The 144,179-nt window shown below is 44.1% G+C and overlaps 3 protein-coding genes across 4 annotated transcripts; 2 read left to right on the top strand and 1 right to left on the bottom strand.

Annotated features, from left to right (window-relative positions):
- Window positions 1-26,744: 26,744 nt before the first annotated feature.
- Window positions 26,745-41,804, bottom strand: snrpa1 (small nuclear ribonucleoprotein polypeptide A'). Its single transcript, XM_075461473.1, has 9 exons — window positions 41,595-41,804; window positions 40,593-40,740; window positions 39,988-40,066; window positions 34,774-34,820; window positions 34,597-34,699; window positions 32,986-33,065; window positions 31,102-31,177; window positions 30,654-30,747; window positions 26,745-27,020 (listed from the first exon to the last, which is right to left on the bottom strand). Exons 1-9 carry the CDS (start codon window positions 41,674-41,676, stop codon window positions 26,866-26,868), a joined length of 864 nt encoding a protein of 287 aa, XP_075317588.1. The 5' UTR covers window positions 41,677-41,804; the 3' UTR covers window positions 26,745-26,865.
- Window positions 41,805-55,382: 13,578 nt separating this feature from the next.
- On the top strand, window positions 55,383-61,000 carry selenos (selenoprotein S). 2 transcript variants are annotated; one of them, XM_075461336.1, is made up of 6 exons: window positions 55,383-55,688; window positions 55,923-56,042; window positions 57,136-57,242; window positions 57,324-57,413; window positions 59,048-59,120; window positions 59,390-61,000. In XM_075461336.1, the coding sequence occupies exons 1-6, from the start codon at window positions 55,595-55,597 to the stop codon at window positions 59,467-59,469; spliced, it is 564 nt and encodes a 187-aa protein (XP_075317451.1). In that variant the 5' UTR covers window positions 55,383-55,594; the 3' UTR covers window positions 59,470-61,000. The 2 variants fall into 2 exon arrangements, with proteins under 2 accessions (XP_075317451.1, XP_075317367.1); XM_075461252.1 differs by having other exon boundaries at window positions 55,920-56,042.
- A 4,738-nt stretch (window positions 61,001-65,738) lies between these two features.
- On the top strand, window positions 65,739-129,758 carry chsy1 (chondroitin sulfate synthase 1). The gene is made up of 3 exons (XM_075461126.1): window positions 65,739-66,490; window positions 77,007-77,502; window positions 127,223-129,758. The coding sequence occupies exons 1-3, from the start codon at window positions 66,180-66,182 to the stop codon at window positions 128,813-128,815; spliced, it is 2,400 nt and encodes a 799-aa protein (XP_075317241.1). The 5' UTR covers window positions 65,739-66,179; the 3' UTR covers window positions 128,816-129,758.
- Window positions 129,759-144,179: the final 14,421 nt, after the last annotated feature.

Genomic DNA, 144,179 nt, shown 5'->3' with positions numbered 1-144,179 from the left:
CCTCCAGCAGTGTTTTGCCTCCTCACAGCCTCGGTCATGGAGCTCCGCTATACATCCATGCAGCTCCGCCAGCTAATTCCCCAATTACCCCCTTCCACCGAACTCACCGCCACACTAAAACTACACTGACTTCTTCTCCGTCCTCGCTACATTCACCGAGGCTCCCGCCGCAAGTTTATTTTCAATTCCACCACCATAAACAGGATTCCATCGCTGTGGTCTGACCGCAGCTCACGCGCCGGCTCCCGCGCCGGCTCCCGCACGTCCTCATCGTGTCATCACAACAACACACGTCATCAGAACGGGCCAAACACCAACACCTGTAACCTCCGCCCTATCCCTACTTCCGCCCCATCAATTCCAAAACAAAAGTACCTGAAACTCGCCCTCTTCAACACAAGATCCCTCAACAATAAAAGTCTCATTGTCAATGAATTTATCATCGACAAACAACTCGACCTTCTCTGTCTAAACGAAACCTGGCAAAAACCCCTGGATTACTTTTCAGTCAACCAAACTACCCCTGCTGGATTTTCATACCTGGACAACCCACGTTCCAAGGGCAAAGGAGGGGGCATTGCTGCCATCTACCATCACGACGTCCAACCCCATCCACTCTCCATCCCTGCCGCTAAATCTTTTGAACACCTGGCTTTCAAACTCCCTGGCCCTAAACCTCTCATAATTCAAATTATCTACCGCCCCCCCAAGCCCAATCTATTATTCCTATCAGACCTCTCTGAATTCATCACTGCACTGTCCTCCATCTCGCCATCTGTTTTACTCCTTGGTGATTTCAACCTCCACATTGACTCCCCGGACTGTAAACATGCCATGGACTTTCTGGACCTACTCAACTGCTTCAGCTTCACCCAACACATCAATTTCCCCACCCATAAAGGTGGAGACATCCTAGATTTGGTTTGCTCTACCGGCCTCCACATCCACAACATCTCCAGCACCGACTTCTCCATCTCCGACCACCTGGCCATCACACTCGCTATTGACATTCCCGCCCCCCAACCAAAACAGGACCGTACAATAACTTTCCGCAACCTGAAGTCCGTCTGCCCAGTCGCTCTCTCCACCTGCATATCTAGCACTCTCTCCGGCCTCCCCCTCTCTACCAATCAATGCCGGTTTGGCAATGGTATTATCCGGGACCTATCCCGGCCCAAACCATCGACCTGGGCTGCTTGGCCCATGGGGAAAATAGTTGTAACTAATTTTTGTCACTTATCTTATTCTTGCATTAATATCAATTCAACTGTAGTCTGCATAAATTCACCATTGCAGCGCAGCCGCCTGCTGCATCACAGCAGATTAAATAGGTTCTACCATGTAAGGGAATTCTCTCCTCCCAAATGTTTCAGATGGTTTGGCCCATGGCTCGTCTTTTAAATAACAATGGCGCGAAACAGAGCGGTCAGTGATGGAGGGTAGAAAGAGGCCAGGTGGAACAGAGAGGGCTAAGCTCAAAAAAAGACAGGTGGCAGCCAAATGTGCCAAATTGACAGATATCTTCTCAAGACAAGCTGGTAGGTTACTGAGAGATATGGATAATAGGCCTGGTTGTGAATTTGATCAAATAGGCTATAACGTGGCGAACGTTTGCAATGTCAACTCGACTGTCATCTGACAGCTTTTGTTGTTAAATATGTAAAATCTCACAATTTATATGATTTAGAAGTGTATTCCTATGAACAATCTGATTCATTGTTCTGATGAACAATTGCTTAACGCTTTATCACGCTTTATCTCCTCATCAACTGTAGCCTGCATTCCCACAGGCGCGCACATGTGGTTACTAACGCAATATTAAATAGGGGCGATCACATTTGTTGTTTGATATTTGTTATTAAATGCATCTCAAACATGCAATTAAAATAAATATAATTATTTAGAAGGGCTGTATGCAAATATTGTACATGGTTCGCGTGCGCAGGGACAGGGGCAGTATGGCAGGGCAGGGGCAGCGCGAGCACGTTGGGGTGTTTAGTTGCCTTTTTTAATTACTGGAGAGTCTGCACGCGCGTTCTATCCGCGGGAATCAGCATCATGTTTCAAGCCTTCCCCTCCCATTTATTATAATGTGAGCTGAGCCCGCTCACGCCCGTGCAGGGAATAGACTGTTCTATTTTCAAGTTGCAATGAGCACTTATCCGGACACCGCGCGGGCACGACGCTTTGATGTGAAAGGAAGAATCTGTTTTCTTGTTGATTTCTATCCATTTCGAACTGAACACGAATGCAGATGCAGACACGTTCACGTCCCGTGCTTGCTGTGTGTAAACGAACCGAACACTTGCTTTACATTCCATTTTTCCATTTTTTGACAAACAGTTTCAAATGTGCTGTCACGCTTATCTCCTCTGCAACTGTAACCTATTTCGTCTCGCCGTCATATCGTGCATTTCCACAGAGGCGCGCACACTGTGGTTATCAACTTACTATTAAATTTTTTTTTTTTATTGTTATCGATTGTTTTCTAGCATCAGATCAGCAGACCACTTCCAGTGCTACTGATGATCCCAAGGAGAGCGACTACTGAAGGGCCAGGTAGAGGAAGATACTTATATAGTTACTCTAGATGGTATTTCCTTGGCTTCTAGTTCTACAGTGAGGAACCTTGGAGTTATTTTTGACCAGAACTTATCATTTGACTCGCATATAAAACAGGTTTCTAGGACTGCCTTCTTTCATCTTCGTAATATTGTTAAAATCAGGAACATCTTGTCTCAGAGTGATGCAGAAAAACTAATTCATGCATTTGTTACTTCAAGATTGGACTACTGTAATTCTTTATTATTGGGCTGTCCCACATATTCTCTGAAAAGCCTTCAGTTGATCCAAAATGCTGCAGCCAGAGTTCTGATGAGAACTAACAGGAGAGATCATATTTCTCCAGTTTTAGCTTCTCTTCATTGGCTCCCTGTTAAATTCAGAATAGAATTTAAGATTCTTCTCCTTACATATAAAGCTCTTAATGACCGAGCTCCATCATATCTTAAAGATCTCATTGTAAGATATTTTCCTAACAGAGCACTTCGTTCCCAAACTGCAGGTTTACTTGAGGTTCCCACAGTTTCTAAAAGTAGAATGGGAGGCAGAGCCTTCAGTTATCAGGCCCCTCTATTGTGGAATAAGCTGCCAGTAAATGTCCGGGAAGCAGACACCCTTTCCACTTTTAAGACCAAGCTTAAAACTTTCCTTTTTGATAAAGCTTATAGTTAGGGATGGCTCAGGTGATCCTGAAACATCCCATAGTTAAGCTGCTATAGGCCTAGACTGCTGGGGGGCCTCATCTGACACACCTTTCCTCACTTTACTCTCTTTATGTATATGTGATATTATTGTGGTCATTAACTCGTGTTTCCCTGTTCCAACAGATATCCTTTGAATGGTGTTACAGTGCCGCCGCCGCTGCGGCCCTCCCCCCCTTTCTGTCTTCTCAAACCCCAGCTGGTCGAGGCGGATGGCCACCCTTCCTGAGTCTGGTTCTGCCAGAGGTTTCTTCCTGTTAAAAGGGAGTCGTTTCTCTCCACAGTCGCCTCAGGCACGCCGCTCAGGCCGGGAGATTGGACCGAAAAACAAAAAGTTTTCAGTGCAATCTGTTGGTTTTCTTAGCTAGGAAATTGTTTTTGAATTGGCTCTATATGAACGAATTGGATTATTTTATGAATTATGATTATTATTAATTAATTGAATTCCAATTGGCTTGAATTGGACTTACTATCTAAGTGCCTTGAGATGACATTTGTTGTTTTTGGCGCTATATAAATAAAAATGAATTGAATTGAATACTGTTAGTCAAGATAGACATTTGTGATGTAAAATATTGGCATAGAGAAGAAAACCATAAGGTGGTAGGGTGGTAGACTAAATCATGCAAATCATTTAACACAACCACAAGTAAATAAATATCAGAGTGGCCTGTATTTTAATTAAATTCCCGGACTGAGAAAATGGCCCACCCCGGCCCTGCTACCAATCCAACCCCCATGGACCTCATCAACATCTACAACAACACACTGTCTACCTCTCTCAACAAACTGGCCCCCCTGAAAACCAAAACTGTCACTTTCATTCACTCATCCCCCTGGTTCCCCCCCGGAACTTCACAAACTCAAAAAACAACTAGACAGTTAAACGATTAATCAAGAAAACCGGTCTCACAGTTCACGCCCTCGCCTACAAAGATCTCATGCACCTCTACAAATCTGCACTTAACAAACCCCGCTCTGTTTACTATTCTGGCATCATTCACTCTGGATCCTCCAACCCACGCACTCTCTTTTCAACAATAAACAAACTCCTCAAACCCCAGGACAATATCTCATCCACATTCAACCCGGAGAAATGCAACAACCTCCTATCATTTTTCCACTCTAAGATTGATAATATACACAACCAGCTCGTCACCTCCACTGCCATCACCCCCAACTCTGAACCTCCATTTCCCTCATCCCCCGACCACCAGCTTTCCATCTTCTCCCCCATAACCACAGCTGACCTCTCCAAAATACTCTTCACCATGAAATCATCCACCTCCCCTCTGGACCCCATGCCTTCTGAGCTTGTCAAAGCCTGTTTCACCTCCCTCGCCCCACTCATCACGGACACCATCAACTCCTCCCTTACCTCCGGCACCGTCCCCCCTCCTCTTAAACTTGCTGCCATCACCCCCCTCCTTAAAAAACCTGGCCTTGACCCTGACGACCCCAACAATTTCAGGCCCATCTCCAACCTCCCATTCCTCTCAAAAATTCTGGAAAGAGCCGTCGCAGCAGAATTAAAACAATACCTCCTCTCCAATAACCTGTACGAAACATTCCAATCTGGCTTCAGAACCCATCACAGTACCGAAACAGCACTTTTAAAAGTCACCAATGACCTCCTACTCTCCTCTGGGGCGGATCCGACCTGGATCCGTGATCTGGATCTGTTCCGGTGTGCAAGTGGACTCCAATCCGGGTCCGTTTTGCGGATCCATTCCTGAGCCTACACTAAATCCGGAACGGATTCGGTCCGGAGTCCGTTTGCTATCTGGGTTAGTAGTTGATTCCAATACCAGTGAAATTCCACGATTCTCGATACCCAATTTGATACCACTGTAAAAAATAAAAACAAAAACAATAAATCCTTGTACTTCAACATATTAATTTATTAAAAGCATTTAAACATTACAAAAAAACAACAGTGGCAGTGGCATTTAGCCTTCAAGTAATTAATAAAAAGAATACACCATTAACATTACAAAAAAGAACAGAGGCATGTAATGAATAAAAATAACCACTATTACCATTTAATCCATTTGAATTGGGATCAGGCAATATCGGAAGCATGATAGTGAGATATTCTATGACTTAGTAATTTGAAAAAATATCTGCTTAGTGCCTATCGCACATGTGCACTGTAGCTTTAGCTCACAGCACAGGTGATCTGTGCTCATCTTTTGAACACAACTTTAGTCTTTGCAATGTAAGCAGATACATTGGCCGTTTCCATGTTATTGGGATTAAAGGAGCTGCATTAGGCTGGTTTAAGTCATATTTATCTGATAGATTTCAGTTTGTTCTTGTAAATGAAGAATCTTCCTCACACACCAGAGTAAGTCATGGAGTTCCTCAGGGTTCTGTACTTGGACCGATTCTTTTCACTTTATACATGCTTCCATTGGGTAATATTATTAGACAGCATGGCATAAATTTCCATTGCTATGCTGATGATACCCAGTTGTACTTATCTATAAAACCAGAAACCCAATAGGTTGGTCAGACTACAACATGTCTTAAAGACATAAAGACCTGGATGACTCAGAACTGTCTGCTTCTAAATTCAGACAAAACTGAAGTCGTTATCTTTGGACCTGAGCGCTTCAGGGAGAAATTGTCTAGCTATATAGTTACTCTAGATGGTATTTCCTTGGCTTCTAGTTCTACAGTGAGGAACCTTGGAGTTATTTTTGACCAGAATTTATCATTTGACTCGCATATAAAACAGGTTTCTAGGACTGCCTTCTTTCATCTTCGTAATATTGTTAAAATCAGGAACATCTTGTCTCAGAGTGATGCAGAAAAACTGCTCCATGCATTTGTTACTTCAAGATTGGACTACTGTAATTCTTTATTATTGGGCTGTCCCACATATTCTCTGAAAAGCCTTCAGTTGATCCAAAATGCTGCAGCCAGAGTTCTGATGAGAACTAACAGGAGAGATCATATTTCTCCAGTTTTAGCTTCTCTTCATTGGCTCCCTGTTAAATTCAGAATAGAATTTAAGATTCTTCTCCTTACATATAAAGCTCTTAATGACCGAGCTCCATCATATCTTAAAGATCTCATTGTAAGATATTTTCCTAACAGAGCACTTCGTTCCCAAACTGCAGGTTTACTTGAGGTTCCCACAGTTTCTAAAAGTAGAATGGGAGGCAGAGCCTTCAGTTATCAGGCCCCTCTCTTGTGGAATAAGCTGCCAGTAAATGTCCGGGAAGCAGACACCCTTTCCACTTTTAAGACCAGGCTTAAAACTTTCCTTTTTTCCTTATAGTTAGGGATGGCTCAGGTGATCCTGAAACATCCCATAGTTAAGCTGCTATAGGCCTAGACTGCTGGGGGGCCTCATCTGTCACACCTTTCCTCACTTTACTCTCTTTATGTATATGTGATATTATTGTGGTCATTAACTCGTGTTTCCCTGTTCCAACAGATATCCTTTGAATGGTGTTACAGTACCGCCCCCCCTCCCCCCTTTCTGTCGTCTCAAACCCCAGCTGGTGGAGGCGGATGGCCACCCTTCCTGAGTCTGGTTCTGCCAGAGGTTTCTTCCTGTTCAAAGGGAGTCGTTTCTCTCCACAGTCGCCTCAGGCACGCTCAGGACGGGAGATTGGACCGAAAAACAAAAAGTTTTCAGTGCAATCTGTTGGTTTCCTTAGCTAGGAAATTGTTTTTGAATTGGCTCTATATGAACGAATTGGATTATTTTATGAATAATTATGATTACAATGAATTGAATTCCAATTGGCTTGAATTGGACTTTATTATCTAAGTGCCTTGAGATGACATTTGTTGTATTTGGCGCTATATAAATGAAAATTAATTGAATTGAATTGAATTCTCAATATGCGTACTTGTCTGTACTTGTGTTCTCGTGTTCTTCTGAATCGTCATCACGAAAGGACCAAGTACTGTTCCGATTCAAAGTACGCATCCAGACAATTACGCTTCACATTCCCAGATGTGTACTTGCTCCACCCATTTTATCGAGTCTGCTTCTGTGGTGACTTGTGTAGACTTCAGACAGCCTGCTATCCCAGAAAGCAGTGCGGGTCAAGCGAAAATGGCAGAGGAGTTGACAAAAGTTGACAGGTATGCCATTAGCCTGCTCCTCCTCCGCGTCCTGGCTCGCCGCCAGTGTTGGTCAAGTTACTTTTAAAAAGTAATTAGTTACAGTTACTAGTTACTGCTCCCAAAAAGTAATTGAGTTAGTAACTCAGTTACCACATTGTAAAAGTAATTAGTTACTCAGCACAGTAACTGTGGCGTTATTTTTTGTGTTCTATAACGCTGTTACGTTCTATAACATCTTTAACATCAAATATGTTTATATTAACTGATTGAATTCATTCAAGGTAAACACAAGAAACTTGTGCTAAAGGAAAAAATTTAAATAAAAAACTCAGTGAATATTTCCCTATACTCTCCATATAGAAGATTTAAAAACACTAAATACAGTAATTTAGAACATTCGGTATTTATTTGAACTCAATAGATTGCAGCCTGCCATATGATGCATAGAAATAAATTAATAAATAAATTCTGACCCGAAAAATGTGTTGTTTGTTTTCGAGTGGCTCCGTCTTCTTCGCTGGGGCTCACGCTAGCTGCATTTGGGCCTGGGGTTGGGTTAGCTAGCTGCATTTGGGCCTGGGGTTGGGTTAGCTAGCTGCATTTGGGCCTGGGCTTGGGTTAGCTAGCTGCATTTGGGCCTGGAGTTGGGTTAGCTAGCTGCATTTGGGCCTGGGGTTGGGTTAGCTAGCTGCATTTGGGCCTGGGGTTGGGTTAGCTGGCTGCATTTGGGCTTGGGGTTGAGTTAGCTGGCTGCATTTGGGCCTGGGCTTGGGTTAGCTAGCTGCATTTGGGCTTGGGGTTGGGTTAGCTGGCTGCATTTGGGCCTAGCTTGGGTTAGCTAGCTGCATTTGGGCTTGGGGTTGGGTTAGCTGGCTGCATTTGGGCCTGGGGTTGGGTTAGCTGGCTGCATTTGGGCCTGGGGTTGGGTTAGCTGGCTGCATTTGGGCCTGGGGTTGGGTTAGCTGGCTGCATTTGGGCCTGGGCTTGGGTTAGCTAGCTGCATTTGGGCTTAGGGTTGGGTTAGCTAGCTGCATTTGGGCCTGGGCTTGGGTTAGCTGCAGAAGCAACAAGTGCTTCATATTCGCAAGAGTTGATGTGAGGTGCTTCATTAGATTTGAGTTACTTGAGGCAGAAGTGGATAAAGTTGTTTTCCCTGGGCATAGCGTGCATGTTACATACACATTCTTGCCTTTTATCTCCACGGGTGAGAAGTAGCGCCGGTACTTCCAGTTAGAGAACGCTACCTGTGAACTTCCCTGGCTCGTCGCCGCTGTCTTGTGTGTGTTTAGCGCGTGCAGTGAGACAGCGTGAGTAGGGCATCCGTACATCCGCCCACACAGCCAATCATCATCGCATTTACAATGGTGTCATCATCCCCACCCCTGCTCTCTCCAGGCAACATGCAGCTGATGAGTAGCCGAAAGCCTACAATCAAAGTGTAGTAACGCGCCACTTTATATTCTCAGCAACGATAACGGCGTTGTAACGATGGGGAAAGTAATTAATTAGATTACTCCGTTACTGGAAAAATAACGCCGTTAGTAACGCCGTTATACTTAAACGCCGTTACTCCCAACACTGCTCGCCGCTCCCGTTTCCAGTGATGGGCAGTAGCGTCACTACTTGTAGCGAAGCTACTAGTTTAACTACATTTCCCAGTAGCTTGGCCGTAGCGTCACTACTTTATGTATCGAGTAACGTCCCTGTAGTTAAGCTATTTTTTTTGTCAAGTAGTGACGTAGCGTCCACAAAAGCTACAAAATTTCAGGTCATGCCTGAGGTAAACAGCAGTTACCAGCATCACAACATGGTTTTGAACACAATAAAGTGAATGTCTGTTGAACGTCATGCGCAAGCTGCTCCCACTCGTCTGCTAGTGCCGCCTGCATACATACCGGTACTAACATAGGACCCATGCATTGCATAGCTACCCTGCGTGCATACAGTTGCGAGTGTAACCGGCGTGATTCGACTCTGGCTAAAAGTGTTCCTCTCTGCGTTGTGTTGAGAACAAAGTAACAGGACAACCTCTGTAATGGAACAAATATATTAAAATTAAAGCCACTTTGCCGCCTCTCACACACACAGCTACTCCGCGATCTCAGAGACCAACTGACAGCGCAATTGACAGGATGTGACATCACCAATAAGTTCTGGTAACGCAATAAAACAAAATAAAAATAAAAGCTCCCAATAAAAAATATTACAAAACAATTGAAATTAACAACAAAATGAGAACAAGAGAAAAATGTATTTATGGTGAAATTAACAAAAAAAACTACATCATTACATTGGTTACACGAGCATCAGCAACATTCAGGGGTGATAGTGAAAAAAAATCCTGAGCCTGAACTTTTTTTTTCCTGTTCCAACGGGGTGGGGGGCGCACAACATGCTGAATATGTGACGTAACGTAGGCCTAATTTTGACACATTATTCAAACATTTAATAGTCTGTGTATGACCATTATTGTCAAGTGACACATTTTAGATAATGTTTTCATTTTTGCCTTATGTTTATAGTGTTATTGACAAAAACACAGATCATTTCCATCTTTGTATAGCACTTAAGATTAGACTGAGCTCACCAAAGTTTTATTTAATGAAGATACCTGTTATTTTAAATCAATCTGATATTATGTCGGTACAATGTAGCTTCTGATGTAGTGAACTACTTTCCCCCACATTTTTGTAGCTTAGCTCACTACATTTCTAGTGGTGGTAGCTTTAGTGTAGTGAAGCTTAATTTATGGTTGAGTAGCTGATAGCTTAGCTCACTACATTTTACAAGTAGCTTGCCCAACACTGCCCGTTTCCCTCTCCTCAGCCTCAGCTTTCTCTTCAGCTTTAAAATAAAGAACTCCAACAGCAGCTGCCAGCATAGCTCAGTCCATTTTCAATCTTTTCTAGAAGTTTTGATTTTTCTTTGCTGTTGAAATCACACACGGGCAGCGATGAACAGAAAAATCAAAAACAATTGTTTACGTTTTTTATATTTTTTTTATGCGGCAACGTCTTTGACGTAATCAAGTACGCTTCAGTTCCAAATGCACAATGAGCGTACTTGCGTACTTCTGTACTCAGAAGTCCGTACTTCCGACAAGTCCATACCTGTAAGTACACAAGTACGTACTTAGCGTATTTAGCATTGAGAAACGGCCATTATTTGATCTATTTCAAAACCGGATAACTCGCGTTTTCACAGAGAAACTAGGAATACTTTCAGAAAGGGTGCGTTCTGCTGTTTATTTTGATATACGGGGCGTTGTGTAGTGACGGGGACTTCGCAGCTTATCCAGCTGTACTTTGCAAAGACATAACTTTGTTCTGTTTGTTTGTTGTCTTCATAACGTGATTATTTCGGTATGTACAGATCCTCTTTGCAAAGCTCTGTTTCCGAGGCTTCTTGTGCGTTTCATATCTATGCGATGGGGAGTTCGTTCAGCGGAGAGCAATGGGTGGGAATTTGCCCGCAAAGTGAAAGTTAATGTGGCGAAGAAGGGGAGGAACTAAATAAAACTAGTCTTAACTAAAGGGAAAACAAGGGAATTGCACCCAGAGAATTAGTTCACTATATTAAAGGCACACAGGTAAGTCACTCAGGCAGCATGAGACGAGGTTCATGGTTTAAAATACAACTTTATAAAAGCTTAATTAAAAAGGGATCACATTCACACAAAAGTAAAACCGAATTAATGCTGGGGCCAAGTGAGTGGACAAGAGCTAGTGCAAACAAGGGGCACCCCAAAATAAAGAAAAACAACCAAAATCACCCATGTGCCAGACACACACTCCAACGTAGACCTGCTTCCCAGACCCAGCAAAACAAAACAGGAAGGGGAGGCCACCACCAAGACACCAGCACCGCCACCACCGGCCACCAGCAACTGCAAAAGAAAGACAAAATTAGAAAATGCATCAATAAATAAAACAAAACTGAAAAGTAATAAACTGAGTCAATAACCAACCACAATTAACAAAAGTAAAATAACAAAAGAAACTACAAACTCAGGACAAACAATTTATAAAGGAAAAGCTTAAAACCAACTCCAGGCATTTATGCCTTTCTCAATCATCTGGGAGGCCAGGCAGACAAAGACAAGGTGGCTGCGAGGCAGCGGCAAAACGGACGAGCAGCAGAGAAGCGGAGCGGCCAAGTTGAGCAAATTAAACACCCAGCAAAGCAGCAGCAGCTCCAGTGACCGATTGCAGTACCCTGTAGAAAAACGCTATTAGCAGCACTAAATGATCAGCGCATGCGGTGTGTGTTTAAAACAAACACATACCTGTAGCCGTAACACACATACACGCACAACAACGGAGGGAGGGCGAGAGAGAGCTCGGAAACCGCTGCTGGCGTTCACCAATGCAGCCCACACAGAAGCATACAAAGGGGCAGGGAACAGCACCTAAGCACTCACCCTATGGCACAACAAGCACCATGAGCACACAGAAAAACAACAAGCACCACGATGAAGCATCGGGCAGCCATACCTGTCAGGCCAAATGATTTGACCCGGAAGTGAGTCTGGTGACAATACACAGAGGAAGAACCTGTGGGAGGACCGGCGCTTTTATAGTCGCCACCTCATTGATTGGCTGCAAGCAGCACTCGTGGCAAGCAGCTGTAACATAGAAAGGCACTTCTATGCTGCTAATTCACTCACTGAATTCTGTGAATAAATCTGTCTGTCTTTGAGGGGCAGTGTTTCCTCCTTTCGTCTGAAAAGCTCTTTGGCACCGTTTGCATATAGGTTTTTGCAAATCTATTATTAATCCCTGATCATCCGCCTCAAACGCAAAGTACTTCCAGACACGACTCTTTACAAAAGAGGAAAAGTAGTGGCTCAACGAGGACATCTTTTTTACACTGAAGTGCAACTGATGTGTGAAAGGGGCGATAGTCTCTAAGAGCTTTAGAAATATTTACAAGAGTGACAGCAGCTCCACCTCCTGATCTTAAAGCTGCAGTCTGCAGGATTTGTTGTTGTCATACGTAAAGTCCTACTTTTTGGCATTTTAAGAGTTTACATGATCTATCAGAACGCTTGAAGTTGAAAACGGTGACCTCCGTAGTCGCAAAATGCAAGAAATGCTTATTTTTTAACCGAAAAATAAAAAGTTATTCAACTTCCTGTCCCGCCCCATCAAAACACATGAGAACTCGTGCACGTCTACGTGCACGCCAGATGCGCGTATACAACTCCTAATTCATCAACTCACCTGTCATTTGCGATCATGGTAGACACAGTAAGTAGACTAGCCCGTAATGAAGTTCAATAGTCCAGATAAATAAGCGTGGGGACGAGCCTACCTTGTATCGCGCGTGCACAATCGGTGATTGACAGGCAGCAGAGCCCAGCTCGTAAACCTGATTGGTTACCTTTTACCGGTCCGGTCTGCAATTTTGTAAACAAACCTGCTGGCTTTGGAGGGACCTAGCGGGACATATAGGGGACCTAGAGAACTCTTTTTTTTTTTGTATTGGGGTATTTAATGTACTACTTTCAGAATCCCCGGACAGTTCCAGGCATTATGCTTGAAAAAGAGTTGCAGACTGCAGCTTTAATGTCATATTCATGGCAGTTATGTTTTTTGTTGATTAATGAATAAATCCATCTACTCAAAGTTTTCCAGTTAGCATAGACGTCGGAATTTGGGGTGCAGGAGTTGCGGCCCCCATTCGTCCCCCCCGCACCCTATCAGTCTCCCTACCCACTGCATTATGCTTTAAAAGAATAAAGAATCTGAATTAAAACTAAATTTGTCTGACTTACATTTATCTCTTTCACATAATTAATGCATAAATCTATGCTTTTGATGTGATATGCAGATATTAAGAATAACCACAGCGGATGGTCAAGAGGCAAGTTTCAAGGATCCGAAGCTGGCTAAGGAGTTCGTTGTAAAGTGGGTCATAATGTGCGTGCTTCGTAAGTGGCCACTAACTGAAGTACAAGTCTAATTAAGCTGGGAAATGAAGGCCAGACACATCAAGGACAGTTTTCTTTCTCTTTGAAAAATTCTGGTGTTTTTTTTTTTTCCCACCCGAAGCGATCTTAGTGTCAACAATTGAATATGTACATAATAGTGGAAGAGAGCAGTCACGTTCAGGACTGCTTAATTCCGCTACTCGAAAGACTCAAATTTCCTTGCTGTTTACACACTCTCAAAGAGGAGTGAAACTACGGAGGCAAGTTTTAGTCTCTTATTATGGGGATCCAATTAGACAGGAAAAAATTTATTTCATGGTACTTGTGCTTAGGACTGTTTACCCTCCTATTTGGAATATTTTGACATTGTTGTATATGAGTGGAAAAATAACCAATTTGTGCTACATCAAGGACAATATGTGTCAGAATGATTGGGTTGACTTTTGTTAAGGTCTTTTAACATACTATACTATCAGAATATTCAGCTCTAATAGATACACTGTAAGAATTAAGCTCTACATTGTAAGTTCTACGTCACATGGTAAGTAGTTTAGGAGAAGACGGTGACTGGAAGAGCAGGCAGTCTCCATGCGAAAGACAAGCGATGCTGTGTTCGTGTTCATGTTTTTGTTTAAAATGTTTAAGATTGTTAGAGTTACATGTTGCCTGACGTTCTTTGAATGCGTGTTTTTTGAGTGTGCAGGTACCCCCCCCCTTTTTTTCTTCACTTCTTTCTTTTTCCTTTGGCTATCACTCTATCATTAAGCTCAGGGAACCAACAACGGGTCACAGAGATGAGTCAGTGGCACTATGTGAAAGGTCAACTTGATGGCGTGGGATAAAGGTACAGGCAGGGCCGACACCATGCACTAAAAGCAGAAGTAGTGTATTTGCAGGAAACTAACCTGTTATGTAAGGACCAAGCAAAACTCCGCAGAGGAGGATTCACACAAGTTTTTCACTCTGATTTCGGGCACAAAAGTAGGGGGTAGCCATTCTCCTGCATCAAAATGTATTGTTTGAAGAGTCTGACATCATAAAGGAGAAAAATGGTCGCTATGTTATCATTCAAAGGAAACTGTTCAATAGGCCGGTGGTGCTGGCAAATATTTATGCCCCCAACTGGGATAATGTTGACTTCTTTAGAAATCTCTTTTCACTTTTTCCAGGTCTGGATTCATATGATTTAATATTGGGGGGAGATTTCAACTGTGTTTTGGATCCGAGGCAGGACCGCTTCAGTACAAAGGTCACTTCACTTAGCAAATCGGCTAGATGCATTAATACTTTTCTTCAAGCCTATGGAGTCATTGACCCATGAAGTCAAGTACCCAACATCCAAACAGTTCTCTTTCTTCTCCCCAGTACATCAAACCTAGTCTAGAATTGATTATTTTTTAATAGACCAAAAATTACTACCCATGATTACAAAAAGCAGAATACAACAGTATAGTCATTTTGGACCATTGCCCAGTACTTTTGAAGCTTCAGTTTCCAGAAAACATACTTCCTAAACGTACATGGCACCTTAACTCAAGATTGCTTGCTGATAAAAAATTTCATAAATACACAAATAGACTTATTACTAGAAACTAATGAGTCTCCTGAGATAAGCTATTGCACGCTGTGGGAAACCATGAAAGTGTATGTAAGGGGACAAGTGATATCCTACACTGCTGGTGAAAATAAAAAGAAATCCAAAAGAGTTACAGAGTTGATCAACAGGATTAAAGTGGTGGATCAACTACACTCAACATTACCCTCTGAGAATCTCTACAGAGAGATAATTTTGCTTCAAACGGAATTTGATTCTCTGACAACTGATAATGCTATAGATCTTTATTTAAAAGCTCGTCATAATCTCTATGAATACGGGGAACGCGCCAGTAAACTCTTGAGCCATCAACTTAAACAGTCGGCAACGGCTGGTTTTATATCAGCAATACAGGATGGGGAAGATAACATAGTTACTGATCAAAGGGACATTAATGCTCAATTTAAGTCTTTTTTACGAAAAGTTATGTACCTCAGAAGCAGGTGACGGGGAGTTGGTAAACAATTTCTTCAGTAAACTGGAAATGCCCTCCTTAGACGAATCAGATAAATCAGAATTGGAAAGGTGTATAACCCAAATTGAGATCAATAGCGCAATTTAAAAATTAAACCTGCAAAGGCACCCGGACCTGATGGCCCCGTTTTGAGTCCCGCACCAGACGGCCCTTTGCTGCATGTCTTCCCCCTCTCTCCGCTTCCTGTCTCTCTCCAACTGTCCCCTCCATTAAAGGCATAAAAAGCCCCAAAAAAATTATTAAAAAAAAAAAAAGTATTCCCTCAACTATGACACAGGCTTCTATCTCTTTATTATTAAAGAAGAATAAAGATCAAATAATTTGTGAGTCCTACCGCCCAGTCAGCCTATTAGGTTGCGACTATAAAATTCGAACCAAGGTACTGGCTGGAAGGCTTGAGAAAATGATGCCTAAATTGATCCATTCGGATCAGACAGGTTTTATTGTAAGGCAAGGCAAGGCAAGTTTATTTGTACAGCACAATTCAACTACAAGGCGATTCAAAGTGCTTTACAGAGAAATTAAAACAGTAGAAATAAAAAAGCATGATTTAAATTTTAAACAAAAAGAAAGAAATAAGAACAATATAAAATCAGTAGTTAAAATGTGATTAAGTTTTGAGCTTTATTCAAACGCAGCTGAAAATAGGTGTGTCTTCACCCTGGACTTAAATCCACTGAGTGTTTCAGCTGATCTGAGGCTTTCTGGGAGTTTGTTCCAGACATGTGGAGCATAGAAGCTGAATGCAGCTTCTCCATGTCTGGTTCTGACTCTGGGAACTGATAAAAGACCGGATCCAGATGACCTGAGGGGTCTGGAAGGTTCATACTGGATCAGGAGGTCACTGATGTATTTTGGTCCTGGACCATTCAGAGCTTTATAGAGCTGCATCAGAACTTTAAAGTCTATCCTCTGATGGACAGGCAGCCAGTGTAAAGACCTCAGAGCTGGATTGATGGGGTCTACTTTTTTGGTCTTAGTGAGGACTCAAGCAGCAGAGTTCTGAATAAGCTGCAGTTGTCTAACTGACTTTTTAGGTAGACCTGTAAAGATGCTGTTACAGTAATCAAGCCCACTGAAGATGAATTTTTCCAGGTCCTGCTGACACATCAGATCCTTTAACCTTGATATTTTCTTAAGGTGATAGTAGGCTGACTTTGTTACTGCCTTAATGTGTTTTTCCAAATTTAGGTCTGAGTCTATCACTACACCCAGATTTCTGGCCTGGTTGGTAGTTTCTAGGTGTATAGATTGAAGTTCTGTGGTGACCTGTAATCATTTCTCTTTGGCTCCAAAGACAGTTACCTCAGTTTTGTTTTTGTTTAGCTGGAGAAAGTTGTGGCACATCCAGTCATTAATCTCTTCAATGCATTTACCTAGAGCCTTTTCAGGGCCTCGGTCTCCTGGTGACATTGTAATATATAACTGCGTGTCATCTGCATAGCTATGGTAGTTTATTCTGTTGTTTTTTATAATCTGTGCCAGTGGGAGCATGTAGATGTTAAACAGAAGAGGTCCCAGGATGGAACCTTGGGGAACTCCACATGTGACTCTGGTGTGCTCAGATGTAAAGTTACCTATTGACACAAAGTACTTCCTGTTCTCTAAGTATGTTTTGAACCAGTTTAGTACAGTTCCGGAAAGACCCGCCCAGTTTTCCAGTCGTTTGAGTAATATATTGTGGTCAACTGTATCAAATGCAGCACTGAGATCTAGTAAAACTAAGACTGACATTTTTCCACCGTCTGTATTCAGACATGTCATTAAACACTTTGGTCAGAGCAGTCTCAGTGCTGTGGTGCTGTCCAAAACCTGACTGGAAGGTGTCATAGCAGTTATTTTGTTTTAAAAAGTAATTAAGCTGTTGAAAAACCGCTTTTTCAATGATCTTACTTAAAAATGGGAGATTTGAGATAGGCCTGTAGTTGTTCATTTGTGTCTTGTCAATATTGTCCTTTTTCAGCAGAGGTTTGATTACAGCTGTTTTTAGTGGCTCTGGAAACACACCTGACATTAAAGACAAGCTCACCATCAGTAACAGGTCTGACTCCAAAATCTTTGAGACCCTTTTGAAAAAAGCTGTTGGCAGGATGTCTAAACAGCAAGAGGAGGAGTTCAGCTGACGTAAGATGTCCTCCAGGTCTTTGCTGTTAATGGGTTGGAACTGTGTCATGGTGTTTAAACGGGTTTTCGGTGGAGACGGTACATATGCTGAACCTGCTGCTGATGGACCAACTGCTTGTCTAATATTTCGGATTTTGTCTGTGAAGAATTTGGCAAAGTCATTGCGGGCCATGGTGGAATGAAGTTCAGTTGCCACTAACACAGGAGGGTTTGTCAGCCTGTCAACTGTAGCAAATAAGGCCCGAGCATTAGGACTATTTTTGGTGATGATGTTAGAGAAGTAGGACTTTCTTGCATTCCTCAGTTGTAAATGATAAGAGTGAAGTTTCTCTTTATAGATGTTATAATGAACCTGGAGATTTGTTTTTCTCCATCTGCGCTCAGCTTTCCGACACTCTCTTTTCCCATTTTTCACCAGTGTGGAATTTGGCCATGGAGACTTCTTCCTTCCAGAGATAACCTTCACCTTAATGGGAGCAATAGCATCCATAACATTTAACATTTTAGCATTGAAGCTACTGACGAGCTCATTGACTGAAGCCCCGGACAGTGCAGGTGTTAAAGAGAAGAGCTGGATAAAGATCTCACTGTTTTCAGTTCTACACCGTTTGGAGATCACTGCTGCTGAGACATTTGTGTGCAGTGAAATCGTACTCTCAAAGAAAACACAGGAATGATCCGACAGGCCCACATCAGACACAGTAACCTTTGAAATGCTCAGACCCTCAGAGATCAGTAAGTCTAGAGTGCACCCCCTATTGTGCGTGGCCTCTGTTACATGCTGAGTCAGCCCAAAGTTGTCCAGAGTGTTACTCAGGTCTTTAGTCCCTTTGTCCTGAGGGTTGTCCACATGGATGTTAAAATCACCAACAATAATTACACAGTCAAAATCAACACAGATCATAGAGAGCAGTTCACTGAGGTCATCAGAAAAGTCTGCACAGTATTTGGGGGGCCTGTAAACATTCAGAAACAGGACTCTGGATGAGGCCTTCAGCTGTACAGCCACATATTCAAAGGACTGAAAACTTCCAGGAGATAACTGCTTACATTGAAATGATTCATTAAATAAGACTGCCCCCCCTCCTCCTCTCCTGCTCACTCTGGCCTCGCTGATAAAGCTGTAACCAGGAGGGTCGACTCAATGAGAACAGCAGCTCTGTTATTTTGCTCTAACCAAGTTTCAGTTAAAAACATCAGATCCAGGGTGTGCTCAGTGATAAAATCATGAATTAAAAATCTTTTCCCAGCTAAAGACCTAACATTTAATAAAGCCAACTTGAGTATTTTAGAGGTATTATTTGCCCCCTGGTGTTTGGGAGCAGTCTGTGGCACACAAGGTATGTTTACTTTATTTAAATATCTTTCAGAGTGCAACTCTCTGTGTTCTGACTGGGCCACATTTCTCCTTCTGTCACCTAAAAGTACAGAAATTTTAAAACCTTCTAATAAACAGGGTCCCAGCTTTCCTGGGAGAAGTCACAGCTGCAATAATCCTCGCAGCCCGGACCCTCTACACATCAGACTGCCGGACCCTCTACACATCACACATCAGACTGCCGGACCCTCTACACATCTCACATCAGACTGCCGGACCCTCTACACATCAGACTGCCGGACCCTCTACATATCAGACTGCCGGACCCTCTACACATCACACATCAGACTGCCGGACCCTCTACACATCACACATCAGACTGCCGGACCCTCTACACATCACACATCAGACTGCGGAGACAGAACATGATGGCTGCGTGGAGGGACAGCCATCTGGGCTTCGTTGCTTTGGCTGCTCTGCCAGGGGAGGGGCTCGGTGGCGAACCTTTGGCCGCTCTGGTGGGGGGTTTATGGGGGGCAAAAAGGGATTGGGCTGGGGGGTAGATCTGAGCCCAGCGTTGACCCGCTCCATCATCTGCTCAGTGAATTTCAGGTGAGGGGAGGAGGGAGAAAGGGAGGGTGAGGAGCGCAATGACCTGTCAGGGCTTTGGGGGCCTGGGGAAGGTCCCTGGTCCTGGTCATTGGTGCTGTCGAGAGGGTTGGGGGCAAATAAGGACCCCTTTTCTTGCCTCTGATGTCTCTCCTTTCCGAAGCTCTTCCCGGGTGGGGGCAGATGGAGTTCCTCCTCAGGGTTTCTGCTGGGCTTTGTTTGTTCCTCTCTATGAGATAACTCCTGGTTTATCTCAGTCTTGGCACCGAGCACAGATGGATGACGTAGGAAGTAAAATAAGTTGGAGGAGAACAGTTTCACCCCTGTCTTGTTAAAATTAAATCCATTTGCCTTAAAAAGGTGCCTGCGTTCCCAAAAATATTAAAATTATTAATAAAATGCACTGAGTGGTCAGCACATGCCGATAAAAGCCATTTATTCAGTGCCAGCAATCTGCTGAATCTTTCCTCTCCTCCTCTAACGGGTGGTACAGGTCCGCTGATGAATACAGCTGCATTCAGCGAGGGCAGACAACTATCAAGCAATCTTCGCCGAGTATTCAATGTTATATACCAACCAAACAATGTTGAGCCAGAGCTAATACTGTCCTTGGATGCCCAAAAAGCGTTTGACAGGATTGAATATAACTATCTGTTTGCCGCGCTAGAGAGGTTTGGCTTTGGTCCTACTTTCTGCTCATGGATTAAAATTCTTTATACTGCGCCTCAAGCCTCTGTTAGAACGGACAAGATAATATCGGACTATTTCCTTCTCTCCCGGGGGACAAGACAAGGATGTCCCTTGAGCCCCCAGATATTTGATATTGCCTTAGAGCCCTTGGTCATAATGTTAAGGAAGACCACTAATCTAGTTGGAGTGCAAAGGGCAGTACATTTGTATAAAGTATCACTCTATGCAGACAATCTCATTCTCTTTCTCTCAGACCCATGTACTACTATACCAATTGCTCTTGAGCTCATCACCAAGTTCGGGCAAATTTCAGGATATAAGTTAAATTTAACTAAAAGTGTTTTATTCCCCATAAACGACAAAGCACGCCAGATGTCATTCCAGGACTTTCCCTTCTCTGTCAGTAAGGATAGTTTTACCTACCTGGGTGTTTGTGTTACTTACAAGTATAAGGATCTGTTTGACAGCTATTTCAAAACCGTGTTTAACAAGGCCAAACAAGATATGGAGCGTTGGTCAACCCTCCCACTGTCTTTTGCCGGAAGGATCAACTCAGTAAAAATGACTATCATACCCAGATTTTTATTTCTGTTCCGAGCAATACCAGTCTTTATCCCTATCCGTTCTCAACTACTAAGTAAATGTTGTTGGACGAACAACCAAATAATTTCTGGCTGCCTGAAGATAAGGTCGCAATTTAGGATTCACTTTAAACATTAACAAGCTCTTGTCACTTCCCCTATCCTTGTGAACATCAATTTTGCCCCAACTCTCACCGACCCATCTTTTCAATTGTGGCATAGGAGAGGGATTAAATGTGTAATGGACCTTTTTAAGGAAGGGCACCTCATTCCCTTTGAACGGTTAAAGAAAAACTTCGACATCCCTCAGTCACATTTCTTTAGGTACCTACAGGTGCGGAGCTATGTTAAAACACACTTTGACAACCCCTCAGAGTACATGGATAGATAAATGTTTGAACATGGACCCAATTGACAGAGGTCTGGTGTCTGTGTTATATGATAAGATCCAAAGAGTTGCCGTCATATCACTTAAAGGGATAGTTCGCCTCTTCTGACATGAAGCTGTATGACATCCCATACCAGCAACATCATTTATGAACATCTTCTTACCCCCTGCTGTGTCCTGTGAGCAGAGTTCCAGCCTCGTTTTGGTGTTGACGAAGGAAGTCCGGCTAGTTTGCTAGGGTCCCGAAAATAAAGCGTTTTGCTTCTCAAAACAATATGCGTTCAAAAGAGTAATACATTTGCATCACAAAATCGTCCCTCCAGAAAAAGTCAGACCTCACAATCGCTTGGCGCTATTTCTCTCTACCTTCGTATCACTACGGGCTGTATAAACCGAGCAGTCCCCTGCTTCCGAGCAGTAAACACCGTAACAGGTGCGGCTATCGCTAGGTGGCTGTATGCATTGATATGAAGGTAGAGAGAAATAGCGCCATAGGCGTTGGGTGGAGGAGGTGATGAAGTGAAATTTATTTATATAGCACTTTTCAGCAACAAGGCGATCCAAAGTGCCTTGTTGCTGAAAAAAAAAGATGGGTGATGTCCCATCTCAAACTTGAACAACTTAAATATGCTGCCAGGGGCACTATCCATCCATCCATTTTCTATACCCGCTGAATCCGTCAGTTGGGTTGCGGGAGGGCTGGAGCCTATCCCAGCGGTCCTTGGGGCGAGAGGCGGGGTACACCCGATGGACAGGCCATCAGTGCATCAGAGGGCCACACAACCACACACACGATGACGCTCACACTCACTCCTAAGGACAATTTTTTTTTTAGAGACACCAATTAACCTAACATGTTTTTGGACAGTTCCGGAGTATCCGGAGAGAACCCACGCATACACAGGGAGAACATGCAAACTCCACACATAAAGCCCCCAGCTGGGAGTTGAACCTGGAACCCTCTTGGTGTGAGGCGACAGTGCTAACCACCACACCACTGTGCAGGGCCAGGGGTAGTGCTGGGCGGTATACCGGTTTATAATTTCGTTATGATATGAATTTTTAATATACCGCCATACCGGTGTATTTGATTACACAACAGGGGGGAACGCTGTATCACGCGACATTGTTTGAGACGGGACCCTTTTCAGTGTTGCGCTGCTAAAAACGCATGTTTACTGTCTATTTTTAACGCTATTTAAAAATACTCGTATTCGTTAAGCTGCATTTTCTTTCCCTGCTCTCCCTCCGTCTCAGTCAGTCACGCGCAGTGATGCCGGTAACGCGTTAATTAGTAACGCGTTACTGTAGTCGGACTACTTTTTACAGTAACGAGTAGTCTAACGCAACTACTATTTCAAAAATAGTAGTCAGATTGAAGTTACTTATCTAAAACATCGTGCGTTACTATTTCTGCATTTCAGGGGAACATATATTTGGCTTTTGTCAACATATATTCACGATTATTACAACCATACATTTGTATTGAAATAATTTGGGATAATTTCGTTTTCTTATGAGTTATATCAGTGTCCACGACGGGAGCGGGGTTCGCCTGAAGTCACTCGTTATTTTACATCTACCTACCCAGTAAAACTGATCTGTCCCACTAAAATGTTAAACACCAGCGATATCATTTGTTACATTTTACTCACTTTCCCTAATCATTTTAAATAAATACACCAATCTAAACCACAGTTTTCATCAGTGCCTGTCACAGACGATAGTTGATAGGTTTAGCTATTCGTGCTAACTTTATAACATATACGTTTCAGGCAGTGCTATGGAGAGGGCTAGCTAGCTGTTTATCTTACCTGGTCGCAATTGATGACTCAAAGATGACTTGTTAACGTCTTTGTACTGTATTACATCCTCTATGATATCTGAATGAGTGTACGGGTGTTTATCTATGTATACTTCGTCAGGTGTAGCTTTGGGTAATCCAGTTAACAGCTGCAGTTGTAGGCGACTAGCATACAAACATTTCTGCAAAGCGACGGGTCTGACGATCAATCAGGTTTGTTTAAACTTTTATTGGTCAACGAGTGGATAAACGTGACATTTTTCGATCAAAAACTTGACTGTCATACTGGCTTGGGCCAATAATTATCAGCAGGTTACGTGTTGACCGTCCGTTTGTCTGCATCGCTGCGAGTAAATGACTGATGGTCACTGAATCACTGGTTACTCCACAGTTTCTCGCATAAATGCAACTGAAAGCCAAGTCATAAATACAGATACGGGTTTTGTTCTGATTTGTTTTGTAAAACCACTCCTTGCTGCTCTAATGCGGGACAACTACATGTTCAATATAACTTAAGTGTTACCGTAATTCATAGATAGATGCAATCAGAGTTAAATGCATGGAGTCAAGAATGTCTATTGTATTTTTTTTTTTTAAAGAAGTGTTTATGTTAAATTGAGTCAAGAAACGCTACTTTATTTTTTATAAGAAGTATTTAAGTTAGATTTAATGAAGTCAAAAAAGCATTTAATTTGTAATAAGTATTTCAGTTAAATGAAGTGAAGAAAGAGTATTTTGATATTTTTATACTGTTTTTGTTTCATAAAACCACTTCTTGCTGCTCTAATGTTAGACAACTACAGGTTCAAGGGATGTTCAATATGTATTACTTTTTTACATAAGAGGTTTTTTTATATTTTAAGTAAAGTCAAGAAAGACTGTCTTATTTTTTTTTATTTAAAAAACATGTAAGCCTATTTCAAGAAAAAGTTTGCAAATGCCAGTGTCATTTTTGATGTTCCGGTTAAAATGCATGTCAATAAAGTGAGTATTGGCAGAACTGGTAGTCATTTTCATGTTATAGGGGCGGGGGATCAGCCTCGGCTGAAAGTAACTAAAAGTAATCTAACTTAGTTACTTTTGAAAGCAAGTAGTCAGTAACTTAACTAAGTTACTTTTTAAAGAAATAATCAGTAGTCAGTAGTCGGATTACTGTTTCAAAGTAACTATGGCAACACTGGTCACGCGTCTCTCTCTCGCATAGCCTACTCACTCACACACACACACACACAGCCCCTCCCCTCCGTGCTTCCCTGGAAGCTGGAAGCTTGCTAGCTTCAGCGTCGCGTTAGATTAGCTCAACCGAAAGAAGACGGCTGGCGAAATTCACAAAAGGTTGGTATCGCGTGCAACTTTATAAAATCACACATTAAAAAGTCCTATAAAAATATTTTATATTTTGAATACAATGTTGTCCCGACCCGACCCGACCCATAGCAAACAAGCGATTACGCCTTCTTTATAAAGTTAACTAGTCGCAAGTTTGCCGTAAAAAAAAAATGTAGTTGGGTTGTCGAGGTCTAAACACGAGCACCTGTGAATCAAATAAAGTAGGTTTTTTAAACTCTTACACTGAATGTTTGCTGCTTCAATCCAGATGAGTATTGAAAAATATTTTCCGCGATTGAAAAAGAGACGTGCGTGTTGAGGATGAGGAGCAGCCTGAACCGGAGGTATCAGTCTGAAACAGCTGAACAGTCCCACCAGTGCAATTAGCTATGTTATTCATTTGTATACAATGAAGATGTGAATATTAATACAATAAAGTTCTGTGTGACCAATTATTAACGAAGGAATTATTTTGAAGAATTTTTATTTTAATTTTTAATTCTGTTCTCAATCTGTAGAAAATGCTGTGAGCACCTAATTATGCATGAAAAAAAAAATACAGTGAAACCGTGATACCGTGAAAAAATACCGTGATATGTATTTTTGGTCATACCGCCCAGCACTAGCCAGGGGGACTCCTCATAGATATTATAAAGTTTGGCAACCATTTCTATCATATTTTGACGATGAACTCCCTTCCCTGTAGCCCAAGTCTACCCTTTATTATTTTTATTTTGATTATTTTATTTGTGTTTATCTAACTGTATATGCAGTCATGTGTGTTTATGCATATATGTGTATGCATAACTACTTTATGTATACCGAGTGATTTATCTGTTTTATTCTCCTGATTTTGTATTTACTTATTATTATTAATTTTCTATTTTGTTCCCCTCTGGTCTGGGGTACTGAGTACTAGTGTAAGTGTATAATGTGAAAATCAATAAAAATATTTGAATAATAATAACTAATGGGATGCTCAGCGCTACCCGGCCAAGGGCAATGATTTAAATTTCAAAATATTTTGAAACTCAGCTCTGATGTATTTGCCTCAATTTTTCAAGGGTTCATACACATTTTCTATACTATCTGAGACTCCATCTTACAGATTTCTCAATCAGCATTATTTATACGGTCTTTGATATCTTGGTGCAGTTTTCTAGACACCATCTAAACGGTTGTAAAAGTACAATTTAAAAAGTGTAAGATACTTTGTGTTGTAATGGGTTGCACAGTAGTCAGCTTCCTCCTAAAATGATTCTTAAGATCGATTGGTGATTCTAAATGACCTGTAGGGGTGAGTGTATGTCTCAGTGTGGCAGTGTGATGGACAGGTGTACCGTGGCATTTGCATGATAGCAGCTGGGATATGGTCCAGTCCCCCCTCGACCATGGATTGGATTAATTGGGTTTGGAAAATGAATGAATCACACCATGTTATGTTGGTAAAAGTTATAGGTACTGTGGCGCATACATATCACTGAACCAATGAACAGCAGTAAATCCAAGCCACTTACACAGAAAGCAAAGAGAAGCCATCCTGTCTATGAACAGAATTATGTTATGACTGGGTTTGTGTATTTTAGAAGAACCAGAAATGAGTAAAAAAAAAGTTATTAAATTAAATATTTACATTTTCACAGCATCTGTGCTCCCCGTCCACGGAATCCACAAACCAACCACAATGACGAATAGAAGAAATAGAAAAATACTTTATTCATCTGTAGCACAGCACATCCCAACACAAGCTTAATATTTGGAAACTTATCATGTATGCAATTCAAAGATACCATTTGGTTTCAAACTAATTTGGCACGTTATAGACTGCATTCGTAATATGTATAAAGCACGTATATAGTGTTGTGACATTAAAGCAGCTCTAGGTAGCTCTGAGTGGCACAACATACTTCTTACCTTGCTGCCAAAAGCAAAAAAAGGATATGTGCACAAAGCCTGTGAAGTGAAGCCAATGTGTGTGCTTTAACCCAACTTGTAATGCAACACTAGGTTGCATGAGCAGAGAGCAATGCCTCTATTACCAAAGAACTAAGCAAACCCTCCATGCGCTTCAGTTTTATTCTAGGCAAGTTCAAACCATGCTTTGATTGTTCACATTCAAAGTCCACGACCAGCTAAATAATCTTTGTTAATGTTTGAAAACAGGACATTTCTTTGTTGGTGTGTTGTACTTTAGCTAGAATGAACCACAGATTGAAAGATTTAGTGTCTGCAATTCTACAGCATGTAAAGTTTCATCCCCCTTTCACAGTGTACTCCTCTCCACCAGCTGGCCCTTGCACATCATTTTCATTCTTTAACAATATGTAAAGTAATACATTTCTATATATCTAATGAAGGCCAGAACCATTCAGTTTGTGTGCAGGGAAAGATGTGAAACTGATTTCATCCACTGTAAAGAAAAGAGCTCTTTGTTTAGTGGGAGTATATTGTTTGAGCTGAAGACAGAGTGAGGCAGAATGTAGCTATGGTCACATTGGAGACTTATGGGGAAAGCTTCAGCTTTACTGAAGAGTGGACAAAGACACGAGTCTCACCTACGAGGTTACAAGAAATCAATTTAATGTATGTAATCTTACAAAATAAAAAAAACAGCCTGGTAAATATGTGCAACACAAGAACTCTACAAGGAAAAAAAAAGACTTTCAGTAAATTCAGGAGCCATTTTCATGTGGCTCTTCATCCATGTCTTCATCATCCTCCCCCTGTTCCCGGTCATTCGTCTCTTCTCCATAACCTTCCTCCATATGCGCCTCCACCTCTGCAGTGTTACCCTCATCCTCTTCTTCCTCCTCCATCCCAGTTGGACCTGATTTAACAGAATAATATCTATTCATCCATCCACCGCTGCAAATACAGTGAGGTTACAAAGTAAGAGGAAAACCCAATCCACATTTTTTAAATTATACCCACGAGACTTTCCATAACAGCTGTGCACGCTGCCATTTGTACTTCCTTAAATGTTCCCGTAACAGGAAGGACTCAGCTCATCAGTGCTTTTGGAATTGTTTGCAGACACCAACGAAGCTTTCAGACCCTGGTTAAAGGGGAATTCCTGTATTTTCAACATTAAGCCTCTTTTCTGAGTCGTCTGCAATGTTTTAGAACCCCCCTCACCGCTTTTTTGATGTTTACTGCTGTCTCTGGTATTTGCCTAATTTTGATTCTTCTCAACCTGCTTCAGAACGGCAAGTCATGCGCATGTCTTAAAAGGTCCGTAAAAGCACCATAAACGTCCGTTTTCAAAATCATCAACTCACCGGAGTGGTTCCTGGTGTGCACTGGTAATCCATATCAAATTCGTCAATAGCGGACATTTTTGTAGTTCTCTAGCACCGGAAATGCTGCTAGGTGTATTGCATTTCCGGTGCGAGAGAACTACAAAAATGTCCGCTATTGACGAACATCCAGTCTTCAACAGAACTCAATGGGATTTACAAAATGTCAAATAAAACACGACAGAAGCAACTTTTCGCTACGAAATTTGATATGGATTACCAGTGCACACCAGTAACCACTACGGTGAGTTGATTATTTTGAAAACCGACGTTTATGGTGCTTTTACGGACCTTTATGGACATGCGCATGACTTGCCGTTCTGAAGCAGGTTGAGAAGAATCAAAATTAGGCAAATACCAGAGACAGCAGTAAACATCAAAAAAGCGGTGAGGGGGGTTCTAAAACATTGCAGACGACTCAGAAAAGAGGCTTAATGTTGAAAATACAGGAATTCCCCTTTAATACTTGGGATTAACGTCTTTGGTAGTTTGGTCACAAGGGGACTGAGTAAAAATGGGATGAAGCGAGATTTGATTCCTAAGAACACACTTCAGGGCTGTGTGCATGTAATGGTGTCATGAGCCACAGAGAAGAAATGCCTCCCAGCAGTGACAACACAGCGTTCCGCAGCTGCTCAGGTATTATCCACCGATTCTCCTTAAAGATGTTCCTGATAAACAGGATTTTCAGTATGGACCATCACACTCGCAGATTGGGTAAAACGAGCACAAAAAGTTGCCGGATATCTGCTGAACTGCAGCGCTGCACACACAAATCCTCTTTAAACAACACACACCCGAGGAGAGGCTCGTGCACAAGCAGATGCACAACATGCAATAACCCTTTAACCATTTTATTGCCTGCTGCACAGGTAAGAATTAAGCACTTTCATGCAAGTAACTGCAGTGTTTCCCACACATAGACCAATTCGTGGCGGTGCGCCACAGATTAAACACCGGCCGCCACATATTGCGTTTCGTTATTATTATTTTTTTTTAACGCTATTTAAAAAAATACTCTTATTCTTTCAGCTGCATTTCCTTGCTGCTCTCCCTCAGTCTCTCTGTCAGCCTACACACACACACAGCCCCTCCCCTCCGTGCTTCCCTGGAAGCTGGAAGCTTGCTAGCTTCAGCGTCGCGTTAGATTAGCTCTATAGCTCTGGTTCAACCGAAAGAAGACGGCTGGCGAAATTCACGAAAGGTTGGTATCACGTGCACCTTTATAAAATCACACATTAAAAAGTCCTATAAAATATTTTATATTTTGAATACAATGTTGTCCCGACCCGACCCATAGCAAACAAGCGATTACGCCTTCTTTATAAAGTTAACTAGTCACAAGTTTGTCGTAAAAATAAATAAATAAAAAATGTAGTTGGGTTGTCGAGGTCTAAACACTAGCAGCTGTGAATCAAATAAAGTAGGTTTTTTAAACTCTTACACTGAATGTTTGCTGCTTCAATCCAGATGAGTATTGAAAAATATTTTCCGCGATTGAAAAAGAGACGTGCGTGTTGAGGATGAGGAGCAGCCTGAACCGGAGGTATCAGTCTGAAACAGCTGAACAGTCCCACCAGTGTAATTAGCTATGTTATTCATTTGTTTACAATGAAGATGTGAAAATCTGCAGATAAGCCGCACCTGTGTCACCCACCGTGACACAGGTGTCACCCATCCTTACGTCCCCCATAATTTTCCGTGATGGAGAAATTATCCAGGTTCTTAAGTCCCAATGTGACATATATGTCACATTACAGATCTCTGACAGTGGGGGGTGGTATTCTGGAAAAAAATTCTGAAATGGGTTCTATGTGGTCTATTTAGTCTGTTATAACCCCTTTAATTTTCATTTAAGTAGAAATGGGTCTGGGCTCTTATGGGTTAATACAATAAAGTTCTGTGTGAGCAATTATTAACAAAGGAATTATTTCGAAGAATTTTTATTTTTTAACCCCCCCCCCCCCCCCCCCTTTGGCTTTGGGGTCAGCTTGCGTTCCCACTGTACAAAGGGGACCCTTTGTACGCCATCGAGCTCCCGCTGCACAGCCTCCTCACCAACACCGGAGAGCAGAGCCTGGAACCTGTCCTGTGTGCTGGGTACCCCAAGCAGAAGGGCTACAGACATGGGACCGGTACGCTTTGGTGGTAGTGGGGACACTGAAATAAGCGAACCGTTCCGACCCGTACCGGACTGCATAGTGGAAACACGCCATAAGTCTTTAATCACAGGTTAAATTACGGGACTTCCTAAATCAAGGCAGGTCAGATGAAACAGCTGATGAAAACGCTGAATTATGGATTAGTTTGATATTGATCGGTGTGGATTCAGGCTGGCCAAATGGGACACATATGGGACTAGAGTTTGGCCTTGGAAACATAAAGTTTCTTCACATACAGAACTGGGATATGGAATTCGATCGGAAGCGGTAGCTGCACATGCATGCATCAACCACAGTGATTACAGCCATTTGCGGGTAATCCGATCATTTTATGCGGTATCACAGCGCATGCTACAGTTGTGTTCAGTCTGGCAGGTTCATGTTTCACACTGCAGCAGAGCTGAGTTTGTGAGAGGCTTTTAGCTCAGAAAGGTGGGCTTATCTTTTGGGAGGGATCATAGCAACAGATCTCACCTCTACCTCTATATTCTCTTCTAATAAACATACTTTATTCCTCAATTCTGCACAGTCTATGTGATCAATGCACACAGAAGGAATATTCAAACCATGCGTGTTGCATTTCATCCCAAAACAACAGTGAACCGCAGATTTGAAATGACTTCAGAGAACATGGCCCCATGTGGCTGTAACTGCTGAGGAACAGTTTGCAGTGTTTCAATGTCATCGCATAGGAGCGATTTACCTCAACCTCAACTGGAGAAATGCTAAAAAGCCCCGTATCACTTGTGGAAATGTAAGGGCGGAGCTGTGGAACAGTGTGATAGACTGGTGGAATGCCAGGTTTGAACAGGAAGTAACACGGTATGGGTTAGTTAGTGGGACCCGTTCACTGGTAATTTGGTCTGTATTATGAAGGGAGGTTAAAAACTACAACTGAATTGGTTCTGTATTTGGCTGAAGGTATTACAGCTTCAGAATACAGTTTTCAAACCACTCAATGTGCCGAATGTTTATGGTCAAATGTGTGTGGTTAGCACTCACCTTGTCTAAGATCTCGGCCTGGGATCTGTCCAGCCTGCAGCATGCCTTTCAGCCTCTCCACCTCAGCCAGCGATGTAGCACTACTGATGGCATTCTGAAATAATCACAAGAAATTCAATAAATAAGAGCTTCACCTTTACTGGGGTTATATTATCATTATAGGTTCATGTAGTTTCAGCAACATCAGAGTTCCATGTATGCTCTTCAGCAGCAGACCACAGTAGTTGGAGGGAAAAATGGTTTTATTTTGCTTCAGTTCAATGATGAGACGGAGGGAAGAAAATCAGAGTTCAACACCAGCGCCAGCATTTTGACATGCTAGCTGAATGGCTGGCCAAGTGTTGCAACTACACTGTCCGCAGTTCTCCTCTGCCTCAGAACGTTGCGTAACATCTACTCATCTTTACAATTAACTGTCAAATAATCCCAGAAGAAATGACAAGTTTACCTTGATGGCTTCCACATCTGCTTGAGATGCCCCCGCCCTTCTCTTCTCAGGCTGCGCTGCCACTCCAGGAGTAAACCTGAAAACAACACACTACTTAGACACCACTCAGACATGAACATTTGTCCTCTTTCCAACATGAAATGAACAGATACCCTGGCCGAACACATCAGCCCTAAACATCAGGCTCATCCTTCCACTTCATGTATTACCTGCACTAATGAAGGGTCCCTCTTTTTGTTCAGACTCACTCTTACATGGGGTATAATATATTTCCACATACTTAGAATTTAAAGACTGCGTATGGTTGTGTCATATGCACCAAAAAGATCAAATAAAGTAAATAAATAAAGCAGACGCAACATATTTGTCCTCATTATCCAGTGCAAATGTCTTGATCCAGCCCCAATTCATCTTCACATTTCCATGAAAACAAGAAGTGGGTGCAGTGATTTATTGAAACGTAAAATGGAATATATGACATAACAGTTAGTTCAGTTCTGAGCAGCTTTAAAGTGAACATCTGCTCTGAGCTGCTTTCTCCTCCAGCACAGCCTGAACCCTCTCAGACAGCTTTCTGTCCTTTCTTTAAGGAGTCTTCAGGAATAGTTCTCCAGGCTTCTTGAAGGACATCCCAAAGCTCTTCTTTGGATGTGGGCTGCCTTTTGTTCCGTTCTCTGCCAACATGATCCCACACTGCTTCAGTAATGTTGAGCTCCGGGCTCTGGGGAGGATTCATCCCTCCATCAGACCTGCTGCCACTGATTTTCAGCCCACTTCTTGTGTCCTTTGGCACAGCTCAGCCTTTTCTCCCTGTTTCCCTTCCTTAAGAACGGCTTCTTGACAGCCACCCTTCCATGGAGCCCATTTCTGATGAGGCTTGGGCCAACAGCAGATGGATCAGCTGAAGGTCCAGATGCATCTCTCAGCTCCTGTGTCAGGTCTTTGCTGGATTTTTTCCTCTTTCTTAAGTACATCACTTTCAGATGCTGTTCATCTGCTGTAGATAGTTCTTTAGGCCTGACACTTCTTCTTTTGTCCTCCACTTGTCCAGTTTCCTCAAATGTTTTAAGGACACACTGCACACCATGCTGAGATATGCCAAGTTTTCAGCTAACAGCTCTTTGGGAATCACCTTGTTGCTGCAGAAATCCTGTTTTCTGTCTGTCACACTGTGTTATCTTTGCTGTTTTTCACACATGCAGCTAAAGAAATGGGAACAAATGATGTGTCTCTGTGACAGGCTGCTGGGAACAAAGTGCCTAAAGATCCAGTTTAAAATGGCTTCTTTGCTAAGTTGGACAACACTGGTTCATCCCTTGAGTTAGGAGCCTTTTTCCTGCCTGAATGGTTCATAGCTCAGAGTTAAGTGGCTTAACGAAGAAAAAACACATTCCTCTGAGATGCTCAGGTACAAGGACTGGACTGAAGATGAGGGAAGAAGCAGAAAATGTCCAAAGAGAAACTCAGAGCTTCAGGAAGCTGCAGAACTGCTGATCAGGACACTTTAAAGGTTCCAGCGAAGGGGCAGCCATGGCTCAGCGGGCCGGCTCAGTGGTTATAGTGGGTCGTCCAACAACCGGAAGGTTGGTGGTTCCATTCCCACTCTCGCCACTCAAAAAGATTGGTGAAACTGACAGGAGGGGTCAGTCCACCTCCTTGTCACATTTTGTGTGTATGACTGTGTGCATGAGAATAAATCTGATCTTAAGTCCGGCTACTTGGAAGGAAACGGAGAGAAACGAGGGCTGGATCAACACTTTTGCATAGTATACAGATGTACTGTACACTGCTGCTGGTAAATTTAATGGTAGTGTTTAACCCTTTTCATGAAGCTGGATCGAGTTATTCTGAAAACCTGCTGTGTAGCACACACTTAAATCTTACGTTTTTGTTCGCCTGGCAATATCCTGTGCAAGCTGAGCACCTCGTTTGCCTTTGAACATCTTCTCTGCCTCCTGGCGTTCCTAGAACAGCATTACACAGTTAAAGTGTAAAGTTAAGCTTGAAGAAACACTTACTATACAGTGACATGCAAAAGTATTCACCATCCCTTGTCATTTTTTTTTTGGGGGGGGGTTGGTTTACAACCTCCAATTTCATTGTCTTGTCACTTGGACTTTAATGTGATGGACCAACAGTAGACAAAATTAGAGAAGTAAAGAGGAAAACGCATTTAAAACTAAAAGCCATAAAAAGATCTGGTGCTACCAGTTTCCTTGAGAAGTCACAATAAATAAGAGTGTACAGCGCACAATGTACAGCGCAGAGCGTACAGAGCAGAGCGTACAGCGCAGAGCGTACAGAGCAGAGCGTACAGCGCACAGTGTACAGCGCAGAGCGTACAGAGCAGAGCGTACAGAGCAGAGCGTACAGAGCAGAGCGTACAGAGCGTACAGAGCAGAGCGTACAGAGCAGAGCGTACAGCGCAGAGCGTACAGCGCAGAGCGTACAGAGCAGAGCGTACAGAGCAGAGCGTACAGCGCAGAGCGTACAGAGCAGAGCGTACAGAGCAGAGCGTACAGCGCAGAGCGTACAGCGCAGAGCGTACAGAGCAGAGCGTACAGAGCAGAGCGTACAGAGCAGAGCGTACAGCGCAGAGCGTACAGAGCAGAGCGTACAGCGCAGAGCGTACAGAGCAGAGCGTACAGAGCAGAGCGTACAGCGCAGAGCGTACAGAGCAGAGCGTACAGAGCAGAGCGTACAGCGCAGAGCGTACAGCGCAGAGCGTACAGCGCAGAGCGTACAGAGCAGAGCGTACAGCGCAGAGCGTACAGAGCAGAGCGTGCAGAGCGTACAGAGCAGAGCGTACAGAGCAGAGCGTACAGCGCAGAGCGTACAGAGCAGAGCGTACAGAGCAGAGCGTACAGAGCAGAGCGTACAGAGCAGAGCGTACAGCGCAGAGCGTACAGCGCAGAGCGTACAGCGCAGAGCGTACAGCGCAGAGCGTACAGCGCAGAGTGTACAGCATACAGCGCACAGTGTACAGCATACAGCGCACAGCGCGCAGTGTACAGAGCACAGTGTACAACGCGCAGTGTACAGAGCAGAGTACAGCGTATAGTGGCCTGAAGAAAGGCCTGAAAAAAAGCCATTGCTTACAGAGAAGGCATGTAAGAGACTCCCCAAACATGGAAGGAGGTACTCTTGCCAGATCAGACTAAAGTTCAACTTTCAGGGCATAAAAGAAAACGTTATGTTTGGTACTCTCCTCGCCATGAAGCATGGTGGTGGCAGAATCATGCTGTGGTGAAACAAGGACTGGGAATCAGGTCAGAATTGAAGGAATGATATATGGTGCTAAATACAGGGAAATTAACATCAGCAAGATGAGTGCATGTTCAACATTGTTAGCTTATTGTGTAAATTGAATGATAAAAATCCCCAAATATCCATTTAAATTCCAGGTTGTAAGGCAACAAATATAGATAAATGCCAAGGGGTTGAACACTTTTGCAAGCCTCTTTAATTTTGACTTTTTGATTTGTCACAACTTACCTTGAGTTTTACTTTCTGAAAATCGAGCACACGGATCTGTGGAACTTTGTTGATGACATAGAGCCTGTAATGCTTCTTGTTCGTCACTGGATTCCTTAACAAGCTGCAATTTCAGTAGTTATTACAGACATGTATGAACACCATTCAAAGGAGTGCAAGAGTGTTTTTGAGTGATACCTGAGAAGGGTTAATGTTTTCACTGAGGCCAGTGGGTCCAGGTCACCCTACAGGAAATAAAGACAGATACGAAACCACACAATTTTAAAGAACAAAAAACAAAAGGTTTCATTTAAGATCAGGCTTAAAACTTTCCTTTCTGATAAAGCTTATAGTTAGGGATGGCTCAGGTGACCCTGAAACATCCCATAGTTAAGCTGCTATAGGCCCAGACTGCTGGGGGAGCTCCCAGGATCCATGCACCGTGCACAATAATAATAATTATTGGCTCTGTATGAATTAGACTCATTTGGAATTTAATGAATTGAATTCGATTGAATTCCGATTTTATTACAATGAATTGGGACTGCATCTTTGAAGTGCTGCGGGATGGCATTTGTTGTAATTTAGCACTAAAGAAATAAAACTGAACTGAATTGAAATGGTTGATAGGAAGTTAGCAGAAATAAAAAGATGTACAATACATGATGAAAAACAGACTAAATAACCCCTTGTAGTATTGTACCCAGCTGGTGCATCATTTCTCCCCATGGTCCTGGCGTGCTGGTGATAAGCACAGCTTTTTTGTTTTGCTGCTACTTATGTTGATGCCGTTGTTAGTCCTTTAGCGTTGCTTTAAACAAACATCAGCTTGGTCCACTACAACTATGGAGGCTGCCGATGTTAGCTTCTTTTGGGGGCCGCACACAACTCCAATGCGCTGGTTGAATGCTCGTAAAGCCTGATTTATGGTCGGTGATGCAAGACACAACTCAAGCCTTGTGCGGTTGCAAGCCCCCCCCCCTTTGCGTGCGTCACCTCAATTTTCTAAACTTCACGCAAGACGCGAGTGCAAGCCACTATCTACATCACATCCGGCGGCGTGTTCATCTTCCGGTTTCATCCCCTAATAAAAGACCGCTGTTTTCAAACGCCAAGGTAGAAAGCGAAGAAGAAGAAGAAGAAGAAGCATTAATCCAGTCGAAGAGAGACTTGCCGAAGAGGTCCTGGCGGTGAATTTCCTTTCATCGTAGTAGGCTTGTCATTGAAAAAACCCGCTGCTCCACCTACTGTCCTGGCGGCGAATCGCCACGCAGCACACGCAACCGCCGACAAAGCAAAATGAAGCATAAACGTCTCGAGCCATTAACACAAGCGCAAGCGCAAGGGCAGTTAAAAGAGGCATAAATCAGCCTTAAGACTTAGGTTTGGGTGGGGCTGTAGTTCTGCATACGTACATATCTTCAGGGATCCAACTCAAATTTTCTGCCTGTATTTGGAAGTGTGTTAAGCCCCTTTCACACATGCACTGTTTTAGATTAATCTGGTGGCAACTGAACATGAGTGAAATGTGGGATTTACACTTTTGTGCCTTCCTGTAACTAAACTTTGAGATGAGGCCAGTCCTTCGAACATACAGTGCCTAAGTGCCTTGAGATGACATTTGTTGTATTTGGTGCTATATAAATAAAAATGAATTGAATAATGTTCGGGACAGTTTGCTTCCTGGGTGTTTGTGAATATTCAGGTGTTTCCTTGCTTCATTAGTGCAGGGATAAGATACCTCGGCCTGCTTCTACAATTTGGAGTCTGTAGTTGCCAATGTCCAACAATAGCAGAAAAGCTGTGCCAATGAAGTTAGCAAGGAAGGAAGGAAGTGATTATGAGGCTGAACAACCATTAGAGAAATCAGTCAAACCTTAAGATTTCTAAAATCAACTGCCTGGAATATAGTTAAGAAGAAAGAATGCACTGGCAAGCTCTGTAACCGCAAAGGGACTGGTAGGATGTGGTAAGATCTCCACTGCTGATAAAAAGAGAATCCTCACAATGGTAAAGAAAAATCTTTAAAGGCCCGTCCAAAAGATCCGAAACCGTCTCCAGAAGGCAGGTGTGTCTTTGTCAGAGACTACTATCCACAAAAAGCTTAATAAACAGAAATACAGAGGCTACACTACAAGATGCAAAGTACTAGTTCACTCGCTGTGAAATTTAATCTATTACAATATTTCATAAAAAAAAAAAGAAAAAAAGAAAAGAAGCAACAATGACACTTACAATCTTAATAAATTTTAGTTGAACAAGACTTGTTTTCTGCAAACAAATCTCCTGCTGGAGCTGTGGACAATCTCAGGGAGATGAAAACTCTAAACTCTTAACTAAGAGTCTGGAGTTAACATGGTTACAACTAAATCCACCAAAGTTTCACACGGGTTCACCACTCACAGGGAGGAATTTCAAGTTGAGTGCAATGTCCGGGGTCTGTGCCAACTCCCAGTGTTGCAAACTGGCTCGTGGAACGCCACCTCACTTGCGGGGTAAGACCCTGAGCTGGTGTGTGAGGTGGAGCAATACCAACTAGATAGAGTTGGACTCAACTCCACACACAGCGTGTGTTCTGGAACCAGAATCTTGGAGGGGCTGGACTCTCTCATACTCCTTGAGCAGGTGTAGGGATACTCACAACCCCCCCAGTTGGAGTTCTCCCTAGTGAGTGAGAGGGTCCCCTCGCTATAGCTTCGGGTCACAGTCTCACAGCAGCTCAGATTAGCCGGTCTTCTTGGAGTCTCTGGGTGGGGTCCTGGAGCGGGTGTCACCTGGTGCGATGGGTTTTGTTTTTGGACTTCTGTGCTCATCCTGGATTGTCCATTACAAACACCATGTTCAAGCATAAGGGGGTTTATAAGTGTAGCTGGGACCAGGTCACCTTAGCCAAAGGTCTTGGTGAAGAGAGGGGCATAGCTGTCAACTTATCACCCCCTGATGGCGAGTTATAGCCATCGGTGGGAAGATTGCGGGATAGACCTCTGAAGCCCAGACGGGTAAGTGAGAGTTAACTGGGAATCTACCGGGGGCGGTTGGAGACAAGGCATCTGAATGGACCATGTTCAGGACTTCTATTGCGGATCCGGCTTCCAGGAGCTGTGGCCTTAAGGAGGTTGGTGCCCGTTGTGCCTGAATGGGAAGCCGTTCTGGCTTGGTGGTCCCGGGGTTCAGCTGAAACAGCTTGACAGGTGCCGAGTGGCCAAATAGACTGCAGCGTTGGTAGATTAGCTGAAGCTAAAACTTGGGCAAGGGAAGAATTCGGTATGGCCATGGAGAAGGACTTATGGCTGGCCTCAAGGATGTTCTGACAAACCATTCAGCAACTCAGAAAGGTAAAGCAGGGTCTGTCCCAGGTTGTGCTAAACCTGGATGGAAACTGCTGAGCCATATGGTTGAGCAGTGGAACAAACACTTTGAGAATCGCCTCAGACCTGCCAGCAAAGGTGTTTAAAAAGCTTCCCAGAGGTAAGCGTCAGGGGTGGTCTAGATTTGCCCTGAGACAATAAAGTCTCTGGACATTATGGGGCTGTTGTGGCTGACACGCCTTTTCAATGTCCCTTTAGGTCTGGGACAACACCTGTTGAGTGATAGACCGGGGTGGTGGTTCCCAATTTTAAAGGAAGGGGACCAGAGTGTGCTCACACTCTTCAGCTTCCATGGGAAAGTGCACTACGGGGTGTACCAATCCTGTTTGGGATTTTCATGGACAGGGTGTAGTCTGGGAGAGGGCATCAGGTTTGGGAACCTCACAGTCGCATCTTTGCTCTTTGTGGATAATGGGGTTCTTTGGCTTGTTCAAACCATGAACTTCTGCAATGAAGCTTGTTATATGGGCACACTTTAAATACCATTTACAGCTAAAAAAAAAATTGGACAGAAATGTTCGACTCAGAAAATATGCCTGTGAAAAGGTGAAAACTCTTTGGTCGTCTCCATCAGTAACACTGACATTCTAAGTAGTTGTGCTACCCTATTTGTAAAGAAGGCTTTTAGCTGCAGCTTCTGCTTCACATGTAGCTTTCTGTTATGTGACAAAGAATTCAAACAGAAAGGTCCACCCGGAAACGGGCACAGAAAAGGTTTTCTTCACCATGGGAGGGATGTTGGGCTGTTGGTTAACCTGTTTTTTTCACGTTAGGTGATCTCTGCAGACAGATGACAGTCAGGTCGAGGGGCTGACTGTGTCATGATTTGACTTAAAACATCTGTGAGAATTCAACCTTTCAACAACTGTATGATATCAACAGAGAGGGTTTCAAAACATGTTCAGGGTAAAGAAAATGCCTTTGACTTGAGATTTTAGCTTCCTCAAAGTGCTGAGTAACAATAAATATCTGAACTTTTAATGTAATCTTAAGCGCTTTGCACAAATGATATACGTTTGTAGATGAATGACTTCATGAAACAGTTAAACGATGGCATTCAGTCAAACATACAGAGGCCGATCATCAGTAAAATGTGTGCAAACTTTAACAGTACAAATAGTGAGGTGTAACACAGTAGTCTGTATAGGCAGCAGCGGAGGATGAAAGCTGGGAAAGCATGAAGAACAGTCAGTGTTCCACTGTGAGAATTTAACTGCACTACATTAGTGGAGCCGTTATCAATACAAATAACGGCCTTTTGTCAGATGAGGAGCAGTACCACCACACAAAACTCTATATATATATGGTTACTTAGTAACATATTCTCAAGCATTATGCAGAAGCTAACAAAGCTTAAAAGACACTTTGTAACTGTGGACCGTTACCCATTTGAAACTTCTGGCTGTATCACACTGAGCTCTACGCGGAGGATGTTACTTAAATATGCGAGGCTATACTATCTCCAGAATAAGAGTACAACCTAAAGAACTTGTTTTTCATTTCATCCCTAACATTTCCTTTAAGAGGAGGCAGGAAATGGGCCGGAGGGAGTGACTCTGGCCCGACTCTGGGCCTGCCATGGTGAGGACACTGTCGACATGGTGCCTGCTCAAGCAGGGGAGCTGTGGAGCAGCACTATCATGTCATTTTGATTGGATGCAAGAAAGTGACATGGCTGGAAAAGGGGCTTCCCTTTACTCAGTTTATCCCTTGCACTTTCACTGATTTAAATCCAGGTATCTCATCTTCCACAATCTACCTTTTCCAATCAATAATTAGGAGAGTTCATGTTTGCTTTTGATATCTGTGGGTTGGGTAAAGTCATAACGTGTAGGTCAACCTGTGAGTTGGATGGATTTGTTGCCCGATACAGATACACATGGAAATGAGAATGACTTTTATGGGAAAGCAGCTGTATTCAAATAACAGTAGACACAATCCAAAGACTTAGAATAAAATTCTAACTTGAGGTTCCTGATGTGTCAGGTACCAGGAACAGTGTGCGTAAAATATCGATGTGGTTCTGCTGCTAAAAGGTACTCACCAGCTCCTGGATGTTGTTGTTAGTTAGAACCAGTTCTTTCAGACTCGGCAGAGACTGCTCCAGATTCTCACCTACACGACTGGAGCAATACAGAATAATGTCACCATCATGCAGGATTATCTTAAGACCAGCATTTCCAAGTAAATTCAAACAACCAACAAATGAAAGCTTGTACAGAGGAATATAAAGTCCCCAGATTATTTATTATTATCATCAATGTATCGATAGGCTGTGCTGCTGAGATAAAACAAGTTTTATCAGACACCAACACACTCACCAGTGATGTGCAATCTCCCATCACACCCTTAGAGGTCATGAACAATCATTTGTAAGCAGTATCAGTAGAGTTCACTATAGATTAGTGATGTCTGATCAAATCTCTGCCATGGCTTTCCCTCACAGCAACAAAAGGGACATTTTGGATCGGTGCCTTTAAGTATGTGGGGATTCATTCTTAAAAATGCACTGATAAAAAATACAAGACATTTTTATTTGAGAACATATTTCCAAACCTGAGAAAATCTTCAAGAAAATGTCCAACTTTGGCTGAACAGATATTTTACACAGTAAACTGATGGAATGAGAAAGGACAGACGGTCACTCACCAGATCCTGTTGTTGTTCATGAGCAACGTCTTCAGTCTTTTCAGCAAGGGGAAGCCATCCAGTTTTCTGACTTCATTATCAGAGAAGTCAATGGTGTCGAACTGATCCAGAGTCGCGCCGAGGTTTTCAAGCACAGGGATTTTATAACCTTAGGGTTAAAAGAGATGAATGCAGTTTTTTTAAAATGACAGAAAAAAAAACCCATCAACAGCAAAGTCAAGTTAGGCTTTTCCTATTCATTTAGTCAACCCTGGGGGCAGGGGCGAGGCTAGGGTATTTTTAGTGGTGCCAAGGCACCACTGTGAGATAGCTCGGCACCCCCTAGCTCAGCACATTTTTAAAATATTATATTATGCAAAAACACTTTTCTTATTGCTCAAGGATGCATTATTTTAGTGACCATTTTATTTATTTTCTAACATTTGTTTTTGTTTTAACTCTTTACTCCCAAAATAAATGTTGAGTTATCTTCAATATTTGTCTCAGGCTCTCTGTTATCCCTGTCGAGCCACAGTCTTTTGAAATGAAGAGGTCCAAATTGAATGTTGTAGGGGAAAACACTACTCAAAGCAAAACTAATACGGCTCCAAAATTTATAAATGTACTAGTTCGACTCAATTAGTGAGAAATAATGTGCCTCTGTGAGCACTTGGGGCTGGGCACCCCTAAAGACCAGATCCTAAAACCCCCCCTGCCTGGGGGTTCCACAGTTTGCACACCCTCTGAGGACTACACTGTCGGACCCCAGCAGCATTACTGACGTCACGTGTTCATCTGCTCCTGTTACCTCACTGCCGCTCTTCAGACGCGCGCGTCTCAAACTGTTCCAGGAGTCAGAGAACACCTCGGTACCTTCGCTGTGCTGCTTCCACACGTCAACAATATGCAACCGTAGCCTGTAGCTTCGGTTCTTATTTACGTCCTAAAGTATGAGCTCTATTCGGTCACGGTTTTGGCTGGGTTTCGGAGTGAGGCCTAATGTTGCTCTACTGTTGAACTTACCTCGTAAATCCAGCTCCCTGTCTCTCACCGGGTTGGTATACTGAGCAGCCAGCTCAATCAGCTCCGCAGATAACTTCACCATGTTGCTGTCTAACACGGACCGTACCAAGCTTATTCTTCGGCAAACTCTGCAACAACGTTTCAGTACGGTATCACACGCTGTCTCCAGGAACAAAGATATTCCTCTTCCTCCTTGTTCATTGGCTTCCCGGGGCGCACTACCGCCACCTATCGGAGCGGAGTACAAAACAGAGCAATTCTCCGGTGCTTGTCCTGGTTTCCTCCTCAGTTTCTTATTGCAACTTCATTTCATTACTACATGCTGGACAGACTCTGGCTTGCGGTAGTATATGGAAGTTTTTCTGTGCCATCAGAGTTTGAATACGAATTTCTAATATCGAATTTTTACAGCATCAAAATCAGACTTTGAATTTGAAAAACCAACAGTGTAAAAAAGAAAATTCAGTGTAAAAAGAACCAGACTTAAAGGGATAGTTCGCCTCTTTTGACATGAAGCTGTACGACATCCCATACTAGTAATATTATTTATGAACATTTTCTTACCCCCCCCCCCCCTCCCCCCGCTGCGTCCTGTGAGTAGTCCGGCTGGCTGGGGTTTCACAAATAAAGCGTTTTGCTTCTGAAAAGAATATTAACTCAAAAGAGTAATACATTTGCATCACAAAATCGTATCTTCCGAAAAAGTTACACCTCACAATCGCTTGGCGCTAGGTTGCAGTATCATTGCGCGCTGCCGCCTGCCGACAGCCGCGCCTGTTTCTCAGTGTTTATTGCTCGGGAAGTTAACGTAATCATGTCTGACTACGACACCGATGGCGAAGACATCCCTTTTACCACAGAGCTAAAGGGATATCTTTATGAACCAGAATATACAGATGCCGAACTTTACCAGATGGAGTTAGAACGGGCAGAGAGAGAGAGGAGGGACAGAGAAGTGGTCCCAGCTGAAGCTGGAGCCACAGCTGCAGCTGTGAGACAGGGTGACCGACAAATGGTGGTGCACTGGTTCGAAGTGCCCAGTAATGCCAACGGAGGTGGAGAGCTACTGCTGCCACGAATGGGAACTCATCATGCCACAGATGCAAGACCTTTCAATTGATAAAGAGGCCAGTGTACCAGCTTCTGTTCTGTCTGCATCACAAATCATAAAGACTTCCCCGCAATCCTGAATGCTGGTGTCTTGCAGACCTTTTTCCACGTTCCCAAAATTAACTGGAAGAAGCGACCCAGGCCAGCTCTCCACCTCCGTTGGCATTACTGGTCGCTTCGAACAAGTGCAGCTGTGGCTCCAACTTCAGCTGGGACCACTTCTCTGCCCCCCCCACCTCTCTGCCCGTTCTAACGCCATCTGGTGAAGTTCGGCATCTGTATATTCTGGTTCATAAAGATATCCCTTTAGCTCTGTGGTAAAAGGGATGTCGCCATGATGAAGATGTTTCGTATTTTTATGAATATTTGATACATACGCCTGTCACACACACATATCCACACACTAAGTGTAAGAATGACCGAAATAAAAGTCAGGAAATATTAACACAGGAAAGCTAAACTGTTGTGGCGGCAGTTCCCAGCTATGTTTCAACGCTTAGCCCTCAGTGCTGCAATTTATTCACTCATATGTACATTTAATATTATTGATTCTTTAATTAAAGATGAGCTGTACACGTTTATGTGTGTATCAGACAAATTAGTCCTCAGTGTCACTATAGCCCTTAGACTCAAAAAGGTTGGTGACCCATGTTACCAACCTTTTTGGCAGAGGGACACTTGAGTTTAACTGTCTTATTCAATATCACTACAGTGGTGTGTGTTGTGATGTATCTGGTAAGTCAGATCAGATGAAATGTCCAGTCAGTAACTGTTATCCAACGAGGAGATCATTTAAATTAAAGTTTAATTTCTATTGTGGTTTTACTGCTGTATTTTTAAACCTAATTAATGTCATTCAGCTGTGAGGATGGAGAGGAGGAAGAGAAGATGACAGAGGAAGAATCAGGACAGACTGGGGAAGGCACCAGGTTGGTCTAATGCAGGTGGAAGTGAGGGAACAGCTACTTTAATCCCAAGCAATAATGTGTAAACATTATTTTTAAAAACTGCATTAAGATCTGTAATTTTTACAACTAATATATAATGCTTTTTTGACCATATGACTTAGTGCTGAATGCCACAGACAAAGGGTGAAGGAGACAGACACGAGGTCAGTGATAGAGGAGACAAGTGATGACATCAGGTAGGAATGATTACATTAGGGAGGCAACAAAAACCTATATACCATGACGGTTTGAATTTCTGATGACCATCTTTCATTGTGTTCTTTTTTGGGAAAATTAGTTCAGGCAGACATGGTGAGTTAATCACCACAAAGGAGAATGTGGAACAGAAAGGTGCAGATGAGGGAGAGGGAGAGGAGCAGATGATGAAGAGGGAGAGGAGCAGAGAGGTCCAGTCAGATGATGAAGAGGGAGAGGAGCAGATGATGAAGATGATGGAGAGGAGCAGAGAGGAGCAGATGATGAAGATGATGGAGAGGAGCAGAGAGGAGCAGATGATGAAGAGGGAGAGGAGCAGAGAGGAGCAGATGATGAAGAGGGAGAGGAGCAGATGATGAAGATGATGGAGAGGAGCAGAGAGGAGCAGATGATGAAGATGATGGAGAGGAGCAGAGAGGAGCAGATGATGAAGAGGGAGAGGAGCAGAGAGGTCCAGATGATGAAGAGGGAGAGGACCAGAGAGGTCCAGATGATGAAGAGGGAGAGGAGCAGATGATGAAGAGGTAGAGGAGCAGAGAGGTCCAGATGATGAAGAGGGAGAGGAGCAGATGATGAAGATGATGGAGAGGAGCAGAGAGGAGCAGATGATGAAGAGGGAGAGGAGCAGAGAGGAGCAGATGATGAAGAGGGAGAGGAGCAGAGAGGAGCAGATGATGAAGAGGGAGAGGAGCAGAGAGGTCCAGATGATGAAGAGGGAGAGGAGCAGAGAGGTCCAGATGATGAAGAGGGAGAGGAGCAGAGAGGAGCAGATGATGAAGAGGGAGAGGAGCAGATGATGAAGATGATGGAGAGGAGCAGAGAGGAGCAGATGATGAAGAGGGAGAGGAGCAGAGAGGAGCAGATGATGAAGAGGGAGAGGAGCAGAGAGGAGCAGATGATGAAGAGGGAGAGGAGCAGAGAGGAGCAGATGATGAAGAGGGAGAGGAGCAGAGAGGAGCAGATGATGGAGAGAGAGAGGAGCAGGTGATGAAGAGGGAGAGGAGCAGAGAGGAGCAGATGATGAAGAGGGAGAGGAGCAGAGAGGTCCAGATGATGAAGAGGGAGAGAAGCAGAGAGGAGCAGATGATGAAGAGGGAGAGGAGCAGAGAGGTCCAGATGATGAAGAGGGAGAGGAGCAGAGAGGAGCAGATGATGAAGAGGGAGAGGAGCAGAGAGGTCCAGATGATGAAGAGGGAGAGGAGCAGAGAGGAGCAGATGATGGAGAGAGACAGGAGCAGATGATGAAGAGGGAGAGGAGCAGAGAGGAGCAGATGATGGAGAGAGACAGGAGCAGATGATGAAGAGGGAGAGGAGCAGAGAGGAGCAGATGATGGAGAGAGAGAGGAGCAGGTGATGAAGAGGGAGAGGAGCAGAGAGGAGCAGATGATGAAGAGGGAGAGGAGCAGAGAGGTCCAGATGATGAAGAGGGAGAGGAGCAGAGAGGTCCAGATGATGAAGAGGGAGAGGAGCAGAGAGGTCCAGGTGATGAAGAGGGAGAGGAGCAGAGAGGAGCAGATGATGAAGAGGGAGAGGAGCAGAGAGGTCCAGATGATGAAGAGGGAGAGGAGCAGAGAGGTCCAGATGATGAAGAGGGAGAGGAGCAGAGAGGTCCAGGTGATGAAGAGGGAGAGGAGCAGAGAGGAGCAGATGATGAAGAGGGAGAGGAGCAGAGAGGTCCAGATGATGAAGAGGGAGAGGAGAAGAGAGGTCCAGATGATGAAGAGGGAGAGGAGCAGAGAGGAGCAGATGATGAAGAGGGAGAGGAGCAGAGAGGTCCAGATGATGAAGAGGGAGAGGAGCAGAGAGGAGCAGATGATGAAGATGATGGAGAGGAGCAGAGAGGAGCAGATGATGAAGAGGGAGAGGAGCAGAGAGGTCCAGATGATGGAGAGGAGCAGAGAGGAGCAGAGAGGAGCAGATGATGGAGAGGGAGAGAAGCAGAGAGGAGCAGATGATGAAGAGGGAGAGGAGCAGAGAGGAGCAGATGATGAAGAGGGAGAGGAGCAGATGATGAAGAGGGAGAGGAGCAGAGAGGTCCAGATGATGAAGAGGGAGAGGAGCAGATGATGAAGAGGGAGAGGAGCAGAGAGGAGCAGATGATGGAGAGAGAGAGGAGCAGAGAGGAGCAGATGATGAAGAGGGAGAGGAGCAGAGAGGAGCAGATGATGGAGAGGAGCAGAGAGGAGCAGAGAGGACCAGATGATGAAGAGGGAGAGAAGCAGAGAGGAGCAGATGATGAAGAGGGAGAGGAGCAGAGAGGAGCAGATGATGAAGAGGGAGAGGAGCAGAGAGGAGCAGATGATGAAGAGGGAGAGGAGCAGATGATGAAGAGGGAGAGGAGCAGAGAGGTCCAGATGATGAAGAGGGAGAGGAGCAGATGATGAAGAGGGAGAGGAGCAGAGAGGAGCAGATGATGAAGAGGGAGAGGAGCAGAGAGGTCCAGATGATGAAGAGGGAGAGGAGCAGAGAGGTCCAGATGATGAAGAGGGAGAGGAGCAGAGAGGTCCAGATGATGAAGAGGGAGAGGAGCAGAGAGGAGCAGATGATGAAGAGGGAGAGGAGCAGAGAGGTCCAGATGATGAAGAGGGAGAGGAGCAGAGAGGTCCAGATGATGAAGAGGGAGAGGAGCAGAGAGGAGCAGATGATGGAGAGGGAGAGGAGCAGAGAGGTCCAGATGATGAAGAGGGAGAGGAGCAGAGAGGTCCAGATGATGAAGAGGGAGAGGAGCAGAGAGGAGCAGATGATGAAGAGGGAGAGAAGCAGAGAGGACCAGATGATGAAGAGGGAGAGAAGCAGAGAGGAGCAGATGATGAAGAGGGAGAGGAGCAGAGAGGAGCAGATGATGAAGAGGGAGAGGAGCAGAGAGGAGCAGATGATGAAGAGGGAGAGGAGCAGAGAGGTCCAGATGATGAAGAGGGAGAGGAGCAGAGAGGTCCAGATGATGGAGAGGAGCAGAGAGGAGCAGATGATGGAGAGGGAGAGGAGCAGAGAGGTCCAGATGATGAAGAGGGAGAGAAGCAGAGAGGAGCAGATGATGAAGAGGGAGAGGAGCAGAGAGGTCCAGATGATGAAGAGGGAGAGAAGCAGAGAGGAGCAGATGATGAAGAGGGAGAGGAGCAGAGAGGAGCAGATGATGAAGAGGGAGAGGAGCAGATGATGAAGAGGGAGAGAAGCAGAGAGGAGCAGATGATGAAGAGGGAGAGAAGCAGAGAGGTCCAGATGATGAAGAGGGAGAGGAGCAGAGAGGAGCAGATGATGAAGAGGGAGAGGAGCAGAGAGGTCCAGATGATGAAGAGGGAGAGGAGCAGAGAGGAGCAGATGATGGAGAGGGAGAGGAGCAGAGATGACCAGATGATGAAGAGGTAGAGGAGCACAGAGCTACAGAGGAGAGGGCTGAGGCAAGGCTTTATTCAGAAGATCCATCTGAATGGCCTTTACCACACAAAATGGCGGACACACTTAGGCAGTACATGGTTGAAAATGGCCCACAGAAAGTTTCTGATGGCCTATATCCAAGATCAGAGAAGAGTAAGAGGTGTTTTTCCAAAGCGTACTGTTTTCGTATACTGTCTAATAGAGAGAAAGTTGAACGAGATTGGTTACTGTATTCCAAAAATACTAACAGAGTCTATTGTTTTGCGTGTAAGCTTTTTGGTGAAGCTAAAGTTTCTGATACATGCCTTGTGGCAGGGTACAATAACTGGCGATGTCTTTCAAAAACACTGAAGCACCATGAAACCAGTAGTTCTCACATAAACGCTTATCTGATGTGGAAAGAAATGGTATCTCGCTTACGCCTAGGTAAGACTATTGATAGTGAACTGCAGAGAACCATGGCAGCTGAAAAAGCACACTGGAGAAGTGTGTTGACTCGAGTTATTGACTGCATACTCTTCCTTGCAGAGAGAAACTTGCCACTACGGGGAACAATTCTCATTTAGGAAATCCTAAAGAATAAAAATTTTCTGGGAATCCTTGAGCTCATTGCACGATATGATGTCACACTGGCAGAACATCTTAGAAAGGCTGCCTCCAAACAAACCACTGGATATCTGACATGGTGCACTTTTAGATTCAATATCAGAGTGTGTTTTGGGTAAAATATCTGCCCAGATCAAAGCCTCTAAGTACTTAGCAGTGGAACTGGACTGCACACCTGATATTTCAAAGCAAGAGCAGGCCTCAGTCATTATTCGATATATTAATACTGATGAGAAGAAAAAAGTCACTATTGCAGAGTCTTTTGTGGGGTTCACTGCTGTGAAGGACACAACTGGGAAAGGCCTCTTTCCCAGTTGTGTCCTACAACTGACAGGGGTCCTGTTAGTCCTACACTAACAGGGGTTCTGGAGAGTCTGGGGTTGAATTTGGCTAATTGTAGAGGGCAAAGTTACGACAATGGCTCTAATATGAGGGGAATAAACAAGGGTGTTCAAGCTTTAATACAACAGAGATGTTCAGAGGCTCTATTCATCCCCTGCTGCAGCCACAGCCTGAACCTTTTGTTATGTGATGCAGCCTCATCTAGCAGAGAGTGTCTAACTTTTTTTTGGCACTGTTCAAAGATTGTACACAATCCTTTCGTCTTCTGTGAAGAGGTGGGACATTCTCACAGAGTTTGTCGACATCACACTGAAGCCTCTGAGTGACACCCGGTGGGAGGCAAAGCTAGACTCTGTCAAAGCTATACGTTTCCAGATGGGGGGGATTTTAGATGCACTACAAAAGCTTGGAGAAGTGGCAGGAGATAGCAAGATTGTCTCAGAGGCAAAATCACCATCTGATGTGATTGTCAGTATGGAGTTCCTTGTGTGCCTCATAATTTGGTATGACTTATTATGTGAGATCAACTTTGCAAGCAAGGCACTACAAGCAGCAGATGTGTCAATGGACACAGCCATTAGGCTAATCGAGTCCCAAAAGAATTTTTGCTCAAGTATAGAGAAGAGGGCTTTCAGAAGTCACTTGACATTGCAAGCAAAATAGCCATCGAAATGGATGCTTCTCCTGAAATCAAAGAGAAACGACTTAGGAAGCAAAAGAATTTCCCAGATGACAATTCATGCACTGGTCATCATGAAAAGGAACCCACAAGGCACTTCAGGTTCATGGTTTTCAATGTTATTGTTGACACACTCCTCCAAAAACTGTCTGAGAGGTTTTCCAATTTTCAACTTGTGTCTGAGAAATTTAAATTCATCACTAAAATGGAGCACATGACAAGAGCTGAGCTGGAGGAATCAGTGACCACATATGCCCTGACCACTTGTGATGTTTCAAGAGATATAATTCAAGAAATATACCCAGCAAGACGTCTACTGAAGGGTTACAAGGCTCTAGAAAAGTTAAATTTCCTAATTCAAGAGGACCTTGATTTGGTATTTCCAAATTTGACAGTAGCCCTTAGAGTATTTTTAACCATGCCTCGGACAGTTGCATCTGCAGAGAGATCATTTAGCAAGCTGAAGCTCATCAAAACATACCTTCGTTCAAATATGAGCAATGATCGCTTGTCCCAGTTAGCAGTGATCTCTATTGAAAACAGTGTGGCACGGTCTATTTCATTTGATGTTATAATTGACAAATGGGCAAATGCAAAGTCACGGAATGTAACAGTTTAAATGTCATAAATGTTAAAACCCTGACATGGACTCCAGGCTGTTAAGATTTCATATTTCTGCTACATAAAATGTTGAGCACTGAGTACCACTACTGTTCTATATTTGTACTTTATTAAACTTCTTGTTTGTTTATGATTGAAATGATCACCTGATATAATATGTAACATTCAAAAAATCCGTAATATTACTACTGTATTTTCTAAGTGCATGACTAAGGGAGGAAAGCTGTATGAGGCGGCAGGTAAAAAGGAGCTGGGGTGGGGGGGGCGCGCCGATGATGTGTTCGCATCCACCTAAAAAATTACGTAGTTGCGCCCCTGTCTTCATCATCGGTGTCGTAGTCAGACATGATTACGTTAACTTTCCGAGCAGTAAACAACGTGAAACAGGCGCAGCTGTCGGCAGGCGGCAGCGCGCATTGATACTGCAACCTAGTGCCAAGCGATTGTGAGGTGTAACTTTTTCGGAAGATACGATTTTGTGATGCAAATGTATTACTCTTTTGAATTCATATTCTTTTCAGAAGCAAAACGCTTTATTTGTGAAACCCCAGCCAACTAGCCGGACTACTTACTTCACCGCCAAAACGAGGCTGTAACTCGGCTCACAGGACGCAGCGGGGGGTAAGAAAATGTTCATAAATAATATTACTAGTATGGGATGTCGTACAGCTTCATGTCAAAAGAGGCGAACTATCCCTTTAACATCCGGGTAAACAGGGAGAAGCAATCGATCCCTGTCTCAATTCATCCAACGGCAGCCAATCAAGTTACACTACATTGGACAGATCAGCCATGTGCACCAACGCCGGTGATGGTGCTTCGGTGAGTGAGTTTACTTTATTTGCCATTTGTGTTAATAAAATTGAGCAATAGATATTACTCAATATCTATTGAGCTGATCTGATGAATTGAGAGTCGAATTTTTTTCCACAGAATTTTGTCTGATTTTGATGCTGTAAAAATTCGATATTAGAAATTTGTATTCAAACTCTGATGGCACAGAAAAACTTCCATAGTAGTATACACAGAACCTCGCTGGGTGGTTAGCTTGATATGAGGGGGCTTATTTAGTCTTATGTGCCTTATTTTCAGACGGGAAGACACTGCTTCTCTTTAGTGTTTGTCCACATCTTCCTCAGCACTAATATGATTTTGAACTGAATTGAAATATCTTATTTTGTCACTCAGGTCTCAATACATCTGGCATGCCTTTATTTTGATTTGATCATTCAGAGCTGTTCTACTAAATGGAATCTCCAAATAATGTTTTTATTGTTGCAGCTATTGTTTGGTCTCTATATCCTAAACTACACGAGTGAGATCCTAAATTAAGCAAATTGTCAAACCTCTGGTTTACAAGCTGTACATTATATAGTTTATTATGATGTCCTGTCTGCATGACTTCCCTGAGCTTATTAAAAAAAACTGCATTGAAGGTCAGAAAATAAATGAATGTATGGCATTTTTCAACAAGAATAGATGAACACATTTGATATTCTGTTTTCATCATGAATTCGGCTACAGGGCATGAAAATAACAAATCAAACCATAATCTGTCTGTCTGTCTTTGATTTAGAACTCCAGTATTTCATGTTCTCCAAGTTGAGTGCCTTTACATCAGTTTCTACCTGAAACTGCAATTGAAACTTCTCCAGTTTTCATGACCAAATATTGCTCTCCTTGTCCCATTTTGTGTCTCTCAAAACACAAGGGGTCGCAAGTCCGGCACAGGGCCACATAGAGACAAACAACCATCCACATTCACACTCACTCTTACGGTGCAAACCGTCACACTACCGCATAGCCCCTAATTAAATTGAATTCATTTTAATTCAATTCAATTAGGGGAAAATATGTTAACATATTCCATTTACAAACTACATTGCTAAATAGAAAAAACAGAAAGTTAAACAACTAAATGGAAATAGATTCAAATATAAACAGAATCAAATTAGAAACCATGCAAAAAGTAAGCTACCTATGAGTAAAATCAGCTTAAATGAATGGATTGAGGGGTACCTGCTGCTCAAGAGAAACACAATGACAACAATGATGTCACATGTACATGGAGAGTAAAGAGAGCAGGGGGAGGAGAGGTGCATCCTGGGAGCAGCAGTCTGGGCTTATAGCAGCAAAACTTGTGACGGGTGGTGAGAGATGAATGGACCCAAAACGCAGACTTGAGGCATGAGCCGAACAAAGAAAAAAGTTTTATTCATTACAAAAATGGACAAAAAGCGCAGACAAACGCAAAAAAAAAGCAGCTGTAAAAAGCAAGGAACTAACAAAGGTAACCAGAACTAAGAACAGACACAAGAACACCAGTGACTGAACATGACAAGAGGACATACAGTGAAGATCTGACAAAGACTATGGCAGACCAGGGACCTTAAATACAGAAGAGGATTATCAGCTGCTTAATAGTAGCAGCTGATATGGTTGAACACCGGCGAGTAAATGGAGCTCATGTCTGAAGCATGAAGACTGAGGAAACTAGAAACAAAGTAAAACTAATAAAGACAAAATGGGAGAATTGCTTAAAAAAATAACTAAAGGCTAGAATACAAAATGAAGAGAACCTCATAACAAAGCCATAACGCAAGAACACAAACCAGAGTGAATCAATTAACCCAGAAACCCAAGACCAAAGTCCAAAAAATGAACCATCACATAACTATGGGAGAGGCTGCACGGTGGTGTGGTGGTTAGCACTGTCACCTCACAGCAGATGTGTTCCTGGTTTGAATCCCAGCTGAGGCCTTTCTGTGTGGAGTTGCATGTTCTCCCCATGTATGGGTGAGTTTTCTCCAGGTACTCCAGCTTCCTCCCACCGTCTGCATTATAGGTTAATTGGTGACTCTAATTGAGCCATCCATGCAACGTTCACACTCACCAAGGTGATGGTTGTTTGTCTCACTTGTCTCTGTATGGCCCTGTGATGGACTTGTGACCCATCCAGAGTGTACCCCTCCCCAATGACCGTTGGAGTAAGCAGGTGCAGAAAATGGATGGATAACTATGGGATGTTTCACCTGAGCCATCCCTAACTATAAGCTTTATCAAAAAGGAAAGTTTTAAGCCTGGTCTTAAAAGTGGAAAGGGTGTCTGCTTCCCGGACATTTACTGGCAGCTTATTCCACAAGAGAGGGGCCTGATAACTGAAGGCTCTGCCTCCCATTCTACTTTTAGAAACTCTGGGAAACACAAGTAAACCTGCAGTTTGGAGCAGTTTTTCTGCATCACTCTGAGACAGATTCCTGATTTTAACAATATTACGAAGATGAAAGAAAGCAGTCCTAGAAACCTGTTTTATATGCGAGTCAAATGATAAATTCTGGTCAAAAATAACTCCAAGGTTCCTCACTGTAGAACTAGAAGCCAAGGAAATACCATCTAGAGTAACTATATAGCTAGACAATTTCTCCCTGAAACGCTCAGGTCCAAAGATAACGACTTCAGTTTGTCTGAATTTAGAAGCAGACAGTTCTGAGTCATCCAGGTCTTTATGTCTTTAAGACATGCTTGTAGTCTGACCAACCTATTGGGTTCATCTGGTTTTATAGATAAGTACAGCTGAGTATCATCAGCATAGCAATGGAAATTTATGCCATGCTGTCTAATAATGTTACCCAATGGAAGCATGTATAAAGTGAAAAGAATCGGTCCAAGCACAGAACCCTGAGGAACTCCATGACTTACTCTGGTGTGTGAGGAAGATTCTTCATTTACAAGAACAAACTGAAATCTATCAGATAAATATGACTTAAACCAGCCTAATGCAGTTCCTTTAATCCCAATAACATGTTCAAGTCTCTGTAATAAGATACTGTGATCGACCGTATCAAATGCAGCACTGAGATCCAACAGGACAAGCACAGACACAAGTCCGCTATCGGAGGCTAAGAGGAGATCATTGGTAACTTTCACCAGACAGTTTCTGTCCTATTTGGCACTCAATTCAGTTCAATTCAGTTTTATTTACATAGCGCAAAATGACAACCAATGTCCTCTCAAGGCACTTCAATAATGCATTCAAGCCAACTGGAGTTCAATTCATTGTAATCATAATCCAATCAAATAGAATTAATTAAATAAAAAATTAGCAGTAAGTCAGCCTTCGTTCACCAGCAATATCCTGACAAGAAAGTAGGGCAGAGCTGGTTGGTTTCCTGTGGAATTATTGAGAGCTGATTGGTTGACACTGTTTCTCGTTGATGACCAATCGTGCTTTAGACCAAGGTTAGTAACGTCCACCTTATTTCCAAACACTTGAGGGAACAAAAGGTGAAGAAAAGTAATAATGTGGAAAAGTGGGGAAATAAATATGCACATGAAAATAAATGAATACAATGTGGAAATGAAAAAAAGATAAATAAATCTGAAAATATAAAAATAAGTTTGGAAATGTTAGGGAAATTAACAACAATACTCAGTAATATTGTCTTGGAGACTTATCTTCCAGCAAGGGAACATTTACATCCAGAGGTTGTGATGCAAATGTTCCAAGATACAGAGTTTTCAGGAAGCTTTTATAGGGTAGAGAAGACGGACGCTTGTTTCTATGCATGAGACATTTCCTTCTGTCCTGCTGGGGGCAGACAGTGGTATTGGTACCACCAGGGCTGTGGGACACCTTCTTAGAGCGGACAGTGGTGTTGGTACCACCAGGGCTGTGGGACACCTTCTTAGAGCGGACAGTGGTGTTGGTACCACCAGGGCTGTGGGACACCTTCTGAAAGCGGACAGTGGTGTTGGTACCACCAGGGCTGTGGGACACCTTCTGAAAGCGGACAGTGGTGTTGGTACCACCAGGGCTGTGGGACACCTTCTGAAAGCGGACAGTGGTGTTGGTACCACCAGGGCTGTGGGACACCTTCTGAAAGCGGACAGTGGTGTTGGTACCACCAGGGCTGTGGGACACCTTCTGAAAGCGGACAGTGGTGTTGGTACCACCAGGGCTGTGGGACACCTTCTGAAAGCGGACAGTGGTGTTGGTACCACCAGGGCTGTGGGACACCTTCTGAAAGCGGACAGTGGTGTTGGTACCACCAGGGCTGTGGGACACCTTCTTAGAGCGGACAGTGGTGTTGGTACCACCAGGGCTGTGGGACACCTTCTGAAAGCGGACAGTGGTGTTGGTATCGCCAGGGCTGTGGGACACCTTCTTAGAGCGGACAGTGGTGTTGGTACCACCAGGGCTGTGGGACACCTTCTGAAAGCGGACAGTGGTGTTGGTACCACCAGGGCTGTGGGACACCTTCTGAAAGCGGACAGTGGTGTTGGTACCACCAGGGCTGTGGGACACCTTCTGAAAGCGGACAGTGGTGTTGGTATCGCCAGGGCTGTGGGACACCTTCTTAGAGCGGACAGTGGTGTTGGTATCGCCAGGGCTGTGGGACACTCAGTTCTTAGAGCGGACAGTGGTGTTGGTACCGCCAGGGCTGTGGGACACTCAGTTCTTAGAGCGGACAGTGGTGTTGGTACCGCCAGGGCTGTGGGACACTCAGTTCTTAGAGCGGACAGTGGTGTTGGTACCGCCAGGGCTGTGGGACACCTTCTGAAAGCGGACAGTGGTGTTGGTACCACCAGGGCTGTGGGACACTCAGTTCTTAGAGTGGAGAGTGGTGGTCTCCCTGGTGCAGCTATTAATCTCATGCAGACGCCAATATAAACAGATACACAGAAGTAGAAATGATTATGTGGGCATAAAAGATAATAATTTTTAAAGTAAGTAAAAAATCATTTGATATATAAATGGAAAATGTACAAACATACGTATTTCATTATTTATTTTTTCATATACAGGTATTCATGTATTTTTGGTTATGGCAGTTTTGGTCCTGACATAACGATGCCATACCATGAGGTGGCGGTAGCGCGCTCGTAATACTTGGTAGAAGAAGAAACACAGGACCAACACGTCACCCTGCCTGTAGCTAACCACTTCGGCGCTGAGCGCGCAGTCACCGTCCAAAAGGAAGGAGCCCGTCCTGTTGAGCTACAGATGGTTGACAGGAGGAGTTGAAGTTCCCACAGCTGGTCGTTTAATGAGGCGATAAGAGTACGCGACACGGTGTGGTCACAGCGTCTACCGGAAGTCTGAAATGGATGATGTAGAGATTTTAGATGTTGATGACGAAAACTCTCCTCGCCGGTTTCCCCTCAAAAACCAGGATCTGAGTCCGCTGGGCCTCACTGGTACGCACTATCAAATTGACCAACTTATTTCTTTTTGCGTGAATTTTACGTCCGATTCAATCAAAGAAACGACGTAAATGACGTTGAGCGGAAGTACGTCGGTGAGACAATTAGCTGTGAAACAAGTTCCCGATTTTTGTAATTGGTGAATAAATGTGACTCAGTCATTAAGTGTTTCTGCTGTGTCCATTTAGACGTGTTCCCAACAACATTTCCCCGTTTCCCTCCCAGCAGGAGAGCTTCTGTCCCAGTATGGTTGGCACCTGCTGGTTGCCACCGTCATGGTCTACCTGCTCATCCAACACCTGAGGAAGAGGAGATCCAGCCCCAGCACCCTCCCACCAACACTGCAAGGTAGCACCAGCCCTGGCTTTCTGCAGCTGCTCACACTTGTTCAGGCAAATGTTAGATGGCACCAGAGGTGTGACCAGAATGGCATGTGTGGGTGGGCAGTTAGCTCATCTGGGGGGGCAGAAAACAATACCTGAAAAAAATCGGTGGAAAACCACTACTACAACTTCAAGCATAATAATAATAAAAATAATAATAGTAATAATAGTAATAATTCAATTCGGTAATGAAATATATGGTCACACTAGCATAAATCATGACCGTCAATTTTGTTAACAGTGTGGAAAGTTTTTTTTTTTTTGTTTTTTTTTGTAAAGAAATGTAGAACTTGTATGATGCTATTCAAACAAACCAACTGGAAAGCAGTTTTGACGATTGTTCTGCCCCTTAACCCCTTCGCCATGTTGCAAATATGTCCTATTTTGGAGAGGTTTTTAGACCAGCACTTTAGCATGCATTAGCTTTTGTTTAACATGCTCCACATTCTCCATTGAGGGTTTAAACTCAAGTAGATACTTGGGGCAAGACATCCAGTCAACTCCAGCTTTTTATTACCTTCATTAAGTCTACAATTCAGATCATTATATACAACATAAACATCCGAAAATGTGAAAACCGCCTTTTTTTTTTCAGCAGCAAGGGGTTAAGGTTACGGAGGGGGGGAAACACGATAACAAAAAAATAAATAAAGCTATAAACTTTGCAGATATATGCTTTTTTAAATCACCACCTGCATTTATTCTATCAATACAAGACACAAACAGAGATAATAAATCGTGGCCTTTTTTCTGGCCAGTTTTCTTTGGATGGACAGAGCATTTCTCAGGGGGGCAGGACTTGTTCCTGGGGGGGCTTAAAAGCTTCATTGAGTGTCTTTGTCAGCAGAGTTTTTATTCCACCAATGTCACTAAAACGTGAAGTGATACCTGTTTGAAAAGCTTTGTCTACGGACAGGGTGAACAGTCCGTAAAATGTAACATAAAACGCTGGAACGCTGCAGAGTCTCTAAGAGGAGATGTCACCTGAACTGATAAATTACTTGAATGATACAATGTGTCTTCTCCCCCCCCCCCCCCCGTCCTTCCCCCTTTCAAAGATGCTACATTAGTGGCAAGAAGACAAGAGGCCATGGAAGCAGCTCGAAGAAGGATGCAAGAGGAGCTGGATGCCAAAGCAGACGTCTTTAGAGAGAAACAGAAGCAGGTGCAGTAGTGAAATGGAAGCATGATGGATGGTTGCTCCATTACAGCAGACCTGAACAGAGTGTTGAATGTTTGTTTTCAGCAAGAAGAAGAGAAAAGAAGGCAGAAGATAGAGATTTGGGAGAGTATGCAGCAGGGAAAGAGTTTCAAAGAAACTACAAAGCTTTCTCAGGTGAGTTCAAAATTCAGTTGTGCGTAACTTATGCAACTCCAGGATCTGAGTCCGCGTCCGTCTGATCTCTATCGAGCTGTCATGGAGACAAATGTCTCTACAACAGGGTCTCCTGAAGACTCTTCTCTCCTGGTTATTACGTTGAAAGTGTCATGTGATGACATCACTCAGGAGGCATCGGGGAAGTCTGTGTTCTCAGCAACATTCAACTAAATTCCTCTGAATTTCCTGAACATGGTTTCCTTTCCTCATGTTCCTTTTCTGTGTTTGAACTTGTGTCACCTGACCTGGTCTTTTGCACTCTTATTGGCTGTAGCTCCTGACTGATGGCTCAGTCCCAACTCCTCCCCTGCCGACTGCTCCAGAATATCAGACATGCTCTTCAGATCTTCGGTGCGAGGCCGGGCTGTGTCCACGAGCCTCGCAGAACATGTCTTTGAAAGTCTCACACATAATGATTGATGGCCGCTGTTCAAATCGCCCAGAATTTTCTCTGCCAGCTTCAACATTTGTCTGGGACATGAAAATTGGGCTTAAACTCTTGTTAACAAGGCTTTAAAAGGTTCAAACAAACAACATACTGCCCAGAATTGTTCACTCTCCTCTGGAACAAGAAATAAATGTGTGACCTTGTTAGCTGCCTTCAGAATGATCTCAAACAGCCTGCATGTCAATGTAAAACAGGAAAGTTCTATTCAAAATGCCAGTCAGTTACCCAGAAGGACACAGAGTGGTACCGAGCAAGAAAAAAGCCTGAAGAAAGAGAAGGAAAAGTCCATGAGAGGTGACGTACAGAAAGTCCTCTCATAATAGAGATCTGAATGCAACAAAACTCAGCGCCAGGCATGCAGTGATCCATTCAGCATCCAGAACCGTCAGCATCCAGAACCGTCAGCATCCAGAACCGTCAGCATCCAGAACCGTCAGCATCCAGAACCTTCAGCATCCAGAACCGTCAGCATCCAGAACCTTCATCAATCCCTCTGAAGATTACCGGCTCCTTTCTTCGTACGCCATCTTCTTTTCTTTTTTCCCTGCAGAATAAACTCTTGGTGTGGTTTAAGTTTGCAGCACTTCTGCAGATGCAGTTCAGTACCTCGGTACCACAGTACCTCACTACCTCAGTACCACAGTACTGCCACTATTTTAGCAGCTGAAACCCAACAGAGGAGCAGCTTCACATTTCTTTAGTTATCCACTTTCATGACACAGTAGCACAAAGCAAAGTGAGGGTGAGTTCTCTCACCCATCACTCATTCAACATCACCAGAGACACGGCCAGGAGCCCCTGATCATTGGCTTGGTTTATAAGGACCCTTTGAGCAAGGCACAGTGATTAAACTGGCTCACAAGTGGTGTCACAAATTCAAATAAGCGAAGCAATCAGAAAAAAAGAAAGACTTCATGTTCCAGCTTGTTGTATGGCAGCTTATCAAACATGGAGTTGCACTCTACATCTTCTGAAAGTGAAAGCCTAAGAAGGCTTTCCTGCATGGGGATGCAGAGCAGCAGGGATGTATGTTGTTCTTTGTATTTAAAAAGGAATGGAATCAGATTTGATAAGTAACAGTAAGCATGCATTTGATGTGGCCATGTTGTGAGTGTAGCATCTGTTTAATGTGTCCTTACTACAGAGCACCGAGGAGGCCAGCTCATCCCCATCTGTGCTGAAACCAAAGACGGACAAGAAGCCACTTCGTGGTGCTGGTATGTATTTCCCATGATGGGGACCAGGCAGCTGCTGTGCAGTCAGCCTTTAAGCCCCCCCGTGCTGCAGGGACCAGGACCAGCTTGTAAGAAGGCAGCGGTCTTTGAGGTTCCCGGTCATGGCTCCCTAAAGGCAGACTCCACTGTACCACTGAATCATGACAACGTGTGACACTGTGCTGGCCGACAGGACCACAGAATACCGTCTTTTTAACTCGTCTCTTGGTCAACTTTTTGTGAGCTGGAACGTTGTCCTCTGTGTGTTTCAGACTACAACCCCCTAAATGGACAGGGGGGAGGCTCCTGCTCCTGGAGACCAGGGAGAAGAGGGCCCTCATCTGGTGGATGAGGTTAAAGCTTGAGGCTGTGGTCCGTATGACCTCGGACCTCTGGCAGTCTGATGTGCACACTGGCTCGATGAACCAAGCTGACAATGACACCAAGCGCACCCTTTGATATGTTTTTGTCTTTATACTACACAAGCGAGGACACTCCTGCAATATCAGTCACATTTCAGAAGAAATCATTCAAAATCGTAGTTCGATTCCTCTTCCAACAAAATCAAAGACCAATACTTTACAAAGACAGAGTTGAAAACACAGGTCCCAGAGCAGATATTTAATGTTAAAAAAAGATCCTGTGATCATTAAAACCGTTTCCTGTTAGCCTAAATACACCACGTTTCTCACGCCTTTGTGTCACTGGATCCACTTAGCAAAGAATTACCAGAAGAATTGGAAGTTAGTCGAGACATTTTCAACAGTAATTTACTAAGTACAGATTGAACCATAGTACCACTAATCAATTGAAACGGCTGCCCTGAAATGGTGCTTTGGGTAGTGTGCTGCCCACACAAGCTAACTCTGAAATGGACGAACCCTCTGAGCTAAAAAAAAAAAAAAAAAGTCTCTTCACCACAGTTCTGCAAGACTCAACTTTGGAGTCTTAAAAAGCAGCATGATGAATTTGAGGAAAACACTCTTTGGTCAAGTGATTGTCACGTTGATTAGTTTGGCACAAATGAGGTTCAGGTGTGGGGCTGCTGGGGCAGGTGGGCAGGTGGGATCCCAAAACGTGTCTAACAGTTGGTGCTCGGAGCTGGATATACCAGCAAATGGGCTGAGAAGATGTCAGTCACCAGAAGAACATAAATATTTAGCATACAATCTCAATGACAGAAGGAAAAGAAAGACTAAACTGGGAGGTAGCTGGTGGGCTTTTAAAGAACCAAAAAGTCATCTCTGAAGGCAGGACGTTTGTTCAGACGCTGACGGTCCATGCAGAGGTGTGAATAACCTACCAGGAACTGAAACGGCCACAATCAACACTTTGACTTCCTGCTGTGGGACCTGTCTTTGGAACATAGTACAGCAAAAATTCGAATGCTTTTAAAGGACAAATTAGAAATGAAGCAAAAATTGACGATGCCATTTTGAATGACACGCTGATATGAGAGGAGTGTAGTCACTTCTGTTCTGTAAGTTCTTTTCTTTGTTGTGTTGATCAGTTGTCATCATTTCCAGCAGGTATTCACTATGCTGTCTCATTTGACTCTTATTTACTTTCTATGCCTTGCTGTTAAGATAACGATGATCTGCTTCAGTATTTCTGGGTAAATGTGTGCTATTGAAAGCTTTTAATGAAGCCATTCCTGTAAATGGTAATTAACCAGTAGGTTTGGCTGATTGATTTCCTGGCCAGTGTGCTTTTGTTCAGCACTGTATGCAACTATACATTTAGTGTATATTGAAGCAGCAGTGGTAGCTGGTAAACATTTAATGTCAAGAAATTGAATGTTCTGATTAGAAAGCTACAATGATATTGGTAAAGTTATGTCTATTGTTATGCTAAGTTTTATGCAATAAAGACGGTCACCCGGAGTTTCACTGTCCAGCTTGTTTGCTTAATTTATCCAGGGAGTCTGTGCACCGAAGAGCGGCTAACACCCACACAAAGTCAGAGCATGATGAACTGCTCCGTAAACAAAGAAGTGCTGAAAGCCCACACTCCAGGTAAGAATAGGGTGGGTCACTTTAAAGGGAACTACTGCACATGTACCTTCATGTGCAGTAAGAGTGTTGGATGGTGTATCCTCAGACAGTGCCCCCTGTTACTGATACCTTTAATGAGGATATTCTAGTCAGAAAAATATGACGGAAGCACTTCCATGCAGTAGTATTGAATCTACGTTGAAAATGGAACACATCTTAGAGGATCTTATGTAACCGGTATGAAAGCTCTGCGTTGTGTTAAGGTTAATGGATGAAGACCACACCGCTGCTCTTTCGAAGGTCTTTTTATTTTCCAACCTTTCCTCACCGAACATCACAAAAGAGAGCCGATTACAATGACGCAAACAGTAGCACAAATAAGTAAAACATGGAGCAACATGGACAAAATAAAATGACAAATATAAGTGACAAAATGGGAGCTCACCTTTTCTCACAGAACATCACAAAAGAGAGGAAGAGTTTTGGCGGGACCGTGTCTTTTGTCACAAATGTTGCTCCCCCATAAAATAATGTACAGAAAACGAAAACAAAAGTTCCACCTGACTAATCTTATAAATGTCATAAAAACAATTAAAACAATAATTTAGTGGAATTATACACAAGCCAAATTAATCCTTGTTATACTTATAAGCCTCGTTCCCACTATGCAGTTCGGTACGGGTCGGTTCAGAGCGGTTCGCTTATTTCAGTGTTTCCATTACCACCAAAGCATACCGGTCCCATGTCTGTAGCCCTTCTGCTTGGGGTACCCAGAACACAGGACCGGTTCCAGGCTCTGCTCTCCGGTGTTGGTGAGGAGGCTGTGCAGCGGGAGCTCGATGGCGCTGTGCCAAACCAAAAAGTTTTCCAGCTGATTGCCGCAGAAACAGCAGAGAGTGGTTTCAACCGGACCGCGAGCCAGTGTGGCATTAAGCTGAAGAAGCTTGGAGGTGGTTCCAAATTATGGATGCTATTTGTTATTTACGCTTCGGCACGCACTCCGCCCACTCCTGAGGGTCCCCTTTGTACAGTGGGAACGCAAGCTGACCCCAAAGCCACCCGACCCGTACCGGACTGCATAGTGGGAACGAGGCTATACTGGTTGCTGCTCAAAATAATGGACAACACTGCACATCCTCTACCCAACACTGATTTTAAAAAAGGCCTCTTCAGCAAAGCTGTTTCTTATTTTTGTTTTTTTACGTATTTTTTTTTATTATTGCCAGCGAAGTATATTCTTTCCCTTGAGTCAAGAACTTACTCTGTGACTTCCCCTCATAATGCAACCGCAAATGATCATTTTGTCAGTTATAGGAACGGATCAGGACAGAAATACAATGTGTTTGGCAGATGAAGCGTCGGGATGATCCTTTTGACTTCATGATGTTTGGGAGCATTGCATTGTGATGAACAAGGTGGAACAGAGGGAAGTGTGGCTGGTATTGGGAAATAATCTTGATCTTACAGTGTCAGGAAAATCAAAACAACTACCATAGAAAGTCATGACTAATTTAATAAGTTGTAGAAATGGTTTCTCGCTTAAAGGGAAAGTTCGTTTTTTTTTTTTTAACCTGGACCTTATTTCTGGCATAAAATACGTTCATCTACTCCCCGATAACAGTTTGGTGAAAGTCAGGCATTGACAACACAGCCTCGCTGCAGTGGCGCGCGTTGATGACATCATCCCACTAAACCCCCCCGATAGCCCCCAATAACAGCAACACGGCAGCTCTGAGCTAACAGTGCAATAGTACGCGTTCATTCATTCATTGGTCTTAAAGTATCGGTGAAATAAAGACAGATAATGCCTTATTTAGAGGCTGTGTTGTCTCTGCCCTGTTCTCTCCGTTATATGGATACACGCGGATCTCCAGGGATCTAAATATCTTCCGAAGGTTTCACCAAACTGTTATCGGTGAGTAGATGAACGTATATTATGCCAGAAATAAGGTCCAGGTTTAAAAAAAAAACGAGCTTCCCCTTTAAATCATGATCAGTTTTTAAAAAAAAAAACATCTTAAAGTTATGGTAGGTAATCCTAGAGAGTTAGCAAGAGAGCTAGCAAGATTCGAAAGTGGCCCCTCCTCTAAGCTCCACCCCCCCCCCCTCCCCTCCCCATTCCGTCAGTGCTTTATCCAAAGCCAGTAGAACCACGTGCGCGCGCGGAGCAGGGAGCCGACAGAGGGGGGCGTAGGCAGAAAGCGCAGAGGCATCTGATTGTTTTTTTGTAGGCGCCCCAATCCGAGATCAGCGGGGCGCTGATCTTGGATTGGTCAGCTTTTTCTCAGTCCTGCAGCTGCCACAGAGGTCTGATTATTTTCGTCCCTTTTTCTAAATACATCTTGTATAGATTTATCTCAGGATAGATGAACCATTTCACCCAGTATTACAAAATGTGTTTCTGAACAGGATTACCAGCCATAGCTTTAAAGGTAGGGTAGGAGATCCTGGATTTTGAGTCCAGCGAAGCTGCATTTTGAAAATACACAGGTAAAAAGTCCCAACCCTTTTCTTCACTTTCCCCCCGAAGGCACGCCTCTAGAGTACATGAACGAGCACGAAGGTGCACGAGCGCTGTTCTGACAGCAAGCATCGATCGTTGCCGTATTTAGTATTTAGTTTATGCTAACTATACGTTTAATAATGCTAGGTGCTAGCCAAGCTGGCTCTAGTTTAGCTTCCTGCTAAGCTTCTGGACGCGTAAAGGCTGATTCATACTCGGCGCAACCTCGCTCATACTAGCTGGTCGCAAATGGCGCAAACGGTCACGTGTCCCAAAATTCCGCCACGCCCCCCTTCGCAAGCTACAAAATCCTCGCGCGGCGCAAGGGCGCGCACACAACTTTTTTTCTGACTTCGCGCGCGCTCAACCAGAAACAGCTGACCAAGAAAAAGAAAAAATGAACACTGCAGAGACCGCGGTGACCGAGAGGCTGCGCCTCTACAAACATCTGTACGACACGTCTATGAAGTTACACTGGGACAACGTTTGACAAAGTTCGTCTTGTTGCAAAGGACGAACATTCCACCTTCTCTTCTGTTTTTGCCGCAGCCGCTTAGCTCTGAGATACATATACAGTTCTACACCCAGAGTAAATTCATTCCTCATCAGATGTGCCAGCCTCTGCTGACGTGACACCACAGGTGGCATTGTGTATGCTTTCTTCGTCCGGTTCTTCAGCTTGTTTCCTCAACAGTGACGCCCGCTGGTCTGGAGAGAACTGCAAATGTGACGCATACTCGGCGCAAACTGCGCTTATGAGCTGAAGGAACTGTGAAGGGGCTGGCGCTTTCGATGACGTCATTAATGGTTCTCGAGCCAGAACAGTTGCGCGTTTGCGCCGAGTATGAATCAGCCTTAATTGTTCACGGAGCAGGGTACGCGCACAGGGGGGGGAGGGGGAGGGAGGGAGGAGCAGACTGCAGTTTGATAGACGGCATCAGAATCCAATCATTGTGAACGGTCCGTTCACAATGATTGGATACTGTTTTTCCTAGATTGTACGTTCTAGAGGCCACTAAAACTTTTCATATTTGTGTCAAAACTTTGAATTAATTGGTTGCAATGGGGGTGTGAAGAGTATTTCAAGCAATATGTAAAAAAATGTTCCAGAAAAAGATCCCCTACCCCGCCTTTAAGGCCACAATAAAACTGTTTAAGAAATGTTTTCAAGAGCTCTGCTTAAACTAATCATACTCGAAGTAAATGACATGAAACAATTGTCCAGCTTTACCGTCTAAAACAGAGGTCTTCAACAGGGGGTCCGCGGAGGTACTGCAGGGGGTCGCAAAATCTTTGGTTGATTAGACGATTTTTAACATTTCTTTTTTTTTCTTTTTTTTCAAACAGTTTTTTCTCACAAATTGTGTGCAAACGTGTGCTATCCACAGATGGTTTGAGGATTCATTGTCCCATCTACATGCATGTTTAAAGTTAAAATCTGTGGATTATTTGAATAGCTCAGTGTTGTATGCAAGATGTTTGTTTATAAATGGCAGTGGCACGGCCACCCTGTACCTTGCACATGTTTAAAATAAAAACATGAATATATTAACCTGTGTATTATTTGAATAGTTTAGTATTGAATGTACAATAACAGAGTAGCTATGTTTATACACGGCACTAGGCCCCGTTAAATATAAAACACAATTGTATGCCATATAAATAGTAGGGGGGTCCCTGCTCCAACTCTCCATCAGTTTGGGGGTCCCTGGCCTGAAAAACGTTGAAGACCCCTGCTCTTAAACCAAACAAGAAGGCACCAGTTTCCAACACATGGGGGGGGGGGCAGCAGGTCACCGAGCTGTAACTGTGTATTTGCTCTTTTTCTCAATCTTTTTTCTAACATTTTCTAAAAAAAAAAGAGAAGTAGCTACATATTAAAGATCAATGATAAAGACAACACAAAGAGAAAAAAAGTAAAATTTAATTGATCTGCTCATTTTGCAGACGGATTTAAATCATGCAACGTGTACATTGATGGCGGTTATTTGTGTTAGTGTTGCGGATATAAAACCCCTCACTGTCCGACCCAACGGGCGCGTGCAACGAGGAAAACGGTAAATGTCGGGGTTTCCGGGGAAACGTGAACGCACCGTCAGCGGGTCAAAGCGATTCTACGGAAAGTCCGTTGGGTCAAACCACTGTTAAACCCTTCGACAGCAGCGATCGTCAGACATTCTTTGCTACTGTGAAAGAATGGCGAGACGGGATCCGCTATTCAAAGCTAAGATGAAAACAGCCCCGTTTGTATTTTGGCGTTAAATTTTCCCTGCGGTCGTTCGAGGCGGACAGATCCGAGGCAGCAGCGGCAAAGAACGGTTCAGGTGGCGGCTTCAAGGAGACTGCTGCGATGCAACGTAGGCATCTGGAAGAAAAGGGCTTTTCAAGTATGAGGCAGTGTGTCTGAGCCCGTTTTTCACCAGCCATAGGAACTCTAACAACCCGCGGCGTTTTTTAAAAATCTTTTTCATTCGCTTTTAACATTTTTATCACATCAACTTATTTCACAGATACGCTGTTTTGAATCAAGTGAAGGTTGACAGCGAGCTGGTGAAGTTTTGGGGAATGGCTGGTCGAAGTCGAAGAGCATGGTTTAGTGTTCTGTTGGGACTGGTTGTCGGGTTCACTCTGGCTTCCAGACTGATTTTACCCAGAGCGACCGAGCTGAAGAAAGCTGGACAAAAGCGAAAAGCAAACCCTGCCGCCTGTGGGTTAAACGGGGGTCTGACAAAAGGCCACGGAGGAGTTCTGTGGGCACCTCAAGTGAACGGTTCACCGGCGACCGACAAACCGGGCTCCAGGTCCAGTAACTTCCTCTTCGTCGGCGTCATGACTGCCCAGAAGTACCTGAACAGCCGAGCCGTGGCAGCACACAGGTATGTGGTGCGGCTCTCACATACACAGGTTTTTATTGCAAATGCAGAGCGAATATTAACACAATTCCAGCTGAAAGTGTAGCAAATGAATGTTAGTTTTTTTTTTCCATAAGCTCCTGTGGCCCGGTTTAAAACACGAAGCAACCCTCTGAGGAATTAGGTGCGCAGGCCTGCGGTACAGGCTGCTTATCCCGGCCGGCTAGCTGGCAGTTTAAAGGGCTAAAACGGCTCTCATTTCAACTACTCATTGATTACAAGTGAACGGTTTCCATCGTGAAATATATTTTCTGACTAAGTTGGTGCAAAAATGTAAATGCTGTATCTCCGTAAAAGCTGCCGGTTAACGGAGAACTCTGGACTTTATTTGTTTCTCTTTATATTCTTTCATGTATTTTTAATGCTTCTTCCACTCCCTGCTGCAATGCTTTTATTTTATGTAAAGCACGTTGAATTGTTTGTACATGAAATGTGCTATACAAATAAATTTGATTTGATTTGATTAAGTGTTTGCAAAAAAGAGAGAAGGAGCCCCCCATCCCTCAGGAAGGCTTTTAATCTCCCCTCCCTGTAGCATTTTAGTTAGTTAAAAGGACCATGTCTGAAACTACCAGAATTCTTGTATTTTCAGTCTAATGGATCCTGTTTTATCCAGAAAACACTGACACAACAGCAGAATTACAAGAAAGCCAAAGCCATATGTCTTCAACCTGAAGCCGCTTCATTCTTCTCTGCTCCCTGATTGAGTGTTTTACGATGAATTGTTTGTTTCAGTGGGATCTCAGGGAAGTTTGGAAGCTGGGTGACTGTGAATGTGACGTGTGTGATATGTCCTGGTGCCTCTGACAGTCATTTATACGTGTGGAGCAGCAAAGGGAGATTAGACTGATGGAGAAGGGAAGTGCACCCTTTGTCTTAAAAACTGGGTTTGATCTTGTGCCTTGAGATGACATTTGTTGGGATTAGGCACTATATAAATAAAACTGAATTGAATTTTCTTTGGCAGAAATGCAGACATTTTATGTGATTGTAAACAAATGTTTTACTGCTCTTTTATGCTAAATTTCATCAGTTGCCAGATGTTTAAAGGTTTTCAGATTGTAAATGGGCTGCACTCTTCAGTCCACAGATTCACACTGCACCTCTTAAGCCTGGTTTATAGTCGGTAACGTAAGACGCAACGTAAGCCCTTGCGCGGTTGCAAGCCCCCCCCTTGCGTGCTTGCGTGTGTCACCTCAATTTTCTAAACTTCACGCAAGACGCAAGACGCGAGCAGAGCTATAGAGTAGCCACTCTGGACGCGAGCACAAGCCACTATCTACATCACATCCGGCGGCGTGTTCATCTTCCGGTTTCATCCCCTAATAAAAGACCGCTGTTTTCAAACGCCAAGGTAGAAAGCGAAGAAGAAGAAGCATGAATCCCATAGACAGAATATATATAATATATTATGTCTGTGATGAATCCACTCGAAGAGAGACTTGCCGAAGAGGTCCTGGCGGTGAATTTCCTTTCATCGTAGTAGGCTTGTCATTGAAAAAACCCGCTGCTCCACCTACTGTCCTGGCGGTGAATCGCCACGCAGCACACGCAACCGCCGGCAAAGCAAAATGAAGCAAGCGCAAGGGCAGTTAAAAGAAGTATAACTCAGCCTTTAGTCTGAGCAGCCTTTTAGCCTTTTTTCTGTCACACACACGCACACACACACACACACTGGAGTCCTTCTGGAGATCCAATAGCCGCTTTCGGACTGCAGGAACCTTTGGCAGTTCTAATAACCTTTTAATCCGCGGGGCCATTTTCTCCCGTGTTCGGACATACAGGAACTCGGGGCTTTCTCCCTCAGTTCCTATAACTATTTAGCTCCTTCTCCGAGGTCGGGTCTTTTCATGGTTCTTATAGAACGAATCTAACGGAGGTGTGTGGTGGTCGGTAGCTACGCCCCATGTCATGCTATCACGGCTGAAATGTTTCATCATATGACACAGACACAACCGGCGGGTGTTTAATAAGTTAAACTTACACTGGTCTCATTTGTCTGCAGCGCTCTGCTCTCCTTTCTTCCTTCATGAAATGAAAAAGTATCTCCTGACTCTCTCTGTGAGCTCTTCCAGCCTCGATATTAGACGCCTGATGTGATTGTCCATGATTAATATCACCATCATGCAGACCATGAACACGGTGGCCTCCCCGCTCTCCATGTTAGCTTCTTGGTGGTGTTTTTTCTACTCTCCTTACTTTTACCGTTTTGTTTTGTGTTTGAATGTGGCGCTAAACGGCTAACGGCTAACACGTCACTGAAGCAGACGGCTGCGCGCGGCGCATCAGTCCCGATCAGGTCCCGACTCATGTGCGAATGCAGACTGAAACAGTTCCGCTGGGGAAGGATAGTTATCAGAACGAAATTCGAGGAGGGTAGTTCTGATAACTACTTTCTTAGAACGGTCTGTCCGAAAGCGGCTATTGTCCCAGCTGGAAACTCTCCAGAGGGCCGTCAGGCTGGAGGACCGGATTCTGATTGAAAATAATCTACACTTTGGAAATGAACGTTTGAATGGCAGGGCAGTCGTGCTGATCACTGGATTTGTGTTGGTGTCAGGAGCACATACTCATCCTCGACACACAGGTTGGCAGAAAAGAGAATGAAGCAGCTCCTCTTCTCACGGCAGACGCACGGTTGCTCGCCTTGAACACTCTGGAGGATTTGCTGTTGTATTCAGAAGCAGACGCACATGCTGATCTGCCAGACTTGTAACCAGGAAGCTGGCAGGGTAATCTCTACAAGAAGTCAGTGTTGCAGACATTTGCCTCCTGACATGCGGCGCCTCAGGAGAATCTACAGAGTGCTTCAGGGCTGCAGTCCATGTGTGAAACGTCTTTGGACAGCTGTAGCCTCACATTAAGGCACGCTTCCTCTTTTTTCTGTCTCGTCGATGAAGGCGTCTGTAATTCTTAGAGAGTTTTAGAAGGAACCTTAATATGATCTAAACAACGCCTTCCACTTAAAAGCACATAGAATAGTTATGAAGTATCCTCAGAATTTATCTCATATTTCCAAATCATTACTTTGCATGCTCAATTAGGGCTGTCCCCCCCCCCCCCCCCCCCAAAAAAAAAAAAAAAAAATTGAAAAAAATTTGATTTTTTTTTTTTTTTTTTTTTTTTTTTTTTTATTTTTTTTTTATTTTAAACAACAACATTTACCTTTAATGCCCGGCTGCCACATCTATAAGCATTTACCAAAATGTTTCCTGGTTCGTCTAAACACTAGGCCTATAGCCTACACAAAAATCAATTGACTGCTCAGTTCTTCTGTCGGAGAGTGAGAAAAAACCCGACGTTAGTGACCATTGGCTGACAAGCAGAATTTTACAAGCGCACAAGCTGGGTGCTTCAAGTCTGCCCTCTCTTTACACGGGCAAATTATTTCAGATTTTGACATTCTGAATGTGTCACAAAAAATAATCAGAAAGACAGGCGGAGTTTGAACATTCTGACCGCGATTTGGATCTCACCACGGTCCAATGGAGGATAACAGACAGTGTCGGTGCTGAAGCCGATGGTCACACTTACCGAGTTGCTTTCACAAGATGTTAATGCATCTCTCTGCCACGCTGCCCATGCTCATAAACGTGAAAAGACGTCACCAAAATAAAATAAATAAACCTGTTGCTGCACGAGGATGACAGCGCGGCCGTGATCTGTGTGTGGTAACGGGGTCAGAAAGTACAGCGGTGACCAGCCACCTCTGTTCCAGAAGGCGCTCCAACTTGCAGTGGAGTTCCATCTCGTGGAGACATCCTGGATGAGTTTGTGTTCAACAACGTTCTGTTGTATTTGTTTTTCAGTGAGACGCTGTAGCCTTGGCACTTTTCTTAAAATGTCCAACAAGACGTCTGGCAGCTGCTATGACACGGCAAATGGGATCTTTTTTAAGAGCCGCATTGATGCACCGCTGCAAAGTGTGCCCTGCACAACGAACTTCTTGGACGTTACCCCAGGACGGGTTACGCGCTAACTGATCGTTCTGTCCTTGTGACACGAAATTACCGTTTTGATTTGTTTGACGTCTTCCTTTGTCAAGCCCTTCAAATTAAAAGTCCCGGGAGCCCTTTGACGATTTTCCTGCGACCAATCAACCAATGGAATTTAGTCGACTGGTAATTTTTTTGGTCGACCAACGACCAATCGATTATTTGCCGTCAGCCCTATGCTCAATGTATTTTCAGTGGTTGGTATTATTTGCCTCAACAGTGTCGATTTATCATGTGGCAAAGATGTCAGTTCAGTGCCACATGGTGCTGCTTTTGGTCTTAGCATCCAAGGAAAAGCAACAAGTGAAGTGATAAGCCCAGACAGCTGGGTGTGGACCCACAGCTGGATTCTCACCACGTCTTCCATGATCCATTTAAAATGAGCCAATAGGAAAGGGCTCACTGGTCTTTGAACTGGCGGGCTGTAACAAAATGGCTTCGCAAGTAAGAATGTTCCAAACAGCTTAGACTATACAGTTCCCCAGTGGGACGGACGCTGGAACTGATCACATTGTCTGCTTGAGCCTTGTTATTTATGTCAAGTGTTGCATTTTGAGGTGTGAAGTGCTCACTACAGAGACTGCACAAGAAGCTGGCTGTTTATGCTGGAGCTATCAAAATGCACTGACTTCTGTTGGACACACCTCTGTCCACAAACACTGACTGAGCGCCTCTTCACACCAGATGCCAACATGCACACTGGATGCACACTGGATGCACACTGGATGCACACTGGATGCACACTGGATGCACACTGGATGCACACTGGATGCACACTGGATGCACACTGGATGCACACTGGATGCACACTGGATGCACACTGGATGCACACTGGATGCACACTGGATGAATGGTGCCCCAAATCCGAGAGTGTTTACAGGAGATGTATACCACTCATGAGGACGTGGAGGTGGGCCGGTGTGTGAGGAGATTTGCCAGGGTCCAGTGTGTCTGGTCCTATGAGGTAGGATTTGATCACTTGCGCACACACACACTTCTCAGGATCCCCACACCAAACTGTCTACACCAGAGAGGGGGGCAGTATCTGGACTCTGCTTTTATAGGCATTACTGCCACTCAAAGGGAATTTCTACAGTATGTTGATTAGGGATGGGAATCGAGAACCGGTTCTTGTTGAGAACCGGTTCCCAGTGTTTCAATTCCTTGGAATCGTTTGGCGATTTTGCAAACGATTCCCTTATCGATTCCAGTGGGCACGAATGATGTCACCACGCAACGTTGCGTGGCGAGTCCAGCGCAGCCAGCAGCCAACAGTAAACATGGCGCCCAAGCGGTACAAACGCTCGAAAGTTTGATTACACATCCCTAAAAAAGACGACAACAGGGCAACTTGCAAAGTGAATATTTCACCAAAGGGATGCACACTGGATGCACACTGGATGCACACTGGATGCACACTGGATGCACACTGGATGCACACTGGATGCACACTGGATGCACACTGGATGGCGTGTGGCACGAAATGCCAGCGTGAGCACAGTCAGGATGGATTAAGAGTCAGAGAATGGGATTCACACCTGATTGCTCGGACCACATTCAGAGGGGCTCCAGCACACTTCTGCTGATATTCTTGTGTATTTTTAGAGCCAAGGCACACAAAGCTCTGTTCCTTAAAACTGAGGGGTTTGGGCCACTATCTCTCTTTTAATCTGGATCGAGATCACCATGGTAACATATGCCAAACAGTTCCACATTAAAGCATCTTTGAATCTAAATGTTGTCAGGCAGAAGTATTACATCTGTGAAGATCAAAGAGTGCTGTTTTCAGGGATTAATCTGTAACAAGCCATACATGCTCAGTCTTTTTCTAACTGTGCTGTCATGACCTTTAACCTTTAACATGCTGACTGAGGCCTGCAGAGTCTGAGATGTAGTTCTTGGGTTTCTGACCTTGGGGTGACCTTTAACCTTTAACATGCTAACTGAGGCCTGCAGAGTCTGAGATGTAGCTCTTGGGTTTCTGACCTTGGGGTGACCTTTAACCTTTAACATGCTGACTGAGGCCTGCAGAGTCTGAGATGTAGCTCTTGGGTTTCTGACCTTGGGTGACCTTTAACCTTTAACATGCTGACTGAGGCCTGCAGAGTCTGAGATGTAGCTCTTGGGTTTCTGACCTTGGGTGACCTTTAACCTTTAACATGCTGACTGAGGCCTGCAGAGTCTGAGATGTAGCTCTTGGGTTTCTGACCTTGGGGTGACCTTGCTGGGACGTCCACTCCTGGGGAGATAGACAGCCGTCCTGAATGTTTTCCACTTGTGAATAATCTTTCTCTCTGTAGAACGATGGACTCCAGATAGCTTGGAAACGGCCTTCTAACCCTTCCCAGGTTGATGGGCAGCAACAGCTGCTTCTCTGAGATCGTTGCTGATGTCTTTCCTCCTTGGCATCGTGTTAACATACACCTGAATGCTGACAGAACTTCTGCTTTCATAGAGCTGCTCACACTGACTGATGATCAGTTAATCAGAGCATTGATCAGCAGCAGCTGGCTGATACTTATTAACTTAATTCATGTGGAAGCAGTAAGGGTTCACTTAGTTTTTCGGTGTTTTAGCTAGATTTTTACTTAATAGATAATGACACGGTGTAAGTTGTTCTGTAGCTGCTCATCTTACAGGGTTTTGTTTTTTTTTAAATGATGTCCTGATGGGTAAAAGCTAAGAATAGAAAGAGGGTGGGCTTTCCACCATGTGAATGTAAACTTGAGAGGCAGCATATCTTCGTTAGTGAAAATACTATTCAAAATCCCAGGAAATGATTTGAACGGTTTAGGATTCATAGCAATCCCACCTCCCCTCACCCCCACACCTGTGACATTTAAAAGCTGGGTGACGCTCCTTCATTCTGCTCGTACTGAATCTTCTGATTAATATCCTACAAAACATGTCATACGTTGTGGTGCGTGCAGCTGACAGGAGGTCCTGGGGCAGACCCAGACCATGCTGGAGGGATTATGTATGGTCTCTGGCCTGGGAATGTCTTAGGATCCCCAGGAGGAGCTGGACAGTTTTCCTTGGGAGAGGGATGTGGTGTTTCCCTCCTAGAGCTGTTGCCTCTGGGATATGGGATAGGCAGAAGAAGATGGATGGATGGATGGATGGATGGATTCGTGTACAGCCTCTACCAATCAGTCAGAAGCACACATACATTTAGCATGGAGATGACATACCTGAAATCAAGCTAAGGCTATTGTCAATTTTCAGAAAATGTCTTTAAATATTACAGTTTTTACATGATTACTAGCTTTAGGACCAGGCATAAACATCCAAGACAGCACCAGGAATTCGGGTGGTGTTTCTTCCATTAGATGGTACAGCAGTGCCCAGTTGGACCCTGCATCGCTCTTCCATGTTTCATTTGTTTAACTTCAGATGGTTTGACTGTCCTTTGGCAGGTTGAGCCCCACAGAAAACAGCTCTGAGTTTGAAAATACAGTCTGTAACTCATATTCATGGTTAATGAAGACACCCGTGTTTTCATTGGTCATACACACAATGTGCGATTGGTTGAATGAGACGTGCGATTTATGTTGTACATGATGTGCTGGACTTTGGGCGGCTTGATTGAGCATTGACGGCAGGTATCCGTGGTGTGCGCCCACACGATGATCTCTGACCAGTCAGCGCTTTGCAGTGTCTCAGTGGTACTGTAGTCTCACACTGCTTGGTCTGTTGGCTGAAGGAGTCATTTTAAAGAAGTAGCAGTTATGTGGCACTATCCCGAATGGAAAACCAAAAGACTGAACAGGGAGCCGTACCATGTAATAACAAAAACACCATTAACAACTAAAAGAGATTCTGGTCTATGGACAGTTATCATGGGGTCAAAATGACCCAGTGCTGTCCGCCCACTTCTGTTCCCAGATACCAAGCTGCTCCTACAGCTGCAGAGCCTGCTGAAAATATCTACCTTTCATACCAGTATAAAGCCATCACTGTGTGCATCCTGTTACAGTCTGTGTCCGTTCTCATACCACTGCAGATATTTAAAAACTGTGACACTGCACAGCATTTTCCCGGATTTCTCACATGATGGAAAACTGCTGATAGAGTCTCACAACATTCCGAACCTTTCATTTCATTCACTTACTGCTTCTACTCCTTCTTCTGCTGTGTTCTTCAAATGACAACATTCTGACACCCGGAAAATGTACACATCAGTTTAAGTTTGATGGGTCACGGTTTACTTGAAGTCACCTGAGACCACCTTATTCTTACATCCTTATCATGTTGAGTTTGTTGGGTGTCCAATTAACACATATGATTCAATTCAGTTTTGGCTATAAAGCACCAAATCACAAGAAATGTCATCTCAGGACACTTCAAAGATACAGTCCAATTCAAGCCAATTAGAATCCAATTCAATCTAATACAATCATTGTTCATTCGGATCCAATTTATTTAATTCCAAATAAGTCAAATGCATACATATAGAGCCAATTCAAAAACAATTTCCTAGCTAAGGAAACCTACAGATTGCAGGGAAACTCTTCGATCCAATCCCCCGTCCTGAGCGTGCACGAGGCGACTGTGGAGAGAAAAAACTCCCTTTTAACAGGAAGAAACCTCCATCGGAACCAGAACCAGGAAGGGCAGCCATCTGCCTGGACCAGCTGGGGTTAATGACTGAAGGTCTCTACCAAATGCTGTTTTCCAATGAAGTGAAAGATTGTTCATTTCCACCAGTGTTGGAAGGTGGTGGTGGTTGGATGCTGTTGGGATCATTGCAGCCATTAAAGCTACCTTTCAGTGGACCTTTTGTCTCTCTTACATCCAGCAGAAGCGAGTGCTCACTGGACTCAGCTCATGAGTGTCTTTAAAACACATTTTGTAGATCCCATCATGAACAGACCTACAGAGGGTTTGCTTCATGATGTTGAATTACCAAAAACATTGTTTGAACCAAGAAGGATTGGGAGGAAAAAGGAAGGGAAGGGCTTGGGATCCAAACTATGCAATCTGTCAAACACTGTGGAGGCAGTGTTAAACATGGGCACATCTCATTGTCTGTGGGTGGTATGATGAAGCCGGGTTAGAGGCTCAGAGGGATGGCTTCACTTTCAACACTGGCTTTTCCATGTCGTCGACGAGGTTACTTTTAAGAACTGTGCTGGAAACATGAGCCGCTTTCGGACAGAGTAGTTATAGGAACGTAGTTATCAGAACTGTCCTACTCGAATTTCGTTCTGATAATTGCGCTTCTGTTTCAGTCTGCATTCGCACATGAGTCGGGACCTGATAGGGACTGATGCGGTGCGCGCAGCCGTTTGCATCAGTGACGTGTTAGCCGTTTAGCGCTACATTCAAAAACAAAACACAACAGAAAGTAAGGAGAGAAGAAAAAACACCACAGAGAAGCTAATATGGAGAGCGGGGAGGCCACCGTGTTCATGGTCTGCATGATGGTGATATTAATCATGGACGATCACATCAGGCGTCTAATATCGAGGCTGGAAGAGCTCACAGAGAGAGTCAGGAGATACTTTTTCATTTCATGAAGGAAGAAAGGAGAGCAGAGCTCTGCAGACAAAGGAGACAAAGTGTAAGTTTAACTTATTAAACACCTGCCGGTTCTGTCTGTGTCATATGATGAAACATTTCAGCCGTGGCAGCATGACATGGGGCGTAGCTACCGACCACCACACACCTCCGTCAGATGTGTTCTATAAGAACCATGAAAAGACCCGACCTCGGAGAAGGAGCTAAATAGTTATAGGAACTGAGGGAGAAAGCCCCGAGTTCCTGTATGTCCGAACACGGGAGAAAACAGCCCCGCGGATTAAAAGGTTATTAGAACTGCCAAAGGTTCCTACAGTCCGAAAGCGGCTATGAGCTGCTCCAGGGCAGCTCATGTTTCCTGATAAGAGACCAGCATTTGGAGTCACACCCCCCCCCCCCACCCCCCCACCCCCCCCCCCCCCCCCCCCCAATCAATTGGCTCTGCTGGGGGGGAAAAACCCCCGAAGGACAACGTTTGGCTGACAGTGAGAGACTGTCTTCTCTTTACCAACTCACTCTGTCACTAACAAGCAGCCTTTTACGGGATAGCTCAGCTAATTGGAAGTGTTTAGAAGATTTTAGACTGATGTTAATCACTTTTCTTTACCTCGCAAATGTGTTTAAAAAAAAAAAAAAAAAGCAATCATTTCAGCATTTCAGGAATAATTTTTATTGACATTTTCTCCCCCAGGTCACATAGAGGTTGTCCAATTCTTACTTTGTACCCAGGACTAACTAACTGTCTATCTAACTATACATCTATACATGTGTATACACACACACACACACACACACACACACACCAATCATGAACCCTCTGAATTAAAGCTGAGAGTCTCTGGCTCATATTGACTCATTTCATATAAGTTTTGGCAGAAACCAAATGGTTCCGGTCTTTAGGGTGGGATAAGTCATTGCTTGAAAGTGACCACATGTTTCTGTGTTTGTTTGTGTTGTGTTTACAGGACGTGGGCGCAAACAATTCCAGGTCGCGTGGAGTTCTTCTCCAGTGAGGGGTCTGACACCTCCATCCCAATTCCCATCGTAGCTCTAAAGAATGTGGACGATTCATACCCGCCCCAGAAGAAATCCTTCATGATGCTTAAGTACATGCATGACCATTACCTGGACAAGTATGAGTGGTTCATGAGGGCAGATGATGACGTGTACATAAAGAGCGAGAAGCTGGAGAGCTTCCTGCGAAGCCTCAACAGCAGTGAGGCCATTTTCTTAGGCCAGACAGGAATGGGGGCCCGGGATGAGCTCGGGAAACTGGCCCTGGAACCTGGGGAGAATTTCTGCATGGGGGGCCCAGGTGTCATCATGAGCCGGGAGGTCCTCAGAAGAATGGTGCCCCACATCCGAGAGTGTTTACAGGAGATGTATACCACTCATGAGGACGTGGAGGTGGGCCGGTGTGTGAGGAGATTTGCCAGGGTCCAGTGTGTCTGGTCCTATGAGGTAGGATTTGATCACTTGCGCACACACACACTTCTCAGGATCCCCACACCAAACTGTCTACACCAGAGAGGGGGGCAGTATCTGGACTCTGCTTTTATAGGCATTACAGCCACTCAAAGGGAATTTCTACAGTATGTTGATTAGGGATGGGAATCGAGAACCGGTTCTTGTTGAGAACCGGTTCCCAGTGTTTAAATTCAATTTGGCGATTTTGCAAACGATTCCCTTATCGATTCCAGTGGGCGCGAATGATGTCACCACGCAACGCTGTGTGGCGAGTCCAGCGCAGCCAGCAGCCAACAGTAAACATGGCGCCCAAGCGGTACAAACGCTCGAAAGTTTGATTACACATCCCTAAAAAAGACGACAACAGGGCAACTTGCAAAGTGAATATTTCACCAAAAGGAGGAAATACTACCAACATGCAATAACTATGAATGAATGATTAACGTCGGTGAATCTGAACCCAGCAACGTTAGCATGTCCTCGGCTAACACTGCAGGTAACTAACTAAGTAACTAACTAACAAACAAACACTGCCTATCATGTTAGCGCCATTTGCCTCATTGTAAAAGCTGCTGTTAGTAACGGTTAAGGTTAAATGAATGCCTTCTCAGGCATTACATTTAGATGAAATCATGAGAGACAGAGCCTGACTGGCTCAGAGCCAGAGGCTGGTGGTACTACCCCCAGTTCACCTCTACCTCCAGCTTCTCCTTTCACCAGAGCAGGGAAGAGTTCAATTACCCAGGCCAGGATAGACCAATGTGGACCTCACCGTTGTTGCAGGGCTCCAGACTAACTTTTTACACTGGTTGCACTGGTGCGCCTAACTTTTTTTCTTAGGTGCACCAGCACAAAGATTAGGTGCACCCAAATTTTCAAACGCATTGCATTTAACACTGCAGTTTTACAGGTTCACTTTATTTATTTATTTATTTTAAAATCGCTGTCCATAAATGTCTGTTAACTAGCAATCTGGTCAAAATAAAGTTCTTTATTTGAAGCACAATTCTACAAACTTACTGAACTTAACTTACTGAAACTTACTGAAAAAGTGTTGGTGCTTAAAGTGCTTCACTGACCTGAAATTTAAACTTAAAACATCTCAAGATAAATTAAATAAAAAGAAAATCTAAATTAAAATTGCAAGTGTTTTAAGGGCTTGAAACTGAACATCTCATGGCTCAATGTCTTATGGACTATCCTCCATTGCAGTCACATGCCCCCCGGATGGCCAACTCCTGTAGTTGGGTTAAATATATATATCAGTATATTCACCGGTCTTCCTCTCCTCAAGATACGGCCGTACACACTGACGCATTCCTGAACGATCAGGTGCTTTCAGCTGCTGCCTGCCGCTGAAAGGCAGCGGGGACAGGGGACACTGAGCAGGTAATGTGTTTCATAGATGCGTTATGCTTTTTCAGCGTTTCAATTCGAAATGTATTAGAACCAGTCACAAATGCACTATTGCCACACTTTACAGTAAATGCAGTGCATTATATTATCGGCTTTACTGCATCTTAGCCAGGGAAACTGGTCAAGCCACTCTTTGAAATGTATACACTTTACCCCTTTTAATTTCAGTTGGTTCTGGCTCGGAGTCGATCGTATGTGGCTCATTGTCTGATGCTAGCTCTGGATGCTAGCTCATTATCTGATGCTAGCTCCGGACCAGGGCATGACATAACGTGGGAGGTTGATGGCTCCGTGTCAGAGCATTGGTTGTGGTTATTTTCGGACGAATCAGGCCTTAACTTAACCAAAAAGTTGTCAATCGTTCTTTTCATGTTATCACCCGCGGCTACATCCACTGTTTATCTGACGGGCCTAAGTTCATCACCTCTCTGTCTGAGCAAGCACGTGTTCAAACGTACACACGTACACGGGCCAATCAGAAGGGGGTCCCGCCCTTCACTATCTCTGATTGGTTTAGACCACGATATGGGTCTAACGTGTCTGTTGTTGAAGCACAGGGAGACTTTCAGAGTCGCGTAGACTTTTTTTTTTTTTCCCTCGAACGGGTGGTTGCACCGGTGCAACCTAAGATTTTTTTTAGGCGCACCATTGAGAAAATAGGTCGCACATGCGACCAATTTGGTCGCACTCTGGAGCCCTGTGTTGGGTTTGTAAGGTCATGACTCATGTTACTTCTAAACTAAACAAAGTTGATGCTAATCGACCGGTTTGTTGTCCTTTTTCTCCAAATGATAATCCATAAGGGAACCGATAAAGAACCGAATCGTTAAGCAGAATTGAAAATGGAATTGGAATCGTAAAAATCTTATCAATTCCCATCCCTAATGTTGATACACATGTTCTGACCATGCAACTGCTTCCACATCAGGAACACACAGGCTTTAGTTTCCCGCCCTCAAACATGCGGACAAGGGCTCAGCCGACCAAATGAACTTCTGATTGGTGGATGAGCGCCTCACCTGTGTTGGTTGTCACACATCATCCTCTTCGCTCTGAAATCTGTTGCCGTGTGCCCTCTCTCAGCTCCAGCTGTCAGAGTTTGGCCTGTGTGTAAATGTTTTTTCCACTGCAGTATCATCTCTGCTGATGAATTTGTTTGCCTTTGCGTTCTCATCCCAAAGCCCTGAGAGCAGTGGGTAAGCGGACTGAATTTGTGTTGTCTCTGCATCACATCAGTAATCTGAGTGCTGATCCTGAAGCAGGGCTGCTTTTAGCCTCTGGCTTTCTTAACATCTTTATCTGGTTGTTCCTTCATAGGTTCATGCCCTCCGTTATGTTAGACAGATCAACTTCTTACTTGTGCCACTGTATCTCAAAAGGGGCATGATGGTGAGTGTATTAGCAGAGGATCCATCTTTAACAGAATTTGAACGTTTAAAAGCCGCCGTGGCCTCAGCATTTTTCCCATTCTTGTCATTATTAATTGACATGATTATGTTGCACACTTACAATGTGTGGTTAGAAGTACGGTATCAATTAGGGATGTCCCGATCAGGTTTTTTTTGCCTCCGAGTCATTCGATTCTGAGTGTCTGCAGATACCGAGTCCCGATCCGATACTTCTACAGTCCATTAAAAAAATGAAGAACGGTGAAGAAAGAGATCCAGGATGTCCCTAACTTTTTATTTTATTCACTTATTTTATCATTAAACACTTATAAACAGAGCACTTCTGTGAGGTAGCTGGAACAAAACAAGTAATCAAGTAATGAACAAATTCTTCACATTGTAGTTCAGTGCAACAATGTCTAATATAAAAACCAGCAGCAGCTCAACCTGAAATACCTGCAGGCATGGAAACAAATAAGCAAATAAAAGTGCCACAGTGTCCTAAAGTAAGGCCAGTAATGTGCTTTAACTGCACTCCTAATTCTTCCTCTCCTCCTCTGGCTTCACAGAAGGAAATGTACGTTTTTCTTGATAAAAACCAACATCTCTACCTTGTCAGGTTTGAGCCTGTTCCTGTTCTCATCAGGGATGTTAGCCATGTCCTTTGCCACCTCTCGAAATCCCAAGTTTGCATATCTCACAGTTTGCAATCACAACGTTTTTGTCCTCCACTTTAAAATACCTCCACACCGCAGACATTCGGCCCCCAGCTTCAAGCTGCTGCCGTGTTCTGCTTCGCTTTACGGCAGCAAAGTGACGTCATGCTGCATGTTTCTGTGTGGAGGTGAGACCGTAGACATAAAAATTCTGGGAGTTCTGATTATTGTAGTTGGGGATATACACCCTCCTCAGTGGAAATAAATACAATGTGGGGTTATTGGAGACCCATCCAAGATGGCGGCCGCACTGATGCGTCAGCTCCAACAGGCAGCGTCAGTCTATGAGGCGTCTGCGTATATTATGTCTATGGTTGAGACGGTCTGACTCTGTACCACCACATAACAGGAAATACTAAGCTGTTATTTTTTCCCATTTGTTTTGAAATATTATAGTTCTGATAAAATAAATAATGAGAATAAATATACATGTATAGATAGGCTATATATCCGATCCCTGATTGGATGAAACGTCCGAGTCCTATCGAGTCAGAAACCACGTGATCGGATCGGGACGTCCCTAGGATCAATAGTCCCTACAGATGAGCTCATTATTTATTTTTGCAATATATAAGTAATGAAACCAGGTTTTTCCATTAAGACTGAGGGCAGGAATTTTTCCTCTGCACTGGAGCCAGATGAATGGCAGAAGAAACTGCAGCCTCACCTCTCTGCGCGTCGTCTTTTCATCACAGCAATATCATTTCTGGCACTGACGTGTAACATCTGGTGTTCAGGCTGACCTGACTGAGATCTGACTGCGATCTGACTGCGATCTGACTGCGATCTGACTGCGATCTGACTGCGATCTGACTGCGATCTGACTGAGATGATCTGACTGCGATCTGACTGCGATCTGACTGCGATCTGACTGCGACCTGACTGAGATCTGACTGCGACCTGACTGAGATCTGACTGCGATCTGACTGAGATCTGACTGAGATCTGACTGCGATCTGACTGAGATGATCTGACTGCGATCTGACTGCGACCTGACTGCGATCTGACTGAGATGATCTGACTGCGATCTGACTGCGATCTGACTGCGATCTGACTGCGATCTGACTGAGATGATCTGACTGCGATCTGACTGCGATCTGACTGCGATCTGACTGCGATCTGACTGAGATGATCTGACTGCGATCTGACTGCGACCTGACTGCGATCTGACTGAGATGATCTGACTGCGATCTGACTGCGATCTGACTGCGATCTGACTGCGATCTGACTGAGATGATCTGACTGCGATCTGACTGCGATCTGACTGAGATGATCTGACTGCGACCTGACTGAGATCTGACTGCGATCTGACTGCGATCTGACTGCGATCTGACTGCGATCTGACTGCGATCTGACTGCGATCTGACTGCGATCTGACTGAGATCTGACTGAGATCTGACTGAGATCTGACTGCGATCTGACTGCGATGATCTGACTGCGACCTGACTGAGATCTGACTGCGATCTGACTGCGATCTGACTGAGATGATCTGACTGCGATCTGACTGAGATGATCTGACTGCGACCTGACTGAGATCTGACTGCGACCTGACTGAGATCTGACTGAGATGATCTGACTGAGATGATCTGACTGAGATTACACAGTGGTGCAGCTGCGTAAAGCACGGCATTCCAAATACAAAAGTTTAAAAGTGCCAACCCAGGTGCACAGGTGAGGCTCTGTAATCAGTGTGCTGTGTTTTCATCCCATTTAACTGGACATTGGAATCACAAGCTTTTACTGGTTTCCATTAAAACCATTCTGGCTTCTTTCGCAGTTTATTGAGAATAGTGAGCTGTTCCCAGCAGTTTCACAAAGATGGCCGTTCCATGGCAACACTTGGTAGTAAGGACTGTTTTAAACGGGGCAGAAAACCTGGAATACATGTCAGGCTTGTTCCAGCTCAACAAAGATGGAGTCTGTGTTTCTGTGTATGCTTTCTCACAGGAACAGGCCACCTTTTTTCTGCTTTAGTTGCTTCAGCTTTGAAAGGGCTGATATCAGACAGGCTTGTTCATGCCACACCATACACAGGAAGTCAACCACCCACACTGACATGGGCAATGCCTGAACACGCTCTTATCTGTGTTCAACACCGCTGTCTCTGACTGGAGCGCGGTCTGAAAGCGAACAATTAGTTCTTCCACGCAGGAAGCGGCCATACTGGGACCAGGCTGGAATTATTTAAAGTCAACTAGTGACATGTTCACTGCGGATTCATGTGTGGAATTGGGCTTCATTACTATTGGTTTCAAATGTGAGCTTATAAAAAAGTTTTTTTTTTGACCATGCTGGGTTTGTTCCTGCCGGCCTGGTGGATGGAGCTTAATGCAGAGTGTCTGTTTGACATGCTTTTGAATGGGTTTCTGCTCCAGAGAGGATTCAAAAGGCTGGGACACTGAAGCTGGGGAAAAAAGCACATTGTCACTGAATTCAGGAATCCAAAAGTCAGCTGCTTTGAGCTGCTCAGAATGTTAGCATAAGTTGTGGAGTGCTCTCAGAAAGCCCAGTATGTGGTCAGCCTTGTGTATTTTCAGATATCCTGTGGCCACAGCTCTGTGTGCTTGTCGTCTGTATCTTCTCAGCTCTGCCTTTGCATGGCACTGAAAGTACGCCCTGCAAGTAAATAAATGTTTATGCTTACAGACTGTAAGCATAAACATTTCGGAACATTTCGGAACTGTAAGTTACAGTTCCGAAATAAACAGAAATGGGAGGAAAGAGGGCTGAATTCTCGTGAGTTTCGCAGCATGAAGAGCAGGCAGTGTGTGGCTGCAGCCCCACTGAACCCGTCTGCATCCCCACTGAAGCCCCACTGAACCCGTCTGCAGCCCCACTGAAGCCCCACTGAACCCGTCTGCAGCCCCACTGAAGCCCCACTGAACCCGTCTGCAGCCCCACTGAACCCGTCTGCATCCCCACTGAAGCCCCACTGAACCCGTCTGCAGCCCCACTGAACCCGTCTGCAGCCCCACTGAACCCGTCTGCATCCCCACTGAAGCCCCACTGAACCCGTCTGCAGCCCCACTGAACCCGTCTGCAGCCCCACTGAACCCGTCTGCAGCCCCACTGAAGCCCCACTGAACCCGTCTGCATCCCCACTGAAGCCCCACTGAACCCGTCTGCATCCCCACTGAAGCCCCACTGAAGCCCCACTGAACCCGTCTGCAGCCCCACTGAACCCGTCTGCAGCCCCACTGAACCCGTCTGCAGCCCTACTGAACCCGTCTGCAGCCCCACTGAACCCGTCTGCAGCCCCACTGAACCCCCACTGAACCCGTCTGCAGCCCCACTGAACCCGTCTGCAGCCCCACTGAACCCGTCTGCAGCCCTACTGAACCCGTCTGCAGCCCCACTGAACCCGTCTGCAGCCCTACTGAACCCGTCTGCAGCCCCACTGAACCCGTCTGCAGCCCTACTGAACCCGTCTGCAGCACCAGTACACCACCCAATGCTCCCTGTTCCAAACTGTTTTGTTTGTAGCAAGCTATAAAGCTATGGAGTCACAATGGTCACTTTACATTGTGCTTTCAAAGACAAAGTTTGCCATCGGGGAGTTTGTGTAAACGACAAAGCACTGGCATGTGGGTGAAACCCTTCCTGTGATGTAGGGCGGCACCAACATGTTGGGACATCTGTCACATATTTTTTCATTCCAGGATACAGTTTGACTCAGTCTTGTTTGGTTTTCTTTTGCACGTAGGAGCGTGGAACTGATACTGATACTTCCCTGGTTGGATGTCTGTAGTGCTGAGGTCCCCAGTGGGCAGAGCTGATGTTATACAGGGACATGGAAGCTCTGCAGAGCGCTGGCTGCTCACACAGTCATCCATCACCTGTGGGTGGGAACCACTTCTCTCCAGCTGCACACACCGCACACTACCTTATTCCATCAAGGTGTTTAAAGCAGACGATCCACTCCATAAATCGCGCATCTCACTGGTGCATGGATCGGATATTGTATTAGCAACTAGTGAACACACGAATGGAATTCCAGATAGATGTTTGTGTTCTGGAAGAGAGCTCAGTCATTATGATCTGCCCCAAAAGATATCCCAAGCCCTCTGAACTGAAAGCTCGTAGCGAACTCCTTCAGTATCATATGTAGTCTAAACTCCTGTAGGAGCTTCCTTTGGAAGTCTCTTTGAATAGAAGTGTAGATCCGGTAGAGTGGACACACGCAGGGAAGTCAGCTGTTGGCTGATCCCGCCCACAGCCAGGGGATTCTGTCTGTGATGGCAAACATAGCATGCAGGAGTCCTACCCAGTTCGATCCATATGGGATCATAGTGTTCTGTTTAACAGAAAAACATCAGTTGGCGGTTCATGCTTTTTGTCATTCCAGATTGTGGAGCAGCTAGTTTGACCATATAGAGCTGATTTGACTGGAGCCTGGTGAGTGCTGACAGGAACACAGCAGCAGGTGTGATGAGTGGGCATTGTTTTAACTGTTGAAAGTACAGTGCTTACTTACCATAAGACCCTGCAGTCTGATTAGCCGCTTTCGGACTGTAGGAACCTTTGGCAGTTCTAATAACCTTTTAATCCGCGGGGCCGTTTTCTCCCGTGTTCGGACATACAGGAACTCCCTTAGTTCCTATAACTATTTAGCTCCTTCTCCGAGGTCGGGTCTTTTCATGGTTCTTATAGAACGAATCTGACGGAGGTGTGTGGTGGTCGGTAGCTACGCCCCATGTCATGCTGCCACGGCTGAAATGTTTCATCATACGACACGGAGACAACCGGCGGGTGTTCAATAAGTTAAACTTACACGTTGTCTCCTTTGTCTGCAGCGCTCTGCTCTCCTTTCTTCCTTCATGAAATGAAAAAGTATCTCCTGACTCTCTCTGTGAGCTTTTTCAGCCTCGATATTAGACGCCTGATGTGATTGTCCATGATTAATATCACCATCATGCAGACCATAAACACGGTGGCCTCCCCGCTCTCCATGTTAGCTTCTTGGTGGTGTTTTTTCTTCTCTCCTTACTTTTACCGTTTTGTTTTGTGTTTGAATGTGGCGCTAAACGGCTAACGGCTAACACGTCACTGACGCAGACGGCTGCGCGCGGCGCATCAGTCCCTATCAGGTCCCGACTCATGTGCGAATGCAGACTGAAACAGTTCCGCTGGGGAAGGATAGTTATCAGAACGAAATTCGAGGAGGGTAGTTCTGATAACTACTTTCTTAGAACGGTCTGTCCGAAAGCGGCTATTGTGCGGAAAAGCTTTGGTTTGAGTTATGATTTACTGGGTATCAGTATTCTGAATGCTGGCGTCAGCAGCATGATGACGGAGAAAGTGTCTGTATCAGTCGCATCTCCTCATGATGACGTCCGAGACCACATAGACTGATCAGTCTTATTGTGCCACTCGGACAGCTTGTTGCTGGGAATACACACAGCCAGCATTCATTCCCAACCTTTCTTTGGAAGTCCCCTCCTGCCGCTCCTCCCTGCCACCAGGCCTGTGCGGGCAGGCACGTCCATGTGCACACATACATCGGTGGATTCATTTCCAAAGGTTTCTTGGCAGCAGAACTATGTCGTGCTTTTTTTAAAACATTTTTTACTTTGTTTATTGGTAGAGTTGTACAACATATACATTTTCATCATCATCATCAAAAAATATATATATATAATATATATTTTTTTCGTCCTTCTTTCTCTTCCTCCAGTTCATAGTATGCCCATGCAAAACTACAGTTCTTTTCCATTATATTTCAACATACCACCATATAAACTTTTTTTTTTTCCACAAAGATACACAAATGACACTAGACAGTTGACACATGACATCATAGAAAAATAAATAAATAAATAAATAAATTTAGTGGCGTACCTGTAGGTGTGTGTGTGTGTGTGTGTGTGTGTGTGTGTGCGTGTGTGTGTGTGTAGTGTAGGTGTTGTATTGAATAAAATTGTATGTGCCGGTATAGTGAGTTGGTGTGTAGGGGTATGCATAAGCTTTGTGGATATCTTCATGAAAGATTTGGTAGCCTATATTGTTGTTCTGTTTTGAAGATATAGGCGCATTTTATTGCACAGATTGTCTGGATACATTTCCTTCCATTTTTCTGAGCAATTTCTAGAAATTAATATATTTTTTTCCATTTCCAGAACACTTTCTATTGTTTTATACCATAGCTGAACCTCTGGTTGTTTACTTTGTTTCCATAGTTTTGTAATTTGCTTTAGTGCAGTAAGTCTTAGAAGATGAAAAAGTTTACGGTATATTCTTTTTATCTTATTTGGTGTATCTTACTGGTGTTAAAGGTTGTTTAAGATCAAAAATATATGTAATAGCTCGCCTAGGGGTGCGCGATCTGACGATATAAAATCGTGACTGGCGAGGAAGAGTGGAAAATCGCAGGCGATGTACCAAATTAGAGAAACCGTATATAGGCCGTAAGGTGAACCCCGTTTTCGTTTAGGCTCGCTCCGTGCTCTCCGAACTACATGCCCGTTAGCTGATAAAAATGACCAACTTATTTTGCACATATAAAAAAAGTTTCGCGTCACAGAATCCTGTACTTTTTTTAAACCGAGACGTTTTCTGAAGATATTTTCCGCAGGGCTGAATGACGATTTTGACGTCACAAGACACCACGTGACCGCGCTGGACCAATCACGTTGCCGATTTACGACAACAAACTGGAAAAATGACAACCTGTCTGATGCTGTCAAAACTAACCTACAGAAAGGAATCTCGCAAAATATCATTTTAAAGTGAACATAAAATAATAATTATCAACGATAATGCTCATTCATGTATTTCTGAATTGAGCCAATTTAGCCATTTACCATTCAGGTATTCATTTACTGATTTATTCACTTATAACTATACAACACATAACAAAATCAAAACAAGTAGGGCATACACATCAACCGGCATAAACTTATATACATAACCATAATAAAAGGAATGATACAAATGGAATAGAATAAAGGTAAAACAAAAACATAAAAAAACGCGCGCAGACACATACACTACTCCTCACTGTCAGTGTCAGGGCAGCTGTCATCTTCTTTATCCTCTGTTTCCTTTGTGGTGTTTGAACAGCTGGAACACCTGCACAAGTCTACTTTATTAATACTTTATTAATCCCAATTAGGGAAATTGTTTTGTTGCAGCAGCATACAGTATATGAAAACAATTAAAGTAGTAAAAAACAAGCAAATAGAATATAATAAAATAAATATAAAATAATATAAAATAATATGAAATAAATAAAAAATAGTGAATAAACATTTGCTATATACAAATCTACAGTATTTTTTGTTTTTTGTTATTGTTTTTTAGGAGAGACTTCAAGCCTATTGAGGTTGAAGTTCTCTTCCAGCCAGAGGGGAGGTGTTGTATATGGTGATGGCTGCTGGTAGGAAGGATTTCCTGAAACGCTCCTTGTGACAGCGGAGCTGGATGAGCCTGTTGGAAAAGGAGCTCCGCTGTCCAACCAGCAGCTGGTGGAGAGGATGGGTGGGGTTATCCATGATGGATAACAGTTTGTTCAGTGTCCTCCTCTCCACCACCGATTCAAATGAGTCCAATCTTTTGCTTTACACATGACCTTCTTATTTTAGCCTGATAATTTGCCCTTTTGCAGTGCTGGTGGAGGGCATCACTTGTTGGGGGGATAGATAATTCTGGCAAGGCTGATGATGCCATACAGAAAGCTTTGTACCTAGCCTCATTGATGTTTTCTGCGGTTGGCTGATCGTACAAATGGCATACATATTTGCAAAATAATGCAAATGTAGAGTGGTCCAAGTTAAATTCAGTCCCCAGATTTCTGAAAGTCTTCAGGTAGACATCTTTCTCGCATGCCACAGCAAATGTCTTCTTTTTGCCTTGTGGTGTCACACCCAGTAACCACTGTAAGAGCAGCATGTAGCCACGCATCGCATAAGAACTCAGCAAGTGCTTCTTTATTTGTTCCTTCTGATTCCTTCCATTCCACCTTGTGCAGGTGAAATTCTGTGTTTCCTCATGCTTAACAGAAGATATGTGCATGTAACAAATCTTTCGGTCGAAATTTCGTCTTCTTCGGTACTGCTGGATGATCGCGCTGCTACTGCGGTGCTGTTTTTGTTTACCAGCTCAGCTGACATACCAGCTATCCGATTCGTCCATTCTGATGACGTCTCAACCGTGGCACCTCTCGCGAGCCAAATTGTTATTACGCCTGCCGAATATGTACATACGCCTTGCCAGGCACTAGTTATTCCTTTAAACGTTGCGAACTAAAAAAGTACTGTGTTCTGAGCGGCGAAACTTTTTTTTAAACCTCAACATAACTCAAATCTTTTTATGAGCTGAAGCGTGTTTGGTTCGGAGAGCGCGGAACAAGCCTGGTGTTCTGAAGGAGTTTTCGAGGTTCACCTTACGGCCTAATAGATCGCCTTTGCCAATCAGCGCAATCATTTTTTTTTTTTTTTTTTTTTAATGCTGGTGTATGGTGTGTGTCCCCGTTAAAAGACACGGATATAGATGTCCAGTTTGTGGTGGATTTATTTGGCTGTGGTTCTTCTGGCATTTACACACAATAAACCCAGGGTGTACAGGCTAACGTTAGGTGAAAACAGCAAAGGGAAAATTACAAGCTGTTCACTGCTGCATCGGGAGGAGAAACGAAACTTTACAGCGACATCGTCTCACGCACAGGTGCGGTACATTCAGGAACATCGGAACGTCTATGGTGCGTTCACGAACGTTGGACGTATGAAAACTCACCGTAAAACACAATATAAACTAGAAATGCACTCAGAGAGTGCAGACCTCCGCCAGGTCGCGCCACCTTGTGGCAGGTCGCAAGATTGCAGCACGAACAGACGAACATCCAGACAGACAACCAACAGACTCGGGCGATCACATAACCTCCTTGGCGGAGGTAATTAATGTATTTAACTGAAAATAACCAAACAACATGGGCTTTCTAACAGGTGGAGTCAAGTCGTCATCAGTGGTTCGTTTTTCTAGTTCCGGTTGCTTCACTCTCACTGTGTCAGATGTCATTAATTAGATCATTATTTTTCATCTTGAATTGGCTTACAGTTGAATTACAATGTGTTGATTGCCAAATTCTTTCTTTTACTCCTTAGCTCTTCTGTGGTTCAGCATGTCGACTTAACTCTACTGTAATTGGTCTTTCTTTTTTCTTTTTTTTTTGGATGGAAGATCGTGATAAAAAATCGAAATCGTGATTTTATGCAAAAAAATCGTGATACAACATTTTTTCCATATCGCCCACCCCTAAGCTCGCCTTACCACCTCCCAAAATGGTTTTATTAAAGAGCATGTAAGGAGTATGTGTGTATGCGTACCTTCTTCTCCGCATCCTCACCAACAAGTGTGCAGTGGATATTGTCCCAGCTCTGTGCACATGAAGAGCGTCTTTGCACTGCATGAGGGTTGATCCTGCATCAGCTTGTTGGTCTCACTGTGGAGTGGAAGTGTCCATGAAGTGCATGACATCAGTCAGCTGGTTCAAAGCTCCTTGAAGAATTATTTTATTCCGTAAAACACCAGCACCTGGCCATGTGACAGCCATGTACCCGAGAGTGAACCAGCAGTGATCCATGGCTGGGATCTTTGGTGTCTGCTTTAGCATGCACACAATTACAGGACTGTCTCCACTAAGGAGGTTCTGAATATTTGTCTTTCCGCAGGATTGCTACAAAAAATGTTTCGTTAGGACATGGATGATCCAACTAGGAAGTGATGATTTTGATGAGATGGGGATCTTGCACTTTTTAATCGTCCCATGTCATTCTGTTTCCATCACCTGATGCTCTGCTGTGACCCTGTGGCCTCCATACTGGTCATACTCTGGCCTACAGTGGTGTTTGGTCTTCTGCAGCACTGAAACAATACCCCCTCCTCCAGCTCTAACTCCGTTAATGGGAATCACAAGGCTGCAGTGCTGAGTCAAGCTCCTAATCCTAATTTCTCCTGAGTGACCTGCTGCTGCCAGCCCTCTCACTGTGCACAGCTTTATTTTGTTCTCATTTATACAGAAATGAACTCTATTTCAGTCAAACCGTTTCTCACCTCTCCACGGGCTTAATGGGAACAAAAGGTTTGGAGCTCATTTTTTCCAACAGTGGTTTACAGACACATTTATTCACTTTTAACTCACTTTATTATGATTTATTCATATTTGTATTTATTGAACAGATAGAAAGTAATGGTTTTAGGTACAACTGACGTCATTTTGGGCCAACAGTAGGGGTGCAACGGATCAAAAAACTTACGGTTCAGATGGTTTCTGGGATCAGAGTCACGGTTCGGATGGTTTCTGGGATCAGAGTCACGGTTCAGATGGTTTCTGGGATCAGAGTAACGGTTCAGATGGTTTCTGGGATCAGAGTAACGGTTCAGATGGTTTCTGGGATCAGAGTAACGGTTCGGATGGTTTCTGGGATCAGAGTAACGGTTCGGATGGTTTCTGGGATCAGAGTCACGGTTCGGATGGTTTCTGGGATCAGAGTCACGGTTCGGATGGTTTCTGGGATCAGAGTCACGGTTCGGATGGTTTCTGGGATCAGAGTCACGGTTCGGATGGTTTCTGGGATCAGAGTCACGGTTCGGATGGTTTCTGGGATCAGAGTAACGGTTCGGATGGTTTCTGGGATCAGAGTCACGGTTCGGATGGTTTCTGGGATCAGAGTCACGGTTCGGATGGTTTCTGGGATCAGAGTCACGGTTCGGATGGTTTCTGGGATCGGAGTCACGGTTCGGATGGTTTCTGGGATCGGAGTCACGGTTCGGATGGTTTCTGGGATCGGAGTCACGGTTCGGATGGTTTCTGGGATCAGAGTCACGGTTCGGATGGTTTCTGGGATCAGAGTAACGGTTCGGATGGTTTCTGGGATCAGAGTAACGGTTCGGATGGTTTCTGGGATCAGAGTAACGGTTCGGATGGTTTCTGGGATCAGAGTCACGGTTCGGATGGTTTCTGGGATCAGAGTCACGGTTCGGATGGTTTCTGGGATCAGAGTCACGGTTCGGATGGTTTCTGGGATCGGAGTCACGGTTCGGATGGTTTCTGGGATCGGAGTCACGGTTCGGATGGTTTCTGGGATCAGAGTCACGGTTCGGATGGTTTCTGGGATCAGAGTAACGGTTCGGATGGTTTCTGGGATCAGAGTGACTGACCACAGGTGTACCAGCCTCTCACCCAATGGCAGCTGGCATAGAGTCCAGCCCCACCAAGTCAGCTTGGTGAACCCTTCTTCTCTTTCAGACTAACAACACATTAGCCATAACTTCTCCAAATGCAGAGCCATCCATTGGATCAGTACAGCTGATGTTTGCAACACTTTCTCTTTAAGCTACCATGATTCCTGTGACTCAGCACACATCTGTATCATCCCCATGTCACTAAAACTTGTTGTTAGTTAGTCTTTGTGTTTCACAGTGGTGACTTAAAGAGCCCCTCCACTTCTTAGGTTTATGTACCCTAAAATGACTGCTCTGTTGTATTTGTGAACCATCATAAGAGTGAAGCTTTCACGGTAAATTTAAAGTTCTAATGTAGCCCAGGCAGGTTGCTATAGTTTTGATGTTCTCTGCATGCTGATTGGCTCGTTCTCTTCTCCTTACAGTATCTGTGTGTTACTGTTCTCAACAAACGACATCTTCCAAGCTCGTAAGTCTACAATGTAAACCAGATGTTTGCACCACTAACCCAGAGGTTTTTAATTGTCTGCTTCCACAAATACTTCCTCCACAGCAGAACATTATACTGGTTTAGATCTGTCTGTGCACAGACTGTGGACTGTGACAGCAAATGTGCACGGGGTCCCATCTTTTGTGCACTGCTCATTCACTGCTCAGCCTTTACAAAGCAGCCGTGGTCGGTCGGGCACCTTCCACATCTGGAATTGATCTTAAAAAGATTAAAGGAGTAGACCTCTGAGTTTCTTTCTGTTTTTTATTTGGGAAAACTATATTAAAAGGAATATTTGAGCTTTTCTGTGGTGTATCTTGAGGAGATCTTTGATTGATACCCGGAGCAACGGTCAGTTTAAAATGCTTCGACTGAAGCAGACACAGACTGACGGTATCAAACTTTTTTGCTACAGATGGGACTCAGGAAAGGTGTGATTGACACTCTTTGCAGGTTGACACTGGATCCTAAGAAAAAGTTTAATCCTGCTTTCCCTAACCTGAATGAATCAGTTGGGGTTTGTCTGCCAGCGTCAGCTGAACTGCAGCAAGCCAAATTGGAATAACTTGTAGTTCCACCATGAGCTGACAGCAGGGGACAGAACTGTTTGACAATTCAGAATACTGTGCTGGAGCTAACTATGCTTTGTAAGATTTGCCTCTTGGTAAAAGTCTTAATCTAAAATAGAAAAAATGAGTGGTAGCCTCCCAGGTAGCTGGGGCCTGGCAGAGCTGCAGGAGGCCCTGAGGCTGCTCCATTCACCAGGCACCATCATGACATCAATCACTGCAGCATGGTTAAGCCTCCAGCATCCCATTAGAGGAGATTAGTTTCTAAGAGTCTTACAATGACCATAGAGGTTCTCAGCATGCATCTCCTCTTCATAGATGGATCCTGGCAGAGCTGGCACTGATGATCACAGCAGACTGTGTACTTGCCAAAAATGAACCTTTTGTGTCACTGTTTCTTTTTATTTTGCCACTTTTTTTACCTTCAGGGAGGTAACGCGCCTTAAAGAAAGAGATTAAGTCATGCCAAACAATCGTTTCTTAATGAGTTTCAGCAAAAGTCCCTGAGTCACTCTGAAGCTAAGAACTGAAACGGGCTTCTTCTCATATTCTAAAGGTATTGGACATCAGGTTCATCATCTGTACGGTTGATGTTTCACTGATCTGACCAAATCTAGAGTTCTGGTGAGAAGATAGAGCTAAGAGACGGAGGACATTGTTCACAGCCAGTATAAATGTGCACTGTGCGTGATCTGATGTCAGCCCTGCTGTACCTGAGGAGGCTGGTACCACAACAGTCTGCTTCTGGCAGATTGCCTTAGTCACACAGTTCTCCAACCCTGAATCCTGTGGTGACACCGCCCCCGAGCCGCGTTTCGTCCTTGGTTCTGTAGTTAACTCGGTTGCAGGAGTTGACTGCTGCTACACTAAACAACTCAGTGGTAGGTCAGAAGTTCCCCAGAACCTTGGTGCTCTGCTCCATCTTTGACCAAAGCCATGTTAAGCTTCGCAAAGTCGTACAGGAAGTCAGGCACAGAAACTGCTGTTTCAATTAAAAAAAAATCCCAATTGTTATCACATCCCTGTGTTGATGAGATTATTTGAGAAAGTTTCAGGAGGAGAATATGAGTGATGAATTCTGCCAGACCGAGTGTAAGTTGTGTAGTTCAGCAGCTGCCCTGTAGCTGAAAGGGTTGAGCTGGGGCAGTTAGAGCTGAACAAAGTGAACAAACTGCCAGTGGAGACTAAACCGTCACCAAATGTAGACCTTTTTAAACCCAGGTTAAAAACATTTCCTTTCTCATGTCTATATGCATGAAATATGCACGCTATCTTTGAACTTATCTGGACTGTTGCTTGTTTTTAATCATTTAAATTTGATTTGAATTTTTTCTTTCTTTCTTTTTATGTTCTTTGGTGTATTTTTAATGCTTCTTCCTCTCCCCGCTGCAATGCTTTTATTTCATGTAAAGCACTGTCAACTGTTTTGTACATGAAAATTTGACCTTGACTTTGACTCTGAAGGACGGTGCTGGAGTCTCAGTCTGGGTGCCATATCTGTCCCAACACAAGTCTCTTTCCACTGTTGAGTTTGAAAAGAAAAGAAAAAGGTGCTGCATGTCCTGTTGTTGGTGTGTGTGAGTGGACACAACATCAGCTTCCTCAGACAGCATGGTGGGAAACATGTCGGCTTTCTGGATAATTGATGACAAGGCTGGTCTTGCTCTAGAATGCATGAGAAAAGTGGATTTGCTTTACCTTATCAGTTGTGGTGTGTATGACCCTGAAGTGCCCTCCAAACACGGGAGCATACTCGTGTGGTTTAAATGTTTGTAGTCACCACACAGCTATAGAGACTGTTGCAGTACGCATTCACATGCAGGTGCTCCAACAGCTCAATGCTTTTGATGTTGGAAAATGTATCAAGAGAAAATGTGATTCTATGAGTTGTCCAAGTCATGTTGGAGCTGGCTGGTAGGCTTTCAGCGTATCACAGGCTGCTGCAGCGGGGGTTTGGCAATCCAGATTTTTAATGTGATAAACACACAGACATGTTTTGGCTTTAGCTCATACCTGAGCGGAGATCAACTGTTGTTAAGCTTTGTTGAACACAGCAGGTCTTATGTTCCTTCAGGCAATCCCTAATAAGACTCCCAGTGTTTCCCATACATTGAGGAAACTATGGCGGCCCGCCATAGTTTCCATTTGGCCGCCATAGTTTGAAACACAGCGATTTTTTTTTTTTTTTTTTTTTTTTTTTTTTTTTTTTGAAACACAGCGATTTCCACGAAAACCAACCAATATGACTATACAACAGGTGAATTAGTAATTAAACATGTCCTAAAGTGTGCAATGTCAGAGTTTCGAAGTTTAGTGGCAAAAAAGATTTATGTATTATTAGTCGCTGTCGGGGCGATTGACACACGTTATCGATCAGTGGGTGCGCGTGCATAAAGGTCAGCAATAATCATCGTGATTTCGTTGACAAACATATTTTTTTTGACCTATTTATATTCTGAGAAATAATGTGACATTTGAGCAATGACGAGTACACTAGTATGTTGTCCGGTATGTTGCTTAAAAAAATAGTAAGCTCAATAGTTTCAGTTTAAAATAAGGTGTTTCATCCGTCCCACATGTGTGGTTCAACCATCCCGACTAGGCGGAGCGGGGTGAAGTTGGTTTTATATTCGACATTTGCCTATTTTCCGGCTTTGTAATTGTAATAGCGTCACGAAAACCTCACCAATTAGCCTCAGGATGGTATTAATATTTACAGAAAACTAAGACTAACATACCACAGGCTTTATCAACTCACCAAAGTAAGCCTGAAAGATCAGAGTAACCGCGCCGAATATATTTCTAAGTGAACTACGGCAGCCGGAGCGCTTAGGGACCGTCGCAAAAGTGCAACGCCTTTTTTTGTTCTCACTGGATATTCAACCAATGAACACCAAACCACTTCGGGTGGGTTTGTGAACTCACTATAAAGCTTTCACAGTCTTTTAGTTTCCAGAAAAATCATTTTAGGTAGAACATTTACTCAGTGTGCATAGTTAATTCCATTTTAGATTTTTATTTTGTAATAGCTCTCTTGTTTTTAAAGATATCAACACCAAACCACTTCTGATGTGTTCCTGAACTCATTGTGTACTTCCCACACCCTTTGTTATCAAGGAAAACCTTTTCAAGTTTCTCAAAAAGGCATAAGTCCTCACTGTATATGATCCATTCATATTTTTCATGAAGTTTAGTTTTAACCTGTAAATATTTTCTATTACAATTGTTATCATTGGGTTTTAATGACAAGATGAGGTTTCCTCATAAGCCCACAAGGGTTTCTGACATCTCCAGCACACATTCCTTTTTTTTAATTTGGTGTGTTTTATTGTGTATTTTTTTTTTATTTGAATGAATGTGTGCAAATCAATCAAATAAAATAAAATCTGCAGTCGCACAAATGTACGCCGCACAAATTCACGCCGTGTGGATTTACCCCCCCCCCCCCCCATAGTTTTCAAAAATTCTGTGGGAAACACTGGACTCCATTCAATTGAATTTTGGAGAGGAGTTGAGTTTTGGTGAAGGCAAACTGCCATCCCAAGCCAACAAGCCTGCTCTGGCATGAGCAGCCCAAACTGTATTGGTTCATTCACAGTGGCACAGTTATTTTGTAGTTTGGGACCGAGGTCCTTAACTTAGTTTACCTCTTTCCATCACTGTATTAATACCTGCCTGAAATATCATTGAATGTTTCCGACTGAAATCTGGACACCTGGAGATCCTGCAGCCAGCCAACATAACGGTTTCCAGGTTTTTAGGCTTCCCTTGGCTACCATGGAGACCACTTCAAATGAGACAACCCAAAACGGATGCTCCTCACCATCCAAAACCTTTCATAAACGATAAATGGCCCACCCTTACATGAACCCTTTGAACCTTATCTAGGCCCCCCTAATGGTTTGTGTTCACACAAACTGTCATGGAGCGCTGCTCTGTTTCCTCTGTAGTCGCACACAGATCCACAGATCTGAGACCATGTGGGGTTCAGTGGCATGCCCCAGGACACTTTGAGATGATGAGGCTTTCTATCACCACAAAGATGGCCGCTCTACCACCTGAGCCACCTGAGCCCCTGCTGCCCCCTGCATTTCAGGCCTTGTCAAACTCTATGACATTGGGAATAATCCCCCGTCAGATTTACACCAATAAGCCAAGACATTAAAACCACTTCTAGCAGTATTCTGCTGTCTCTGTCATGCTGCCAAAGCAACTTTGACCTGTTGGGACATGAGAGCAGGACCTGTGTGACTGTCCTGTGGTATTGTTCCGGTGTTGGGAGGCTGGAGGCTGGAGGCTGGAGGCTGGAGGCTGGAGGCTGGAGGCTGGAGGCTGGGACGGAGCCTTTGTTGCGCTCCACGACTGCTCTTCAGCCGTAGGGAGGGAGTGACGTCTCTGTGGGGGGATGTTTCCCACCTGTAATCCAGGGAAGAACCCTGAATTAAACCAGCTAGTCAGTGATGTTCTTCTCACCTCTGTGGTTTTAAAGTTATTAGTCATTTATCTTGTTCTTAGTCTTTGATACTTCAACTGAAATGATGTGGTTTTGAACCATCTTTCCAGTTTCTTCCTTGATGAGCACAATGAGAGTTAGTGATGGACATCTAATTGGCTTGTGCATGACAAGAGTGTGTCATCACTCCAAATTGATAAGAAGGGGTTTGGGAGTGCATGAGGGAGCTGGACTTCTTGCTTCCTGCTGTGTGTGGCTGTGGACTCAGAAAGCAGCCTTTGTGTGTGAGCTGGAGCAGGTTGGAGCTATGTGAAGGGTTCACGTTGCTGAGGAATGACTGAAAGGGAGGGCTGTGGATGCCTCACACTGAGGATTAGAGCCCATAGACAGGGGCACGATTGTCCATAGGCATGCCTCTATGTTGGTATGTGTATTATTTCAACAACAATGACAGACGTTTGATATATTTTGCTGATAATCTGTCTCACAGAACTCAGAGAATATTTATTATTTTTTCAATTTCTCGATCCATCGATGAACAGATTGTTTCAGCACTTGCTAAAACTAAAATTTCTTACATAGTATTCGTAATAGTATGATTTTGTTTTTTGGAGGATCACAAGCTACTTGTAGGGATGTCACGATACCAGACATTTAGTAGTCCATACCAATACCAGTGAAATTCCACGATTCTCGATACCCAATTGGATACCACAGTAAAAAATAAAACAATAAATTCCATGTACTTCAACATACTCATTTATTAAAAACATTTGAACATTACAAAAACAACAGTGGCATGTAGCCTTCAAGTAATGAATAAAAATGAACCACTATTACCATTTGATCCATTTGAATTGGGATCAAGCAATATCAGAACCATGATAGTGAGATATTCTATGACTTAGTCATTTGAAAAAACATCTGCTTAGTGCCTATTGCGCATGTGCACTGTAGCTTTAGTTTTAGTCTTTGCAATGTAAGCAGATACATTATTTGATCTATATCAAAACCGGAGAACTGGCGTTGTTACTGAGAAACTAGGAATACTTTCAGAAAGGGTGCGTTCTGCTGTTTATTTTGATATACGGGGCGTTGTGTAGTGACGGGGACTTCGCAGCTTATCCAGCTGTACTTTGCAAAGACATAACTTTGTTCTGTTTGTTTGTTGTCTTCATAACGTGATTATTTCGGTATGTACAGATCCTCTTTGCAAAGCTCTGTTTCCGAGGCTTCTTGTGCGTTTCATATCTATGCGATGGGGAGTTCGTTCAGCGGAGAGCAATGGGTGGGAATTTGCCCGCAAAGTTGAACGTTAACATGACTTAAAACTCACTCACCTTGAAATCTGTGAATAAATCTGGATGTCTGTCTTTGAGGGGAAGTGTTTCCTCCTCTCGTCTGAAAAGCTCTTTTGCACGTAGGTTTTTGCGAATCTATTATTAATCCCTGATCATCCGCCTCAAACACAGTACTTCCAGACACGACTCTTACCCTTTTTTTTCCGACGAGTCGAGGCGGAGCTGTCGCTGCAGCTGCCATCTTCCATGTTCCTCTGGCATTTAACGGCCCACTTGAACACTTGTAGGTGTACATGGTGCCCATGTTACATGCAGAGGAATGTCATCCCCGGTACCAGCGGTACCTAAGGTACTGTAAAAAAACGAGTATCGGTTCTCGTGAGATCCTTAGCTGCTTATATTATGCTCTAGACACAAAGCTAGATTTCTGTCATGTTTGTCACAATTGCAATAAGAAGTTCCATATTCTTAGTCTTAGTAAATCATGAAGGAAAGTATAGTCAAGTGCAGTTTTTGGTAATTTGATCATCTCAGAGCACAGGCAGGTCTCTGCACATACGCTGCTAATACTATGAAAAGTGACTGTTACGTTAATTAAAGCTCAATATTTGAGGTTTTTGACATTTTCAAAGAGAACATTAAATTACTACCTGAAACTTTAGAAATAGGCTGTGTCCCTGAGCCACTCTAACAGTGTAATAAGCCCTTTAAGACTCCGCTGCAGTCACGTGCAGAGTGTAGTCACGTGCACCCTGCCTTGTGTATCTGAAATATACAAAGAGCGCTTGTGGTAATTTTGTGGGCAGGGTCAGTTTTCATACCTGTGACTTGGATATGGGAAAGGACTCCAAACTGTGATTACTGTGGAACGCAGGTGGTCTGGTGTGTGCCCTGTCCCTTTCATGATGCCCTGACAGCTGTGGGAACGCTGTGGGTGGAGGATGTAACGCTGGGGACTGTGGAGGGAAGCATCATGAATTAGCATATTGTATGATCTGTGTTTTTGGGGGCGTTGCACAGATTGTGACTGATTAAATCGATGACATCACTGTCCAAACTATTACTGCTGCCAAATAACTAAATTGTGGTTAGCAGTGATGCAGTCAGGATTTCCATCTCGTATTCTCGTATTTTGGAGCGTATTCTGTGAACGGAAAGCAGCAGCGAGTCGACCGACTGTTATTGGAATGTAGATGCAAGTCTTGCGTTTTCGATCTGCTCCGGACTAACGTTGGTGAATCTGAACCCAGCAACGTTAGCAACGTTAGCATGTCCTCGGCTAACACTGCAGGTAACTAACTAACAAACAAACACTGCCTATCATGTTAGCGCCATTTGCCTCATTGTAAAACCTGCTGTTAGTAACGGTTAAGGTTAAATGAATGCCTTCTCAGGCATTACATTTAGATGAAATCATGAGAGACAGAGCCTGACTGGCTCAGAGCCAGAGGCTGGTGGTACTACCCCCAGTTCACCTCTACCTCCAGCTTCTCCTTTCACCAGAGCAGGGAAGAGTTAAATTACCCAGGCCATGATAGACCAATGTGGACCTCACCGTTGTTGGGTTTGTAAGGTCATGACTCGTGTTACTTCTAAACTAAACAAAGTTGATGCTAATCGACCGGTTTGTTGTCCTTTTTCTCCAAATGAGAATCGATAAGGGAACCGATAAAGAACCGAATTGTTAAGCAGAATCGAAAATGGAATTGGATTCGTAAAAATCTTATCAATTACCATCCCTACTGGCTACCATTCCAGTTAATGTCTTGCCTGATTATTGATTACTGGGCTGTTTACAGGTAGATGCTGGGTTTTAAGCTGTTACTGTGTTTAATAAGTTGCAGTTAGGCTTCATAGATGGTGCATTAATGCTGTCATGTTAGGTAGGCTAAGGCCATCGTCGCAGTGGTTAATAAGGCTGTATATATGTAGCAGTACAGCAACAAACTTAGTCCATGAAAGTCCCAACTTCAGAGGCGTTTATCATGCTCCCTCTCTGGGTTGGTACGTTTCTTTGCACAGCACAGTGAACATACAGTTGCTCTCTGGACAGGCCTTTTAATTTGACCTCTGCTTTTGTCCCACGACACAAACGCGGGAGGAGAATGGATCCATATACCACATTATGTCTGACTCCAACATGACCGCTGGTGATATGCTTCCTTTTTGCTTGTTAGTCTCAGACCTTTTCCAATTGAACTATTATGTCATGGACCAAAGCATTTGACAAACAATTTAACTGGTGGTAAGGTAAGGATAATGTAAGGTAAGGATGATGTAAGGATAATGTAATGTAAGGATAAGGTAAGGATAATGTAAGGATGATGTAAGGATAATGTAATGTAAGGATAATGTAAGGATAATGTAAGGATAATGTAAGGACAAGGTAAGGATAATGATAATGTAAGGATAATGTAATGTAAGGATAAGGTAAGGGTAATGTAAGGATAAGGTAAGGATAATGTAAGGATAATGTAATGTAAGGATAATGTAAGGACAAGGTAAGGATAATGATAATGTAAGGATAATGTAATGTAAGGATAAGGTAAGGATAAGGATAATGTAAGGATAAGGATAATGTAATGTAATGTAAGGATAAGGTAAGGATAATGTAAGGTATGGTTAAAGATGCTGGCGGTTCATGCTAACTGGATGCGGGCCTTTGTAGCTGCAGTCTGACTGGGTCTGAATATGTTGCGCTGGCTGAGCTGCTGTTTCCAACATTAAGACAGTTTGACTGTATGAATGTGCAGTGATCAATTTATTTATCTGATCTATTGAATACCACAAAGTGATCTTTACAGGACACTTGAATTTCCTCCATTTGCACACAGTCTGTGTGTGTCTGAATCAGTGTTAATTTCGTCAGCTTTTTTAAATTTAGTCTCTAGCCCCTTTCACACTGAGGAATAACCCGCGTTTAATCCGCGAATTTAGCGTGTCCGCTGTTCCTTTCACACTGCCGACCCGGGCTGCCGCGTCAACTCGACTCGCCTTTCGACCCGCGTCGGACCCTAGTCTTTTTGCCGAGCCGGGTTTGGTGTGAACGCAATCGACGCGGGTCGGACGTGGGCGTGACGTGAGGAGTTTAAAAGACAGAATGGACAGCTGATTCAGAACAACAGCGACAGGTGAGGACAAGTTTCACTCTGTTTTACTTCAAGTTTGAGACATTTTTGAAGATGGCCAACTGGGGAGACAAGGAGGTCCGCGAGCTCCTCAGCCTCCGAGCAGAGGACGTTATTTACCGCAACATTTCGGGGACTATAGTGCTCTTCTATTCTCCGCATATGTTCTTCGGCGGCATCCCACGTTGTAACCACCCACACCCCGTAAAATAACATCTCCATGAACTGCATATACAATTGCAAAAACGAGTCCTCAAGGTGATTTTTTTTTTTTTGCTGATTGTATGGAAGAGTTATAGGGCTGTTATATGTGCAATGTTGTGTATAGTGCCTTGTGTTTTTTGTATTGATATATGTTTGCTACTTGACACCTTAATTTCCTTCGGGATTAATAAATAGTACTCTACTCTATTTAACCCTAACTCCGACGCATGGCTTGTGTCTACGTCATTGTACACGCCCAGCATTTTATGTGTTTCGTGTGACGCTCTGCCACTAGGCAACGCCCCCTGAACTCGGCTTCAGGCGACACGGGTCACCTAACACGCCAAGCGTTCACATTGCTCGACGCGGGTCGAAGGTGCAATTTGGACCCGCTAAGGTAGCGGGTCGCAGTGTGAAAGGGGCTTTAGTCTTAGTCACAATGTCGAAAATCAATTTTAGTCTTAGTCAAATTTTAGTCATTTTAGTCAACACTGTACATAATAGAACTTCTCCACACACGGCGGCATGATCAATCATTTTCATGCAGGTTGTTTTGTTGTCCTTCGCGTTGTAAACGAAATGGCTCCATACATCCAGGCGTTGTTTTTGCCCAGCTCCAAGAAACCGTATACCGTTATCTGAGCCCGACGCCATGACTGGACTGCAAAGTTGAACTAGCTACGGTTAAGTTATAGCTAGCTACCGGCTACGTTACTTGACATGGGAAGGACCTAAATACAACTGAACTCGATTCACTGAACTACTACTGAATGAGCCACGCGAGGCACTGTGGGACAGGCGCCGTGCAGGGACAAACAGGGCAACAGCGCGTAATCTTCTATGAAGTTCAAGAAACACTTATATTAACAATTACAAATTACAAATTAATTATAAACAATTACATTTTTTAATGTCCATTTGTCCATGGCTTGTAAATTTCGTCTTGTCTTAGTCTCGTTAATGAAAAAAAATTTTTATTCTCGTCATATTTTTATTTTCTGGAAGCAATTTTGTGCGTCATCGTCTTGTCACTGTCACGGGAAAAAGGGGCGTTAACGAAATATTTTCGTCATCGTCCTGGTTGATGAAATTAACACTGAATTGGTGGAGTCCACAGTGTTTAGTAATGACTTTTTTACCTTTGCTGCCCTGATCGACTGCTGTCCATGAGGTCATCAAGTCTCTCCTGATACACCTCCACAGACGTGTGTTGTGACACTGTATTTGAATGAAAATGTGTTCACCCTTTAAAACCTGACTCATTTTACATATGAATTTCTAATCTTAAAGGTTAACCATGCTGACGGAGGTGTAGGATCATAGGTAACAGCACAGTGTTAGAGTTTAGTGCCAGCTCTGACCTGTTGGTGCATGAAGGGAGGTGGTCTGGGCTTGTCCTGGGGTGGTCCTGGGGTGGTCCTGGGCTTGTCCTGGGGTGGTCCTGGGCTTGTCCTGGGTTGGTCCTGGGCTTTTCCTGGGCTTGTCCTGGGTTGGTCCTGGGCTTTTCCTGGGCTTGTCCTGGGCTGGTCCTGGGCTGGTCCTGGGTTGGTCTTGGGCTTGTCCTGGGCTTTTCCTGGGTTTGTCCTGGGTTTGTCCTGGTCCTGGGCTGGTCCTGGGCTGGTCCTGGTGCTGGTCCTGGGCTTGTCCTGGGCTTGTCCTGGGCTTTTCCTGGGTTTGTCCTGGGTTTGTCCTGGTCCTGGACTGGTCCTGGGCTTGTCCTGGGCTGGTCCTGCACTGCCTGGCTGTGGATGCACAGTGAGGGCTCTGTGGATCCGGCTTGTCCGGGCTTGTCCCGGCTTGTCCCGCAGATTCTCTGTTGGGTTTGAATGTGAGGAGTTTGGAGCCGGTGACGTGCCATTGCTTAGCAGTGTTTGTGGTGTGACAGGGCACGTTGTCCTGCTGCAAGAGAGTGTCGTTGCCATAGTGAGGTGGGCTTTTGTTTGCAGCAATGTTTTGGTGGTGGTACATGCCAAAGTAATGTTCACATTAATGCCAGGGTCCAAAGTTTCCCAGCAGAATATTACACTGCAACAAGGGGATCACTGTTGGTCTCTTTGTGTGTGAAAATTGTGGCTTTATGACAAGGATACTTTAATATTTTATATATTCTACTGAAGTACTAATATTCATTAATGACAAAAAATATTTGATTTACAAAATTGACACTATCCCTTGTACCTGTACACAGTGTGGTGTTTTATGATCTAATGTAACAGCCGAGGTCACCATGTTTAAGATACATCTCATCTCCTACTGTAATTACATTAACAAGGTTGTGGAGGGACTGTGGGAACGCTGGCCTCCACCATGATGGGAGGAGCACTGCAGCATCAGCAGGCCACTAAACAGCTGGAGGGGTAGCAAAACAATGGCAAAACTACAGAATGGGAACACTGGCTCGACTGACATTCTTCTGGGATCAGAACGAGTGTAGAATGACTGGAATGGACCTTGACAGTAATAGCACAGTGATATTATAGCTCTGCTCTGAGTTTGCTGATGTATTTGTATCTCCAGTGTGTACAGATGTGGAGGGAGCTGTTGTACAGTGTTAGGTCTGTTCCTCATTTACTCACTGATGCTGCTTTCTGTAAAGGCACTGTAACACCATTCAAAGGATATCTGTTGGAACAGGGAAACACGAGTGAATGACCACAATAATGTCACATATACATAAAGAGAGTAAAGTGAGGAAAGGTGTGACAGATGAGGCCCCGCAGCAGGCTGGGCCTATAGAAGCTTAAAGCTGCAGTCTGCAGGACTTGTTGTTGTCATACGTAAAGTCCTAATTTTTGGCATTTTAAGAGTTTACATGATCTAGCAGAACGTTTGAAGTTGAAAACGGTGACCTCCGTAGTCGCAAAATGCAAGAAATGCTTATTTTTTTAACCGAAAAATAAAAAGTTATTCAACTTCCTGTCCCGCTCCATCAAAACACATCTACGTGCACGCCAGATGCGCGTACACGACTCCTCATTTGTCAACTCACCTGTCATTTGCGATCATGGAAGACACAGTAAGTAGACTAGCCCGTAATGAAGTTCAATAGTCCAGATAAATAAGCGTGGGGACGAGCCTACCTTGTATCGCGCGTGCACAATCGGTGATTGACAGGCAGCAGAGCCCAGCTCGTAACCTGATTGGTTACCTTTTACCGGTCCGGTCTGCAATTTTGTAAACAAACCTGCTGGCTTTGGAGGGACCTAGCGGGACATATAGGGGACCTAGAGAACTCATTTTTTTTTGTATTGGGGTATTTAATGTCCTACTTTCAGAATCCCCGGACAGTTCCAGGCATTATGCTTGAAAAAGAGTTGCAGACTGCAGCTTTAACTATGGGATGTTTCAGGATCACCTGAGCCATCCCTAACTATAAGCTTTATCAGAAAGGAAAGTTTTAAGCCTGGTCTTAAAAGTGGAAAGGGTGTCTGCTTCCCGGACATCTACTGGCAGCTTATTCCACAGAGAGGGGCCTGATAACTGAAGGCTCTGCCTCCCAAACTGGCAGCTGGTTCCACAGAGAGGGGCCTGATAACTGAAGGCTCTGCCTCCCATTCTACTTTTAGAAACTCTGGGAACCTCAAGTAAACCTGCAGTCTGAGAGCGAAGTGCTTTGTTAGGAAAATATCTTACAATGAGATCTTTAAGATATGATGGAGCTCGGTCATTAAGAGCTTTATATGTTAGGAGAAGAATCTTAAATTTTATTCTGAATTTAACAGGGAGCCAATGAAGAGAAGCTAAAACTGGAGAAATATGATCTCTCCTGTTAGTTCTCATCAGAACTCTGGCTGCAGCATTTTGGATCAACTGAAGGCTTTTCAGAGAATATGTGGGACAGCCCAATAATAAAGAATTACAGTAGTCCAATCTTGAAGTAACAAATGCATGAATTAGTTTTTCTGCATCACTCTGAGACAAGATGTTCCTGATTTTAACAATATTACGAAGATGAAAGAAGGCAGTCCTAGAAACCTGTTTTATATGCGAGTCAAATGATAAATTCTGGTCAAAAATAACTCCACGGTTCCTCACTGTAGAACTAGAAGCCAAGGAAATACCATCTAGAGTAACTATATAGCTAGACAATTTCTCCCTGAAGCACTCAGGTCCAAAGATAACGACTTCAGTTTGTCTGAATTTAGAAGCAGACAGTTCTGAGTCATCCAGGTCTTTATGTCTTTAAGACATGCTTGTAGTCTGACCAACCTATTGGGTTCATCTGGTTTTATAGATAAGTACAACTGGGTATCATCAGCATAGCAATGGAAATTTATGCCATGCTGTCTGTTACCTAATGGAAGCATGTATAAAGTGAAAAGAATTGGTCCAAGCACAGAACCCTGAGGAACTCCATGACTTACTCTGGTGTGTGAGGAAGATTCTTCATTTACAAGAACAAACTGAAATCTATCAGATAAATATGACTTAAACCAGCCTAATGCAGTTCCTTTAATCCCAATAACATGTTCAAGTCTCTGTAATAAGATACTGTGATCGACCGTATCAAATGCAGCACTGAGATTCAACAGGACAAGCACAGACACAAGTCCGCTATCAGAGGCTAAGAGGGGCTCATTGGTAACTTTCAGCAGTGCAGTTTCTGTGCTATGATGCACTCTGAATCCTGACTGAAACTCTTCAAACAGATTATTTCTGTGGAAATGATCACAAAGCTGAGCTGCAACTAATTTTTCAAGAACTTTAGACATAAAAGGGAGATTGGATATAGGTCTATAATGAGCCAACACTTCTGAATCAAGAGTAGGTTTTTTAAGTAAAGGTTTAATTACAGCAACCTTAAAAGTCTGAGGTACATATCCTGTCAACAAAGACAGATTGATCAAATCCAATATGGAAGTGTCAATTAAGGGGAAAACCTCCTTGAACAGTCTGGTTGGGATTGGGTCTAAAATACAAGTTGATGGTTTAGAAGAGACTATTGCTGTTGTTAGTTCAGAGAGATCAAGTGGGCAGAAGCCGTCTAAATACAAATCAGGTTCTAAAGATACTTCTAAAGCTGCTGTACTTGATGATACATCACTGATAATAGTAGGAAGGACTCCATCAATCTTCTCTCTAATAGAAACAATTTTATTGATAAAGAAGCTCATGAAATCATCACTGCTGAGAGTTAAAGGAATACCTGGCTCAGCAGAGCTCGGACTCTTTGTTAGACTGGCTACAGTGCTGAAGAGAAACCTGGGATTGTTCTTATTCTCTTCTATCAATGATGAATAATAAGCAGTTCTAGCTTTACGAAGGGCTTTCTTATACGTTATTAAACTATCTTTCCAGACTAACTGAGACTCTTCTAAATTAGAGGAACGCCACTGTCTCTCCAGCTTTCTTGCAGTCTGCTTTAAAGCACGCAGCTGTGAATTATACCAAGGAGCCAACCTCTTCTGACTGATTACCTTCCTTTTCAGAGGGGCAACATTGTCCAGTGCTGTACGCATTGAAACTATAGTGCTGTCAACAAGAGAGTCAAGTGTTGCTGGAGTAAAGTTTAGGTAGTCGTCCTCTGTCATATCTGCACATGGCAGTGAAGAAAAGGATGATGGAATTAATTCTTTAAATCTGGTTACAGCATCCTCTGATAGACACCTTCTATATGTAAACTTCTTCTCAGAAACTGTATAGTCAAGTAATGTAAACTCAAAGGTTATCAGAAAATGGTCAGATAAGACAGAGTTATGAGGGAACACTGTTAACTGTTCACTCTCAATGCCATAAGTCAGCACAAGATCAAGGGTGTGATTAAGGCAGTGAGTCGGTCTGTGAACACTCTGAGAAAATCCAATAGAGTCTAATATAGAATTGAAGTTCATATTCAGGCTGTCATTTTCAACATCTACATGAATATTAAAGTCACCCACTACAATGACTTTATCTGTACTCAGCACTAACTGGGATAAAAACTCTGAGAATTCAGACAGAAACTCAGAATAAGGGCCAGGTGGACGATACACAACAACAAACACAAGAGGTTTCTGGGATTTCCACTTTGCGTGGGAAAAACTGAGAATCAGAGATTCAAAAGAGCTCAAACTAATCTTGGGTCTGGGACTGATTAGTAACCCTGATGTGAAAAAAGCTGCCACTCCTCCTCCTCTGCCTGTGGTTCGAGGAACGTGAACATTTAAACAGTCAGAGGGAGTTGATTCATTAATGCTAACATGATGCTAACATGATCCTCCTGCTGCAGCCAGGTTTCTGTAAGACTAAATATATCAATATGATGATCACAAATCAACTCATTCACAAACAGAGGCTTGGAAAGGAGAGATCTGATATTCAGCAAACCACATTTAATAGTTTGATGTTTTTGTTCAGTTAAAGTTTTTGTTTTAATTTCTTTTTGCACAAGAGGATTTGCTCCTTTTGTGTTAATCGATTGGGTGGGTAGCAGCAGGTGGGAAGCTGCAGAGAAGTGTGTAAGACTACAACTCTGCATCCTGGTCTGAGCCCTGGGTTGTCATGTTTTAGGGTGGCAAATAAATTCGTCCATGTTTCTAGAAATGAGAGCAGCTCCTTCCAAAGTGGGATGGATGCCGTCTCTCCTCATCAGACCAGGTTTTCTCCAGAAAGATTGCCAATTATCTCTGTAGCCCACGTTGTTTGCTGGACACCATCTAGACAACCAGCGATTGTAGGACGACATGCGGCTAAACATGTCATCACTGGTCAGATTTGGCAGGGGTCCAGAGAAAACTACGGAGTCCCACATTGTTTTGGCAAAATTACACACCGATGCAACATTAATTTTAGTGACCTCCGATTGGCGTAACCGGGTGTCATTAACGCCGACGTGAATAACTATTTTACCATATTTACGTTTATCCTTAGCCAGCAGTTTTAAATAGGATTCTATGTCGCCCGCTCTGGCCCCTGGAATGCATTTGACTATGGCCGCTGGTGCCTCTAATGCCACGTTTCTGACTATAGAGCTGCCAATTACCAGGGTTTTGTCCTCAGCAGGTGTGTCGCTGAGTGGGGAAAATCTGTTTGAAGCGTGGACAGGTCGATGGTGAACAACGGGCTTGACTTTAGAGCTATGCCTCTTCCTGACAGTCACCCAGCCACGTTGTAATCCCGGCTGCTTGGGTTCTGCTAGGGGGAGGCTAATTGAGCTAGCTACGCTAGGTGGCTCCACACTGGCTAAAGCAGGGGTCTCCAACCTTTTTCCCTCTGAGAGCTACTTTAACAAAATAAAAATGGCTGAGAGCTACTTGTGTTTTGTAACATTTATTATCATCGCTCATTTTGAACAAACTCAATAAGCCTTCTTTTCCTGAACATTTACAATATGTTACTGTCCACATCTCACATTCTGTATTAAAACATCACAAAAATAAAGAACAAAAATTGCATTCACAATAAAAACCATTTAGTTCAGTTCAATATTGAGCAGTGAAGGTGTGTTTGTGTGTGTGTGTGTGAATGTGTTCAGAAGTTCTGCCTTTTTAGCTAGTGAGATGACTGACACTGCAAGGAGTCAACAAGAGAGGTGTATGCTGGAGTGTATCCACTTAAGTTCACTCTTATGGAGTCATTTAAATGTTCATCAGTCAGTCTCGTTCTGAGCTTTGATTTCAGGACATTCATGTCAGAAAAAGCTGACTCACAGAGGTATGTAGACCCAAACAAAGCAGACATTTTCAGAGCTGCTTGGTGAAGATTTTCATAATTATCTGACTCTACCAAGCTCCAGAAATGCTGTGAATGCTGCTGAGACTTTAACTGCACATTGTTTTGAAGGTTTATAACCTCCATTTCCTCAGGATCAACACAGAAAAGTTCAGCCATCTGATCTGAAATCTCACTTATGTCCACATTCATGAAAGGGTTGGCCATAAATGTCACACAGGGCTCAAGTTTCTCAAAGTCACTGAATCTGTCAGCAAACTCCTGTCCAAGCCTTGATAAGAGGTCAGGCTGCACCTGTGTGACTGTCCAGCATCTTTGAGATAGAGGGGAAGTGCTGAAATCTTCTGCTTTTCACTTTCTGAATGTACAATGACAGTTTTGCACTGAACGCCTTGACAGCACTGATCATGTTGTCGCCATCGTAAACTCCTTCTCACTAGCCTAGCAAGCCAGACCTGTACAGCTTTTATTGACGCTGGATAGCAGTGTGGGTGGGATAAACAGTTGTCTGTTAAGTTGGCGAAAAAAACAATCAGAGCGTCGTCCCACCAACAGAGCAAGCTGGTAAATTAAACTTTTACCGTACCCGGTGAGCAAAACTCCGAAAATGTCCTTTTTTTTTGCAAGTGCAGTCATCTGTTCATCTCGCAAAGAAAAATTTATATTTAAATCTTCTAGAGTCGCTGCCAAAGCCAACTCGAAAGCCTGTTTGCTGGGCGCAGCCATTGTTTACCTCTCTCTGGAACTACACACTGAAACGTAGCACCTCTGTCGTCACTAGGTAGCCCGGCCTCCGACCCCGCTCCTGATTGGCCTGATTAAGTTTCGATTTTCAGCCTCTCAAAACGACCACAACTGACTAGACTGCGCCCGGGAGCAAATTCAATTTGGGGTCACTGGTCAGTGACCAGTCGATGGTCAGTGGTGATGTGAGTATCTCACATCACCACTGACTCATCAAGATTTGCCGAGAGACCAATTAAGTTTTCAAATTAATGTATGATTCATTGGCCCTTTGGCGAGCTACTTGGAAAGGGGCGGCGAGCTACAAAGTTCTCTGCCCTCTTCTTTGCCTCAGGTATCTGTCCCGTAGCTTCTTTCACACATTCTTACAGAACTCTCCCTCTTTCCCCAAAGTTCTGCCAATCTCTGTCCACGAGTTTTGGGAGTTTACGTGGTTCGTGTGCTGTTTCACTGCAGTTTCGTACAGGTGCCTGTACAAACGCACCTCCTGACTGAGCCTGGTCTCACATTGGTCGAATCCGGTTTGTCGTTCTCGGCGCAGCCAAGTTACAAAAATCGACTGGTGCACGACACCGCGCTGCTCTGTCTTTTCAAGGCAAGCGCCAGGCCGCCACCGCCGTGAGCGACGCGTCGACTATAATTCCGCCTTAAGGCTACTCCGTAGCTATCGGCCAACCCGACCGTGGTCACGAAGAGGCTATTAAACCTTTTGAAGTTCTCCGTCGGGCTGTCAGATACGCAAGGCAGTTCACCTCCCGATCAGTAGGCGTCGCTACGCTAGACGACCCAATCTGGTGACGTCTATGGTGAAAGTGGTTGATTAGTTGTTCACCTTCCGGCTCCGTTCCACTCCTCACAGTGAACGATGGCGACCGAGAGAGAAAGACTGTTGTTGGAGTTGGAGCTTGTTGATATTAAAATGCAAATAATTTTGACCAAATGTTGACCGGCACACAGTAAACTCTTTCAAAAATGGCAGTGTTGTTGTTCTGAGAGGAAGGAGCTAAACCGGAAAAGTGATTCTGGAAATTATGTCATTAGCCGACCAATCACAACCCTTACGCTCTCCGTCAATCTCCGTCTCAGTCTCAGTCTCAGTCTCCTCGACAGAAAGATAGGAATGTTGGTCGACGCACGCAAGCAACGGAGAGCGTCTCCGGGAGGGTCTCCGACGACGGTGAGGGCTCTCCGTGGCTCTCCGTAGCCTTTCCCGGACTACTGTAAATCAGGCTTTACTGGCTGGTATCTGTAGGGATCTCAGGTAATTTCCAGGCCAGCTGCATGAGACATCTGTACTATCAGCATACAGCTGTTACTGTTTACCTGGGGCTTGGGTGGCTGTGCCATCGGTGAGATCAAACGGGTACAGGGCTGTAATTAGCATCCCACAACCACCATTTCTTCTTTGGCAGGCTACAAGGTTGGGGGAGGAAGTGATTAGCACATGCATGTGTCTGATGGACAGTTGAATTCCCCAAAGACTCCTGGAGCTTAAGAGCCTGCTCCTCTGCACTTTGACTAGTTATTTTCTTTATTACCTAATAGCACTTCTGCTCTTTGTTCATCCAGAGGGGCCTCAGGAGGGATGGAAATATTCTGACCTCAGGGCATAGAGAAACGCATCCCTTTGCCTAAGCTTGGCCTCAGCGGTGACCTGAGTTCTTGTTTAAACATTCACCAACAGTGAGTAGTCAGGGACGTGGACAGTGAAGAGCGACATGTTACTCTCACTCGCTCATTTTATTTGCTCCACCTGGGGAATTATTGCCTTTTCAAAGAGATCCACACAAACTGAACATGTACAAGTTAAGTCAAAGTAGAAATTAGGGCAGCTGTTATATACATTTGTACTTGACTTCACATGTGTACCTATAGAATGTGTGGAATCCATCAGCAGGACAGCAGATGGTCTCTTTTGCTAGTTTCCCTAATATTTGGTTAGATGAATAGATTTCATCTGCACCTAATTTCTTTTCATCCTTGGTGGTGAGCTCAGGTTTCTCTCATCTGCAGTGGGACAATGTATATTGATGAAGTCCCATTTGTTGTGTTTAGAGGGTCTCTAGCCCTGCTGATACTTGGAAAAAATGGAAAAATTGGGGAAATTGCCAACAAGAGACTAATGACAGAGGACAGTGTTGATTGGTTGACAGTTTAGAGGATAAGAAGATGGAGCGGGGGAAGGTGTGTCAAGCACATTTGATTGTGCTTTTTAGGTGATCAGATCACAATGGGACCGCTCCAAGAAGCTCATTTCACACCTGGTTATAAGGGGTAAATCATTCTTCTCTGCAAAGACCAAATGCCAGCAAGCTGTACACAGCTGTAAACTAACACTTGTTGACCCACAGTTCTTTTTTTTAACTGAACAAATGAATAAAAGCCTTATGCAAACAACTGGCTGCTAATGGCCACAAGTTCCTTAAATGCTGCAGGACTCCGCCAGATGTTTTGTTGTTTTTCTTGATTACCTGAGGATCATTCACACCTGCACAGACCAGCTGTGATTGGATAACCAAAGGCGCCTGCTAATCCCAGGTGTGTACAGCTGTAGGGATCATGACTGATAGCTGTGCAATGAAACCATGGCACTGATCAGTTTTCCAAACTCACTTTTCCCCACAAAAACAGCCCTAGCTGTGTGAATCATGAAGAGAAGTTTCTTTTCTACTGGATGGACTACAGTTCCATGCTGGTTTTTTTTTAACCATGACTGTTCCCGTGTCTGCAAGACACTTCAGATCTTAATGAGCTGACAAAATCTGTTATATGTGGTTGTGAGGACAATTCTCACACAATGTTTAAACCTATGTTGATGACTTATTATTTAGCAGTCACTTTAACCAACTGCACCCCACTGCGGTGGAAAGCTGCGCATCTTCCAGAATAAACTTGGCGACGGCTCGGTGACATTCTGCCGTTTCCCCCTCAGCTGCTGATGAATGTGGGACATCACTGTCTGAGTTGTGCTGTCCCAGTGACATCCTCTGTGAGTTTAACTGCAGGCCTATATAAAATAACATATTAACAATATTTCTTCCACATTGTTTGTTATGGATGCAATCTTTGGTGCATTTGGCTACATATACAGTATATTACATTAGATTTAGTTGGCTCACACATCAGAGAGTCTTCACATAGCTGAAGAGCAGAGAAGCAGCACACTTGTTCATCCCTTATTGTGCGATGCCAGTGACGTCGTCATCACGAGCAGCCGAATAGGTTGAACCTTCATTACATAAATAACTGACTGCTGCACCGTTTGTCCCAGAGCTAATCAATACTTTGTTTGGGACCGGGCTGAATCCAGTACCATTACTGGGGGCAGGGGTGGGGGTTAGTGATCCATGTGACGTGCTGTTTCTGATTGTTTCACACTTAATAGTGTCAAATACAGCTGTGTGACAGGTTTAAATGACTCACAGCTGTATTTGAGTACAATACAGATACCTGAAACTTTTTCTGGTAAAATATAATCACTGACCAGTTGTCCTTATGGGGACCGAAGCCCAGCCCTAATGAAGCAGAGCTTTATTTCTGGGGACCTGGTTTGCATTAGAGCTGATGTGTGAATTAATGTCGGGGTTCGACATGAACTAGTAATTATTAGGGTTATGATTCGTGTAACTCAACACAATTAAAGGAAGTCAAAACAAATTCCTGTTTTGGACAGTTGTACAAGTGTGTGTGTGTGTGTGTTGTCAGCAAATGCTGCTACAGCCATGACCCAGTTTCTGTTCATTGAGCGTCCTTTAGTGACTAAGTACTAGCTCTCTGGACCACCACCACTTGAACACGGGCCTGCTGTTCCCCACCACACAGCTGTAATTACACACAACAGAAAATAAAAGCAAAAACTCCACCAGATTTGGGTGGTGTTGAATTTTCTGGGAAGTTTTAATAAAGGCTTTGCCTTAGTCACAGAGCTGTGGATATGCCTGTGGTCTCCTCTGAAGGCAGACAGATGGTGATGAAGAAGTGATCATCTGTGTCTCCTCTGAGAAAAACGAGTGAGTGCTGAGAGGTTGAGATGTCAACAGGGCCTCATTCATGTCTAATCCAGTCAAAGTCTGGAAAGAGTTTGGAGTAACTATCCGTAGTGTTTTAGCCACTTGTTTGCGTTAAGGTTAACTGCTGGAACTACTGTTGCATGTAATTATCTTGGATATCATATTGGTTCTTATTCATATGAAGAAACACAATGAAGTTAGTGACTGACTGAACTGTTTATACCAGTGTAGTCTGACACACATCCAGATAGCTGGCCTCCCTGCTGAGACGTGTGTGTTGTTCGTTAGCTGAAGGGGAAGCTTGCGTCAGTCAGAATTCATGCTGTGTACTTGTGCAGTGCAGCTTTAACTCTTAACTAACAGGAAGCAGTCATCTCGTTCTGCTTTTGCAATTTTCGAGGGAAGCTGTGGTTGTGATGTGCTCCTGCTTGGTTTTACACAACATTATAGTAAAGGGATTTTTCTTAAACCGTTTCACACATCTTCACACAACTGCACCATGGGCTTTTTTTATGTAGCATACACACTCTCACTCATTGCTGTGTCTTGAAGACATCATACATATAAAGCAATCTGAAACACATTTTTATGAGAATTTTAAGAGAAAGAGCCATAACCTAGATTTAAATTACAATTCAAGAGAGAAATACTTTTACTCTTAAAACTCTAAACTTAAGAAACGTTGGGCTCAAACAGCCTTCACACTCTCTTGTAATTCAGTCCAGTAACATTGTTTATCTCCCATATCTGTCTGGGAACACAAGCTGACGAAGACATCTGGATTGAGGGCCTGGCTGGAGGGAACAAAGAGTCTTTTCTGCTCTCTGTTAACCAGTCCTGTCCAATAATCAGATGACACACAAACCAAGGAGCCTGAACGCATTCCTTCTCTATTAGTGCTGGGCTGATAAGATATCCTGTGGCAGCACTAAGTAATAATAGCACACTTCAAGGTGATAATCTTTGTAATGTTATAAGAAACGCATAAAACCCGACCGGGAAGCTAATCACAGTGTAATTTATGATTAAAACTGAATGTCTCTGATTGATAAAAATATGTTAATGAGGATAACATTGATAAGTTTTCCTATTGCCAGAAAACATCAAAAAAAATCTGTTAGTGTGTCTCTTGTATTCATAACCACTGCTACAGTTACTGCTTCCATTGATCACTGTACCACTCTGTACATGACAGAATATGTTTCCCATTTCAGCATTGTGACTTTTTAATATGTTAACCATTTTTTATTAAGAATGGGTGTCAGTGCCACTTGGTAATAAATTATATTCTCTGTGACATGGATAATACACAATATATGGTATATATGTCCTTGAAGAAATTCTGTAAAAAAGAAAAAAATCTCTAGAATCGCCACCTTAACATGGTGGAGGGGTTGGAGTATCTCCATGATCCTGAGAGCTGTGTTTTCTGGGGCATTAGCCCCTGATAGGGTTTCCCATCACAAATTGGTCTCAGGGGAGGGGTCAAACTAAGAGCGATTGAAAGACCTCGATGGAGCGGCACCAACAGCTACCTCGCCCAGAAAATGGAAACCGGGGCACCCCCCCCTGGAGCCAGCCCATCGAGTGCCTGGTACCGGAGCCTTGGCTCCTGAGGCTCAGTCAGGCTCAAGGTCAGGTGCAGTGTGAGCTGTGCAGCAGGCAAAGGCAGGTGACCGGGCGTGACAATCCCTGGGGTTGCAAACTTGCTCTAGGGATGTGGAATGTCACTTCGCTGGTGGGGAAAGGGCCTGAGCTGGTGTGTGAGGTGGGGTGGTACCAACTAGATATAGTTGGGCTCACCTCTACACTATGCTTTGGCTGTGAAACCAAATTCTATCTCATACATACTCTCACGTTGCCCCTGGAGAGAGGCATCAGGCGCGTGTGGGGATAATCGCAAGCTCCCGGCTGAGTGACTCCGTGTTGGAGTTCTACCTGGTGAGTGAGAGGGTCGCCTCACTGCGGCTGCAAGTCGCAGGAAGGAAGGTTCTGACTGTTTGTGCGTATGCACCAAACAGCAGCATAGATTACTCGGCCTTCTAGGAGTCCTGGAGGCTGCTGGACAGACCTGGTAAGCCCAAATGCGTAATGGGGGTGAATTGAGAACGTCCAGGGGAGGCCCCTGTCCGTGAAATCTTTAACTCTCTGGGAGAATTTTCCGGAGGAGGTCGGGGACAAGGAATCTAAATGGAGCATGTTCAGGATCTCCATTGCGTTGTGGCCGGAAGGTTGTCGTGCCTGTCATGGCAGTAACTTGAGGATCTGCTTGTGGACGCTAGCGGTGAGAGAAGCTGTCAAGTTGTGGAAGGGGGCCTTTCGGGCTTGGTTGTCCCAGGGCATCACCTGAAGCAGCTGATGGGTATCGAGTGGCTAAAAGGACTGCAGCACTGGTGGTTGCTCAAGCTAAAACTCGTGTGTGGGAGGTGTTTGGGGAGTCTATTGAGAAGGACCTTTGGTTGGGCTCAAAGATGTTCTGCCAAACCATTCGACAACTTGGAAAGGGAAATTTGGGACCTTTGCAGGTTGAACTTCCCTGAGTGGAGAACTGCTGACCAAAAGTGAGGATATTGTCGGGCAGTGGAAGTAGCACTTTGAGGATCTCTTCAGTCCGGCTAGCATGTCTCCCTTTGAGGACGCAGAGTCTGAGGACATGGGGAAAAGCGCTGGGGGTGGACGAGATTCGCCCTGAGGTGCTAAAGGCTCTGGACATTGTGGGGCTGTCTTGGCTGATGCACTTCTTCAATGTCGCATGAAGGTCTGGGTCAACATCTGAGGAGTGGTCGACTGAACTGGTGGTTCCCACTTTTAAGAAAGGGAACTGGAGATTGTGTTCCAACTACACGGGGATCACACTACTCAGTTTCCCCGGGAAAGTTTTCTCCAGGGTGTTGAAGAGAAGGCTTCGACTGATTGTCGGACCTCGGATTCAGGAGGAGCAGTGTGGTTTTCGCCCGGGTCATTGAACAGTGGACCAGATCTTTACCCTTGTAGAGTTACTGAGGGGATCATGTAAGTTTGATCATCCAGTCTACATGGGTTTTTTAGACTTGGAACAGGCTTGTGATCATGCTCTCTGAGGGATTCTGTGGGGGGTGCTGAGGGAGTATGGGGTACTGGAGCTGCTTTTACGGACTATCCTCCGTCCCTGTAAAAACAAAGCAAGAGCTTTGTCCATATTCTTTGTACTAAGTTGAACTCGTTTACAGTGCATGTTGGACTCTGCCAGGGCTGCCCCTTGTCACGATCCTGTTTGTGATTTTCATGGACAGGATCTCAAGGCGTAGTAGTCGTGGAGAGGAGGGCGTCTGGTTTGGTAACCTCTGGGTCACATCTGTTTTTTGAGGATGATGTGGTTCTGTTGGCTTCTTCAAGTCAAGACCTTCAGCGTGCACTGGTGAAGTTAGCTGTTAAGTTTGAAGCGGCCTGGATAAAAGTCAGCTCTTCCAAATCTGAGGCCATGGTTCTCAGCTGGAAGAAGATGGAATGTTATCTCTGGTTGGGAATGAGTCCCTGCCTTAGGCGGAGGAGTTTAAGTATCTGGATATCTTGTTCACGAGTGATGGCAGGTTGGAGTGAGAGATGAACGGACAGATTTGGGCTTCGTCAGCAGTAATGAGGGCGCTGCTCCTGTCCGTTGTGGTGAAGAGGGAACTGAGCCAGAAGGTGAAGCTTTCGATTTACTGGTCCATCTTTGTTCCAACCCTCATCTATGGTCAGAAATCTGGTTAGTGACCCAAAGAATGAGATTGCAGATACAAGTGGCTGAAATGGGTTTCCTTCGGAGCCTGGCTTGGCTCAGCCTTGACGATAGGGTGAGGAGCTTAGCCATCTGGAGGGAATTCCAGAGTAGAGCTGCTGCTCCTCCGCATCAAAAGAAGTCGTGGCAGACCCAGGACCTGCTGGAGGGATTATATGTCCCTTCTGGCCTGGGAATGCCTTGGGATACCCCAAGAGGAGCTGGAGAGTATTGCTGAGGGATAGGGATGTCTGGGTTTGTTTCCTGGACTTCTTGCCTCTGCGACCCAACCTCGGATAAGCAGATGAAAATGGATGGATGGAGAAAAAATAAAATCACTTTACTTTTTAATTAATTTGATGTTGCAGCTTTGGTCCTGTTTGTCCTTTGGTTTTCTAGTCTAATATAAAACCTGCTGTGTGAACTGGTTTATCTCATCTAGAATTGTAGCTACCTAAAAACACGATGACTGCAGAGAGGAGGAAATCAGTAAAAAAAAAAAAAAAAAAGTAACTTCCAATCATTAGCTGTAATTAGATATATTTTCATCTTTGAACTTCATTTAAGCTCTCATTTGAAATTGTGTTGTTTCTTTGTACTGCTGGTCGGACAGGTTAGTCACTAGCAGCCATAAACATGAAGAATGGATTGATGGATGGATGCACTTCAGGCTGTATATAGCCATGGGATAACATTAGCATCAGAGATTAAGTGATTTGGATCAGAAGTCAGGCACTTCTGTTCGCACTGCGGTAAACTGACAGGAACATGTCAGTCCCTTTGGAATCTTCCAAGAACTTCATGGTTTTCCTGCTCGTATTGTGGCTGTTTTCTGGAGGAGTTCTGTGGAAAACATCTGTAAGCATTTGTTTTTTTGGTCTGTCTCCAACTGAGCAAACAACAGGAACAAAGTGTTCAAATGCTGGGATGCTCTGTGTAATACTTTGCTATTCTTTCTTCAGTTTACGTATTTAAGATAAGCCCAGTAAAATGTAGCTTTTACTTGATAATTATGCATCAGCTTTATGCTCTTATTGTTTAAAGTTTTGTTATAAGTTTGAACAGAAATTCTAAACATTAGTCACAATTCTGTTTTTCTTCTTCAGTGTTTTGCACGTCTTTTTGGTTTGTACCTGTAGCACCACAGCTAATCCGCAGTTTTTAGAAAATGTATGTTTTATACACCAATAGAAAAAAAGAATTAATCGCAGAAGGTGGTCACAGGATTTAAATTCGATGAAGTCACTCAGCGTTGTGATGCCTGTTGCTGATGCAACTCACATTGCACACATCAGTTCCGGGCCCATTGTAGAGTTTCCTTTGGTGTGATGAGCTTTTCCCTGAGTGGAAAATTAATTTACCACTGTTTACAAGAGAGTCAATTATAGAAGCATTATGTTGTCTCCAATTAGATTTGCATGGTGGGCAATGCTCATTGTCCTGCAGATTAAACCCAGCCAGTCTCTATAAAGTCTGACCCCATCACCCAGCAGGCACACGGCTCCAATGTTCTCACCAACTACTCTGACTGAGCCACAAGCTTTTCCTATAAAGCCTCCACCTCCTCGATGAACAAGCCTTTCAACAAGGAGGTGGAGGCCAACAAGTGGAAAAAAAAATCCATACTGTTTCAGTTCTAAGGTTTTTACATATTGGTATAAATCTGGTCCTCACCAGGGGCCCGTTGCACAAAAGTAGGATAAGGGATTAAGCTGGGATATGTTGGCTATCCTGGATCAACTTATCCGTGATCCGGTTGCACAAAAGTAGGATAAGGGAAGTGGGATATGTTCAGACGTAAGTTACCATGGAGATTTATTCTGTGAAGCTAGCCTGCTCCAGACCAGGCTAAGTTCCAGGATCTATTTAATCTCATTCCTTATCTCAGTCAGCGGTCGCCACAAATGGAAACCAATATTTATTCGACTGCCTAGAACATATTGTTAAAACATTTAACTTTACCCACTATCATTATTGAAACATTTGTGATCATTAATTACAATCATTTTAGATAACTGATGATTTTAGATGAATCATTAGATAATTTAGTTTCCCACAGACTACACATAAAGTACATCACCATATAAATATAAATACACATTAGAGTGTACCATGATGTTCCTTTATTGAACAAGGATGAATCAAAGCAAGTAAACCATCAGCTCCTTTCAAAACTGAAGTCACACAGTGCTCTACAAGACAAAAAGCACAGAATCAAAGCATGCAGTTTGAGACAAACTGTTTGTAAAAATGGCCTATACAAATAAAATTGCCTTGCCTATACAGCACAAAAACCTAACAAAAATTCCTCTGCCATTGCAGGCCCAACTTAAATAAACATGCATATTAATTAAAATAATTTAACACATATTGGTCTCTGACCAGCCGACCACAGTCGTCATCCCTGGAAGATGGCAGGAATGTCCCAGTCTATGAGAGCTGGCACTCTGGGGGCCCTCTCCTTTCTCAGGCAGGCCACCTTGTGGAGGACAGCACAGGCCACAATGATATCACATGCCCTGTCTGGGCTGACTCTCAGGTGGGTCAGACACTGAAAGCGTGCCTTCAGTAGGCCAAATGTCATTTCTATCCGGGCCCTTGTTCTGGCATGGGCATGGTTGTATGCCAGTTGTGCCTCCAGAGGGTCTGCAAATGGAGTGAGCAGAAAAGGCTGGCAGAAATACACCCAGGAATTCACCTGTGAACACAAAATGTTACCATCACAACCTCATAAGTAGTGACATTCTTAACACAGCCATAATGTTAAAAGTGGTTGTCAATAGAGGTTCTGTGGCTCACCTTGTGATAGGCGCCGATAGATCTCTGAGTACCGAAACACTCGGGAGTCGTGGACCGAGCCGGGCCACTTTGCCACAACATTACTGATCAAATAGTCAGCATTGCAGACCATCTGAAATGATAAGATGTTAAACCAATGAATGCACAGTACAGGCAATGTGTGGGCAGGCACATTCTTAATAAAAAGTACACTTGTTAAGTATTTGTCAGGGGACTTCCCATTCTGCAGGATGTTCTTATATTTTACTTTGACTTGCTGCCATGTCCGTTTTGGCCCAGTCATGTTAAATCTACACACACAAAAACACACGCACACAAACAATGAAACAGTGGAGGAGCATGGAGTTACATTTAGATAGTTTCACTCACATGCAGTCAATTTCAACTTATTCATAATCAAAGTAGGCTGCAAATATCTTTTCAAATATCGTCACCTTCCTAAAATAATCGCATAAGTCATTTTTTCAGGTTTTTCAGGAAACACAAAAAACTCCCCCCAAAAGTTAAATTATAGCATAAAATAATAATTTCAGTCAGTAAGTATGTATAAAAGGATGCTTGACATAAGAACACTTATTGTTTTTCATAAAAACTAAGATTAAATAAATGATTTAGGCATTTTTTTGGACCACACCTTTGATGCCAAAAAATGACTTGGGGCGATTATTTTAGGAAGGTGACGATGTGTTAATTAACATTTGATTTGGATTGTAGCCTAATTGTGATGGTTTCAGTGGAGTGGTGAGTGTGTATTTGTGCACTACTTACGCATTCAGGCGGTCAGCAATGGTTAGCCACGCTTGCTCCCTTTGTTTTTTAACTGTGGCAGTATTTCCTTTTCGTTTTATTTTCTCCTTCACCTCTTCATAGGTTTCCATTAATAATTCTTGCTCCGCTGGGGAGAAATACGCCGCCCTTGTTACCATGGTGAATCAGTGAATCTATGATCGATCGTGGGGTCTATTTAAGCAAGCCGTGTGCAGCACTTATCCGGGATCGGTTTCACCTGGCTTAATGAATCCGTGTCTGCTCATCCTGGCTTGGCCTTTGTGCAACCAACTAAGCCTGGGCGCCATGTTTTGGATTCCTTGAACCTGGCTAAGTAATTCATCCTGGATGTCTAAATCCTACTTTTGTGCAACGGGCCCCAGGTCTTATAATAAGGTAAACACAACCTCATATTTCATATGATGAACAACAACATATTTCATATTACACTGTGTCAGTATTTATTGAACAGAAACTGAGACAAAACAGAAGCAGTGTGTGAAAAATCTGATCAATGCTCTGATTAATTGATCATCAGTCAGTGTGAGCACCTCTATAAAAGAAGAAGTTCTGTCAGCATTCAGGGGTGTGACATCAGCAACGATCTCAGAGAAGCAGCTGTTGCTGCCCATCAACCTGGGAAGGGTTAGAAGGCCGTTTCCAAACTATCTGGAGTCCATCGTTCTACAGAGAGAAAGATTATTCACAAGTGGAAAACATTCAGGACAGCTGTCTATCTCCCCAGGAGTGGACGTCCCAGCAAGGTCACCCCAAGGTCAGAAACCCAAGAGCTACATCTCAGACTCTGCAGGCCTCAGTTAGCATGTTAAAGGTTAAAGGTCACCCCAAGGTCAGAAACCCAAGAGCTACATCTCAGACTCTGCAGGCCTCAGTTAGCATGTTAAAGGTTAAAGGTCACCCCAAGGTCAGAAACCCAAGAGCTACATCTCAGACTCTGCAGGCCTCAGTTAGCATGTTAAAGGTTAAAGGTCACCCCAAGGTCAGAAACCAAAGAGCTACATCTCAGACTCTGCAGGCCTCAGTCAGCATGTTAAAGGTTAAAGGTCACCCCAAGGTCAGAAACCCAAGAGCTACATCTCAGACTCTGCAGGCCTCAGTTAGCATGTTAAAGGTTAAAGGTCACCCCAAGGTCAGAAACCCAAGAGCTACATCTCAGACTCTGCAGGCCTCAGTTAGCATGTTAAAGGTTAAAGGTCACCCCAAGGTCAGAAACCCAAGAGCTACATCTCAGACCCTGCAGGCCTCAGTTAGCATGTTACAGGTTAAAGGTCACCCCAATGTCAGAAACCCAAGAGCTACATCTCAGACTCTGCAGGCCTCAGTTAGCATGTTAAAGGGATAGTTTGCCTCTTTTGACATGAAGCTGTATGACATCACATATTAGCAATATCATTTATGAACATTTTCTTACCCCCTGCTGTGTCCTGTGAGCAGAGTTCCAGCCTCGTTTTGGTGTTGACGTAAGTAGTCCGACTAGTTGGCTGGGGCTTAAAAAATAAAGCGTCTTGCTTCTCAAAACAATATGCGTTCAACAGAGTAATACATTTGCACCACAAAATCGTTCTCCAGGAAAAAGTCAGACCTCACAATCTCTTGGCCCTATTTTCTCTCCCTTCATATCAATGCGTTCAGCCACCTAGCAATAGCCGCACCTGTTACGGTGTTTACTGCTCGGTCTGCACTTCGGTCTGCACAGTTTACACAGCCCGTAGTGATATGAAGGTAGAGAGAAATGGCGCCAAGCGATGTGAGATCCCAAACACAGCAGCAAATCTACAACAGAATGTGTGAAGAAGAAAAGAATCGAGGTGTTGCTCCAGTTATTGCTGCTAAAGGTGCTGCTACAAGCTGTTGGGTCATAGGGTGGAAACCCCAAACTGCCTCTTCATTTAGTCTTGGTTTATGTTCAGTACTGACACAGTGTAATATGTTATGTGTTGTTCATCTCAGGTTGAATTTATCTTGTTTTCAGACCTGTTGAGGACCAAATTATTATTTTTTTTAGATTTCTCCTGATGCATACAACCTTAGTGCTGAAAGAGGGAAAAGTTTCTTTTTCATGTGACATTCATCTGTATCCAGACACACACATAGTCTGCACCAGGTGACTGTGCTCTGCTGTTGACTGGCTCATCATTCAACTCTGACTCTGCTTTAAATTGCTGTAACTGTTACAAATGGTTTATCTAAAAAAAGTTCAGTAATTTTTAACTATAACTGTTACAATTGAGCTAAGAGACAAATATACATAATGTTCACCCCTCAGTCGTGACGATTAAAGGAAAATCCTGGAATTCTGGGCACAGATTTTTCTTGCATTGATTTTTGATTGGCAGAGCCCTTTAGATTCAGACACATACTACGTGAGACCACTGTGACTGGTTCCAGCTGCAGTGGAAGAACATGGGATGATCCTGTGCAGTGACGTACCAGTGCTTATACTTGCAGTGAGAGACTAACATTGTCCTCATTTATGATGGTATACACTTTATTTCTTACATCTGCCTCTTCCCCTCAGCCTATACAATTTGGCTTTATTTCTTATTGCATGTTTGACTTTCTTTCTATTCTTTGGAAGATAGTCCAGGCTCCAGGCTCCTCCCCACAGTCTCTTTGAAAATTCAGTGTCCGTCTCGGTTTTCCTGCACATGTGCAGTTGGCCCCCTTTCAGCACAGAGGCAGTCAGAGCAAAACTGGAAGATGGACGTTCACATACAGGCTCCAATAAGCTCACTCTCTAAACTAGAAATTCTACTCACACTGTCACTTGGTAAACACTTGGTACAATCTGAGCCACTTCCTGTGTTTGAATAGCTCGGCTGACGAGATGGTGCAGCTGCTGCACTCAGTGACCTCAGCGCTGGTCAGTCAAATGAAATGGATATTAGTAAATGTACAAATAATAGTAAATAGATTCTGAATATTATGTCAACAGATGAAGTGTGAATAAGTACTTAAAGTCAGCGATTAAACCAAATAAGCCCAAAAAGGGAATTCAGGAGGGTCAGTGAGTGTGCAGCTGCAGTCCCTACATTATGAAACCCAAAACATACACGGGCTGGAGCACCTCAGGACTCAATGGAAAGCTCCCATTTACTTTGTTTCTTCTAAACTGTGCTAACATTGCTGGGAAAATGAGTTTAGTATTTGTAATGAGAGCATCCAGCAGCTGTGTTACCTCTGTACTACCTCTGTAACAACACGAAGTGCGCAAAGGTTCAGCTTCCAGGAAAAAGTTTTCATTTACCTTCGCTTGCCTTGCTTAGACTTGTTTCGATTATTAGTGGGAAGAAATGAGGTCAGGTTAATGACTGTGAAGAAGTTGAAGTAACAAGAACTAATAATGGTAAGAGTGAGGTCCAATAATTAGCAGTGATGTTAATGACTGTGAAGCCGCAGGAGAGACACAGGCGAAACATCCTGAGCAGCTGGCTGTCAGCTGATGACCCTGCTGGATACAACACCAGGCCCTCATCCAGCCTCACTGTCATCTGAACAAGTCTGGAAAAACACTTTGGGGCTGTGAGGAAAAACCCTCCCATTTGTTATACAACTTTAAGCCTCATGCACAAAAAAAGAGATTTTGGCATCTGTGCACATAGTTTTATTTCTGGCATCCTTAGAAAAACTAGTCCAGTGCATGTGAGTGTTGTTCAAAGTGCTCCTATAGACGAGCTTTTCTATCTTTGATTGGATCAGTTCTCAACTCAACTCAACTTTATTTATAAAGCCCTTTAACACAGCCGTGGCTGAAACAAAGTGCTGTACATGAGTAACAACACGAAATATAAGGCATAAAACATAAGAACAATGTAAAAACAATAACAATATTAAAACAATAAAACAATAACAGTTCTGAGCTCATCTGGACACAAGCAGGACCACTGCGCCTTTTATTCGGGTTCCAGTCTTTGTCCAAAACAAATGTATAAACTTCAGTCTCGCTTTTAAATGTTTGGATTTTTGAGGATGCTATATCGGAACTAAAGTACCTGTGCAGCCCGGTCAAGATTTATCCAGCACAACCTGCTCTATAGTTTGCTGTTTGTGGTTGCTAGCAGCGCCGTGACTGAGGAGCGGCTAATCGGTTAACACTTTGGTTAAGATGGGTAAATGCCAATTTGACAATTTGTGGCCTCAGAACAAACAATCTACCTCGTGGTTGAAGCCGGTTGATGGAAATATTTCTGAAGCAAACTGCACCTTGTGCAAGAGAAGTTTGAAACTTGGCCCATTGGGCATCAAGGCGTTGGAGTCCCATGCCAAATCGCAGAAGCATAAAGAGGTCGTAAAATGCCAGCAGCCAACACTTTCCATCAGCCAGTATTATTACCCATCAGGATCTGGAGGTCCAGCACGACCCAGTCTGCTGCAGCTCCAGCTGACCTCCGTACAGCGTTTGGCTCTACGCCCACACTGAGAGCCGAGGCGCTCTGGACTCTTCCCACAGCAGCGAAGCACCAATCATATGCTGGCAATGAGAACATTGAGCTGTTCCAGACCATGTTCCCGGATTCTGAGATAGCCAAAACGTTTAATTGTAGAAAAGACAAATAAATCGTACTAGGTGGCAGAGCAGGACACGGGTAGAGACGAGCATCTGTCTGCACCAAGGCCAAAACAAAAGTTCAACTTAAATTACAGGTGTTCTCTGAGCAAAATGGCCTCGAGTAAATCCTTCATATTCAGCTGGCAGGTCTGGCTCTTTTTTTAGCCCCTGAAAGCCGTCTGCTGAAGCCTCCTGCTTCAGTGTGTGGGTTTCTATCGGGCTGTTTTCTGTTGCTGTGTGTTTCTACACACATCTGAAAGTGTCCTGGCGCAGGTGCAGTGGCTTCCACTGGAGCCCACGTCCACCAGGTGCCACGAGACAAAGCTGCACTCCCTCCAAATGCATCAGTTGAAAAGAGCCTCGTTCAGTTCAGAGTCCATGAACAATAAAAAACACTTTCATAAACACTGACTGCAGCACAGTGCCACACGGTTGTGCCACATGATGGTGGACAGACGGCCCTCTCCTCGTTGGTCACGCTACACTCAGCTTCTGTGCAAACAAACAGAATTGATATTCTGACATGAACTGTCTGTTCCAAATGTGCACGGTGTCACTGACACTAACAACAAATCTTTTCATGTCTCCACAGATGCAGCAACTCTTCTATGAAAATTATGAACCAAATAAGAAGGGCTACATCCGAGAACTCCACAACAGCAAGATCCACCGAGCCATCACCCTGCACCCGAACAAGAATCCTCCCTACCAGTATCGCCTGCACAGCTACATGCTCAGCCGCAAAATTGCGGACTTGCGCCACAGAACCATTCAGCTCCATCGAGAGATCGTTCAGATGGGGCGCTATGGAGCTGCTGAGCCCAGCCGAGAAGACCTCCAGCTCGGCATGCCTCCCTCATTTATGCGTTTCCATCCACATCTACGAGAGGATGTACTGGAGTGGGAGTTTCTAACAGGAAAGTACCTTTTCTCATCCTCCGACAGTCAGCCACCCCGCCGTGGAATGGATTCCTCTCAGAGGCAGGCCCTGGATGACATCATTATGCAAGTGATGGAGATGATCAATGCCAATGCCAAGACACGGGGCAGAGTAATTGATTTCAAAGAAATCCAATATGGTTACCGAAGGGTCAATCCCTTATATGGAGCAGAATATGTGCTTGATCTGCTTCTGCTGTACAAAAAGCACAAAGGAAAGACGATGACAGTTCCTGTGAGGAGACATGCCTACCTACAGCAGACTTTCAGCCAAATCCAGTTCAGAGAGGAGGAGGAGATGGATGCCAGGGCTTTAGCCAGCCACATCAACAAGGAGTCAGACTCTCTGTCGTTTCTGTCCAACTCCCTTAAAATGCTGGTCCCATTCAAGCTAACAAATTCAGGGCAGGACCAGAGGGAACCCAAAGAAAGCAAAGTAAACATCTTGGTACCTCTGTCAGGGCGCTACGACATATTTGTGCGTTTCATGGCTAACTTTGAACGAGTTTGTTTGATCCCCAACCTCAACGTCAAACTGTTGATCCTTCTCTTCAGCACGGACAACAACACGGAGCGGGTCAAACAGGTGGAGCTGATGAGGGAGTACCACATGAAGTATCCTCGGGCTGACATGGAGATAAAGCCTGTTGCTGGCTCCTTCTCCAGGGCCTTAGCTTTGGAAGTGGGTTCCCTGCACTTCTCAAATGATTCCCTGCTCTTCTACTGTGACGTGGATCTGCTCTTTACCAGCGATTTCCTCAAGAGATGCCGGGCCAATGCCGCCTTGGGGGAGAAGGCTTACTTCCCCATTATCTTCAGCCAGTATGACCCCAAGATAGTGTACAATGGGAAGGTCCTGAGTAACAACCACTATGTCTTCACCTCTAAGACGGGCTTATGGAGGACCTATGGTTTTGGGATTGTTTGTGTCTACAAGGGAGACTTGGTTCGGGCCGGAGGCTTTGATACCTCCATACAGGGATGGGGATTGGAGGACGTTGATCTTTATAATAAATTTGTCCAGTCAGGGATTAAGTTGTTCAGAAGTACAGACACGGGGATAGTGCACGTCCACCACCCGGTCATATGTGACCCCAACCTTGAGGCGAAGCAGTATAAGATGTGCCTGGGCTCCAAAGCTTCGTCGTACGGCTCCACCCAGCAGCTGGCCGAGCTCTGGCTGGAGAAGAACGACCACGGCTTCAGGAGACTTGCCAGCAATAACGGCTCAGTTAGGACAGCATGATGACGAGCTGAGCTCTTCTGCTTCCTCTTCCTCCTCTCAGTGGTGGCATCACTGCTTTATTTATTTTTTACAGAAATGGAAGATTTCACATTTATCTATTTTCAATGTCTTTCAAGAGCAGATAGTCCTAAATGGCGTACGGAAGCCTTAGTGGCATGGCAGTAAAGCAGAAGCTGGGGCTCCTCTGTAAGGCCTGCCGAGTGTTCCGTCAGTGCAGCGCAGAGAGGAGGCGTGAACCTCCGTAAAGCACACACTTTATGTGTCTGGTGTGCAGAAAAGTCAAATCCCTCCTTATTCTGAATGTTTACACGAGGCTGACTGTAAACTCCAGCGCTGTCACTGACGCCTGCTCACTTCCAGTGCTTTGGTTTCCTGTAACACTGTTACTATTTTTCTTTTTATATTTTTCTGTATTTTTAATTTCTGTGAACCCAACTGCTGGATTTGATATCTGCAATTCATTATTTGCTGTCTAATTTATTGAATTTGCAGGCTCCATTTTCTACTCTGATTGTTGAACTCTCTATATATTGAAAAGATTGTATAACCATGCCAGTAGTTGTGAAATAGCTTCTCTTTTCTCTGTACATTTTCTTAAACTCGTCATCACCAAAGAGTCTGGCACAGTGTGTGTGCATGTACGTGCACACACACCCAGGTATGTGCGGGGTGTGTTCTGCAGGCATAAACATGAAACTAGCTGTATTATGGAGAGGACAACAAAAGCTCTTTTATTGCAGGCCTTTTGGACGGCTGAGGTGGGGAGCAGCACACATAATGAAATGGGAGCAGAGCTCTGCTTGGTCAGTTTAAGGCCCACATTGCTGTTTCTTTTTATAAATCACTTCCTTGTTGAAATAAAGTGTTGTGGTTGATTCTTGTCTGCAGAGGTGTGGCTACAGTTCCCATTCTGTTGCTTTCTGAAATAAAACCCTTCATTCTTTGTTCTTGTTTTCCAGGTTTTTTTCCATGCTCATGGCAGGGCTAACTCTGCTGTTCATGACTGACTTTTTACCATTGCTTAATAGGATGAATGTGCTGTCCTGATGGTGTGGGCCTTGAGGAAAACCCTGCTGATGTGGAGTGTGGGGGAGCATCAGCCTTGTTAGTGATGCAGCCTTGGGGACATTCCTCTGAGTTATCAGTACACAGCATGCTCTAAATGCAGTTTTAGATGATGCACTTAATGAAACCAATAATATAACGGCAATAAATAACGTATGAAGGAAAGTGTGAATCAGCTGAGTGGAGGCCTGTGGGGCGTTCGCTGTGGTTTGTCTTGAAAAGAAAACCCCTCCCTCCGAACACAACCATGCTTTCAACAAGTGAGACGTGCTCTTATAGTTGGAGCACTGCCAGGAAGTTCCAGGAGAGGATTTAACTGGATTCTTTTCAACTAAACACATGCCAGCTGCAGTGTGAGAAGCCTAAAGGCGGTTTAGTCCCAGCCATTCTGTCCTGATGGAATGGAAAATGTGTGTTTTTGGAGAAGAAAAACTGTTGACTGGGCTGCTGTGCGCTCCCTCCGCACCGGACTCCTGTTTCCGCCTCAACATGCTGTTACCTTATTTTAAAGGAAAGAAGGCCCCTGCAGTGGTCATCAAGTACGACAGGAAAATGTTTCTGAGGTGACGCTTGAGCTGAAAGATCTCTTTCTCCCAGGCGCTGGCAGCTGCAGGTGTCGCCCCCAGCGGGGCATTGGATAGAGCACCAGTCTGAGCTTCTTCCACATTGCCTTCATGTCTGACTTGGTGGCCACGCTTTGTTTGTCAGTATTAAAATGTAAATGAGGTGTGTCTTGTGGTAGACTCCTTCCATAATTGGGTCGACTCGAGGTGAGGAGCTCCACGCAGAGGGCATTTCTCTCAAATGTGATATGTGCTATCAGAAAAGCCCAACGTGTTGCTCGAGGAAAAAGCCTAAGCCTAAAGAGAGCGGCCTAAGCCTAAAGAGAGCGGCCTAAAAGAGAGCGGCCTAAGCCTAAAGAGAGCGGCCTAAACCTAAAGAGAACGGCCTAAGCCTAAAGAGAGCGGCCTAAGCCTAAAGAGAGCGGCCTAAGCCTAAAGAGAGCGGCCTAAGCCTAAAGAGAACGGCCTAAGCCTAAAGAGAGCGGCCTAAACCTAAAGAGAGCGGCCTAAGCCTAAAGAGAGCGGCCTAAACCTAAACCTAAAGAGAACGGCCTAAACCTAAAGAGAGCGGCCTAAGCCTAAAGAGAGCGGCCTAAACCTAAACCTAAAGAGAGCGGCCTAAGCCTAAAGAGAGCGGCCTAAACCTAAAGAGAGCGGCCTAAGCCTAAAGAGAGCGGCCTAAACCTAAAGAGAGCGGCCTAAGCCTAAAGAGAGCGGCCTAAACCTAAACCTAAAGAGAGCGGCCTAAGCCTAAAGAGAGCGGCCTAAACCTAAAGAGAGCGGCCTAAGCCTAAAGAGAGCGGCCTAAACCTAAAGAGAACGACCTAAACCTAAAGAGAGCGGCCTAAGCCTAAAGAGAGCGGCCTAAACCTAAAGAGAGCAGCCTAAACCTAAAGAGAACGGCCTAAGCCTAAAGAGAACGGCCTAAGCCTAAAGAGAGCGGCCTAAGCCTAAAGAGAACGGCCTAAACCTAAAGAGAGCGGCCTAAGCCTAAAGAGAGCGGCCTAAACCTAAACCTAAAGAGAACGGCCTAAACCTAAACCTAAAGAGAGCGGCCTAAGCCTAAAGAGAGCGGCCTAAACCTAAAGAGAGCGGCCTAAGCCTAAAGAGAGCGGCCTAAACCTAAACCTAAAGAGAGCGGCCTAAGCCTAAAGAGAGCGGCCTAAACCTAAAGAGAGCGGCCTAAGCCTAAAGAGAGCGGCCTAAACCTAAAGAGAACGACCTAAACCTAAAGAGAGCGGCCTAAGCCTAAAGAGAGCGGCCTAAACCTAAAGAGAGCAGCCTAAACCTAAAGAGAACGGCCTAAGCCTAAAGAGAACGGCCTAAGCCTAAAGAGAGCGGCCTAAGCCTAAAGAGAACGGCCTAAACCTAAAGAGAGCGGCCTAAGCCTAAAGAGAGCGGCCTAAACCTAAACCTAAAGAGAACGGCCTAAACCTAAACCTAAAGAGAGCGGCCTAAGCCTAAAGAGAGCGGCCTAAACCTAAACCTAAAGAGAGCGGCCTAAGCCTAAAGAGAACGGCCTAAACCTAAAGAGAGCGGCCTAAGCCTAAAGAGAGCGGCCTAAGCCTAAAGAGAACGACCTAAACCTAAAGAGAGCGGCCTAAGCCTAAAGAGAGCGGCCTAAACCTAAAGAGAGCAGCCTAAACCTAAAGAGAACGGCCTAAGCCTAAAGATAGCGGCCTAAGCCTAAACGGCCTAAACCTAAAGAGAGCGGCCTAAACCTAAAGAGAGCGGCCTAAGCCTAAAGAGAGCGGCCTAAACCTAAAGAGAACGGCCTAAGCCTAAAGAGAACGGCCTAAGCCTAAAGAGAGCGGCCTAAGCCTAAAGAGAGCGGCCTAAGCCTAAAGAGAGCGGCCTAAACCTAAAGAGAGCGGCCTAAGCCTAAAGAGAGCGGCCTAAGCCTAAAGAGAGCGGCCTAAGCCTAAAGAGAACGACCTAAACCTAAAGAGAGCGGCCTAAGCCTAAAGAGAGCGGCCTAAGCCTAAAGAGAACGGCCTAAACCTAAAGAGAGCGGCCTAAGCCTAAAGAGAGCGGCCTAAACCTAAAGAGAGCGGCCTAAGCCTAAAGAGAACGACCTAAACCTAAAGAGAGCGGCCTAAGCCTAAAGAGAGCGGCCTAAGCCTAAAGAGAACGGCCTAAACCTAAAGAGAGCGGCCTAAACCTAAAGAGAACGGCCTAAACCTAAGAAGAGGTGGGAGATGCTTGGGTACTACGATGCAGAAGAATTAGCTAACTAGCAGTTAAGTTAGCATGAGCTAACTTCTCCCGACAGGACACCCCCGGTCCAACTGAAGCCATAAGACGGTAACTTTCATGATACTGTCAGCTGACAGTTTTTTCCTCTTTGGGTGCTGGGTTGTCGGCAGTCTCTGTACTGGTGGTTGGTGGTTTGCTCCGCACCACAAAGCGCTCCATTTCCCCTCTTTCTCTGTTTTTATGTTGTCCTTCAGCCTTTGATGTGTCACAGTCTCATAATTCCCACCTGCGCAACTGCGCTAACAGCGAAATATAGGTTCTCTGAGGATTTTTTTTTTTTAATAATTGTTTTTAGGTATAGAGTTTGCCTCTGTATTATGAAATGAGTGCATACAAAGTACTGATATAGTAAATTAAATTTTTTTTTTTTGTGTAGTTGTATATTGCAATAATGTATGGTTGTCACAAAATCCCACGGCACACCTGGACATGCCTCACGGCACACAGTTTGGGAACCACTTCATTAGAGGACCCTTTTATTCTTTGGTAAGATGCTTCACTCTTACTCTGCTAATGTTTGGATGGAACCTCAGGGCTTGATGGAAGTAATAAGGAGTCCTAAAAAGTTTTTCAAATAGTTGGATACGCTCTTCTTAAAGCTGCGGTCGGCAACTTTTTTTTAGTCATATTAGTTTGAACTGTCATGGGATTCTGGAAGTAGAATATTAAATAGGCTGTTAAGGAAAAATAACGAAATCTGTAGCTCCCTCTGAAGCCTGTAATCATGCTTCATATATATATATATATATATATATTTATTCTTACTGTGATATGGAAGAGGAGAACCCAGCTGAGCCAATAAGAAGCATGTTACATGTGTGTGAATGGAAAACACGTGGGGCCCTGTAGGATCAAGAGTTGATTTCAAATTGAAAAGAGACGGATGTTTTAAAGGTTGGGTAGGGGATCTTTTTCTGGAGCATTTTTTTACATATTGCTTGAAATACTCTTCACACCCCCATTGCAACCAATTAATTAAAAGTTTTGACACATATGAAAAGTTTTAGTGGCCTCTAGAGCGTACAATCCAGGAAAAACACTATCCAATCATACTGAACGGACCGTTAACGATGATTGGATTCTGATGCCGTCTATCAAACTGCAATCTGCTCCTCCCTCCCCCTCCCCCTCCCCCTCCTTCCCCCTGTGCGCGTACCCTGCTCCGTGAACGAATTACGTGCCCAGAAGCTTGGCAGGAAGCTAAACTAGAGCCAGCTTGGCTAGCACCTAGCATTATTAAACGTATAGTTAGCATATACTAAATACTAAATACAGGGCTCTCAAGTCTCACGCAATGAGCGTGAGACACACGCATTTCAACAAGTTCACACGCTCACACGCCACACATGCCATTTCTCACGCTGAGAAATGATCAACTTCGTCGCACAGAAATTCTAATGGCCTATACTATAAACGAGTCAATGGCAGGTTACTGTGCGCTCGTACAGCTCAGAACTATAGCTCTGGTACAGCTGTCTTGATTTAGAAACCCATCGGCAAATCACAAAATAGAATTTCTCAGCCAATCAGAAAAGAGAATTTCTTGTTGCCGGGTGAGGTCTGAAATACCTTTCAGCTGCAAGCACGCGTGCAGAAGTTGTAGACGAGCTGGAGGTGGAAGAGAACCGTCAGGATTATCAGCAGGTCATATCTTCATTTATTTGAATCTTTTATTAGTTACTATAGTTTTCCTACTCCTTGTAAAAGACCAATACCTGCCGATTAAAGTGTTCGTTGGAGTAGTAGGTCTAAATATTCAGCACACACACTTTGACATGAGCAACTTAATGAAAAATGAAAAATATGTAGGAGTGTAATTAGGCTTCTGTGGTTAATTTTTTTCAAAGGTGACTGGTATGAGCAGATTCCCAAATTCCCATCTACAATTGCCAAACTGGTTTTAGTTCTGTCGCACTGAAATGCTGATGCAGAGAGGGTTTTTTCCATGGTGGGGCTCAATAAAACCAAGACCAGGAACACTTTGTTTCTGAATGGAACTCTGTCATCCATCATGACTGTGAAAATGGCTGTGCTTTAAATGGGAGCCCCCAATATCAGTCAACAAGCATCAAAATCTGCCACAAACACTTACAACAACACTCATAAAAAATTTTTGTTTGTTAAGACTTTGCATACCTAAAACAATTTATTTTAAAATATAGCAGAATTTAGTGTAAAAGTGAAGATTTGTGATTTTGGTATAAATAAAACAATTTCTTTGTTCTTTAAGTAGCTAGTTTATGGCAATGGGATACTGCAAGGGACCAGCCCCCCCCCCCCCCAAAAAAAACGAAAGAAACCCCGCTGCGCACACGGCCCGGCCCCTGCCCGGCCCAAATCTCACTCCAAGCAAACTTGAAAACTTGAGAGCCCTGTAAATACGAAATACGGCAACGATCGATGCTTGCTGTCAGAACAGCGCTCGTGCACCTTCGTGCTCGTGCGCGTTCATGTACTCTAGAGGCGTGGCTTCGGGGGGAAAGTGAAGAAAAGGGTTGGGACTTTTTACCTGTGTATTTTCAAAATGCAGCTTCGCTGGACTCAAAATCCAGGATCTCCTACCCTACCTTTAAGTGTGCACATCATCTTCTGGAAGGTACAGGGTGGGTTAGAGTCCCAACATGTTTTGGATGAGTTCATCGTGCAGAAAAAGGGAATGCACTTTGAAGACTGAATCATGAATAGGAAGGGAAACGAGGGGGCCTTGCCCATCTAATGAACATCCAGCGGCAGGCGCGTCATTTCCGCCGGGGACAGTGGGGACGCGTCCCCGGCACTTTGTCTGACGAGCAGATTTGTCCCGACCACTTTCAAAAAGTAGAGAAAGTGCAAACGCCGCTTTTTCTAAAAACTATCATTTTATATCATGGCATTCTCCTAACCAAAGACTATTTGATCCGCTCTGCTTTCACTCTCCTTGTATGAATGCGCTTGCGATCAGCCCCCATTGCTGAATAGCAACTATGTTGAATCCGCTCCGCTCCCACCAGGCACGGACTGAGCAGTCACGGTCGGTCATCACGCTCCCTCGTCACCCTAAAAAGTTCCTTCTTACTGACGTTTCAATGGCACCTTTTCGCTATTTATACCACTGAAATCGCTATACATTACACACTGACGGTGCGACCTTGATGATGTGTTTTATTATGGTTCATTTACATTACATTATTTTATTTTATCTGAATATATCTTCGTACGATGTAAAAATGTTTAAAATAAAATAAATGTATATCTATCTATATTTTGTATGTGTTTGAGACAACTGGAGTAAAGCACTGCCTTGTGGGAATTTCATTTACCCGGCTCCCGCCAAAAAAAAAAAAAATTGAACGTAGAAGATTCAACATTCTGTAGCTTGTTGGTCAAAGTAAGAGATAAACGGGGACGGTAGATGTCGCGGATGGATTACTTACAACAATTTTAAAAAATGAATCGAGGACCAGGAAGAGGTATTAGACGACAGAAGGGGGGAGCGGAGAAAAAGAGGGACAAATTTAACAGATTTGTCTCTGCAATCGCCAAGAAATACGTTCACAATGGGATAGCAACTACACAAATATGGATATTAACAAGATGTGTTGCACAGACGCTACGAACAAGACAAGGTAGGGGCCGAAGGATTTCCACTAATCATTGTGTCCGCCGTGGCACTATTTTTTTTTAATATTTCATCTCATGTCCTTCACGTAGGGTCTGTCTGTATTGTCACTCACTTTTCTAAATCAGTGTGTAGCCTACTGTCATAAGCTAGTCTGTGGCTAGTCTGGCTAACCTAAAGAGTAATACAAGGCACACTTTTCACGATGTGTAAACCTGTTTAGCTTGTGGTAACTGCCTGGTAATCTATGGCAGGGCTGTTGTAGTTGTTCTTATTCCTAACTTCATGACTTGGTAATGGGTTCTCGATTTGACGGCTTGTCTAGCTGACAATTTTACAGTATCTCCATGTTGCTTTGTATTTAGCTCTGGACTGGTTAGCATAGAAGTTGGACTACCATAACTGTCTTGTCATGAAGTATTAGCTGGGTCTCTCTCGAGTGGACAGCGATCTAAAGAAGGGACTTTTGCATATAAACACAGGGTGCAGGAGCGATGTGGACATAAAAAACAAGTGGACGAATGTGTGTGTGTGTGTCTGTCTTTCTGTCTGTCTGTCTGTGCGTGCGTGCAGGCAAGTTTGATGCCCGGTGCCTGTTTTTTCTAGTTTGAAGCTTAATTTCGGTTTCTGAAACTTGAGTTTTGGATGTTGATGTGGTGCGCTGTCACCATTTTTCTATATGTCTGTGTGTTGCAAGTAATTACTACTGCGAATCGCCTCATCATTCCATCTTCTTTGCCTATTTATGTAGTATGACATTGCGCGTCAATAAATGCTTACAGTATGCGTCATGTAGTGAAGTGTGTGTGTGGTGGGGGGGGGCTTTTGGCAAATGCTGGTCAACGGGGCCACTTGTGGTTGCAAAATACCAGGGCCGTTTTTTTCCCCCAGTCCGTCTGGCTCCCACACACTGCGCTTGCGGTCTGCAGTCTGTTACAGTGTAACGAGCGATGAAAGACGTCGCTGGTGTTGCAGGTGAAGATTCGTCAGTGTTTATGATGCATATCAGGCGAGATAGACAATGAATGAAAACTTATTTCACAGAGGGGTTGCTGCTCGTTCACTCTTGCCCGTCGTTTCATAGCCTGGCAATGTTCGAAAACTTTGTCAGGGCGAGGGCTGTTTGTAGCCAGGCTACGTCTCCTGATGCGCTCTTGCTTGGTCGAGGTTTGTCTGAGATTTGTTGGTGTGTCAAGGGCTGTGCAATAACCGAACAGGATGTTTCCGACAGCCTAAACAAGACCGCGCAGATGGCTTTTAACTTTTAATATGGGAACAATATCGCGTCAATACGCATCATCTAATGCAATGGCTGTTATTTATCATGAAACCTCAATTCGGAAGTAATGGGCCTAGCTTGTAATTGTCCCCAGCACTTTTCAAACCTTATTCAGGTTTATAGTAATTGTCCCCAGCACTTCTGAAATCAAACTGACGCCCATGTCCAGCGGTATAAGCCTGTCATCCATACCATCCAAAAGCTCCTTTGATGCCCGGACATTGAACTGTGTGCCACTGGACTCCAAATGATCTGCCTTTGGGAGCTTCCTCGTCTTCTTGTGGTGGCTGTTCATGTTCCTCCCTCTGCATGCATCTCCATCATCTCTGCCTGAGCCCAGTAACAGACACAGCACCTGAGTGCATTCACAACTGTCAGCTGCAACCTTTAACCAGGTCACCATGGAGACCACACCTTCCACCACCCACCACATCAGCTGTTCCATGAAGTCTCTGAGGCAGCAGGGCCAGGTCTAACTCAGTAGTACACACTAAAATGAGCAATAATAATATGAACTAATCCTTTCATTTGGCTGCATGGTGGTGTGGTAGCTCTGTAGCCTCACTGCAACAAGGTTCCATAGTCCCGGTTAGCATGTCCTCACCTTGCATGCCAAGGCTCTCTCTGGGTGCTCCGGCTCCCTTCCTCTGTCCAAAGATGGTATGGTAGGTTAGGTGGTGATTGGAAATGGACCTTTGGAGTGAGCATGAGCGTGCACGTTGGTTGGTCTCTGCGGTCTGTGTGTTGGCCCTGAAGGCAGCTGAATTAGGCGTTATTATTTTCCATCCCGTGTCTCTGGGTGGGATGAGCTGGCTGCACTCTGGTCCCTACGGTTCTCTTTCATTTGCACCAGAACACTTTTGCTACATTCACTGCTGTTACTGTTCTTTCTGCTTCACTTGATGTTTCTGAGCAGCTTTGCAGCTTCCAACACATAAATTATAAATCTATAGTTTCCAGCATCAATACAATAATGCATAATTAATAGTATTACTTTAACTTCCAGGTATGATTGTAGTGCAAGCTGTGTAATCTTACCTAAATATCGACTACACAGCTGTAAAGTTTAGGTTGGAAAACAATGTGCAAGGCCCAAATGTCCCCCGTAAGTCCATCATATTCTCTCTGTGCTCCCTCAGACCCTCAGTCCGAGACTACTAAACTCCTCTGCTGTTTCACTGACACCACACAGCATGACATCGAAGTCATTCTGAGGAAGATGAAGCCCTCCACCTGTACCCTGGACCCATTTCCCTCACAACTTATTAAAAGTCACTCCTCTGCAATAAGTCCCATGATCACCAAAATCATCAATCAGTCCCTCCGGTCCGGCCATGTTCCCACATCCCTGAAAACTGCTGTCATCAAGCCACTACTCAAAAAGCCCAGCCTGGACCCAGAAACACCTGTCAACTACCGCCCCATCTCCAACCTACCTTTCCTATCAAAGGTGTTGGAAAAGGTAGTTTCTGCTCAACTTCAAAACCACCTCACCACTAACAGCTTGTATGAGAAGTTCCAGTCTAGTTTCCGCTCTGGCCACAGTACAGAAACCGCTCTGGTCAGGGTTACCAATGACCTGCTACTGACCGCTGACGCTGGCTCTCCATCACTTCTCATCCTTCTTGACCTCACCGCAGCTTTCGACACCATTGACCACCACATCCTTCTACACCGCCTCCACTCCTTCATCGGACTTTCTGACAATACCCTGGCTTGGTTCACATCATATCTCACTGACAGAACAGAATATGTATCCCTGGGAGGTGCAAATTCAGACATGCACTCCGTTACCTGTGGTGTCCCTCAAGGCTCTGTCCTTGGCCCCACCCTCTTCACACTGTACATGCTCCCCCTTGGTCGTGTCATCAGCCGGCATGGAATATCTTTCCACTGCTACGCTGATGACACCGAAATCGACATTAAAACAAACCCAACCCCCTCTGCAGCCCTATCCACAGTTTCCACCTGCCTGGAGGAGATCATGGCGTGGATGACGGCAAACTTCCTGCAACTAAACAGCTCAAAAACAGAAGCCATTCTTGTTGGCAATCCGCACCAGATCCGGTCATCCATTATCACCAGCATCACCTTCTCCGGCCACGACATCCACCTTTCACCCTCAGTCACTAATCTCGGTGTTAGGATGGACCCTCACCTGACCTTTGAGGCTCACATCAAACAACTTTGCAAAACCTCCTTCTTCCACCTCAGAAACATTGCCAAACTCTGCCCCATACTCACTCTCCCTGATTCCGAAAAACTTGTCCATGCCTTTGTCTCCTCCAGGCTGGACTACTGCAACGCACTCCTCATCGGGATCCCCAGCAAGAACCTCCAGCAGCTGCAGTATATTCAGAACTGTGCTGCCAGGATCCTGATGGGGGGGCGGAAGTACCACCACATCACACCCATCCTCAAATCCCTCCATTGGCTTCCTGTCCAGTACAGGATCGAATTCAAGATTTCCCTTCTGTCCCACCAGTGCCCCCCCCACACACATCAAAGAACTCATCGCCCCCCATTCCTCCCCACGTCATCTCCGCTCTGGACAGGCCAATCTCCTCCAGCTCCAGAGGACAAGGCTCAGGTCTATGGGCGACCGGGCCTTCAGCTCAGCTGCACCCAGTCTGTGGAATGCTCTCCCCGACCATCTAAGGGCACCACAGACTGTGGATTCTTTTAAAAAAGGCCTGAAAACTCACCTTTTTAGAAAAGCCTTTAGTTTGCCTGAATTATCTTAATACTACTTTACCGTTTGTTTGTTTTTTGCTAGTTTTAAAATGTAGCACTCTGAGGTCATTAAATTGATGTAAAGTGCGTTATAAATAAAATATATTATTATTATTATTATTATTATTATCATTATTATTATTATATTACATTCACTGCCCGTCTGCTGGACCACACAACAATTTGAAAGGGTGTAAAATGATCAGCCCGTGATAAGTAAACCTTTACATTCACTTGAATTTCTATTTGTGGATCTGTCTTTTTAATAATTACATTACCCTTCTACAGATATGCCCCAAGGCTTGGTATTGGGACACCTTCTCTTATATTCGCCACCTCCTCTGGCCCATTCATCCACTCGCATGGCTTTTTGTATCACTTCCATGCAAATGATGCCCAACTGCTCTGATCATCCCTGCTATGGTCCCACAGTCTCAGCATCCATCTAAATTTTCTCTGGGTCATCCAAGCTGATCGGAACAACAGAAATAGATACTGCAACAGTATCTATTTCTCAACCAGCCAAGTTGTGAGAAATCTGTCTTTTTCTGATATTTTGCTCAAACCAGCATGATTGCTTGCACTTGAGCTTGTTGCAACATCTTTTTTTTCAGACTTCCATCTTGTTAAATAACATTACCCCTGACTGTGGATTTTAAGATGTTCCAAAGTATTGAAATAAATAAAAATATCAAAATACTGAGCAACAATATCTTGAGATTTTCAATGTTTTTAAGTGAGAACATTACAGTTTTCATCCAAATGTACCACAGTTTAGTAGTTCCAAACAGCTGGTTAATATTCCTTGCTTAGATTAATCTCTGCTGGAGAAAAGGCCCTTTTGTATTAGTGTGGAACATACGAAATGGCACAATGGTTTGATTGTTAGAGTTGTTGCCTCACAGCATGGAGGTTCCTGGTTTAAAGCTCAGCTGTGTGCAGTTTACACGTTGTCCCTGTGCCTGCGTGGCTTTCACTCCGCCTCTCATCTGATGACAGCTGGGATACCCTCCAGCTCCCTCACAAGGATGAAGTTGGTAAAGAAACGGATAAGTGAGGAAAACAAGTAGAGGCATGCTCCGAGTTAAAGCTGCATGCTACAAGTGACTTTTAAGGACAAGTGTACAATATTTCATGTAAAGTTAACTTTTCTACAGACCCCTACAAACGATTGAACTCCTGCCGAACCGTGTAATTTCATCAGTGGAATAACAACAGCATCACGAGAATACAACAAAGCCAGGATGGTCTGCACATTGAACTACAATAATGCAAAGCTCATGTCCATAAGAACTGGATTTAAGTTTCGATTTTCTTAAATTGAATCTAATTTGTTCTGTGATTTGACACATTAATCAACTGGAAATTTTATCTGCTGACACAGGCACAATTCCAAAGAAAGGATTTACAAAGTGTCTTCAATGTCCCATTCAATACAATATATCATAACAAAAGTTTTCTTCCTCTTGTTTGTAATACCTCACTGCAACCCACAGGTATAAGAGAGGACTCGCATTCTTTGCACTGATTTAATCTTGAAGGCATGAAGTTGTATCTCAGGGAGCTGGCTGCAGCTTAGAGGTCCGTTTCACGTAGCAGGTTTAGTGAAAACTCTGAGTTGGTTAACCCTGAAATGAGGGAAACCCTGAGTTTTCCGTTTCACAAAGAGAGGTAACTCAACCCAGAGAAAGAGGGGTAACTCTAGCCTGTTTCACAGAGAGAGGTAACTTAAGCTCTCGGTCAGTTACCGTAGTAACAGACTCTATGAACCTAACATGGTCGGGACCAGGTTTTACTCAGTGAACCTGGAGTTTCTCTCTGTCTCCGCCCTGTTTCAGCCACACGCCATTTGATTTCCTCATTCATTCAGTCAGCAGAGCGAGTTCTTCTACTTCTAGAAGTCCATCAGGCACAGCAGGAGGCGACTTTTTTCACCAACATGTCCTTCTGACAACGATCCCGTGGATGAAGGTGCAGCATTACTGCGCAGAGAATTAAACATTCATCAGGAGATGGTTATCAGACCGCGCATAGATGTTTTAGCATTTACAGACAATTATCTTTTTGAGCGGCACCATCAGAATTTTGTTGGGACAAAAGAAAAAAAGACATAAAAGACAAATAAATATTTGTATGAATAGGCTTAAAAAAGATATCTATAGGCCTGTTATATTTTATAAAGGCCCTTGTGTCCTGGGGGTGGATTCCCTCCAGGGATTCCTCAGCCACTGGCCTTCCGTTAGAGGTGGCGGTGCTGGCCACCACCCGTTTTACGGGCATCTGCCTTCTTTCTGTTGGCTCAGTAGAAGTCTGTGTTAGTTTAAATAGGCTTAATTATTTAACAGAACATGATATAGATGAGAAGACATTTATGTGTGTGAGAACAGCATTATGTTGGGGATAAAATAACTTCACAGTGAAATAGCCACTTAATATTTACTTTACAGTGTAAAACATGATCAAAATGAGGTACCTCCATGCCGAGGTCTCACCTGTTTGAACAATGTTTTTATATTTCATCTTAAACTGCTGCCAAGTGCACTTCTCCCCCACGGGATTGCACCTAAATTAAATAAATGAATGGGCTACCATTCAAGCAGTTTCCCTGTAATATTATTGTGATTGCAAAGGAATACATTTAAACTTACACTTTTGCAGCAGCAGCGGTGTTGCACGTCTTTCTAAAAACGTGTCGAAACTCGCTGTGTGAGCGCACTAAGATTTCCAATTCGAGGTTGGTGAAAAACGTAGCCCCTCCTCTTCCCCGTTGCCATGGTGACTCTTCGAATCGGGGCTCCATTGATGCTGGCTTTTTAAAGTTGTGGTGCACGCGCTAAACTCAAGGTGAACCTACTCAGAGTTGATTAACCTCACTCAAATCAGCGTTTCTGGAACCGAAAACTCAGAGTTTTCTATCTCAGAGTAGATCCACTCAGAGTTCAGGAATAGACTCAGAGTTTGTTGAACCTGCTTTGTGAAACGGACCCCAGAATGTAAAGCAGTGGTCGGAAGGCCCTTTATTCACTCCCAGTGTTTCCATTTCACATGCTGTCTGAGGCAAGATGCTGAACCCCACATTGACACCCATACACATGGAACATCATTAGACCTGTAACAGAGGATTTGTATATGTGTGTAATAACAGAGTCACAAAGCTGACATCCAGGACACAGATGTGGAAAGATGTGGACTGCAGGCAGGCCGGTGAAGCTCACACACTGTCGGTGAAGTGTGATAGTGTAATAAAACATGCACATCATATCACTGCAGACACTGAAGGACCTGAGCGTCTCAGGAAGAAGAGACGGCTCTGGCCCCTCCTGTACACTGCGTCTATGTTGGCAGACCACTCCAGTTTATTATCCAGCACCACCCCCAGGTATCTGCAGGTCTGAACAGTCTCTATCTCCCCTCCATCAATGCAGACTGACTGGTATGGGGTTTTAGATCTCCTGAAGTCCACCACCAGCTCTTTGGTCTTGGTAGCATCTGGGTTCTGAATGTTCCACCTGAGAATAAACTTTGGTCTCCAGGGAATAAAATCACATTATCCCTGTTTGCTTCAGCGTTGGAAGGTTATGCTGCAGGTTGAGACCATCAGTTACATTTATGAATTCTACGCTGGACAATGAGACCAGAGCTAACACATCTGAGATTAGTTTCTTTTCCAAATAGAATAGTTTGGGATCATGCTAACCATGGTTCCTTTCCTCATGGCCAAGAATGGTATGTACTGTCGCTGTGTTGATGCCTTCTGTCCACATACGGAATTATTTTTGAAAACAATGTATAACCTTTATTGTGGGCAAATCCCTTTCTACTCAATTATCTTTACTAGAATGCCAGATTACTCCCTTCTTAATGCCAAAG

This window comes from Odontesthes bonariensis, chromosome 1, assembly GCF_027942865.1.
Source record: "Odontesthes bonariensis isolate fOdoBon6 chromosome 1, fOdoBon6.hap1, whole genome shotgun sequence".
In the NCBI taxonomy this organism is placed as follows: Eukaryota; Metazoa; Chordata; class Actinopteri; order Atheriniformes; family Atherinopsidae; genus Odontesthes; species Odontesthes bonariensis.
This window is presented reverse-complemented; position numbering and strand designations above follow the sequence as displayed.

What these genes read in the sequence shown, in the direction of transcription:
- chsy1 (XM_075461126.1), top strand. Translation starts at nt 66,180, where the DNA reads ATGGCTGGTCGAAGTCGAAGAGCATGGTTTAGTGTTCTGTTGGGACTG. An exon ending in CGAGCCGTGGCAGCACACAG is followed by an intron (nt 66,491 to 77,006) that starts GTATGTGGTGCG and finishes TTGTGTTTACAG; the next exon opens with GACGTGGGCGCAAACAATTC. An exon ending in AGTGTGTCTGGTCCTATGAG is followed by an intron (nt 77,503 to 127,222) that starts GTAGGATTTGAT and finishes ATGTCTCCACAG; the next exon opens with ATGCAGCAACTCTTCTATGA.
- snrpa1 (XM_075461473.1), bottom strand. Translation starts at nt 41,676, where the DNA reads ATGGTGAAGTTATCTGCGGAGCTGATTGAGCTGGCTGCTCAGTATACC. An exon ending in TTCAGAAAGTAAAACTCAAG is followed by an intron (nt 33,066 to 34,596) that starts GTAAGTTGTGAC and finishes ATGCTGTTCTAG; the next exon opens with GAACGCCAGGAGGCAGAGAA. An exon ending in ATTGCCAGGCGAACAAAAAC is followed by an intron (nt 31,178 to 32,985) that starts GTAAGATTTAAG and finishes TGTTGTTTTCAG; the next exon opens with GTTTACTCCTGGAGTGGCAG.
- selenos (XM_075461252.1), top strand. Translation starts at nt 55,595, where the DNA reads ATGGATGATGTAGAGATTTTAGATGTTGATGACGAAAACTCTCCTCGC. An exon ending in GAGTCCGCTGGGCCTCACTG is followed by an intron (nt 55,689 to 55,919) that starts GTACGCACTATC and finishes TTTCCCTCCCAG; the next exon opens with CAGGAGAGCTTCTGTCCCAG. An exon ending in GAAGCCACTTCGTGGTGCTG is followed by an intron (nt 59,121 to 59,389) that starts GTATGTATTTCC and finishes TGTGTGTTTCAG; the next exon opens with ACTACAACCCCCTAAATGGA.